Here is a 144,179-nt window from a genome sequence, read left to right as displayed (position 1 = left end):
AATTAAGCATTACGCTTGTTTACAACAGGGTCCATGTTTGATCATCAAAAATGTGGTTACTCAGTGTAGTAGTAAACTTTTGATATTATTGTCGGATGTTGAAGGAAACTTAGCTTTGTGTAGTTGCTTGGTGGGGCCGTGGGGCGGGTGTGTAGCTCGGCCTCGTTGCATCTGGGAGTGACGTCGTCGAATCGGCGAAGGTGACGGGTCCGTGGCGACCTTGAAGTGTGCCGGTTTGAAGTTGCGGCGGGGGGAGAGTTGATTTCTCGGATCGCGGTGGTGTTGTCATTTGTGTCCCGCGAGTCGCGACGTCGATGGGCCTGGAAGAATGAACTGAACGGCGGCGTTCAGTGAGACGGCATGAACGAGATCGATGAGGAAGCGGTTGATGGCGGCGTGTAGACGCTGGAATACAGGAACGTCGTGGCTGGCTCCTGGCTGGCGTTAGTGGCGTCTGTCCGAGGTTTCTCCGACGTGGAACGGTGCTGATAGTGTGGTCCGTCCGTGGTGGCAAGGTAACTTAAGTTGTGGGTAAGTAATGATAACTTTTAAATCGGACGGCGATTCGGCGGGGCCGCGGAGGAGCAAACACGGAACTGCGAGATACGTGACGTGAGTCATACGAAGAACGAAGCACGAGAAGAACGAAGCACGAAATGGCAGGTAGACGTGCAGGTATAAATACGTCGAGAAGGGGAGGGGTTTGGGTGGAATGCTATCAGTAACCATGGTAGATAGTCGATGGGGGGTACTGGATTGGTTACCATGGTTATGTTAGTAAACGATTTATCATAGAAGGCGCGGTCTTCCTCCTGAACATGCGTTGTACCAACTTCAAGTATAGTTTTACTGAGGATAAGGTTAGGGTTAGGTTTACATACTGGAATAACATACTGTGTGATAACAAGGGAATATATTGGTTAAAATATGGTTGAATATTTAACTAGTTAAATGTAGTTGTCACAGGCCCTTTGGACTGGCCTGCATGGCCTGTGTTGTCTGTCTCCCTTTAGTGTACCGGTACTCCCCTATCTATGCGTCACAGATCTATGTGTAGGCGTCGGCCCAAGGTTCCCATCTTCCCCAATCATAGGTGCATTGGGAGCACCTGATCACTGCTCCCTGAAGCTCTATAAATGAGTTGGTGAGGATCCCCTCCAGATGACAGCACCCTTTTGTTTGTTTGACTTTATGCCTTGATTTACACACCATACAACACCCCACTTTTGTCATTTGTCATGGCCCCACGGGCCAGGTTGAGACAAATATGGACATTAATTGATCATAGGGGAAGCTGTGGGGAAAAAGCATGTGAGCAAATTATAGTTCCAGGAAGTGAGGTACCAGGAACAGCTATAAAAGTACAAGAAGTGAGGTGGCTGGGGGTTCCATTTTAAGTGTTTGGGGGTGATTTGATTGTCAAAGAGACGACTCTCTTAAGGCCAATAGTACTAAACCAGGATCAGAGATGTAGTGGGTCCGGAAAACTCTGCCATCTGAAGATATACTGTCCGTTTGGACAAGGAATATTTCTGAGGGTAAGGCTCTGAATCCATTCAGAGCTTTTGGACAAAGGGGAACCTGCTGTGGCCTCCTGACGTTGGGTAAGGAATATCCTTTTTTCCCCCCTGTTTCGGCTTTTTATTTGATGACTTTATGGATTACTTACTTGATTTTTGGAAAATAGAAAACAATTATTGGTTTGATTACTTTTGGATTACTTTTTGATACTCTTTGGAGACATTGAAAGGAACTTTACATTGTGGGACTAAACTGGAGATTGGACATTTACATTTGTAAACTTTGAAACCTATTGAATTACTGTTTTGTAGGTTGTAGTAGGTTGTTTCTTTCATAATCACAGTGGTCGGGCTTTGATACAGAGTGTATAGTGTCACAGTGTGCATTCTTGTTGGCTGTTGTAGTCAATATGTAGAACTAGAATTAGAAGTAGGTAGGCCTATGTGTTGTGTGGCGCTGGAAGTCATGTTGCCATGTCTGGCTATTACAAGCGACTTTTCATATAAGTAACTTTCAGATTAATATGTTGTTAAAAGGATTGGTGTTGTTGAAACGTTTTCATAAATATTCAAGGCAATTTCTGTGACTTATTTTCGTGGACCTGGCTGCTTGTTTCTTTAAATCTGGCGACTTTTGCTAAGTGGGAGAAGTGTTGTCCACACTGATCACATCCATAGGGTTTCTCTCCAGTGTGAATTCTCTGGTGTGATTTAAGGCTTGCTAAGTGGGAGAAGTGTTGTCCACACTGATCACATCCATAGAGTTTCTCTCCAGTGTGAATTATCTGGTGTCTTTTAAGGTCAGACATGTAATGGTAGCGTTGTCCACACTGGTCACAGCCGTGCTTTTTTGGTTTAGCCAAGCTTCTATGTCTGTTTACTGTTGGTAAGACAGGGAGGCCAGACTGGTGATGCAACACTGGATAGGAACAAATATAAATGTGGTGCAATTTGTTAATAAAGAAATGAAAGAAAATGTAGCAACTGATACAATAAATATAGTATAGTATAGTATACATGGTAAAATAATACTACAAGCACTTCTATTCACAAATTCACTGTGAGACAATAAAAAGGCAAATCTAAATGACAAATTACAATGAAAAAAATAAAATGGAAGCTTGAGAATGCAATGACTTTTAACTATTCAAAATATGACAGGCGAAAAGGGGCAAGTAATGTGACGCCCACTATTGTGTGGTCACAAAATGGATATTTAACTTGGTTATGATGTATTCATTTAATGGCTACAATTCATGGGGTAATTTGATGAGTAAAAACGTAATGGTGAACTACTGTAATGTAAAGTGCTGAGTGCTAAGTGGCTATATCATTAGCTTTAAGACTCTCCCGAGCAGTATGGTTCAGGTTGGGTTCAGCTGAGTCCAGCATTATATGTGTGTGATGACACAAAAGTGTGATGATACAAAAGTGTTATGTGCAGTTATTGTTGTTGAGTCCACTGTACTTTCACCATTCTCCAAGAGCCTATAAATTAATCAATCAGGGTTTTATTAAGAATGTTGACACATGGTTAAACTTTATAGTGTAATATGTGCACGATTGAGAAAGAGTTCATCAATTGCAAATCATTGCATTGATTGGTCATTGTTTGGACATTCTAAATTAATGGACATAATAGCATGCTGATGCAATAAGAAAACATGGGCTATACATGTGTTCATTAAAAATAAACGTGGATTGTTTACACAGCACTGAAAGAACAAACAACCACCGAATCTGTCCTAATTTCACAGAGATCGGCTACTTTATGATCAACTATAGCTGTATACATGGTCATCTCACTCAGACCTGTTACAGTAACATACCATGGTCTTTGGGTTCCTCCTGTTCAGCAGAGTTGAGGTTGATAGAGTTCATCTTCACCTGAAGTCTGGAGTCCACAGTCAGATCTGATCAGATCATGATTGATATCCTGGAGCAGTTGTGGAGAACTGTCTGACAGAGCAACTATACTAGAGAGCCTGAGGTGGAGCCACTGCCAACCGCTTGGATTGATAGGCCAAAGAGAGCAACAGAGCCATGTCTCAACCAATCACCACCGAGCAAACTGCTGCATGCATGATCCACCCCCTCCTCCCCCAGCCATGCTCTATGATGCAACCTTCTAGAAAGAAACTGGTAACTGTGCTTAAAGGACAACTTTAGTTTTCATTGACAAAGTGCCAAAGATAAAGAAGGGAATACTAGTCTAGAATAGAAAGAACAAGTATTGCTGCTCCACTAGACCACTTTACTTGTTCATTTAATGTTTGGACTTGTATTTGGGTTTAGCACTCAACCATTGCTGATGCACATTGCGCAACCTCTTTTTCTCATTTAGTATAAAGAATTACTGATGCAGTTACAGGACTTTCATTTATTTTAGTTCTTTAATATAACTCAGCAGACATACAACTTTATGGTTCTGATTGTTATAAACTGGCTGACCACTTCAGCTATTCAGACGTATAAGTGCACGTTTGGTCTAATAACACTTTTTATAGTGTACAGTAGACCAGTGCTTCCCAAACTGTTTTATGCCAAGGACCCCCAAATGGACACTAATTATAGCCTGCGGACCCCCATCTGAAAGGATATGCCAGGGACCCCCATATAAGAGAAGATATTTACGGCTCTAGCAGTGATTCTCAACCCGTTTAATTTCAAGGACCCGCCAGTTTGACATGCATTAGTCTACGGACCCCCCATTTAATGGCATAATGCTAAAATGGGTTTAAGTGGTTGGACTGCATGTGGAGCTGAACTGCGGCTGAGCGTTAACTCCGGACAGATGTCGCTCCACGGAGGCAGGGTGAGAAATACTGACACTAAATGGATGTTATTGTGGAGGACACTTACGGGTGCCTTTAAGCATGGTGTAGCAAGTACATTTCTTGAATAGATCAATGTCTAACCAGTTTTCATCACCCAGATAATCATAAGATCCAAAATAATGTATTGCATGCATAATTGCATATCAAAGTTCATTGTAATTACATTTTCAAATGATCTGAGCATTTACACGGGAGAAAATACTGCTGAGTCTACCAAGAAACAAAATAAAAATATAATCTACAGTATAGGTATCCTTTTGAAAGAAGAATGTAGGGCAAATGACGTGTGGTAGGTACTGGTTCTTAAAACGAGGCAGGCAAGCCAACAAAGGCAGACTTAAACCCTGTGAGGTAGGCCCTACGCCGGTTGAGCAATCTGTAGGAGCCACTGGCATTGGGTTTCAGATCCTGAATGTTTTGACCTGTACTTTTACAGATAGCATCATGAGGATTCATTGACTGAAACTGTAGAGACAACATCAGCATAGGACAGTCGGTGTCCTAGAAAATAGAGCCGAACTACAATCCTGACCTTTCGATTTTCAAGGAGAACAACAACTATAGGAAGTATGTGACTCCCTTTAAGCGGGAACCCCTTTTGGTGTTTTAAGCATTATGTTATGTGTTGTTGCCTGTCTGTGTTTATTTCTCTCCACGAATATGCCCAAATATGGCCAATGAGATTGTGTGAAATCATTAGCTATCGTACAATATGACGTAATCATGCAATGACATCACAACCATATCATTGTTGTTTATAAATAATTGTCAGATACACTAAACATCAGTTAGTGACTTGCAACAAGGAAACCTGAACTGCCTTCATCCTAACAAGTTCATCCGTAGATTAGTTGTCAACGCTCATTGGCGGTGGAGCTGCTGTGTGAAATGTTTCACTGGACAATACATCTGGAAGGAGAACATAGGGATAACCAGGCTGCTGTGGTGGTCGGACACGAGATCTACTGCTTTGGAGGAGCAGACGGAAACCAGATGGATCACATTGAAGTACACGTCTTCAACACAGCGTCTTTATGCTGGAGGAAGTTGACCCCAGGGACCTCTGGAACAGGAGAACCTCACATTGAGGTTCCCTTCATGCGCTGGGACCAAACAGCTGTTCTGATTGAAGATACTGTCTACCTTGTCTACCTCTGGGGAGGGAGGACTAACCTAGTTTATAATTACGGCAATGTCCTTAGGCTTCATGCATTTGATGTCGACGCCCACAGATGGTTCAAACCACAGGTTTCTGGGACCGTTCCAGATGGGAGGTGGGGCCACTCAGCCTGTGTCTTGGGGAAGGTCATGTTTATCCATGGAGGATGGATCCAGACTGGACCCACTAATGACATCTACAAGTTGGACACCACCACAATGGTCTGCTCTTTAATTAACACCAGAGGAACTCCACCTCCTGATACATACAGTCACTCTGCCACCATCATTGGGACAACGATGTTTGTATTTGGGGGCCGGCATGGTCACCAATACAAGTACAACACCATCAGAGTGTTTGACACAGAGACCAACCAGTGGATGAGCACACCTTCTACACAGCATCTTACAAAAGGACTCTGTGGTCATTCCGCCTTTACCTACAATGGAGAGCTGTGCATATTTGGTAGCTTGATACATAACCAGTACTTCAATTATCTGTGGACATTCAACGCAAAAACCTTCTCCTGGAAGAAGGTTGAGCCCAAGGGGAAATGTCCACATAACTTGAATGATATGTACTGTTGCATGGTGGGAGATCGTGTCATCATCTTTGGAGCAGACAACAGACCAGGTGACCTGTATGTCTTAGACTTCAGTCCTAGCCTCAAGACATTATGTAAGCTGGCAGTTATTCAGTACGGTCTGGAGCAGTCTGAACTCACACACAACATCAGGTGGGAACTGACAGCCATGACTGGCAACAGCATTAAGCTGAGAAAATAAACAAAAGGGCATTAAGCAACTAGTCGACTAGTTTACTAGTAAATCCACTAGTCGACCTTGTTGGTACTACCGTACTAGTTGATTTATTATTTTATTTTGTATTTTGTAGGCCTCAAGATCAGGTATAATAGTATAGTTATAGTCATCAATGTACACCGTTTAAAAAAAATATTTATTTCCAAAAAAAATAAGTAAGTAGTAAACTAGTGAAAATGACTAGCCCTAGCGCGCGCACACACACACACACACAAAACTGCCTCCCCTTGTCAGGCTTCTATCCCAGGTAAGGATCCAAAATGCAGAACACAGGACACCAGGAATAACTTAAAGTATTTTACTTAGAAAATAAGGTACACCATTTCAAGGCAGGAATAAACTTAGTCACAAGGCAGAGCAAACTTATAATACAACAAACACATGAGAGCATCAAGGGCTATATATAGACTAGGTTAATTAGGGAGCAGGTGAGGTGAGACACACAGGTGGGTCCAGGACGTCATCAGGGCAGTGGATGAGTGGGTGTGGCACAGACTGTGGCCAGGGCTGTGACAGGACCCCCCCTCCTAGGGACGGCTCCTGACGTCCCCTTAGCTGCCCCAGGAGCCCGACGGTTGAAGTCGGCGATCAGAGAGGGGTCGAGGATGTTCCGGGCCGAGACCCAGCAGCCTTCCTCTGGACCATATCCCTCCCAGTCCACGAGGTATTGACGACCCCTGCCCCAGCGGCGCATCTTCAATAGGCGCCGGACAGTGTAGGTGGGATGGCCGTCCAGAAGGCGAGGGGGAGGGGGGGGCTTAGCAGGAGGCACCAGCGGGGAGGAAGACACCGGCTTGAGCTGAGAGACATGGAAGGTGGGGTGCACCCGAAGGGTCTTGGGGAGCTTGAGCCGAACAGCCACTGGGTTGATGATGCCTATGATTTTGAACGGACCAATGTAGCGCGGGGACAGTTTCCGGGATTCGACCCGCAAGGGCAGGTCTCGGGTAGAAAGCCAAACTTCCTGTCCTAGTTGATAGTCAGGGGCAGGCCTTCTGTGCTGGTCAGCCTGTTTCCGGTTCCTCGTAGCCGTACGTAAGAGAGCGGTCCGGGCCTTCTTCCAGGTGCGTCGGCACCGACGGACAAAGTCTTGAACAGAAGGGACCTCTACTTCTCTCTCCTGCTCCGGAAACAGTGGAGGTTGGTAGCCCAGCGCACACTCAAACGGGGACAGGCCCGTAGAGGAGCTGGGAAGAGAGTTGTGGGAGTACTCCACCCATGCGAGCTGGCTACACCAAGCGGAGGGGTTATCCGACACCAGACAGTGACCTCCAGGTCCTGATTCACACGCTCTGTCTGGCCATTAGACTGGGGATGGAAGCCCGATGAGAGGCTGGCGGAAGCCCCCAACAGAGAACAAAACGCCCTCCAAAATCTCGAGGAGAACTGGGGGCCCCTGTCACTAACCACATCCAGAGGCAGGCCATGTAACCGGAAGACATGGTCGATCATGAGCTGGGCCGTCTCCTTGGCAGAGGGGAGTTTAGGCGCCGGGACAAAGTGGACCATCTTCGAGAACCGGTCCACAATGGTTAGGACGACAGTCTTCCCTTCAGAGGGGGGGAGTCCTGTGACAAAGTCAATCGAGATATGGGACCAGGGGCGGTGTGGTACCGGCAGGGGTCGGAGTAGCCCAGAAGGTCTCAGGTTGGGGGTCTTGTTACGAGCACAGACCGGGCACGCCCGGACAAAAGAGCGAGTGTCAGCCTCCACGGACGGCCACCAGAAGCGTTGCCGAAGGAGAGCCAAGGTTGCGTCGAACGCCGGGGTGGCAGGCAAGGTTGGAAGAGTGGGCCCACTGGAGGACCTCGGAGCGAGCGGTGCCGGGCACGAACAGGCAGGAAGGTGGGCCACCGCCCGGGTCAGGATCCTGCTGAAGAGCCTGTCTAACAATGGTCTCTATACCCCATGTCACGGGTGCTATGACAAGGGCACCAGGGATAATGGGGCCTGGGTCTGGGTCCTTCTCCGAGGGGTCAAACTGGCGGGAGAGCGCGTCTGGCTTCAGATTCTTGGACCCCGGACGGTAGGAAAGGACGAAGCGGAAACGGTCAAAAAACAGAGCCCACCGGGCCTGTCTGGAATTGAGTCTCTTGGCCGACTGGATATAGGCCAAATTCTTGTGGTCAGTCCAGATCACAAAAGGATGCTCCGCCCCCTCTAACCAGTGTCGCCATTCCTCTAACGCCACCTTGACTGCCAACAGCTCCCGGTTGCCAATGTCATAGTTGCGCTCCGCCGAGTCGAGCTTCTTAGAGAAAAAGGCACAAGGATGGAGCTTCTTATCCTTGGGGGAAGCCTGGGAGAGCACTGCGCCAATGCCAACATCAGACGCATCAACCTCTACCACAAAAGGTAACGAAGGGTCCGGGTGGGTCAGAATCGGGGCGGAAGAGAGGCGCCGCTTAAGCTCCCTGAAGGCCCGGTCCGCTTCGGGGGTCCAGCGGAAACGGTTGACCGAACAGGAAGTGAGAGCGTGGAGTGGCGACGTCACCTTGCTGTAGTCCCGGATAAAACATCTGTAGAAGTTTGCAAAGCCCAGGAACCTCTGCAGTTGTTTAGGGGTGGAGGGGCGGGGCCAGTCAGCCACCGCGTTGACTTTGGCCGGATCCATGGTAACACCATTAGTGGTGATGATGTAGCCTAGGAAGGCAATGGTGGACACATGGAAGTCGCACTTCTCGCCTTGACGTAGAGCTGGTTCTCCAGGAGGCGGCCCAGGACCAGCTGGACATGTTGGACATGTTCTTCGAGCGTTCTGGAGAAAATCAAGATGTCGTCAAGATAAACGAAGACAAAACGATTCAACATGTCCCTCAGAACATCATTCACAAGCGCCTGGAAGACGGCAGGGGCATTATTGAGGCCGAACGGCATGACCAAATACTCATAATGGCCATTAGGAGTGTTGAAAGCCGTCTTCCATTTATCCCCCTCTCTTATGCGTATGAGATTGTAAGCGTTCCTGAGGTCAAGCTTAGAGTATATTGTAGCCCCCCGCAAACAATCAAAAGAGGATGACATAAGAGGTAAGGGGTAACGGTTTCTCACCGTAATACTGTTGAGACCTCTGTAGTCAATGCAGGGCCTCAAGCCGCCATCTTTCTTCCCGACGAAGAAGAAGCCAGCGCCTGCTGGAGAAGTGGACGGTCTGATGAACCCTGCAGAAAGGGCCTCGTCAATGTAGCTCTCCATGGCAGCCACCTCTGGACCGGAGAGTGAATAGAGCCTCCCACGGGGTGGAGACGTCCCCGGCAGCAAGTCAATGCCACAGTCATAGGGCCTATGAGGAGGCAAGGTGGACGTCACACGTTGCTTGGAGAAGTCCAGACTGAGGTCAGAGTACTCTGGCGGAACATTGGCGGGTGCCGGGGGTTCAGGGCCCTCAGGGGCGGAGTCAGAGGCGGGGCCAGGGGACCTAGGAGCCCCAGAGGCAGAGCGTAGACACTGGGAGTGACAGGAACGGCCCCACTCTAATATGGTCCCGGATGGCCAGTCTATGTGGGGGTTGTGGTGCACAAGCCAAGGATGTCCCAGAATGAGAGACAATTCAGGAGAATCAATCAGGTGAAGCTGAATGTGCTCACAGTGGTTGCCAGACAAGCGTAGGCCTAGTGGTTCAGTGAGGTAATTGACCACGCCCCTCCCAAGTGGGCGCCCATCCAATGCAGTAATTCTCTGGGGGTGATTTAATTTAAAATAAGGGATCTTCAGACGGCGGGCAAAGGAAATGTCCAAAAAACATCCTGCTGCCCCAGAGTCAATAAGCGCTGTGACATGCTGCCTTTGGCTCTCCCAGGACAAAACGGCAGGGATTTTAAAGCAAGAAGACGATGGGGAGGAAGAAACAATATGGCTCACCTCAATTCCCCAATTGCTGCTGAGCCTCCTCTTTTCCCTCTCTCTCTGGGCATGAAATCCGGAAATGGCCAGGCTTGCCACAATACATGCACAGTCTCTCGGCTATCCTTCTCTCTCTCTCTTTGATTGACAGCTTGGTGCGCCCTAGTTGCATAGATTCCTCAGGGGGAGGAGACTCGGCTGTCTCAGGGAACGTCGGAACCATTCGGGAATAGTCGGAAGCATTCGGCCCACCTCGGGGACGTTCGGCTGGGGCTGGCGCTTTGGTCTGCTGTCTGGCTCTTCTATGCTCGCGGATGCGATTGTCCACCTGGGTGGCGAGTGTAATGAGCGAATCTAGCCCCTCACTCATCTCACGGGAAACAAGCTCATCTTTAACTTCATCCGAGAGGCCGTGCAGAAAAGTAGGAATTAATGCCGCCTCGGTCCACTCACTCTCTACAGCCAAGACGCGAAAGTCGATGGAATAATTAGCTACACTGCTGCGTCCTTGTCGGAGATACAGCAGACGCGTAGCCACGTCTCTGCCTCTCACAGGGCAATCAAAAACTCTCCTTATTTCCTGAATAAACTGATCAAAGTCATGACACAATGGTGATTGTCTCTCTAGCAGCGCATTCGCCCAGGCGAGCGCTCGGCCCGATAATAAAGTCATTATGTAAGCCACCCTGGAACCATCAGTGGTAAAGGCGGAAGGCTGGAGAGCAAACACCAGGGAACATTGGGATAAGAACCCGCGGCAGGAGCCGGAATCTCCACTGTACCTCTCAGGGTGCTGAACGTTTGGTTCCCTGGGAGTGATAACGGGGGGCTGGGGACCCCCGGCGGCAGCCTGGCCATCGGCTGCCTGGACCCCCCCTGGAGCGACGGGGGGGGGAGGCGCAACGGTGAGCGTCTGAACGGCGGTGACCAGCTGAGCGAGTCGGTCATTCATCTGAACAAGAATAGCTTCGTGCTGGCCCAAAAGTTGTCCTTGTGAAGTGACAGCAGCTCGAAGCTGGGCGAGTTCCGCTGGATCCATCTTTTTGGTTGGATTATACTGTCAGGCTTCTATCCCAGGTAAGGATCCAAAATGCAGAACACAGGACACCAGGAATAACTTAAAGTATTTTACTTAGAAAATAAGGTACACCATTTCAAGGCAGGAATAAACTTAGTCACAAGGCAGAGCAAACTTATAATACAACAAACACATGAGAGCATCAAGGGCTATATATAGACTAGGTTAATTAGGGAGCAGGTGAGGTGAGACACACAGGTGGGTCCAGGACGTCATCAGGGCAGTGGATGAGTGGGTGTGGCACAGACTGTGGCCAGGGCTGTGACACCCCTGACCAGCCGGGGCGCCTGATGGAGGGGAAATGAACTGGTTGGAATAACGTGTTCCTTCCACGCGCTACGTCCAACCAGGGAAACTATCCCCTGTCAGGTGTAAAGGAGCAACTTGGACACTCAGGCATGAAGGAAGCATGAGTTCAAGCCCGTTGCTCTCCCCAGGTTGGCGGAGGGTGTGTAGAGCCCAGGATCACATTAGATAATTGACACAGGGGTGAAAAATGGGTTACAAAATCGTGGGATAAAAATTATAGATTAAAAAAAGATTTAGACTGAAATAATTAACCACACTAAGTGAAGGTTGGGGGCCGCATGTGGCCCCGGGGCCGCATGTGGCCCCCGAACCACACTAAGTGAAGGTTGGGGGCTGCATGTGGCCCCCGGGCCACACTAAGTGAAGGTTGGGGGCCGCATGGGGCCCCCGAACCACACTAAGTGAAGGTTGGGGGCCGCATGTGGCCCCCGGGCCACACTAAGTGAAGGTTGGGGGCCGCATGGGGCCCCCGAACCACACTAAGTGAAGGTTGGGGGCCGCATGTGGCCCCCGGGCCACACTAAGTGAAGGTTGGGGGCCACACTAAGTGAAGGTAGGGGGCCGCATGGGGCCCCCGGGCCATAATAAGTGAAAGTTGGGGACCACACTAAGTGAAGGTTGGGGGCCGCATGGGGCCCCCGGGCCACACTAAGTGAAGGTTGGGGGCCGCATGGGGCCCCCGGGCCACAGTGAAGGTTGGGGGCCACACTAAGTGAAGGTTGGGGGCCACATTGTGCCACACAAAGCCAACGTTCTATAAATTCAAAGCCCTAAGGGAACCACCGTAGAGGCCATGATGACCTCCACCCCTGAAATCTGAGGATATTATGGATTTCTGAAGGAAATTCCCCAACAATAACATCCATTTAGCGTCAGTATTTCTCACCCTGCCTCCGTGGAGCGACATCTGTCCGGAGTTAACGCTCAGCCGCAGTTCAGCTCCACATGCAGTCCAACCACTTAAACCCATTTTAGCATTATGTTATGCTATTGAAAAATGGCAGATCTAGAAGCTCATAGCGTGGCACCGAGTGGCGCGCTACGAGCTTGTAGAGAGTGGAAGAGAGAGAGAGAGAGACAGTGGGAGAGAGCGAGAACAGAGAGAGAGAGAGAGTGGGAGAGAGAGAGAACAGAGAGAGAGAGAGAGAGAGAGAGAGAGAGAGCAGAGAGAGTGGGAGAGAGAGCAGAGAGAGTGGGAGAGAGAGAGAGAGAGAGAGAGAACTGTATATGTTTCTTTTCCCTTTTTGCTTCCTATATGATGAATTCCTGTTCTGTTCTTTAACTACATAGAAGTGTCTATTTGTACGTCTCTAAATGTTTTGATGAATTGAACATGGTGGACCCTCTTGTAAACAAGTGTAATGCTTGTCCACTCACTGTTTTATCGTATCCTCCCCTATTGAGGAGTGCTTGCTCTCTGTTTGGTCCTATAGACAGCTAGCCCCTCCCCTGGCCCCTCCTATATACAGCTAGCCCCTCCTATAGACAGCTAGCCCCTCCCCTAGCCCCTCCTATAGACAGCTAGCCCCGCCCCTAGCCCCTCCTATAGACAGCTAGCCCCTCCCCTAGCCCCTCCTATAGACAGCTAGCCCCGCCCCTAGCCCCTCCTATAGACAGCTAGCCCCTCCCCTAGCCCCTCCATTGACAATGAAAGGATACTTCACGTCATGTGGACGAGAAAATACACTTTTCACATCAATTCAGGTGTCATCTTACATTTCATATATCTTGTATAACGATATGAATATAAGAGCGCCCCTCACTTCACACAGGTGTGATGTTTTTTTTAGGACAGTCTCTACACACTACTAGTTACGTTGTGCCTTAAACGGTGGTGGTGCAACACACTTTAGTAAGCCACTAGTTACAAACTAACTAGTAGTTAGTGAGCCTCTAGTAAGGACTTTACTCCCTAACTTAGGACAGTAGTGCAAACCACTACAGCTGTTGAAAAATAGCAGATCTACAAGCTCATAGTGCGGCACTCGGTGCCGCGCTATGAGCTTGTAGATCTGCTATTCATAGTTCATAGCAGCTGTTCATAGCAGCTGCTATGACCTATTCAAGTTCATAGCAGCTTGTAGATCTGCTATGAACTTGTAGGTCTCCTATTTTTGAAAAATCGTGAAAATGTGGCGCAAATCTTGAATATATTCTTTCAGAGCGAACGTTTTTAACTTGTATCTTTGCTTCTGGGGGGTTCCTGGAACTACATATCTTCAGATGGGGGTCGGTGGCCAATTACATATCATTTTTGACATGAAATATTGAGCACCACTGATATAGAAACATAGCTATTTCAGAAACTTGTCAGGATTTAGAAGACATCTTTTAAATGTTGACGTCAGGCCTAAATGGGTTAATACTTTTGTTTTCATTCATGTATGGCTGTATTATGCTGTATGTAGGGGAATGTAAATTGCATTATGTAGTATGTGAAAAGATAATTATAACAATTATACATAATGTGTATAATATAAATACAGATAACTTAGCTTACTTTCGTTTCAATATCCTATTTTTCTGTTTCACCTCAAGGTAATGCTCTCCATTCACGAGGTAAACTGATATAGAACTAAAATTGAAATGGCCATAAATAAGCGGGTGCTGCAGAGAGACAAGCAAGGTTGAAAGAGCCCATTAAGAGCTGGATAAATGCTCTATTGGTCCATTAAAGGTCCACAGAGTTTTCCCATCGGCCACAGACAGTCTGTGTTTATTCACTGTGCAATTCTGCTCCACCTGAGACTGTCTGGATGTTCCCCATGATTCAATAACAACTTTCTAGTATGCCATCCTCACATTTATCACTTACTGCCACATGCAGTCACATTCTGTAACTCTCTCAATTTCACCAAAAGGAAGTTTGCGCCTGCTGGGTGTGAGTGTGGGTCAGTAAACATTGTAATTATCCTGGTGGCTGCATTGGAGGATAACAGAAGATGCCTTGTGCCAAAAAACATGACTTGCTGTAGTGACATATTCACTTTTTTCCAAAGGCTGTGCAAACACTGCTCAGTTCGCACACACACACACACACACACACACACACACACACACACACACACACACACACACACACACACACACACACACACACACACACACACACACACACACACACACACACACACACACACACACACACCATGGGCAAGTGCAATAGTGGGCAGCAGTGGCCGAACGGTTTGCGGAGCGGTCTTGATATCGGAAGGTCGCTAGTTCGTATCCCCGGACCGGCGCGTTAAAATTACCACCGCTGAAGTGCCCTTGAGCAAGGCATTAAACCTCTACCATGAAATGTTCTATGAGCAGGGCCTATGGCTGCAAACAAGTTCTTGAGCTTAGTCCAGTTACCCTGGGTAAACATAGTACCTTTCCTTTCCTTTTATATATTTATCCCCCGTGGTTCCCTCCTATTAATTGATGAACTTTGCACATGAACTTTGAACTCTGTTCTTTATTTAATCGATATGATTTGTTGTGTGGTCCCCACTATTTTATCTACGTACTTTTCATTTGTGTATTTTACTACTATGGTGCATCATAGTGCATGTATTAATGGATTGAGATGACTTGACTGGACTGGACTATGACGGACTAACAGTTTATGCTATGAAGTTGCCCCATCAGTGTTTCTGCTGTGTGTTATGGTTGATACTGCTGTGTGTTATGGTTGATATACTGCTGTGTGTTATGGTTGATACTGCTGTGTGTTATGGTTGATACTGCTGTGTGTTATGGTTGATACTGCTGTGTGTTATGGTTGATACTGCTGTGTGTTATGGTTGAACTAAACAAAATTTCATTGTATGTTTCATACAGTGACAAATACAGATCTTATCTCATCTTATCTTATTATGCATTGTGTACGCCATGGATATAATTGTAACCACATAAAATCAGGATGATAACACACGCGCACGCACACATGCACAATGGCAAACTGATTCAGTAGATTTTAAATTGTCAAGGGATTACTGTTTTATGTCTCCAATGTGTGCCCTCCCTAAATGATATACTGTATGGGGGACGGAAATACAGACATTAGGCCAGCTCCAACTATTTATCAGTAATAGGAAGGAGTGTGAAGGAAACACTGAACAGTGAAAAAACGATTACCTGCTTGTAATCCCCACACACAATCAGGTCGATTTTGAAGGTGCAGTTTACCAGGTCGTGATACATAAATTGGCCTCGCTCTGCGCACATTCGTATTATGAAAGGCATATCGGCCCGTGTTGAACGCACTCGGCCCGTGTTGAACGCACACACATTTGGCATACCGCGTCCCTGAATATTTTAGCATTGTGGGAGTGTCCATATGTTAATTATTCTCGCTTTGCGCAATTTGCTATTAAGCCCCTTGACCTAAAGACACTCAGCGCATAACGATTAGACGTGGGTCTGACCACCTCATAAACGCAAAAAGCACTGTTTGATTTGACACTTGAGCGGCTCTGGAAGGCTGGTAGAGTGTTGCCATGTCTGTTTATTATAAGCGGCTTATTTTTCTGTAAAGTTGCTTTGTGTGGTTGCTTTTCTTGTTTCTAAAGTGGTTATTTGGGCTTTTCTCCTAATGTTGTTTAAACCAGTGATCGTCACACAGCACATTCCCATGTCAAGGATCCCCAGATGAATGCATTTGCCCAACTAAGGACAGCTAATCCAAAAATTAAATAAAAAGATTACTTTTGAAAATAGCAGATCTATACCAGCTCACAATGCATCACATTCATTCATTAAAACTATGAACTCTGACTGCAGGGGGATATATAATGATCATTATAACAATGTGCAAGAACATATTTAAAAAGAAGGAAGAACTTTATATTTGTGGACAATCAAAATATGTTTTTTTATTTTAATGTGGTGTCATTCAAATTAATCTGGATATGGCAGACTCACTATTTAGAAAATAAAAACATGGCACTTCATTTAAAATAGGTTACAGACCCCTGTTATATGCGCTTATTTTTATAGACCTATTTACTTGTTTCTATGAGACATGGCGGTTTTGCGTCTTTTAAAAAAAAATGTTGAGATTAGAAACGGCCATAATTCTTTCATTTCTCAACCTTAAAAATAAATAAAAACATCTCCATAATCCGTGGGAAATGTGCTTTCATATGCTGTATCACACCCGATTCAAGTCTTCTTCAATAAAATGCTACGAGCGAACTCAGCGAAGACCATACCATCGGGGCCACAGCATTACGCAGCACGCATTCAACTCATTCCTTCGTCGTGACTTGAATGAAATAAAATATAATAAACGTTATTTTACTGGTGTTTTTCAATAGAAACAAATAAAGAGCGTGTGTAGGCTACTGTGTGCAAGTGCAACAGTGCATATACATGCATGCACTAGGCTATATTTCTTCCGTGTCGGGATGGTGATTGAGCTCTTCAAGTTCACAGCCCGTTTGGTCTTTCATAAAAAAAACGTTGATATTAGCCTATAAACACTCATGGTTCTCTCATTTCTCAACCGTTTTATTAAATGTAAAAATCTCCATATTCCTTATGAATCTTGCTTTCATTCGCTGTATGGTACATGGTTCTATCGTTATCGAATTAATTAATTACGCATGGATTGGCAATTTGCCAATATGCTGCTATCTACTCGCAATTCCATTCCGATCTGAAAGGTGGGTCTGTTCTTTTGAGGCATAAAGGTGACAGCATGCAGTGCAATAGGAATAATTAACCCAAATGTGACAAAGGCATGTCATGTCTTCTATGGTGCCAGCCTGAAGAAATGTCATACCACGACCCCCAAAGTGCGCATTCCGTATGTGACATCAGCTGACTGGTAAAGAGAATAGTACGGACATGTTGATTGGGTACGTCTCAAACACGCCTTAAACACACCCATGACTAATTCAAGGCCGTTTTGCGCACTCCGCGGGGTGTCAAAAGCGCTTCTTAACATGCCCAAAATTGCAATATGACATACTACACGCCCCCAGATAATAATACTGTAATTAGATTAGTAATATAGAAGTAAGTAACATAGAAGTCCTAAATCGACCCCAATAGCTCAACTCAATGTGAACCTGGGCAAAGAGAGTTTAGCTGGCCACAGTGGTCAATAGGGATGTTGTCCACTGAGTTGCAATCAGGCCAAATCTGTTTGTAAATACCTGGCAGCCGTTGATACGGGGTTCTTTCATTCAGAATATTGAAACCAGCATTGATTCTAGAGACTCCAGAGAGCTCATTACCCGGCATGAACACATTGTATATTCAACTGGCATAATGACTTTCCCTTCTGGAGCGTTCCAGCTGTCCCAATTCTCTCACACATTCTGATCAGGAAATAATTAGTATACACTGAACTCACAAATCTAGCTGAAGGTCTGTTTTTCGTTTGCTATTCCATTAGGTGACTGACATTTGCTAGCTCCTGCATAATGCATATATAATGCCTTGGCATTAATTAATGCATGGCTAGAAATGCCAATTGAATAAATCTGCCATTCAGCAATGCTTCTGTTGAGACAAACTTTTGTCTATTGCACCAAAATGGAAATTAATATAAATTAAAATGTACTCTCTTTTCTTTCAATTGGGCTTCTTCATACCTCTCTGCAAAACCATTGTTTTTAGTAGCTACATCAAACTTTCTTTAAAAATCTTTCCATTTGTTGTTTGCTAACAAATATATCTCGCATTCTCTACCTTTCTCTCATCTTCTCTCTCCTTTATCGCTCTCTCTCTCTTTTATTAATACCGCTTTGAGATTTCTGAACCTTACTTTCCTCTTTAAAGAGAGGACTTTGTGTTGAATATCAAGAAAAACGCTGAGAAAAAGGATGAACGTGCGCTGAGGTCAAAAAGAGGGTAAAAAAGTTTTTGAGCAATTATGCATCGGCTAGAATGATTTTATCGAGTGCTTCAAAGTGAGAACAATTAGTGGAGCATTGGAGCGGATGATTCACTTCACTCTGCTAATTACTTTCATGCAAACGACATAAAACCATTACTGCGTTTCCGGAGGGCACAAGACAAGCACACCAACATAAATAAGAAGTGGATTATGGATTAGAGTTCTACCATCCTCAGAAATTAAAATCATTTTGAAGAAATGGAACTATGTCATATAAGAAGCCAAAAGCCTGGTTATTATGCTTCTGTGACAAAAATAATGTATTTAACCCATTTTGGGCGGGAACCCCTGTTGGTGTTTTAAGCATTATGTCATGCTGTAGCTATTGAAAAATAGCAGATCTACAAGCTCATAGCGCGCCACCGAGTGGCGCGATACGAGCTTGTAGATCTTCTATTTTTGCAAAGTCGTTAAAATGTGGCGCAAATCATTGAATATATATTTCAGAGTGAACATTCTTAACGGAAATATTGGCTTCCCTGGAACTACATATTTTGAGATGGGGGTCCGTGGCCCAATAGAGTTAATTCTGGGGGTCCTTGACATGAAAAAGGTTGAGGACCACTGACATAGAAACATGGGTTTGGTTTTTCAGATTTATTTATTTATTTTGAAGCCTTTTTTTTAATCGACCTCAGTCCAAAATCGGTTAAACAAAAGATCTGTTGAAAATACAAAATATGTTTTGTCAATGGTAACATACGTTGCTCAACATTTTGTTGTATTGTACGTATACAGTACAGTATATACAAACAGCCATAGTACCGCTAACCTCCTTGACGTCTCCAAGACCAAACTCTGTACGTGGGGCGACAGAGCCTTGTTTTGCTGCCCCGACCCTGTGGAATGCCCTCCCTAAAACAATGGTTCCCAAACTTTTTCATGTCAAGGACCCCCAAATTGACACTAATCAGCCCCGCGGACCTGCATTTGAAGAGATATGCCAGAGACACCCCCCATAAGAGAAGATGTTTACAGCTCTAGCAGTGATTCTCAACCCGTTTAATTTCAAGGACTCCCAGTTTGACATGCATTAGTCTATACGACGTACCCCCATTCAAATCTCTGGGACATTTTTATTGTAAAATCAATGTTAATTTTAACTCAGAGAGTGTACAAATGGAACCAAATGGACCCTAACGGGTCAATTTGGTTCCATTTGGGGCGGTGGTGGCTCAGGGGTATAGAGTGCCTGGATGGTAACCGTAAGGTTGCCAGTTCGAACCCGGGCTCCCCCAGAGTTACTGTCGAAGTGTCCTTGAGCAAGACACTGAACCCCTAATTGCTCCCGATGTGCTAGTTGGTGCCTTGCATGGTTTCCGCTGCCATCGGTGTATGAATGTGTGTGTGAATGGGTGAATGTAATGCACAATCTCTGTAAAGCGCCTTGGATAAAGGCGCTATATAAATGCACCATTTACCATTTTACCATTTACCATTTGTACACTCTCTGAGTTACAGACATGTAACGGTCCATTTTCTTCCAAACTATCATTTAGCTGGGGACCCCCTGGAACTGCCTCAGGTACCCCTGGGGGTCCCCGGACCCCACTTTGGGAACCACTGCCCTAAAACACTCAGAGATGCCACGCCGTCCAAACCTTCAAAACTCACCTCTTCAACTCATTTCACAGTTTTTTTTTTAAATGTTTTTATCCCTTAGCCTTTAGTGTTTATTTCTTTTTCCTAATAAAGTAGTTTTTATTTTGTTGCTACCTCTGCCCCCCATGTAAAGCGTCTTTGGGTACTCTGAAAAGCGCTGTATAAGTTTGAGATATTATTATTAGTACTGTATGTATAAAATAACTGTCCCCATACTGTACAGAACAATCAAATAATCAGCATTTTATAAACAGTTTTGTGACTCTTGTAACATCTCTGCCCAGTTCATTCTGCCTGTCCTTCCCACTCTGTACAACGATGTGTGATCAATGGCATTGATTCTCTACTGGTCTGCTGTGACGCATGAAGCTGGTTCAATACATCTCTTCCTGTCTGTCACTCGTATCACTTTTCCTACACGGCATTGACCAGTCCAAAGATTATCAGATAAGGTGACTTTTTTAGTAGACAGACAGGCCATTCCTTGCTAGTGTGAGGGTGTAAATGTCTTTAGAGTTTAGAGCCGTTACCCAAAGCACCATTCAGTGGAGGTACTGTACTAAATGCTCTAAAACGGCTTAGGCCAGTTTCAGATGAGTTTTTCAGATTCACAGTTTCAGAGTTTTTTTTCCTCAATATGCAAATCTGGCTAAAATGATGTTTGTCTTTTGCCGTGTTGTATCGAGAGTGATGTAATGAAAGCAATGATATGAAATCAACTGTGAAGTGAAATGAAAAGGAAAAACTGCATTAATTCACAACTAAAGAAAACCCCAAACAGTACCAAAATGAACGATCCCCCCCCCCCCCATATTTTACATTTTATGACAAAGACATAACAGAAAAAGACAGACACGTAGCAGAACAAAGGGCATATAAATAAATTATATTATATATCATACATACATACAACATACATGCATGCATGCATACATACATACATACATACAATTTACAATTTACAATTTACAATTTAGGCATTTAGCAGACGCTCTTAATCCAGAGCGACTTACATTTAAGCAAGAACAAAAGCATGGGAATACATAAAAGCATTTATCAATATCATGAAACATGCGTAAGCTAAGAAAGTAACAGTGGAATATCTATATAATGAAACTATACATACACTATACATATAAACTATACATATTTACTACTATGCTATACATATGTACTATGGCGTGCTATAACTATATACAATACAATTATAGTGCTGTCTACATAACATGCTATAAGTCTGTGTCAAATGCTATCTAAGCCAACAGAAATGCTATCTAAGGGGTTAGGGTAAGTGCTATGGGCCATGATGGAGTCTGAAAAGGTGGGTTTTCAGGCTACGGCGGAAGATTGGGAGTGATGCTGCAGTTCTGACTGCAATGGGAAGTGCATTCCACAGTTTTGGAGCCAGAAGGGAGAAGAGTTTGGGACGTGTGGAGCGTTGGCCCGGCGTTTTTAGTGAGGGTACTTCCAGTTTCCCTGCGTTGGCTACATATGCATACATACATACATACATACATACATACATACATACATACATACATACATACATACATACATACATACATACATACATACATACGTACCACATATATGTGGTGCTTGACAGTCTAGATGAGTAATATTAACACATACCCAGAGAAAATGAAATAAAAACCTGAATAAAACAGTATCAGTATTAATACAACAGCCAAAGGTAAAATACAAAAAATACATTAAAAGTAAAGTGAACAAACAACCCTATATGGTCAACGTGGTAGCTAATTGAAGGCCAAAAATTAACGATTCTTGACAAATCCTGGGCTGCTATTCAACCCAGTCAGTCTCCAAGCAACGCTACACTGTACACTGTACACTGGGGGATTAATATTCACAACCGGTACAGACTTTTACTGATTTACTGAAGTGGACCAGAAGGAGTCCACCTGCAGGTCATATGGCTTAATGGAGGTAACAAGCCTGTAAAACAGGTGATTTAGAGCTAGAGAGCTTTGAGATGGCTCCAGGCCCTAATCCACCAGCACCCATGCAGAGCTGGCATGTCCAGGGGTCCAGTTGTCATTAATGGATGCTAGGATTTCTTTATTTATTTTATTTATTATTATAACGAATTATCTAAGGTGTTCTTTACTTTGATTACAGCCATGATGCTGATGCAGTAAGAGTAAGACAATTTGTATTTCACGATGCTGGTAGAAAGTGCTGTGTATATGGGAAGATTGAAGGGACGGTAGTGCTGTCGCCTCACAGCTAGAAGGTACTGTGTTCGATTTACGCTGGGGACACTGTGGGCGATGTGCCCATACCCGAAGCGGGGTTGGCGAAAGGGCCTTTTTGTGTAGAGTTTGCATGTTCTCCCCGTGTCCCCTAGGGTATAGGTACCCTCACAAAAAACATGCAGTAATCCTGGTCTCTAAACTACCTCCCCCTGGCCAGCCGGGCGCCTGATGGAGGGGAAAGGAACTGGTCGGAATAACGTGTTCCTTCCTGCATGCGCTACGTCCGGCCGGGGAAACTCTCCCCTGTCAGGTGAAAAGAAGCAGCTTGGATAGGAAGGATAGGAAGCATGAGGTCAGTCCGCTACCTTCCCCAGGTTAGCAGAGGAATTGTAGCGCCCAGGATTACATTAGGTAATTGACACTGAAAAAATGGGTTGCAAAATCGTGGGATAAAAATGTAGGATAAATAAAAACAGTCCTTGAACTAAATTATGTTTAAGAGACCTTTTTGCTTGCAATTGGTACAAAAAATATGAACTTTGAATTTTCCATTTGGCAAATGGATTGTCCAGTTCTGCAGGATTGATTTTGGTATCTGTTTGATATATGGGACCATACCAAACAGGCCTTGAGGCAGGACTTAAACCGCTGTTTATCGCTGATTGGTATGGGTCACTCAAGGGTAGGGCATAGGGTGATTTTAATTTAATTTACCGAGCAGTTTAGCCTTTTAGTTGCATTAATAATGAATGAATGTGCAATCTGCAACTACAACATGATGTGAGAATGTACCTGGAGGGTACATTTAAGGAGTGGAGTGTGTTCATGGAGTCTGCGGGTAGGGGTCATATGGGGAGGTCTCTCTAGGGTGAAGGCATAGAAGGGTCAGGGGAAATTAATGCCTGAAGGGTGGTTTGCTCTAGTCAGCTTAATGAAGAAAATCACAGGACCACGGAGCTAGTAAGACGAGGCCCATACTCTCCTTTAATGAGCTTGTGGGAATGAAAAGAGAAGGTATACCGGAAGATATAATAGTGTTTGAGAGAACTGGACTACCGTAATTCTGAATTAATAATAAAGAAAGAGGACTATATGAAAGACGTACAGAACTTCTGGGCCACAGGCCAACGGTTTGGCACATTGAATTCCATTCCACTACAGTGATGTTGGAGTGTCAGTAATGTTGAACTGGAGTAATTCTTGTGTTTTTCTTGTGCAATCAAAAACGAGACTTCCTTGCACTTTGAATCTTTTGACATTTTTTCACCCTTTTTACCAAAAAAATCCAGCAGGCCTAGATAATCTGTTCTCAACACTGACAAGAGGCAATACCTGTTCTGATCTGACCACATCAAACCTTGTACACTCAAGACACGCTCCAAATACAGTATGGCCAGTACAGAATTCATTCCATATGTTGATCTGACCCCCCCATGCCAAAGCGCCAGCGCTCGCCCAGCAGTCTGATGTCACCTAGGCGGATGCATGCTCACCCTCAGGCCTCAGGCGTCTTACTGGTATTGCTAATAATCATACTATAATTCTAACAATGAATGAATGAATGTCAGAAACAAAGCATTATCTCCTCATTGCTCCCACTTTTCACACAGGCATTGACCATAATAATATGGAGGTCTTAACAGAGCCCTTTTTTCGATTTGACACATTAATGATTAATAATGAATTTATCAGTGAATTAACCTCACACACCTCTGCCCCTTAGCGACACCTGCATCACAGGCCACCGTTCTCACCGTTACCCCACTGGCATGCTTCCTCTAGCTACCGCCACAACACAACAAATAGTGCCCTATACAATTTGGCACCGCTGACTGTGTGTGTGTGTGTGTGTGTGTGTGTGTGTGTGTGTTGCATCCTTTGGCCGTCTTCTCCTACCAAACTACACCATTTGCACACATCTCATCATGCACTACAGCAACAGCTTGCCTGTCCACACATCAACCACTACTTTGCATTCATATTCATGTCATATTTACAGTACTACGGCCTTCACAGTGACCGGGATATTGTGTGTGTGTGTGTGTGTGTGTGTGTGTGTGTGTGTGTGTGTGTGTGTGTGTGTGTGTGTGTGTGTGTGTGTGTGTGTGTGTGTGTGTGTGTGTGTGTGTGTGTGTGTGTGTGTGTGTGTGTGTGTGTGTGTGTGTGTGTGTAGAATAAGAAACAATATTGCTGACTGTCAAACATCATTGTCCAATGTTGTTTTAGAGCAGTGGTTCTCAAACATTTTCATGTCATGGACCACTAATATTCTGTATATATATATATATATATATATATATATATATACACCGGTGTATATATACAGTATATGCACACACCGTATATCTAGGTGTGCCCCGAGATTTTTAGGCTATGAAAAGTGTGCCCTGGGACAAAAAAGGTTGAGAAACACTGCTCCAACACACCTACCCTTTTTCACACCGCCCCCAGGCAGGCATCTGAAACAATTCCCCACACTGAACATAATTTGCTGTTCATATATTCAGAACGGGTAAGGACTAGTAATAATAATAGCTCAAATTGATATAGCGCTTTTCTAAATACCCAAAGCGCTTTACATAGGAACACTAGGAACAGACTTTATTAAGAAAAAACAAAGCAAAACATAACAGATACAACAACAGTACAGGGTTAAAAAGATAAAAGGATAAAGGAGGGAAGGGGGGGGGGGGGGGGCATCCTAACCGGACCTCAGCTGGGGAAAGCTATCCTGAAGAGGTGGGTTTTGAGTGAGGTTTTGAGAGAGAGGAGAGAGGGAGCAACTGACTGAGATGGTTAGGGAGTTCATTCCAGAGTTAAGATTTAATATTTTATTGGTTTATTTGCTGTGTATGTTTAGTTTGGAGGACCCAGTAGGCCCTGAAGCCTTTTTTAAACTTTTAGAATCATGATTTCCCAGCTATAATATTCCCTCTTCCCTTCTGTATTTTAACTTCTGATCGGCCTCTGGTTATTATTTTCATTCTGAACCTGCACCAAATTTGTTCAGGTACATGGTCCAGCATATACTGTACTGTACAGTATATGGTTAATGCTACAGTATTAGTGTTTCAGTGTTTGTAGGATCCCTCTTTCCTATTTGTGAGGGTGGTGTAGTCATTTCATAATATAGCCCTGCTACATAATGACTCTGTGCAATCATGTATGAAAACGTGTTACTAATGCTCCCTCAGGCACAAACAGACCTTCACCGACACCTAGCCTGATATTGAATGACTGCTCTCTGAGGTATCTATTATTAAATCAATATTTATAACTGCATGGTACACTAGGCAGGAATGGAATGTGCAGAATCCAACTTTTGTTTTGAGGATGTTTCTATATATTGTAGGATAATTGTTCTGTCCAAGAGCAGCTTTATTGTCATGCTTTTTTTAATTATTTTAACCCCGTTTGCCTGAAGTGTGCACAAATAAAGAGCCAGGTTAGCATTGACAAAAGCAAGTTGTTTTTTCTGGCGCAAAAGCAATCGCAAAAGCAATCATGGAGCATCTCTTGCCTTGTAGTCTTGAATTGAACCCTTTGAAAGGCAAATTGAGGCAACATTTACGTAAGGTACGGCGAATTATCATTTCAATTTATCATTGCATGGGTTTTTCAAAAGGAAAATGGCAGTACCTACAAATTACCATAATGCAGCTGACATTATCTGAAAAACCCTAGCATGGAATTGCTTATCTTTTTCAAGACTACACTACATCCATTTCCATATTACTGTTATGATACAACAACTAAAGTAAGACATTTATCTTCAGGACAATTCAGTAATTAAATATTCAGTATTTTGATTATGCCTGGGTGAAGGGCAGGCAACCATAAATATTAGACTGAATCAGCATGGAATCTCACGAAGGATTTAAATTTCCAATTTGATGGGTTGTCATTGTCAAACAGGAAATAATAAAGCTAGGTCATAGCAAAACTCTCAATTACATTTTGTGAAATATGACGTGCTGTGGCATTTGGATGACTGACAATGTGTCTAATGAAATGTAACTGAAATTAAAACTAAATGTCATGAATCATACACGAAACAATATTGAAAGGAGTGAGAATAAAATTACTGCATGCCTTATTTACTGCTAACACGTCGCTTGCGTGCATAGGCGATACATATCTAGATTAATAAATTATGTATTAATAAATAGATCAGAACTGGGCCCTCTGCCACCCCCCCCCCGCCCCTATAAAGTTGTGTGTCACAATGCACTCCAAGGCTACTCTTTGTTAATGTTCCAATAGTAACAGAATCCATTGAAAAATCTCTTATCAATTATTTTGGTTTTCAACCATACCTTTTACATATCTAATATTTGAGGGGGTGCGCCCAACGCGTTTGCACAGCTTTTTGAAAACCTTATACCCATACCTACTGTAACACCACGCCAAAATTCAAAAAGTTCAAAAGGAATTTGTAATTGTGTTACTTCAAAACATTAAAATACAACAGTGTCTTGTGCGAGTGATATTTCATGCTTGCACCAGTGATCAATATTTAAGAACACATTTGTTTCAATAGCATGCAAAGACGGAGTGCTACAGTATGATCTGCTATGATTTTCCTCACCTATACAACTACGTTGCACAATGCAGGAAAACGACACAAGGTTACAGTGTCCTCACCATATCCCGCCTCATAACAAATAAAGTGTCCAATTACAATCAGTGCAATGCCAATCAAATAAGTGCCCGTTGCAATCAGTGCAATGCCAATTTCAATCAGTGCAATGCAAAGGAAAAGTGACAGTGTTACCCTGTCTGTGCAATCAGTAGGCCTACAATAACCATACCCTAAAAGTGCCAGTCGTTAGAGGTCAGAATCCTTGATACTGTACATACTGTATCTTCCAAGTTATGTTACAGTTGATGGGACAGCCTACTAAACATTAGCATCCATTCTGACCTGAGATCAGATTCATACGAGGTTTCCACTGGACACACACTGGTCTGATTATCCCATTCTGACCTGAGATCAGATTCTAAAAATGTCAGTCGTTCTTCGATTTTTCAAAAATAGCAGACCTACAAGCTTGTAGATCTGCTATTTTTCAATAGCTAAAGCATGACATGATGCTAACACCAAAATGGGTTCCCGTTCAGAATGAGTTAATGAAAACCAGCCCATCTCAATTCTCAATTTAAGGCAGTTCATGCTTGGATAAAGAGGAGGTTGTTATCCTCAAAAAGTAGATGATGTTTTGCATAACTATCAGGGAAAAAAGGCAATTTCCCTGATATTTGCATTTCTGATATTTTCTCCCTGATATAAACTTGCGCAGAAATCGGATGATGAATAAATAAAAGTATGTATAGTTAGTAAAGTTCTAATCTTTGCAAAAATAATTTCTTCTTCAATGCAAACTATAGTGCCTTGTGGATTAATTCCTCCAGTAACAACATCACTTCATGTAGTCACAAATGAGATGAGGTCAGGAATAGAACTGTCATAAATCATAATGCAAACCGTCTCTTAATCCGACACTGCATCACTGTCACCACTTAATTTAACTGACATTGGGGTCTTAAGCCTCGGATATGTTACACCAAGCTCTGATCTCTTGGTACTAAAAAAGATCATCTGAAATGTTCCCATCCCAGATATTCAGCAAAGAGTTTCTGAAAACAAGAGCAAAGCTGCAGCTCTGTGCACTTTGTTTTTTAATTGGCAGAGCACTCGCCTGCATGTGAACCGTACGGTGCTCAACCCTGTGCCCTGCCAACGCATCGTGTGAGTAGCACGGCTTGGGAATAAGACCTTACAATTAGTACATGGGAGCCACCGGCCTTAGTGTTGCTGTTATGTGGCGCTCCACCTCAGCAACCAATCTCGTAGGGGTCTATAGCTCATTGTCTCCACCAGGCCGAAGGCATGGGGGGAGAGTATGTTTTGCACTCCGTCCGTCCGTGTGTGTGTCCGTCCGTGTGTCCGTGAGCAGCTAATCTCGGCCACCGTTAACCCGGTCGATGCCAGATTTTGCACACACACTCCCTGGATGCTAACGATGAACCTCTGCCCCAAAATTTCCAGAACGGCCTGTTATAGCGCCACCAGGAGGCCGCTTTGTGCAAAACAAGTTTTTGCACAGTACACCTACAGATTTTGTCCAAACATCGCGCAAATTGGTACACAGTCTCTCTAGTTCACATCTGGCTTTTAGAGCGCCACCAGGAGGCCGACTTTTGTAAAACACATTTTTGGATATTACTTTTGGATATTACACAGTATCTCCATAGTCATGTGCTCAAGACGGATGTGTCTGATATTTCATATTCCATCCTAATTGGCTAACATTGCCTTTAAAATTTTGCAGGATTGGCCTGTTTTGAACAAAAAGCCTCAAATCATGAACGCAGCGTGCAATTTGACGTGAAATCTTTCACGCACTTTCCTACTAGGCTGAGGAATATAGCCCACCCATTTCACATTGGCCTGTTATAGCGCCACCAACAGGTGGATTGTGCATGCATGCGATCAACACGGATCTGCACCATTTCCCATATTCCATCCTGATTGGCAAAGATTGGAACAAACAAACAAAAAACATGTTTATATTACTCCTAAACATTCCTATCCTCCTGGTGGAGACCTGTGCCCAGAAGGGCACTTTTTCTAGTTGTAAATGAGATAGACAACCTCATTGGCTCATTGGTAATAATCCACTCTGACCCATTACTTTACAAACACCAACACACATGTACAGCTTGATTTATTTGGCTGCCAGATTATATGCTGCACCAGAATTTTCTCCAAAAACTCTAGACATGAAAATCAGCTTCAGGTACCGTTACTCACAGAGCACGTCGGAAGAACAGATACAGATAAAGAAGGGCTTTCCCTTGCTCGGGGAAAGGAACGGGTGAAGGAACACTATAAGATAAAGCACATAAAAGCACAGAAGAGAGAGAACACGGCAAAATCCTGAGTGTAATTTAACATTGTAAATGGACTGTAAAAATTGTCAATTTTGGTCAACTCCGGATTCTGCAGCCTGTGTATAATGCGATAGTAGTATAGTAAGTGCATGTGTGAATTTTGTGAAAGTGCCTATAATGTCAGGGACCTGGGAGAGACCATTTTCAGATGATTGAGTCTTCACATCTTTACTGTATAGGTCAGGAAGTGGTTTTACCCTTTGAGCAAAAAGTCAGTTTCAAGTCAGTTTGGAAAGCATTCAGTCCATCGCTGTCAAGTAACCGAGGAAATCATTCAGAACCCAAACAGCGTGTTTTAGGTTTTTAATCTCATATTCTAGAGTTCTGATTTATAGCATGGGTGCCGTGAAAGAGGAAATTAAAATAAATGGAGGTGATGAAAGAGAGTTATGAAGGGTGTGACAGACGTGACAAACACATTTCTCCCTGCAGTGCCTGTATGTCCATAGTTATACTGAAGCCTCCACATGACAGCAGTGACGCTGCCAACATCCATGTTATGATGTTCCCTACTGCCATGCCTGCCTGCCTGCCAGGGTAGAATCGAGTCATTGATGAGAATGTAAGCTTGCATAAGACCCGTGATTTTTTTTAATGTCCCTTGGCCGACAATATGCCACAGAGAAAAACTCACTTTTTTCCAGTGGATTTATTTCATGGGTTATGTATATACGGTAAAGTGAGAGGCGTGCGTTTAGTTGATACCTGATGTGTTTTTGATGTATGGACGGTTAAGTGAGAGGCATGATTTTAGTAGAAGATACTGTACAGCAAGAAGATACTGTACAGCAAAATGCTGTATCCCTTTTCTCTCTTTATCAGGCAGATAAAGAACGAAAACTGATTATCTGGGGGAAGATAGATAATGCAATGAGGAGAGTAAAAGCCAGTGTGATAGATAGACCTTTTGTTGATACCAAGGGAAATGCAGTATGCTGTGGAGAAGGAAATACAGGTGGTAGTCAACATGTGTAGTATGTACTGTACACACTACAGCAATATATAACTGACTGATTTAGTTTTAAAACTCTCAGGGCTAAACTATAATACTCTGGATTTTGATGCATAGGGTCCAGCTCCTTTGATCCATCCGTCATTGGTCGTCTTCCTGGAGAGAACATTTAAATCATGTTATTAAATCTGAAACTGAATATTGTTCTATTGTGAGTACTGGAGTGTGTGTGGCAATACTGCCGGTGCCATGTCATTGTTCCGACAACCCAATAATTCCGATGTCCCGATGGTCCCGCTGGCCCCATTACTAACCCTCTCTCTAACTCTAACTGCACACGGAAGCCACATAGTCGGAATTCTGGGCAGTCCCCGTGCTGCCAGAGGGAAGCCATTAGGTAACATTTGCTTTATAGGGGCGGCGGTGGCTCAGGGGTAGAGTGGCTGGATGGTAACCGCAAGGTCGCCAGTTCTCGCCCGGGCTCCCCCAGAGTTAGTGTCGAAGTGTCACTGAACCCCTGATTGCTCCCGATGTGCTGGTCGGTGCCTTGCATGGTTTCCGCCGCCATCGGTGTATGAATGTGTGTGTGAATTCGGTGAATGTAATGCACAATCTCTGTAAAGTGCCTTGGATAAAAGGCGCTATATAAATGCACCATTTACCACTTATTTACCATTTGAATCTACAGTATATAATTCTCCCATCTCTTTCTATAGCCAGGATGCAACTGTACCTCCTCCATACAGTACAGGGGCCAACACTGATATTTTCATGAATTGGTACAACATACTGTAAGGTGACCGTGATGAATGTTTTTTATATTTTTGTATTCCTACAAGTCTCTAGTAGTTCGTTTTTGTGAGGGTACCTACCCTAGGGGACACGGGGAGAACATGTGAGGGTACCTACCCTAGGGGACATGGGGAGAACATGTGAGGGTACCTACCCTAGGGGACACGGGGAGAACATGTGAGGGTACCTACCCTAGGGGACACGGGGAGAACATGTGAGGGTACCTACCCTAGGGGACATGGGGAGAACATGTGAGGGTACCTACCCTAGGGGACACGGGGAGAACATGTGAGGGTACCTACCCTAGGGGACATGGGGAGAACATGTGAGGGTACCTACCCTAGGGGACACAGGGAGAACATGTGAGGGTACCTACCCTAGGGGACACGGGGAGAACATGTGAGGGTACCTACCCTAGGGGACACGGGGAGAACATGTGAGGGTACCTACCCTAGGGGACACGGGGAGAAGATGTGAGGGTACCTACCCTAGGGGACACGGGGAGAACATGTGAGGGTACCTACCCTAGGGGACACGGGGAGAACATGTGAGGGTACCTACCCTAGGGGACACGGGGAGAACATGTGAGGGTACCTACCCTAGGGGACACGGGGAGAACATGTGAGGGTACCTACCCTAGGGGACACGGGGAGAACATGTGAGGGTACCTACCCTAGGGGACACGGGGAGAACATGTGAGGGTACCTATCCTAGGGGACACGGGGAGAACATGTGAGGGTACCTACCCTAGGGGACACGGGGAGAACATGTGAGGGTACCTACCCTAGGGGACACAGGGAGAACATGTGAGGGTACCTACCCTAGGGGACACGGGGAGAACATGCAAACTCCACACGCCCTTCGCCTTAATTAGTAGATGCTCTTCTGTTTCTCCTTTTGGGGGGTGACCGTATGCAAGCATGCAAGCGTAGCCCTTATGCCCGTGTCGCCACAGTGCAGCGCCAATGAATGAAATGCATCTCAGACGTGGCAGACGGTGAGAGGGTTTCATTTGATTTGCGGACGGCAGACCAAGGATATATATATGTACTGTATGTATACACGTACATGGAACTGCAGTCTTGGTGTGTGCGACCCACTACCCTTTATTTTGATATGTTTTGAACGGGTGGCGCACCGTCCTATAGTCAGAGCGCGGTGGGTCATATGAGGATTGTATACATTCTGTGCATGTGACTGTGCAAGGCCGATGAAGGCCACCCAACTCTATAAAGTGAAATGGTGAGGGAGAGCTTTGCAGCCAGTGATAAACCTCAGAGCATTGTGGTACACGGTATCCAGCAGCGATAAACCTCAGTGGTACACAGACAGTATGCAGCCTCTGTGCAAAGCATCTGGCAGAGACCTCCGTCTACAGCACATCAACATAGACGAGCAAAGAGACGAACGAAGATAGCCTCAACCGGTTGTTCACTGGCAATAAAGAGTGTTTAATCCATTCTGGGCGGGAAACCCCTCTTGGTGTTTCAAGCATTCTGTTCTACTTTAGCTATTGAAAAATAGCAGATCTACAAGCTCATAGCGTGCCACAGAGTGGCGCGCTATGAGCTTGTAGGTCTGCTATTTTTGAAAAGTTGTGAAAATGTGGCACAAATCTTTGAATATATATTTCAGAGCGAACATTTTTAACTAAATATTTGCTTCTGGGGGATCGGTCCCTGAAACTACATATTCTGAGATGGGGGTCCGTGGCCCAATAGAGATAATTCTGGGGGTCCTTGACATGAAAAAGGTTGAGCACCACTGACATAGAAACATGGGTTTTTCAGAAAAATGTTAGAAGAATTTAGAAGCCTTTTTTTTAATCGACCTCAGTCCAGAATGGATTAAACGACTCTTCTCTGGCTGTCGTCCTGCAGTGCCCCATAGCTTCAAAAGAAAATGTGAAACAAGTGAGGGTTGGCTGCAGGTCCTTGCCTCGAAGTGGCTGCCAGCTATAGTTGTGCCAACTGGCTGGCCAGCTTATAATCATGTCCTCCGGCATATTGGCTCTAACAAATACAGGAATTATTCTGATAAACTAAACTGTAAATCTATACAGTATAGGTTCCGTTCAAACACCGGTTATATAAACAGTGCGTAACTCAACATTTAGCCAAGTTCCAGCCATAGCAATAAGAGAGGGAGGGTCTTCATGGTCTGAATATGATTCATTATATTATAATGAAGCACTGAGATTATTTTTTTTTTCCAAACTTGACTACGGTAGCGGTGCAGGTCTCAAAAACATAAGGGAAAGTTTGACAGAAAAAGACTCGCTCGCCGTATACAAACTAGAAGTAAAACTCCTTAGACTGAGAATTAAGGAAATATATTTTATTTTATTTTATCATGCTCTGATAAAGTGCTCTGTGCTCAAAGTGCAATTAAAAAGCAAACGTTTCCGTCCTCAGACCTTCGTCAGTGCTGTATGCTAAAACATTTCATTGTAATAAAGAAAATTACTTTAACGCAATTTGTTTTTTCCCCCATTTTGTCATGCAATGTAATGCAATTAAATCAGTTCTTTCAAATAAAAAAATATCTTTTGCCATGTCAAAGTTTTTCAATATTTAGATAAAGTTGTCAGTTGTCAGTTGCAGAGGTTATTGTGCTGGTAATGCATCGATCAAACGTGTTCAGGTTCTGGTAGTGAAATAGGCTCTCTCTCTCTCTCTCTCTCTCTCTCCCCCTACCTGAGGTGGCAGACCTCTCTCTCTCTCTCTCTCCTTCTCTCTCCCTCCCCCTGAGGTAGACTCTCTCTCTCTCTCTCTCTCTCTCTCTCTCTCTCTCTCTCTCCCTACCTGAGGTGGCAGACCTCTCTCTCTCTATCTCTCTCTCTCTCTCTGTCTCTCTCTCTCTCTCCCTCCCCCTACCTGAGGTGGCAGACCTCTCTCTCTCTCTCTCTCTCTCTCTCTCTCTCTCTCTCTCTCTCTCTCTCTCCCCTTCTCTCTCCCTCCCCCTACCTGAGGTGGCAGACCTCTCTCTCTCTCTCTCTCTCTCTCTCTCTCTCTCTCTCTCTCTCTCTCTCTCTCTCTCTCTCTCTCTCTCTCTCCCCTTCTCTCGTTATAGGTCCTGTGTGAATTAAAGTCTAAACCTTTCTCTAGGTCAGCGCCATGCGTCTGTCCCACAAGCAGCATTGTTCTTTAACCCATTTTGGTGTTAGCATTATGCTATGCTTTAGCTAAAAAAGAGCAGATCTACAAGCTCATAGCGCGCCACCGAGTGGCACGCTACGAGCTTGTAGGTCTGCTATTTTTTTTAAATCGAAGAACGGCTGACATAGAAACATAGCTTTTTCAGAAAACTGTCAAGTCAGAATGGGTTAAAGCATCTTCATTCCTGACACCTCCGCTGAGGAGCCCATCATCCCACCGCATTATTTCACTTCAACAAAAGGTAGATGCACAGAACACAGCAATGAGGGCACAAGTCGTACAACCCATCTCGCCTCTGTTCATGTAAAACATTTATATTCCACAGAGACAACATACACCTTACCTGCAGTGCTGAACTCAGCAGGAACCTAGAATTGAAGTGGAAATCTCATTCTAGATGTATATTAACAGATGTGGTCGCTGTATCTATGGCAGTGGACCGATCTGTTCTGACGAAGTAAGCACTTACTTGCCCTAATTAAATGCAAGGGGCTATAGCGTTATACACAGGTGTACTGTAGATTTTTACTTCTGCATTAAACTGAACTGGTTAAAACGTATATATACACTTTGTTGTATCAAATAGCGATGATCTTGTAGATCTACTATTTCACCCCAAATGTTCACATATTTCACACAGAGCCCAATTAACCCAGTAGTCACTTTGAGTGGCACCACACAGAGCCCAATTAACCAGTAGTCACTTTGAGTGGCACCACACAGAGCCCAATTAACCCAGTAGTCACTTTGAGTGGCACCACACAGAGCCCAATTAACCCAGTAGTCACTTTGAGTGGCACCACACAGAGCCCAATTAACCCAGTAGTCACTTTGAGTGGCACCACACAGAGCCCAATTAACCCAGTAGTCACTTTGAGTGGCACCACACAGAGCCCAATTAACCCAGTAGTCACTTTGAGTGGCACCACTATTACTAACCCTACCCCAAACCTAAACATAACCGCAAGCACGTCGCAACGCATGTCGGACCAAAGCAAAGCCACTCAACCCAGGAGGTATGGATTGAAAGTCTATTGCCTAACGAGGCATGCTACAAGCTGGCTGCTAGAATGCTTGTCTAGTCTACTTCATTATAACACGCCCAAGTCATGTAAAAGAAAAGGTTTTTCCAGAAAACTCTTATAGGTCAGTATCTAGAAGGCGTTTTTAGAAGCGTCCTCAGAACTGTCAGAACACCCTGTGTATTGATTGCGCAGACTAATCAAGTCTTATTAATGTTTTTAATTCACAAAAGGAACAAAACGACCTCCGTAGCATTATCACCCACGAGGGCCCAATCAGAGTGTACTTTAATCTGTATGCTACGGCATTTTTTCAACCAACTGCAGTACTAAATCTTAAAAAGACTATAGTAAGACGGTGTTGCCTGCCGAAAATAGACAATCTACAAGGATGGCGAAGTATAAATAAAAAACAAACAAAAAATGTTTGTTAGGGACAGTCACTGAGACAGAGTATTTCATTTCACTGTAGCAAGTGCTCTCTCTCTCGCACGCACGCACGTGCGCAGGCGCGCACACGCATGCGAGCGCACACACACACACACCCACACACACACACACACACACACACACACACACACACACACACAGAGAGAGCATAATTGCTCCCATGACTAATCTATAGTCAGCTCTGTGTATTGTCAGTCTAACAGAATGCCACGCTCATCTCTCTGTTCATCTCTCCTCCTGGCTCTAACTCTAACTCAATTATTTATGTTGTGGGGTGTGTTGGGTTCAGGAATTTAAAGGACCTCTTCAACATCTTGATATAATTGGTAAAATACCACCATTTTGTCCTACTGTGTCTGTATAGAGTTCAGAAACCTGTCCACCAGTGACATCATCGTTAGGCGGATTTTTGAGGGGCACTAGCCCCTCCTACATCCAGCTTTTGGTTACCGTCCACAAACTTCGTCTTAAACAAACATTAAATTCCCATTGACAATGAATGGAGAATTTTCCGTCATAATGTCAGAGCAAATAGGGATAGTGTCTATTTTACGTCTTGATGATAAGAATGCCCCTCACTTCACACGGGGGTGATTTTTATTTTACATTTCGATTTTTATAACGGTGAGAACAATGGCTTCCATTTTTTGTGTGAATGGGTGAATGTAATGCACAATCTATGTAAAGCGCCTTGGATAAAGGCGCTATATAAATGCACCATTTACCATTTCCTGAGACACAGACCGAGTAGAAAAACATGCTATTTTATCATGAACATTAGTGAGGACCACCCATGAAGATAGCTTGAAAAGTGATGAAGTGGTCTTTTAAGCAAAGCGGCTTGGCTCAGTCTAGCGACTCTAGCAGAAGAAGTAAACTTCTACTATCTGTAACTGAGAGCACATTACCCCCCAAATGTGTTCTCTTAAATATGTTCTCTATTACTGTGTATCTCCATGAGACAGACGTAAATGTGCATTTTTATATTTCAGTATAATAAATCAAGATGCAGATTGATGTATGATCACGAAGCTAGCTGGTGATATGGGTCTTACATTTAAATTGCCCTTGTTTTATTTCACATCATTTGTCATTTGACACCCTCTGAGTCTTCTGAAAACGCCTGCTCACACAGTGAGCAGTAGATCAGTGTTGTTACGGTCGATTTAGTACATCATTCTACAACTATCTGTCTTTGATAGGTGGAGAGATAATAAGAGTGATATCTATGATCTGAATAGTCAAAGTCAAAGTCATACGATTTGTCACACACGTTACCGCAGTGAAATTTGTTCTCCGCATTTGCTCAAATTGACTTATTGCAAATTTGCTCACAGCTCTTGGAGCGGTGAGCCGCAGCCAAGGAGCGGTGAGCTGCAGCCATGCCGCGCTCGGGAATCATTAATCGCGGCACGGCTGCAGCTCATGCTTGTACATTCTTTTCATTGTAGCACTAGCCCCTTAGATAGCACTTTATGTAGACTTATAGTATTTTAAATATAGCACTTTATGTAGGCTTAGATAGTATTTTAAATATAGCACTTTATGTAGGCTTAGATAGTATTTTAAATATAGCACTTTATGTAGGCTTAGATAGTATTTTAAACAGTTACATGTTACGTAGACAACACTAGAATTTTTTATGTAGTCATAGCACTTTATAGTACACACGTAATATAGTATGTATAGTTTATATAGATACTCCACTATTACGTTCTTAGCTTACGCATGTTTCATGATAACTACTTTTTATATATGTGATGTATGCCATGCTTTTTGTTACGGCTTAATGTAAATCGCTCTGGATTAGCGTCTGCTAAATACCTAAATTGTAATTGTAATTGTACTAACTTCTAGCTGCTGAAATAATTGTGACATTAAGCTGTTCCTCATTTTGCTGAGGACCCCCTGGATCTCAATGACCCCCTGGGGCACCCTGGACCCCCACTTTGCAAACAACTGCTTTTACATCAATGAGGCAAAACCAGAACTAATTTAACTAATGCTTTCAACCTAAGGGTCCCGATGTTGTTATTATCAAAACATTGAAACAATTGCAATTTCACCATTTATCCTGTATCCCATATAGGTTCTCTCTCACTGGATAACATTACTATCCTGGCCTGAAAATTAATTTTCAGTTTACCAAAGAGCAGGAGAGAGGGTGAGACGTACCCCCGTTTCTGAACCTGAACTCTATTTCACACTTATTTGAACAAAAACATATCACTTCCATCCCCTTTAACTGTGTGCCTCAGAGTTTATCACTTCCATCCCCTTTAACTGTGTGCCTCAGAGTTAATCACTTCCATCCCCTTTAACTGTGTGCCTCAGAGTTAATCACTTCCATCCCCTTTAACTGTGTGCCTCAGAGTTAATCACTTCCATCCCCTTTAACTGTGTGCCTCAGAGTTAATCACTTCCATCCCCTTTAACTGTGTGCCTCAGAGTTAATCACTTCCATCCCCTTTAACTGTGTGCCTCAGAGTTAATCACTTCCATCCCCTTTAACTGTGTGCCTCAGAGTTAATCACTTCCATCCCCTTTAACTGTGTGCCTCAGAGTTAATCACTTCCATCCCCTTTAACTGTGTGCCTCAGAGTTAATCACTTCCATCCCCTTTAACTGTGTGCCTCAGAGTTAAACGAACACTTTTGGCAGAGCAGAAGCTTTTGGGGAGTTCCATAATTATCCTCTCTGACTCAACCACGGTGAACATCAGCATGACGTCTGCTCTGGACTAGATGTGATAAGTGTTGCAATGGTTTACAGGATATTGCCATTCTACCCACGAGTACAATTCTCTTGAATATTTAATTCACTGTGAACACGTTTAGCATTATAATTAAGAAACTATCTCACAGTGACTATATTGCACGTCACTGACAGCCCACTGAGTAACCAGTGCCACCCTGTGACCAGGACACATATGGCATCAATGTGTCTATGGGTAGTTGACCCCCAGACACATGGCATCAATGTGTCTATGGGTAGTTGACCCCCAGACACATGGCATCAATGTGTCTATGGGTAGTTGACCCCCAGACACATGGCATCAATATGTCTATGGGTAGTTGACCCCCAGACACATGGCATCAATGTGTCTATGGGTAGTTGACCCCCAGACACATGGCATCAATGTGTCTATGGGTAGTTGACCCCCAGACACATTGCATCAATGTGTCTATGGGTAGTTGACCCTCAGACACATGGCATCAATGTGTCTATGGGTAGTTGACCCCCAGACACATTGCATCAATGTGTCTATGGGTAGTTGACCCCCAGACACATTGCATCAATGTGTCTATGGGTAGTTGACCCCCAGACACATTGCATCAATGTGTCTATGGGTAGTTGACCCCCAGACACATTGCATCAATGTGTCTATGGGTAGTTGACCCCCAGACACATGGCATCAATGTGTCTATGGGTAGTTGACCCCCAGACACATTGCATCAATGTGTCTATGGGTAGTTGACCCCCAGACACATTGCATCAATGTGTCTATGGGTAGTTGACCCCCAGACACATTGCATCAATGTGTCTATGGGTAGTTGACCCCCAGACACATGGCATCAATGTGTCTATGGGTAGTTGACCCCCAGACACATGGCATCAATGTGTCTATGGGTAGGAAGTTGACCCCCAAAATGACTTTTCTTCTATTGATTACTCGCCCCATGGAGACTTGAAGCATGGATATTGTTTGATTGAAAGTATGTACCAGTGATGCGCGGGTCGACCTGTATCCCGCAGGCGGACGAGTCAAGATTTTTATAATTATCTTATTTCGATCCATCCGTCCTTGATCCATGCTCTGATCTTTTGTTCTAGTCACTGCATAACTATAAGCCCACTTATGTTATTTACAGACCTTCTCTCATTAGCGTTTTGCATCATTAACCTTTTAGCCTCTGAAGTGGTAAGAAAAGCAGGTAGGGGTAATATGTGTGGGTTGGGTTTAAGATCATGCCATAACTCCAGGCGACAGGGAGAGATAATCTTGTACTGTTTTCATAATAACACTTCAGTTAAAGAGTCTTATTCAAATGTGATATGATTACACTAATATAATCAAGTCAATTAGTTCCAGTGATCCTGGACTGAACCCAACACAGAGTAAATAAGGTGGTTGAATGGAGTGATAACAACGCTCTCATCATTAACACAAAAAAGACAGAAGAGATTGTTTTTGGTACAGTACATGAGTACACCACCAGAGATGCACAGATCCTCCATTAATATTCATGGTGAACCGATCAACCAGGTATGTTCATACAAATACCTACAGTAGGAGTAATAATAGACCATCTGTTGTCATGGAAAGTGTGTAAGCAAAGAATGTACAATAAACAAAGCAAAGAATCTACTTCCTTTGCCCTCTAACTTCCTTCGGTGCTAGTAGACGGATTTTGTTCTTCACTTCTGTTATTATGATTGATTAACTGTGAGTGGACGACCCAATTAAGCATTACACTTGTTTACAAGAGGGTCCACCATGTTCAATTCATCAAAACATTTAGAGACGTACAAATAGACACTACAAATAGACACGTTAACACCATGAATGAATAAGGAAACAAAACACATAAAAAGTAAAAAGTAACACATATAACAGCAAAAGAAAGGAACACAAAAACAAACAACAAACAATCCCACCCACCCCTCCCCCCGGGACCAAAGATGTCACAAAATGTCAGGAAAATAAAAGAAATAATAATAATAATGACTAAATCATGTCCTTAACCAAATCTGCAATACCAGAGCAAATATTAATGTTTTCCTCTTTCGCTCCGTGCAATCTTGCTGTTGACATTTCCAGATGGATGATATTTAAAAGGTCAAAGCCCATTAAATAGACACTTCTATATAGACAAAGGACAGAACAGGAATTCATCATAAAGGAGGTAAAAAAGGGAAAAGAAACATATACAGTGGGGGGAAAAGGGGAGGTGGGGAGGGATTCAGATTTTACGGGGCCAGTTTCGAATTGCAGCCATCCATAGGTGCCCTTTGAGAGCGAGTCAAGGGATTCACATGTCTTAATGACTGTTGGTAGGGCGTTCCACATTTTGGTGGCATAGGAGCGAAAATAATTTAGTCCCTTGTTTGTGCCGAATCTGGACTGTACATGGTTCGTTGCACTCGAGTCCCCACTGGTGTTGTGGGTGTGGACTTCGTTAACATTAAGGAAGTATATCTAGACAGGTACATGGGTATCTTGGTGGTGGTGTATCGAATCTTGAGTGTTCTTCAGTACTGTAGTACCACCTGGTATGGATGTTTGTCTGCAGCCCTAAAGTCACAACTGCTGCAACAACTGAACATTTGTTCAAAGATTGTTGGACAACCACTTCAGAAACTTTATACATCCACGTATGATAACAGCATCCTAAGGTTAGCAAGGAATATCACCTCAAACACTATTGTATGGAGAATATAGGTTGCTACCTTCAGGAAGGAGATATGGTGTCCCATCATACAATAAGGTCAGACTAAAGCATTCTGTGTAATAGAATAAGACTTTGTTCCCACAGATAGATATTTGCGATCTGCAGTTGTTGACTAAAATGTAAGTCAGATTGGCTATTTAAAACATGCTGTTTCCCCCCCTGAGGCATTTTGCATTTTGGAATTGATGCATCATTTCTTATGCATGCTTCAGAATTATTTCTGTGGTATTGAAAAACATCGTGTTTATCCGAGTGGGGTTCTCCCTGCAGTGCTTGCACATCTTAATGACAGGTTATGCAATTTGAATGAAGGGAACTTGCAAAGGCGTGAATTAGCTGCTAATAATTGTCACTTTTTATTTGACTTGACATGCATCCATTCTTTTTCTCTTTCTTTCCCATTTCCACTGAGATATAATGCTGTTTTTATGCTGGATAACAGAGTATAATTGCTGTTTCTCTTTTTTCCCATTACAAATCTTCCAACTGTACTTGTACATGGGGGGCACGGTGGCACAGTCGGTACTCAATAGTGCTGTCGCCTCACAGCTAGAAGGTCCTGGGTTCGATTCCCGCTGGGGACGCTGTGGGCGTGCTCCCCCCTCTGCGTCATCAGTGCCCATACATGAGGCGGGGTTGGCGAAAGGGCCCCCCTGTGTGGAGTTTGCATGATCTCCCCGTGTCCCCTAGGTTAGGTAGGTACCCTCACAAAAACATGCAGTAATCCTGGTCTCTAAACTACCTCTCCCTGGCCAGCCGGGGCGCCTGATGGAGGGGAAAGGAACTGGTCGGAATAACGTATTCCTTCCACGCGCTACGTCCAACCAGGGAAATTACCCCCTGTCAGGTGAAAAGAAGCAGCTTGGACTCGTCATGCATAGGTCAGTCCGCCCCCCCCCCCCCCCCCCAGGCTGGCAGAGTGCAGCGCCCAGGATTACATTACATAATTGGCACTGGGTGAAAAACTGGGTTGCAAAATCGTGGGATTTAACCACGCAAAACTAAAATAGCCTATTCTACAGTGTCTATTTTCTGCGATGAGATTTGGTGTGGAGGGAAAGAAAGGGCAGACCAAGTACATAGAGTGCTGGGGGACAGCGGTCAATTAAGTGGTTAATGCTTTAAATGCTATACTGACAAACGGTGCATGTGGGTAGACAGGCGATCGATTTACTGTACTGTATGTTTCCCATTTTACATTTTCTGAATGAAAGGTACACGGCGCTTATGTAAGTATGACATTTTAGCTTCAGTATTGGAATTTTGATGCTAGGGAGATGAAGGAAAAAAAATATTACGTGCAGGGTCAACATGAGCTGTCTAAACGGCAAAGAAATAAAATATAATTTGTTTTTAGATTGTGCAGAACTGGACTATATTGCACATGCACACACACACACCACAACTACAGTACAGGAGTGTATTTCACATCTCCCTAATTCATTACCATAATTGTGCTGTAACATAGAATACGTTTAGGTATTTCTGGTTTATTAAATTTCATGAAACTGAAACATTTGCAAACGAAGACTTATTTTTCACCAAAGACTATTCCCATTTAAGTCAGACTTTTAGTCAGACTTACAAAAAACAAAAACAAATATTCTCAGAAACATAATATCTCAAGCTGGGTTTCTGTTTCTGTGGTATACTGTATACATTTGGCAACAATGGAGCATATATTTGGATGCCTGGAAACCAGACAAATCTGATTTGCTGTAGTCAGCTGGTCAGACCGTCATGCCAGTTGGCAGCAATATTATTTGAATATCACTCATTGACCTGGAAATCTGGAATCATGAAGAAAATTAATCTACATTTCAGTTTGGGGGTTCTGGGTTGTCACTCATCACTGTACGTAGCATGGAAAGTGAAGTTAGTCCTTGACCATGTTAAAGAGAATACGTCTCTCAGAGATAATTCAGACTCCCTCCAACCTGTCGGGTTGGTTTTGTCCATGCTGGAAGCACCATGTTATCTGATAGACAGGCAGTATAGTCCCACTTGTTCTCTTTCAGACAAAAAGAGTCAGTTTCAATAGAACCTGGCTTCATCAGCCTCCCGCAGGCCAGGATAGTATCTACTATCTATCCTAAATGTGTTGCCCCTCACTTGTAGAAACAGACAGTGATCCTTCCCACACACACACAAACACAATGATCAGCGGCCACATTCCTCCACATCAGTGAAGAGCTCACCCACACAAACATGCTAGCAAAAGTACTTGATTCTCTCTCTCTCTCACTCACACTCAACTGGGATCAAATAAAAATCACCATGCAGGTTTAAGCGCATGCACGCGCAGTCGCGCACGCACACAACACACACACACACACACACACACACACACACACACACACACACACACACACACACACACACACATACACACAAACACACACACACACACACACACACACACACACACACGCAACTCATTCAAGGCAGAAATCCTCACAGAGCAATAGGAAATGCATGAATTGTATGAATACAATATGTGGATTGCATCCTACACATTGGCAGATGCTGAATAGATTTAATTATGAAATATTTCTGTTGGATAATTGTACAGCACATCTCTTATACAGTACACATGCCATTTTGTCACAAATCCTTGACTTGGCAATGGCTTTGTTTGTATTGTTTATTTTGTTGTGAATCAATTTTGTGAAGTTTGGAGGCCAAAGTATGATATAAGTAGAATGAAGTAGCCTCTGAATGCTTTCATCTGACACTGTGAAAGAGGACATATTATGACAAATGTTGATACAGTAGTAGCACGTACAGGAAGAAAAGGATATGCTCTACAATTGAGCCCCACAGGGATGTATATACTGTATATTGGACAATGGGTATCCTTCCTCCAAGTTGTACTACTTGTCAAAGTGTAAATTGCAGACTTGAAAAGAAAAGAATCCAAGGCACTCCGTCTTTGGTGAAAAATGTAATAGTTTATTTGATGATGAGCAAGGCAAATAAATAACCTATGACCTACGCGTTTCGCCCAAAAGGTCTTTGTCAGGGTCAAAATCCAATATATATTGGATTTTGTGAAAGAGAATGGTACGTGGCATGCATACAGACAAAATAGCTCGGTGCCATATAGTTTTTTGAATTTTTCCAATTAACACTGTCCCATTTGAAAGAATTAAAAGCCACACAGCATTATATACATTGTGACTTATTATATTGGAGAGTGCAGCCATCTGTGGACTTTTGCTAATTCATCCAGCCTTGTCAAACTCAATTACCCTGGGGCTACCACCAACTTTGGTTTGGAGTGAGATTTGATCGTATGAGCATATAGCGCTATAATTAAATTATATATATTAGAGAAATAGGAGTTGTGGCGTGAGTGTGTGCAGACTGTAATTTGTGTGAGTCTCACTCTCAATGTGTGAGAGTTCATTGGCAGCTGTGCGCGCACGCGGCACACCACATCAACAACTAGAAAGGGGCGCATATATCTCGACTAGACTGGGTTGCAGCCGTCAGGACTCGAGGACGCTGCGGGGGACATAGCAGCGCTTATATGACATATGGTGCAACTTTTCACATATCTGTGGGGCACCTTATGGGCAGATGTGACTATCAGAGGCGCTCTCTATAAGGCCTCTCAACATACGATTTCAATTTGAAATTTAGTGGATGTTACGTTTCTTTTCTAAAAGCCAAAAAGAATCCCAAGACTGAAAATTACTTTTTGCAAATCTGCACTGATCTCATTAAATAACCCCTATGAAATCCTCAGGACTGAAATCTGTCCCCAGGACTGAGAATTAATGAATAGTTTATTTCGATCTTTCAGAGGGAGACATTACACAAAACAGTTTACTTTTTTTTTTAGGTGATCGAAAAGGCATAGGCAGAAGCTTAAAGCTTATTTGTGCCTATCCTTATCCCAATTTATTCCAAAATACTATTGAGGATATGCATCACAAATCACAATCAACATATAAACAAAACAAACAAATTACATTTATAAAGAACTTAGAACTTAAGCCCTGCATGAATATCAAACCTCTCTTTGAAACTCATTCCTGAGAAGATTTGTACCAAATCTTCTGCAATATAACCTGACATTTTTAACATTTGTAGTGCGTTGTTTAGAAGCCTTGCATACATTGTGAGTTTGGACAATGTGTTCATATATATTTTTATAGGCCCCTCTCTCAAACATTTGACAACAATTATAGGTAAATCCAAACGGAATATGATGAATCTGAATGATACATGTTTATCACATAACTTCAGAGATAATGTGTGGTGATTTGTTGGGCTTTTGGACAAAATCTGGAGTAGCAAAAAGTGTGTTTTGAAGACAATGCAAAATTGTGGAGAAGATAAGATAAGATAAGATCAGATCTTTATTGTCACTGTATGAGACATACAACGAAATTTCGTTTAGTGCAACCATAACACACAGCAGTATCAACCATAACACACAGCAGTATCAACCATAACACACAGCAGTATCAACCATAACACACAGCAGTATCAACCATAACACACAGCAGCATCAACCATAACACACAGTAGTATCAACAGAGAGAGAAAAAAAAGTACAAAGAAAGAAACACACACTGATGGGGCAATTTCATGGCATAAAACTGTCTGTTATAGTCCAGTCCAGTCAAGTCATCTCAATTCATTAATAAGAGCACTATAATGCACCATTAAGAATAGTAAAATACACCAATAAAATGGTAGGTAGGCCAAAACATAAGGCAGCGTGGTGTGGTGTGGCGCCACCATGAGGCTGATTTGAAAAGTTTCAGGTGAAGTATGCATCTTGGCGTCCTAGACTCTGAGTACAGGAGGAGACATCACTGACAGTGTCTTGAAGCAACCAATCCAAATTTGTTTTAGAGGTCAATATTCAACACGGTCCATCAACTTGCTTCTATTTCTGCTCCATGCAGTGCGGACTGGGATCAACTGGTTGTGCAGTTTTCTGGAGCAGTCTAGAGCTGAAATAACTTTGGTATTCTTGTGGGGAAACAAAAACAAAGGTTTGCCAACTGGATATATATAACCAGTACACCACTCCCTAAAATTCCAGAGCAATAGCCTCCCTAGACTGGAATAACTCCGGATCACACTAGTCAGTTGAATCGGAACAGAAGGTTACTGCCACCTCCAGGCTTGAACCCTGCGTCAAAAGAAAAATAAATTGGCAAACATTTTCGAAAATAGTGAAAATAGACAATCTACAAGCTTGCATTGCAACACTATTTGTATACACAGGTTTAATGTTTGTCTTTAGTTCCATGTTTGTTTTGTAAACGCTGTTGACAATGAAGGGAAGATTTACGTCATAATGTGCCATTTACGTCATATTGTCTCTTTATTGTTAATGGCGTTTTAATGTTTGTGTTTGCACCGTTTGTTTTACATTACCTGATCAACAAGAGTTAGACTTTAATATATTAGCGCCCCTCACGTCACACGGGTGTGATTTTTATATTGACACCTGGGATTTTGCAGTACATGTCTATGTCCAACTCCAGTTGCAGACATATTGTACAGTCATAAATATGGAATGTATCTCTACATGTTGAAATGCACAAACTAACTCTCCTGACTATTTGTGATTGCTATGCAATAGTCACAGTTATACTGGTGGGAGGTTTCGTCAATTTGCCCAGTCTGAATGAATATTACATTTTCCTGTGCACACCATTCCAGTTTATCATAACAAACAAATGACAATTAATTTATGTCATGTTTGTGAAAGGATCAGTGAAGAAAGCATACATAAAACATAATCCAAGCAAAACACAATATTTATTCCAGCTCAATGTCAGACTTTCCCCGAAGAGTCTTATCAGGTAATATGAAATGCCATCCATCTTTCACTTTCTCTCTCTCTCTGAATAATCCACTACTAATATTTTAAGATTAATTGTTAACGTGGGCTGGCAGCTTCCTTCTAGAGACCCAAGGGATATTTTTCCCCACTACATTTTGTACTTCATATAGCCGCCTAGAACAAACATACTGTAAGGTGTGCATGCAGTGCATACATGCATTTACAAGACAGAGCATTGCTGCTCAGTGGCAGATCCCCCAGAGGACAACTGACAGAGATTTGGCTTTGATATATGTGCTTGTCACCATCTTAATCCATTCTGGGCGGGAACCCCTTTTGGTGTTAGCATTATGTTATGCTTTAGCTATTGAAAAATAGCAGACCTACAAGCTCATAGCGAGCTTGTAGATCTGCTATTTTTTTTATCTTGAAAATGTGGCACAAATCATTGAATATATATTTCGAACATTTTTAACTAAAATATTTGCTTCTGGGAGAACTACATATTTTCAGATGGGGGTCGGTGGCCAATTACATATACTTTTGGGGGTCCTTGACATGAAATATTGAGCACCACTGATACAGAAACATAGGGTTTTTCAGGAAAATGTCAGGATTTTTTAGGCCTAAATGGGTTAATGAGCAGATCCTTCTTGTGATGTTCAATACAAGTGCTCCAGAAAGGCAGACATACTCCTCCTGGGTTATTTTCTCTCTCTGCCTCTCTGCCTCTGTCCTCCATCCCTATTCACACTGAATCTTCCTCAGCCCACCGGGGCGTTTCGCTCTCACCTGATTCTGTCTCTTTGTAAAAGGATATGCACTCAGCCCTATACCTCATATACTGCTATAAATCATCAAAGATAAGACCTTGGCTGAAGTCAAAGTGCACCCAGACGCCAGCTATTCTGAAAAGTAGAAAATAATGTAAATAGTCAAATAAAAATAAATAAAACATGTCACTGTTTATCCATTTATGAATGGACATGGCCTCGATCTGCCTCAATCATTGAGCCACGAGGTAAAAAGAGATGAGATTGGCCAAGCCATTATAGGCATATATATATATATATATATATATATATATATATATATATATATATTATTATTTTCTTCCCCTTCATAGGAACTATGACTCATAGGAATAGACTACGCGACAACAACCTATACTCTAAGGCAGTGACGTAGAGTCTGTGGGGGCCAGGGCCCCCATGAGGAATTGGACCTGAATATATATATATATTCGCCTTGGATTGTCCCGCGGGCCCCATTATAAAAACATTTCGTTTCTGCTCTAAGGTGACAACCAGAGAGACGGGTGACAGCCGGAATGTATAGACGGCGTCACAGCACCCGGGTGCAGTATGGGTTGACACCCCAGCCTGTGTCCTCCGTGAGGAGGAAGCCCAACAAACCCTCGGTGAGGCCTTTAGGAGGGCCATTCAAGCAGCAAGCGGAGCCCGACCTTCTCGCTCGGGTGGAGTCTGCATGGAACCATTGCCCGCAGCCCACCGCTCCTGAATGGGAGAGGAGGGGAGGGGCCCGGACAGGAGTCAACCCACAGAGCCTAGTCCTTCCATGCGCCAGAAGCGTACCTCCCAGCCCTGGCAGAGTTGTTCTGGAGTAGCCTAGTTCCAACGGATTGTGTGGCCCTGGTTTTGATAGTGTGATACTGTGATTTGAGTCTGGCTTATTGCCAGGCTCCTGGTTTTGGGCCTAGTGAGACTGATTGAGGGTAGCTACTGGGACGTAAGTCGGGACTTGATCACCCCGGCTGGGTCGCCTGAGTGAGGGGTGTGATGTTCGAGAGACCCGGACAAAAAATAATAATAATAATAATATATATATATATATATATATATATATTTTTTTTTATCACATTTTATGAAAATAGCTAAGCTTAGCAGATGTAAAGCGATGCATTTCCGCCAGTTGTCATAAGACTGAAAGCAGACTTATATCGGCAATGAGTTTTCATTCAGGCTCACGTACTTACTTACTGTCCTTTATGCCGGCTGGCATGTGATTGATTGATTGAAATATTTATTAACAGTTTGCAGAATTTACAGTACATTTCAAGCACAAACTCAATACAAAGACTGTTAACTGTGAGTGGACGACCCAATTAAGCATTACACTTGTTTACAACAGGGTCCACATTGTTCAATTCATCAAAACATTTAGAGACATACAAATAGACATTTCTATGTAGCTAAAGAACAGAACAGGAATTCATCATATAGGAAGCAAAAAGGGAAAAGATACATATACAGTGAGGGGAAAGGGGGGGGGGTGGGGTGGGGGGGATTCAGATTTTACAGAGGCCAGTTTCGAATTGCAGCCATCCGTAGGTGCCCTTTGAGAGCGGTTTTGAAGGAGTCAAGGGATTCACATGTCTTAATGACTGTTGGTAGGGCGTTCCACATTTTGGTGGCATAGGAGCGAAAAGAATTTAGTCCCTTGTTTGTGCCGAATCTGGGTTGTACATGGTTTGTTGCACTCCCTCTGGTGTTGTGGGTGTGGACTTCGTTTACATTAAGGAAGTATTTAGACAGGTACATGGGTATCTTGGTGGTGTAACGAATCTTGTGGACCAGACCCATTGCAAGATGCTGTACTCTGTCGTTGACCCTAAGCCATCCCAGCCTGTCAAAGTGGGCAGGGGTGAGGTGGGTTCGGGGGGTGAGGCCAAGTAGGAGCCTGACCAGTTTGTTTTGGGAGGTCTGGAGCCTTGTTTTAAGGGCCTTTGAGGTGCTGTGGTACCAAGAGGTGGATGCATAGTCAAAGAAACCTTGTACGAGGGCTCCTGTTAAGGTCTTCAAGGTGTTTTTGCTGACCAGTGAGGAGATCCTGTAAAGGAATCTTGTTCTTTGATTGACTTTTTTGATTACGTTGGTGGCCATTTTATCACCGGAAAGATTGGCCTCCAGGATGGAACCTAGGTAGGTAATTTGATCTTTTCGTGTGATAACATTGTCACCCACTCTAACCAAGAAGCCATCTGCCTTGCTGAGATTACTATTTGATCCGAAGAGAATGGATTCAGTTTTTCCCAGGTGTAAGGATAGTTTGTTATCAGCGAGCCAGGTGCAGATTCTACCGAGTTCAGAGCTGAGGGTCTTTTCAACCTGCAGTTTGTTCCTGTCCGAGACCAGCAGTGCTGAGTCATCTGCGAACAGGAACAAGTTGCAGTCACAAGCTGAAGTCATGTCATTGACATATATTAGGAACAGTAAAGGCCCTAGTATGCTTCCTTGTGGGACGCCACAGCTCACTGGGAGGGGAGGGGACAGTGTTCCGTTCACCTCCACCATCTGTTCTCTCCCCTCCAGGTAGGATTGCATCCAGCTCACTGATGTGCTATCAAAACCAATAGCTTTAAGCTTGTTAACCAGTATGGAGTGGTTCACGGTGTCAAAAGCCTTTTGGAGGTCCAGCATGACCATGCCGCAGTATTTTCCAGCGTCCACCTCGTGTTTGATGTGGTCGCTCAAATAGAGGAGGCATGTGTCAGTGGAGTGGGATGTTCTGAAACCAGATTGGAACTCGTACAGCAATTTATTAGTGGCAAGATACTTTTCAACCTGTTCATAGACTATTTTTTCCATCACTTTCGAGATGGAGCTTAGAATAGAAATAGGGCGGTAGTTGCCAGGTTCTAATTTACTCCCTTTTTTGTACAGGGGGGTTACTTTGGCCAGTTTAAAATCTTGGGGGACCTGTCCCTGTTTGATGGAGAGGTTTACTATGTGGGTGATGACAGGAGCTATGTAAATGGCTGAGTCTCTGAGAAATTTGGAGGGAATATTGTCATGGCCAGTGGCCTTGTGGGGTTGGAGGGCACTCAGTTTTTTAAGTACCTCCTCAGTTGTTACCATTGCCATTTTAAAATCATCTTTACAAACACCTAGGTTTTTGTAGAAGGCTTTGATGTGTTCTACACCAAAACGCCCAGAGTGGGAGGGCAGTTTGTTAACCAGCATTGTTGCAATGTTTGTAAAGAAGATGTTCAAGTGGTTGGCTACATCAAGCTTGTCAGTGATGAGGGTGTTATTCGATTTGATGTTTATGTTAGTAAACCTGGTTTTTAGTTTCTGACCACAGCCTAGTTGGTTGTTTAGTAGCTTCCAAAGCTCCCGAGGATTGTTTTTAATTTCCTCGGCTTTATCATTGATAAAGTTACTTTTTGCTGATTTGGTCATGGCAATAACACCGTTTCTTAGCTTGTTACATTGGGTTTTTAGGATGTACAGTTTGGTTTGGAGATCACTGTCGAAACGCTTGGCTAGCTTGGACTTGCATTTAAGAAGTTCAGAGCATTTGTTGTCTCTGGTTTTCATTGCAGCCAGTATGTCCGAATTCATCCATGGCTCCGAGCGGGTTTTGACCCTGACGGTTCGCAAAGGAGCCATGATGTTTAGTACTGATGTAAATTTGGTTTTAAAGCCAAGCCATGCTTCTTCGACTAGTGAGCTCCTGAGCACATCGGACCAATCCAGACTCTCCAGTTTAAGGTTAAAGGCCTCGCTAGAGTAGGTTTTGAGGTCCCTAGATATGACTGTTTTGTGACAGTCAAACTTTAGTTTTTGTATTTTGCGGGTACAGAAAATCATAAAATGATCACTGAGCCCACATACAATAACCCCTTTCTTGGAGATTCTGGATTTGTCCGAGGTCAGAATGAGATCAATGACAGTTTGAGTAGAATCACACACTCTTGTGGGTTGGGTAATTAGCAGCAGTAGCAGCAGTAGGGCAGCAACAAAGAATCTCCACTTCAGTCTGTCCTGGGCCAGCGTCTTTATAGATCCCCAGGTGTGACGCAGGGTCTTCAACTCTCCCTCCACTGTCCTACCGACGCCAGGTGTTCTTGGGTCGGCCTCTTTTGCGTTTGTTTGCCCTCTGGTGTCCTGCAGTGAAGTGCAGTTTTGGTGATGTTTTCTTCAGGCTCACGTGATCAATGATGAAAGTGCATCTCGCAGGTGTGTGACTGATTGTTGTCGAGGCACTGGTTACTTAGCCAAATAGCCAGTGTGTATGCCGGTATGGTGTATATCTTATAGGCCTACTATACATCATCATCACCCACGGTCTTTGTTCATTACTTTGCCTTTCAACCATGGCTGCCAGCTGTCTCACAAACAATGTAACCGACTAATTCCAACGGTAAAATGTATCCAACTTTAAACGTTTCAACGTCAGAGGACTTAAACCATTCAAGAACGCACACACTGAAACTCGATTTCAGTCACCACCGGCACATCAAAGTATGCATCATATCAATATTGGGCGTGATGATCACCTTGGGAAACATTGCAGTTCTTATGGTCATCGCGTCCGCCGTGTCCGGATGGAAACGAAACACACGATACTTACTGCTGTCTCTCACCGGTGCAGACTCCGCGTTTGGACTGGTCGTAATGCCCATGAACCTGTGGGTGAGTTTGTTCAAGGATTACAGTCAAGGCCCAGATATACTTTGTCACGTCGTGGCCTTTTGCAACGCCACGGTCTATTCGACGTGCATATACACACTGGCGTCGACGAGCTTCGAGAGGTACATCGCAGTGTTTTATCCCCTGAAATACTCGACGCTGATGACCCGAAGGAGGACACTGCTGTTGATCGCGTTTGCCTGGTGCTTCCCCCCGTTACTGCTGCTGCCAATCTCCTTTCCAGACGGCATGATCATCGAGGTGCACTTCTCCGGAGCGTCGTTGGTCTGCAATCCAATTTATTCCACAAATGTCCCATACTCCCTGACTCTGGTGTGTTTTATATTCTTCCCGTGCTCAGTCATCATGACATATGCCAACATTGGACTGTGGTGCGCTGCCAAGAAGCAGAGACTGAAGTTGCGCAAATACAGTCGTAGCAGCAGGCCTGACATCGCGGTCAGGGTGGTCGTTCCTGTGATGACGGTTTATTACACCTGTTGGACACCCTGCATAGCAGCTATGATCTACAATGGTAAATATTAACAGTTTGCAGAATTACAGTACATTTCAAGCACAAACTCAATACAAAGACTGTTAACTGTGAGTGGACGACCCAATTAAGCATTACACTTGTTTACAAAAGGGTCCACCATGTTCAATTCATCAAAAACATTTAGAGACGTACAAATAGACACTTCTATATATAGTCAAAGAACAGAACAGGAATTCATCATAAAGGAGGTAAAAAGGGAAAAGAAATTACATATAGGCCTACAGTGAGGGGAAAAGGGGGGGGGGGGGGGGGCGGTGGAGGTAAACTCTAAATAAAGAAAAATGTATAAGTATAAAGTCTCAGCTAATCCTTTTTAAATTGAAATAAATGTACAAAGAGCTTTGCAGTTCAGTGGGCCAACCAGTGAAAGGTAAAGCTTAATGTCACTTTGACATATTTTGTTATGGCATTTTACATTGAAGATGACTATCATGTGCCATCACTACAAAAAAGCTGTTTCTGCGCGCGCACACACACACACACACACACACACACACACACACACACACACACACACACACACACACACACACACACACACACACACACTATAATTTCTGGCAACTGACACGGCCAATGGTCCTATACATTGTCCATTAATCCTGACGTCTGCCTGCCAGCCATTACAGGTAGCAGAGTACCAGAGTGGGTGGAGTTCGTGGTGGTTTGGCTGCCGGCCTCCAATGGTTTTCTCAACTGCATCTTCTACTTCTGGACTAACCACAACTTCCGCACCAAGCTGCACTTCACCGTGCAGAAGTGGTGTCTGTTCCTCTGCCCCGGGCTGGCCAGTAGCATCGGTTGCTCCGCCGACCCACATGCACAGTTTGTAACGAGCGTCTTTCCCGGTCCGCGCTCCACCAGCGTGTCGTCTACTTGTACCCTTTTGACCCTGGCTGACCACAGCACCGTCTGAGGAACGCCACAAGCCTGCTATAGAGCAGGGGTTTTCAACTGATTGTGAACAAGGGACCACCACCCTGACATGGAATGAACCTGGGGACCACTGTCGTGTTGAGTTTGGATAAGCTTAGTGCTTTTGTAACACTTGCTATGGATCCCATCTGTATACATCCCACTGTTTCTCAAACAATGGTCCATTGACTACTAACAATTTCTTAAGAATGACTCAATCCGGTGCACTTCCCCCTCTTGAGATTCTAACTCCCTTTTTCAGTTGAAATTCTTGACCTCCAACTTGTGGAAAGAACATTTAAAAAATCAACAAATCCTACATGAATGGTCGGGGACCACGTGCAATACATCCACGGACCACCAGTGGTCCACGGACCACCTGTTGAAAACCCCTGCTTAGAGCAACTGATGACAGGACGGGTATGGAAAGTGCTATCAGGCTATATGTTCACAAAACAATAACCTCCACGATTCATTCTTCCTTATTATTTTGAATTGTTTTTGTTCACTTTTCTTTTAAAATAACACTTCTCAAAACCAGTACAATGGTGTTCTACTGAGTAGAATACATAGAGAAATGTGTAAGTTATTTTTTTCTGATATTATGCATTCTAAGCCTCTTTAAACACATTTTAGTTGAGTTGAGTTTAGTTTATTTTTTCTTTTTCTTTTAGTTATTCCATCTAAATTACGGTAGCTTATGCAGCACAACGTCTCCCTTTCCTTTTATAGAACTACTTATATGGTGTCAAATTTAGCAGATTGATCTTTTGTTGTATACATATTCCACATCAAACAATTAGTCAAATTGTGTGAACTTGTATGATTTGACTTGTAATACAATTTAAAATTGTGAGTTACATTAACATGACTGGTGTTACGAGCACTTAAAAGACTGCGGTCATATATACCAACTGCTTGATTTAAACTGTTCAATTCGACAACCTTGGCATATTAACAGCTGGGTGAGGATAACCTTTGAGTCAAAGCATTTCAATGTATGCAAGGAAAAAATGTCATTAAGCCACTACAGAGCAGAAAGGTCACCTCATTTGTGTCTGTCTGAGAAAGATAATTTTTGCCTACTGTGTATGTTTGTAACATCATGGTTACCTTTTTAGCCAGAGGTCCTTTATTTTGAGATGTTGGGGACTGTGATCTTCCTCAATCTGTGTTGTATATGTCAGGGCAGCTGTCTGGCACTGCCCCAGAAAGTGAGCAGACTTGTGTTTACTGGCATGTGATGGAGTAAACACAGGTTTTCCATAGCTCTGCCCTTTATTTGAACAGAAAAGGTTTTATTGAACTTGTTTTAACCTTCAAGCTTCCGTTTGGTTTAAGACCATACTGCAAGTTGGACTGTAATTGTAAAATAGTGCCAAAAACATGAAGACGCAACATTTTTACTCGAATGTGAACTATTGAGTGGCTTTTCTAAATGATTGACTTGTACATAAATTATACTTTATTCTATTGACTTTATTGTATTTAAAAATAATGTTTGATAATGTATTTGTTTCTGAAACACATGTTAAATAAAGAATTGTGCCTAAAATCTCAAATGTACTGTGTAGATAAAAACTACATTGTACAGTATAAGATTTTTGTATAAATGTATTTGTTATTGAAAACATGGAAAGGCATAGCTTAGTGTTAATACTCAGACACATTACTTGTTATATGTCCGCTAACGTGCATGTCTGCAAGTGAGAAACCTTGCTATACTGTACAGAGAAATATCACGTTCTCTGCCCTTTTTAATGTGATAAACCTCAGGCACAGGCTGGGCTGCCTCGTGTGTCAAAATGTCTGTTAAGAGCAACACAGCATGCTAATAAGCCCCAGGACTTAATGAAGCTGTTCCCTGACAGCACATCACCGCATGAGCTGCTGCCTGCCTGCTCTAGTATGTTTAGTTTTTTTTCTCTTTTTGTTAAAATAGCAGATGCGCAACCTCAATGTGTTGTGTTGAGCTTATAGACGAGCTTGTAGACCATAAAGGAGAATTCCGGACTAGACGTTTTCTGATATACTGTACAGCAGGGGTACTCAACTGGCGGACCGCAGTCCGCGACCGGACCGCGGACCTCTTTGCGGACCACCCAAAAAAATTAAATAAAATAAAATAAAAATATATATATTCTTTTAAGTTAATATATCAGATGGTATACATTTCTCATGTGAAATTGCTGCAAAGGCCCCCAAAATGTACCCCAAGGGCCCCCAAAGTTCTGGCGCGCGCTACACACGCACAGTGTTGCCTGCCAGGGCGTATAACTCCCGGCCTGATTTGGAGTTCCACTCCGGGCCTGCACTCTGCACCCCATTATTGGTTGGGTGGAAGGGGATCTGATTTGTATAAGTTGGCTTGACCATACTAAACGGGCATAGAGCCCCGCTCTCCGATGGACGCCGCGCATGGGACCGGACCTTGGTCTTATTCAAAAACATATTTGTGGACCTTCATTTCTAGTTGAGGACCCCTGCTGTACAGTATCCTACAACGAGCTCGTGGTACAGGACAGTCAAATGTCATAACTCCACCCAGAGTCCACCGCAGTGCGTAGTGGGGTTTTGCAGTATAATCGCTTATTTTGACAAAAAAAAAGAATAAAGATGTAAAATGGTAAATGGTGCATTTATATAGCGCCTTTATCCAAGGCGCTTTACATAGATTGTGCATTACATTCACACATTCACACACACACATGGCGGCGGAAATCATGCAAGGCACCGACCAGCACATCAGGAGCAATCAGGGGTTCAGTGTCTTGCTCAAGGACACTTCGACACTAACTCTGGGGGAGCCCACAGGGTTCGAACTGGCAACCTTGCGGTTACCATCCAGGCAGCCACTCTACCCCTGAGTCACCGCCGCCCCATTCATTGCAGTGTTTGTACAGTTTCACCAGAGATTTCTTCCAAAGTCCCTATTCTGGGACGCTATAGTCACCTTCCAACGCATTGTAGATTTATTTCCAGCAAAAGAGAGAAAGATAAGGGGGCCAAGTATATAATATACCCCTGGGGGACCCTGGTCAACAAAGTGTAAAGGATACAGTAAGGATACATAAGTGATTAATCATGAATTCATAGCTCTAAGTTGTTGACAGGAGTCCCCCAGGTCTCTATAGTAGTTTTGTGTTTAAGAACATTAGAAGTCTTGGATTGATGGACCCCCCCCCCCCCCCTTTTCTTTATTATTATTATATATTTTTCTCTCTCATGTATGTTTACATTTCTTTACTTTATTATTATTGTTAGTATTATTTATGATTATTATTATTATTTTTCAAATGTGTTACCTTCTTTTTTTTTTTATTTATATTTTTTGTCCCACGATTTTGTAACCCATTTTTCACCCCTGTGTCAATCATCCTGTGATGTGATCCTGGGCTCTACACACCCTCTGCCAACCTAGGGAGAGCAACGGACTTAACTCATGCTTCCTTCATGCTTGAGTGTCCAAGTTGCTCCTTTACACCTGACAGGGGGGAGTTTCCCTGGTTGGACGCGTGGAAGGAACACGTTATTCCAACCAGTTCCTTTCCCCTCCATCAGGCGTCCCGGCTGGCCAGGGGGAGGCAGTTTAGAGACCAGGATTGCGTTACTTTCAATGTTGCTGCTGTCTCCTTGGGGAGACAATTCTGTACTGTGAACTGAATGATGCTATATGATGCTTATGTATAAAATGTATTGTCTACCCCGGCAATGACAATAAAAACATTAAGTTGTAGAAAAAAAAGGAACATTAGAAGACAGCTAGATTTCTTAAAATAAAAGTGCTAACTAATTTATATTGAATTAACTGTTCACCACACCTCTCCTTTTGCTTTATTTAATGTAGATGGCAGAGAGCCGGGGAATGACAGCCAGGCAACACCCTAACACAGGACTCTCCAGTCAGAATTGGTAAGAAGCCCCATTGGTGCAATTATCTTGGCTTGAGCTATTTCTGCACAACGCAACACGTCATTGTGATGCGTTGTGAGCTTATACCGTACGTAGATCACCTGTTTTTATCTGTTTATTTTTTATTTTTACATGCCTAATGTATTCATGGATTACATCAATTTGTTTCGTTTTATTGTCAGTGCAGTGGGCATGTGGCTAGATATGGAAGGTGATCTTATCATCTTTGTGTTCCACGTGTCATCCCATTAATGTTGTTCCAGATGGTGGAGGTCTTACAGAGACCGACCTTGAGGGCACTAGACTTGACATTAGCAGCCACATCTTCCTGAGGAGGATTGCACTTATAATATAACCCATTTTGACCTGAGATCAGATTTTAAAAAATATCTTACATCCTGACAGTTTTCTGAAAAAGCTATGTTTCTATATGACAGTGGTTCTTCGATTTTCCAAAAATTATATTATTATATTATTATTAAAATCTTGTAGCTTGTAGATCTTGTAGATCTGCTTTTTTTAAATAGCTAAAGCATAACGTAATGCTGCTAACACCAAAAGTTCCCGCCTAACATGGGATAAGTGACAACTGAGTCATGCGGACTGATGGCTGTCATACAGTACAGTAGCTGGACTTCGTGCTTACAGTGTCAGTATGAAGGCTAAATATCTTTTATGGTAGCAGTTTTCTTCAATTTATTGCCATAAAGATTGCTTAACTTAACACTTTAATGGATACAAACATTGAGCTAATTTGTTCTATTCTCTTGCATCTCCCAGCATGTACATCAGATAGACTGGAAAAACTAAAGATTAACCTAGGAGAGATATCTAATTACTTTTTTAATTTAGTTAGTTAGTTATCTGTATAATCCATTTTTGTCCAATGCTTCCTCATAGTCTATATGCTAACAGTGACAGAATATGTAGAGATAAGAAGACAGTTCAACCAGTCCTGGAATAGTAAGAGCTTGAACCAAATTTAAATTGCAACTAGTTATTTTGCATCAGCACATATAGCCTATGTTGTTTAGTTTATCAGCATGTTTGATGTTGCATATTTCTTTCTCGCAATGTATGAAGCCATGATAAGCCATGTGCATAATACTATTCAGTTTTTTCATCAACAGCTAAATGAAAACACTGCTGTAATACAATTTCCTTGAATATAGTGCCATCTTGTGTTCATGTTAGTAAACTGATCAGGTGTGCATTCTAGCATATTTTAAGTCCAAAACCGATTTACTCCAAAACCGTGTTTTGCATACTTGTGATATTGAATAATGCAAATACTAAAAGTAATATTAAATCAGAATTACTTTTCATAATTTATGTAGCATCATTGTTATACATTTGAATGATATTGAAATTGGCAACAAAAACATAAATACAGCTTGAAATTTGGACTGAACTTTTATACAAGATATTTCCCTGCCATCCTTGGATTTCCAATTAACTGATCTTTAGCTGTGATTTTTCCACTGTCTTGTTTTGTAACAATATGTTCAAATTGTATGTGACAGAACTGATGAAGTATTGTCTGAACATACAACCTACCAATTTGACATCTAACTTTGAGCCTGACTGGTTATAAAACTACAGTCTACAGAGGGTAACGTAATGAATTTTAAATTATGTTGGTATTATCCTGCAATAGTTGTTTTCTTTCAATAAATTCAAAATCTCAAGACCATTCAACCATGCGTGTCGAATCGAATGCCAAAGGAACACAAATCCTACTGCCAGCCAAGCTGGCAGATTGACGAAGACCTTTTGGTCGAAACGCGTAGGTCCCGTTATTTATTTGCCTTGCTCATCAACAAATTGAGCAAGGCAATTGAGCAATTTTTCACCAACGGAGTGCCTCGGATTCTTTTCTTTTCAAGTCTGCAATTTTCACCTTGACAAGCAGTACAGCTTGGAGGAAGGATACCGTTTGTCCACAAATCCTAGTGCGTCATCGCTCTGTGCAAACAGAAAGATGACTCATGCTGCCTGTGTAATGACCGTTTTTATGTGGGGACTGCAGATGAGAATTCGCAATTTTGCTAAATCCGATGTCATTGCATTTATGTAATGTCCATTAATATGCATTGTCCTGTCTAAATAAACAAATCAAGTAAAGTAACAAGGTATCAGACTTGTGAAATTTCATGTAGTATCAATTATTTTAATTGCAATGCATAGTATGAGACAAAATTGTTTGTTTAAAATGTAGTCAAGAAAATAACTGCTTGCTTGCTTATATATTACTTTTACTATCATCGTTCTGGCAAACATGCACAATTAATCACTTGATTGAGAACTGTAGAAAAATGGAGGGGGCTAGAACATACCTTTCCTACACAACATTATGTCATTGTCAAAAGAACATACATAAGACTGCTTACAGGGTGATGCTTACGTATACGATGATGATACCAAAACAGCATAAAACTAATAATCTTACCCACTCTTTTATACCTGTAAACTTGTGATGTGCATTGTAGGAACTGATAATTCTTATTGGATGTTAAGTTATTATTTTGTAGAGTGAAGACGAAAAAACATTTGCACTCAACTAAAACCCTTCAAAATATACATTACATTTTATAACTCAGTAGCTTAGTAACGACGGTGCATTTTCAATACCGCTGCTGAATCTACTACCAACATACTTGTATTTCCTTAGATATTTAACTTTTGCACTTTTGCTCACATTGAATTGGTGTATGGCATAGGGGTTCATGCGTTTGGTCCGACGGAGCATTGGTCTGAACGACAACCTACCTCAAACCCTCACCCTAACCCTAACCTCCCACGGGGCAGCACACCTAGACCTAACCCCAACCCTCTCCCTAACCCTAACCTCCCCCGTGTCAGCACACCTAAACCTACGCTCAAACCCTCACCCTAACCCTAACCTCCCCCGGGGCAGCACACCTAAACCTAACCCTCTCCCTAACCCTAACCTCCCACGGGGCAGCACACCTAGACCTAACCCCAACCCTCACCCTAACCCTAACCTCCCACGGGGCAGCACACCTAAACCTACCCTCAAACCCTCACCCTAACCCTAACCTCCCCCGGGGCAGCACACCTAAACCTAACCCCATCCCTCTCCCGTCCCCCAACGCACCTCGGACCAATGCTCCTTCGAACCAGTGCTCCGTCGGACCATAGTATGCCTCCCATGGCATAGTACACTTAACTACCATCAAAAATTCAAACTTGGAAATTTGCATGAAAACGTTGAATAAACCTAGACATAACAAGCACAGTTGAAGACACCATTGAACAAACCATGACAAAAGGCATAGTGAGAAAGCAATCTGTGTAGGCAGATCGATATAGAAAGGTCTCTGCTCAACTGTTAGCTGAGCTCTGCGTAGTAGAAGAAGGGGTTAAGAGTGTTTCCTCTATCGTCTCTCTTCCCCTCCTCGGTGCAAAGGATGCAGACACTCCTTAGTCGTGTGCGTTCAGTGAGGAGGTTTTGGTCAAACATATCAAGGCCTCCAGATGGAACGAATGAGATGAGAATAGAATCCCTGGACTCAAGGAGACTTGCTGTGGTCTAACGCATAGTAGCGATACATGAGACCTACGGCAACGGCAGCAATAGCAGGTATCAACCATGTAGTCCAGGCGCTACTGTAAGAGAAGAGAGCCTCTTTGAGCCAGGAACACCAAACCAACATGACCGATATTAAGGCCACGGCATTCATAAAGATGTGCATTTGGGATTATTATTATTATGGTGCCTTACCTGGACTCTCCTGAAATTGTGATATCCTGTGGGCGAAAAGATTAAACGAAAATAGTTTTAAGTATGATTTTCAACTGGTGAGGCGATCTGACAAAACAAACGGCTTTGATTAATGTAATTTCACACAGTGGACGGGACACAATTTCAAATCACTGTCAAGAAATGTTACAAAGCTTTATACAATTATAATAAATTCACTGTCTTGCATAGTAAATGTGATGGCTAAGTAGAGCATGAACATAAAATGAAGCTTACCTTTGGCTTGTCCTTCTTTCTGTCATCCTATGGGGGCATAATAATTACCATCTTTGTTATCTCAGAGCAAATCACATGCAGATGCAAAACAAACAAAAAACAAGTACGATTAGTAGTATGGTTTAGCAGTCTCGGAAAATTGATAGAAAACACGGCAGAAGGCCTAATAAGATCCTGTAGGAAAGAATTCTCATATTTTGTCCAAACCTCAAGCATCCCAATAACACAAACCTGAATAGAAAACCATCCACCAGGACAATGCAGGTAGATTGTGACTGTGGCTCTGGAGTTTGTCTTGTCTACATTATCAGCTACCGATACATTAGCCCTTAACCCATTTAGGCCTGCTATTTTTCAAAAATAGCAGACCTACAAGCTATGAGCTTGTAGATCTGCTATTTTTCAATAGCTAAAGTATAACATAATGCTTAGTTAAAACACCAAAACGGTGTTCCCGTCCAGAATGGGTTTTAACCACCCTTCAACAGGAGCTTGTCAGTGTGAAACCTTGTTGACTGGTTAAACTGGTGTAACAACTGGACAAAACAGAGGGTCAAAACTTAAACTACATACTCAAGTACAAATTTTAATCTTACTAGTACCGGTAGCTTAATCCTGAGAAAAACTGACCGGACATCCATTTCTCTTTAACAATAAATTAAAACTATGTCTAACATCACAGCATGCTTCTCATTTTAAAGCGTTGCTTGGCACAGACCACCAAAATATTATGCGATTCAAAGTCCAAGATTGATTTATGGTGGCCGGAGTGCATGCAGAATGGAGAAAGAACTGAACAGACGAGCCCAGGCCCAAAACTAATGCACATGCCCCTCACTCGGTACTTGGTACATCCATGATTTACTTTGGGTCGATAAGATGCAGTTCAAATTAGTTGCTGTGCAGCCAAATATATTAGAGGCTATATGAGCTTCTATGTGGACAAGCCTAACTTCAACCATGTCAATGATGCTTTCAGTGTGTCAGGGCCTTCAGTCTTGCTCTTAGACATTTCAACAAAGACTGGACAGGCCAGGGGTGCAAACTGATTACCACGTGAGCATGGTTCCGTCCTCGGGTTGAGTACAGAGTAACCTAACCCTAACCTTAACCTCAGTAAAACTATACCTAAACCTAACCTCAGTAAACTATACCTAAACCTAACCTCAGTAAACCTAACTTCAGTAAACCTAACTTCAGTAAAACTAACGCAGTGGCTGGTGGCGTTTCCAAGAACCCGAATCCGATTCCCTCCTCGCGATTACCACTGACGACCTCTCAGCTATGGCCGCCCCATGAACCATGGATGAGATATGTTACCTGTTCTGTTTTTTTCCTGCTTACTGTGGGCTGTGAGTGTGATGACACCTGAAATGAGCTAACTGGATCAAATCTTTAGCAGTTCGTTTTTCAGGGCTACAGGTGGAGTGATATTCTAAAGTACCATATGAAGCTCCCCAAGGTAATATTGCTCCAGCATCTCTCTAGCGTCGGTGGAGTGACCGACATCTTCAAAGCTTTCTGTGGCGTCTGCGCCGGCCTGCTCCAACAACACCTCTTCACCTCCAGGATGCTGAAAGACAAGTGCAGAAAAGGATCATATTTACTAACTTAAAAATTACTCGCTGTCAAAAGGATAGTGTAACGGATGGCACGCACATCCAAGTGACAAACAGTACTTGAAATTAATAAGGAATACTTCCCGATGAAGATCCTTGTGATTGAAACATCTCTCTCTCTACTAGTGTGGACCTTATTTTTCTCTCATTCGCTCTTTAAATTAAGTTGTACAATGGCCATGGGATGTAAGAATATTGATTTTATTCCAAATCCTTCAGCTATATTCTCTTATAAGATAATTTAAGCATGATCGACTTAGCTTTAATGGTCCAATTTGTTTTCTAACAAAATTACTTGTATTTATCCATACACTGAAGGACTGGTTGATAGATGATATATGGTATTTGGAACTCATAAATCAAACATACCACAACCACCAAATTCTACAAATACAGTAATAATAAAGTATTTTTGGACACTATACCAATTAAAAACAGAATTAGCCTAAACAGTAAGTATGATGGTATAACAAAGTAATGACAACAGCACAGGTATAACCTCACATAACCCTTAATAGCAGCTAAAGATAGCAGCAGCTAAAGATAGCTTGGGGACGGGAGTCGCTTATTGCCTTAAATCTGATCTGCAAGGCTTAAGCCACAATAATGAGCTATAGTAGAATGTAGAGATTGAAAGTCGCACTAACTATACTTTACTGAAACATTACCTCTTCAAGGAAAGTCGTGATGTCATACACTTTATCGTGGATTATGAGCCATGTGTCCTTGCTCGTATTGTGTGTTCTTATTTCTTCCAGAGTGTAATACTTTACACCATTTTCTGTCGTCTCGCCGTTTTCTTTAATAACGTCATCATTATCAGTACAGTAGGCAGTGGCACAGACGTCCTCTGTGTTGATGCTGCTGCTGTCGTGTATCTCCTCCTCACCCATCGTTGTAGACAGTTACACTATATAGTACCGAACTGGCTAACGTTAGCTTGTTGGTCGCTATAGTGTATATACTTAGCTAACTAAACCCCGATATCCAAACAGACGTTTTTAACTTGTGCAATTGGTAAAACTAACTCATTATTAGCGCGTAGTAAGAACACACACACACACCAGGAAGGAACAAGTAAAGTTAGCACAAATTCTAGTGGCGCAGTAATTCTGTCGCTACCATAGGTCGCTACCTGGTTGTTGCGAAAGCCAAAAGACATCCCTGACATTTCCCCATCCTATGAAAACACACCATGCCTTCCGCGTGGCCAATGAGACGGGGCGTCGTGGAATGCTGACCAATCGCAATCGCCCATTTGATGATCACGAGACTCAGATGACCCGCAGGCAGTCAGCGTTGCGCCTAATTTGCGCATCCACGGATTTGCAAAAAAAACAGTTACCATTGATGCCGGTACACGTGCACCTGATCCCACCCAATGGCACATTTCCATGTCTTGACTATAAATTAATCATCAATAGAATAACCGTTGACTTCAATGTTTGGTTGTTTACATATTTAACTTTTATATCTGATACTATGGTTCTTCTGCAGGAAAACCCCTGTGGCAGCACAGTTATGTATAACTATTTAGAGTTAAATATAACTATCATATAAGTTATCTCCATGTTATAGAGTAGGCTATGCCTATAATTAGGTTTATATGAGCTAGCTATGAGCTAGCTCATATTACAGTTATGTTATTCTATACAGTTATAAAACCATATATGTTGGCTAATTACGTTACATAACTATTCTAACCTTTATAGAGTTATACAGTATATCTCTGATATAATTATAGCCTGCTGCCAGTGCTAGTGTTTCTATAGGTTATGAACCATGACCAACTTATAACAATTTACAACTTGAGGTGGTGTTTTTCAACTCCAGTGCTGTCCATGTACAGTTGTAAGTACACATGTCTGTGGCTATAGTGGCTACGTTTGATTTCTACATTTCTTATCTTTTCAGATAAGGAGCAGCAGCAGTGTGTATGTAGACGTAGTGATAGGGTCAGTGACGCATGAATCTAACATGATGGCAACTTAAAGCACTTCCCTTGCAAATAGGAAAAGGGGTGTCATCATTGCTGTAACCTCTGCTAAATAGTTTTTAACCATAGTTTTACCCTTAATAGCTGTCTTTCCTTTGCCTACATGTGGGCCTACTATTAATGCCTTTATTTTTACTTTACTTTTACATTTTATTACATCCAGTAAATATAAATTGTTGTTAGCAAGGTCAAGATCATGTCACACCAATATTTGGCTACCTGCTTGTTATTGTATTTACAGCAGAATAATACAAACGTTTCGGCTATCCACCATGAATAGGAGGTGATGGTGTGTGCAGGTGCAGGTCATCGGTAGATATAAAGGACTGGAAAGAAGTCAGAGGATTTGTAACCTATGTAATGAAGCCAGAATTCGAGATGAGTATCATGTTTTGTTGGAATGTAAGAATACTGGCATTATGAATTTCAGGCAAAAAATACCTGCCAATTATTTATTTTACCCGCCCTTCTATGTTCAAATTAATTGCATTACTAAAATCTGAAAAACAAAAAGTAATCTATAAACTGGGTGGCGGGTGCTTTTCTGAAAAATGTTCTTCCACTGTACAAATAGGGAAAACTTTCCGATATGTCTATGTATATCGTGTAATCTGTAATGTATTGTATACTTTCGATTGCATACTTTTATGAATCTGTGCTCCAAACCATGTGATCATGGTCGTGATAAATGATGATGATGATGACATTTCATGAAACATAGAACAATAACATTTTTTTACAACACAAAGGACAATGTCAGGACAACAATGCCACATTACAAAACAAATGTACAAATCACTAAATGTAAAAAAAGAAAAAAAAATCCAAAATAGAACAAATGTTATCCAATTTTAATAAAGCAGAGTTTCTGAGGCTCAGGCCAGGTATGTAATGTATTTATCTACCATCAACTAACTGAACTAGTTGTTGGTGACAATGGTGAGGAAGGCTGGTAAAGGGGTCACAGGGAGTGCAAATATTGCAGAATTATGGAAGAGACGACACTACAAAGACCGTTTTAATTGTGTTAAAAGTGATGATTTCCGTGGCAAAGTGAGTGACAAATGTAATGTTGCAAGTAATTTAATGCACATGCTTTTAAGAACAAGTCACAAAGTGCTTAACAGAAAAAATATATAAAAACAAAAAGCATGGATCATAGAGGCACACAATACAATAAAATAAATGTGTCAGTAATGCACAAGAGCACAACAACAACAGAAGATAACAATACAAAGTCACAAATTGTCCCCTGTATTGTTGATGATTGAATTGAGTGGACAATCTGGAGGCAATGGGAGGTGGAACATGGATGCTAGTATACTGAATCTGATAAACCCTTTCATCATCTCTGTGCTGCCGGATCAGGAGAAGGAAACAACTGCTTGACTCTGCAATGTCTGCATGCACTGCTGTGAATCTGTAAAGTACTGAAGCATTACAGATGCCTTAACCAATTTGTAAACGTTTCATTGTTGAATGTTGGCCTGTTAATTAGGATGGAAGACAGATTTCTTTCCATCTTTCTGTATCCATTTAGGGATAATACTAGCCCCTTTCGGGACCCTACGTAAAACTTTTCTGATATTTTGTTGAGTTTTACGTTGGGTCCCTGCTCGCTACTGTACTTTCGTATGGAAATTCCTATATACGGAAATGGAGATTCTCTCTAAAATAGGACCCGCGGCATGTGACGCCATTATTTTCCTTGAGTTATTCTGAATTCGGTAACTTTAAGTAGCTATACATCCAGCTGCGAATATCTCCTGTGGCGCGGAAGCCGTTAAGTATTTTTAATCTTTGTTTGACCGATTTGGTCGCTTTATTTCTTCTTGTTTGTTTACCGTTTATTGTACCGCCTCCCGGTGTGCGGTTGGCTTGTGAGGCTACGTCCCTGCCTCTGATCTGCTGTGTCATAGCTATAGCGCCACTAGCTAGCCAGATAGCCGGTACAATGAGGTGTCAATAAACAAGGAAGGAAAAGAAGAATCCAAGCTTCGAAATCGGGCAAACATATATTAAAAATACTTAACGGCTTCCGCGCCACAGGAGATATTCGCAGCGGCATGTATGGGTACTTATACTTTACATATTCAGAAAGCCTCATACTGAAGAATATCGTCAAAGAGCGCGGGGAGGCGGTAAACATGTAAACATGAGCCAGTAAATGTTTTCATCAGGTGGCATGGACGACGTGGTATAGGACCCAATGCTATCTGGGTCGAACAAATGTCAGAAACTTCAGTAGCATTTGGGTTCTGCTTGGAGGGCTAGGATAATACTATGTTTGTACATGTAGGCTATGTGTTCCATACCCATGCCGGCTTACTGTTACTGCAGTGCTGCTGATAGATCTATCAAATCTACTTGGATATATACTTTGTCTCCTTGGGACGAAGGTTTGGAAATTGATTCATTTCTAACATCATGATTCATGCCCCACCTTAGAGTAAGAGTATATATACTCTAAGTGCCCCACTCACTCAGATTCTCTAGTGTCCTTGTTACTCAAAGAGGGTTCAATAAAGCTGTTTGCTCTTGCGTATGACGTCACGTGACGTATGGCATTGTGGGACGGCAATGGCAGCCTTCTTGTCTGTAAACAAATACGCGTTTTGTACGACAACTAAACCGTCTGTAGTTTCTAATCCGTAGTGAATGACTACCAAAAATCACCGAAACAATCATTTTACTGTAAATAACTAAGTAGACACTTGGATTAAAAGTATATGAGACCAAAGCCAGGACAGCAGACCGCCGCCACGGCCCACGCCTCAGCCGCCCTGTAGGTTAACGCACTGCCGCTAGCTATAGCGTAATGCTAACATTAACCAATGTGTTATTATCTATTTATGATTAATGTTGTATCCGATCCAAATATCCGTCAATATGAATCGAACCTTTGTTGTCAGTCACCCGTATCTCATAACTATTTCTGTAGCTATAGTGTTGGGCAATGGCTTCGCTAATAGGCTTAGCAGCTAAAGCTAGCTTAACTACATTTCCCAGTAGGTTGTGGGTAGTTGCTATTTGCTACTATACATTATATGAATGTATGTAGCGTCACTTAGTTTAAGATAAACACAAAAAGCTGGATATTAACCTGCCAAAAGATAGATGTGTCACTATACATCATTTACAGTACATCAACATAAAACAGCACAACGGAGAGCAGTTTGTTCAGTTCATCAAAGATAGCCGAATGCTACCTTTTATTTACAGCCCATTCATTGAAACCGAAAAGTCCCGGTTGTATTAAACTCACCGTGTGGAAAGCTGGGGTTATGCTCTTTTTTTTTTTTAAATCTGTCAAGCCTGTTTCATAAAAATCAACAATAGACATGTCATGACCTACATTCTGTCAATACATTCCGTGCATTTTGATTATTTTTTATATAAGTGTTCGAGTTAGGAAGCGCTTGTTGGAAAGCACTGAATGGTCCATGCGTACCGCCCGTTTCTAAATTGTACAGTACATAATGCAGGAGTCAGCAGGACGTTGTTGCTGCTTTGAAAACGAGTGCTTCCAAACTCGAACACTTGAAAACAATAATAATAAATAATCACTTGCACGGTTATTGACAGAAAGTAGCTCATACCATGTCTATGATGGATTTTTGTGAAACAAAATAGGATAACCCAAGCTTTCCGTACAGCTGCAATATTGGTGAGTTTAACATTGTTTAATACAATCAGATAGGACTTTTTGCATGGTTTCAATGAATGGGTTATCAAGGGTTGGTATTGCAACTTAAATGCCAGATTATATGCATTATAGCATCTTGCTAGCAGTTACATCAAAGATAATTCTGCATCTCCATCCATTTGTAGTAGGTGACTGCACGATTATGAAATTATGACCGATATCCGATCTCCGATTATTTTCAGGGTCATATCTGCTCCCGATACCGATTTCGATATTATATGGATTATGCTGCCTTCAAACATTAGAAATACACAAAACAAAAGTGACAGAGCCATTGACGGTCACACTATTATTGTGTCATCAATATCTGTGAAAATAATATGTATTATTTTGAGACCGATCCGACACCGATATGGCAGATTCCGATATGCTACCGATTATATCGTGCATTACTAATTTGTAGCTTTTACATCTGCAGTTCTCAGACTTTCTTATTTGCAACAACCCCCGGTTAGGTAGCCTATAGGAAAGCCGTCAACGTTCAATTTAGTTTCCGAATCCTAACTGGACTGATTTTAGTCAATCACTATTCAATCACTCGTCATCATAATATTTCCATATCTACATTACTTATGTAGCTATTCGTGTGGAGTCTGTAATAATAGTATTGTTATGCGTTTACTTTCCACACGGACAGATTTCAGTGTGAGTCACCAGTGCAGCTGAGCTGACAGAGCCAGAATGTAAAGTGGCCTACAAGTACATTCTATGTGAAGCTTGAATAAAAGTGTAAGCAGCTGCAATTGCTTTAATCCAAGTGTATGAGAGGCAAGAATGAAACACAAAAATGCTACGAATGGCACTAGGTGACCGTGTCACATGGACAAACCACATCAGAAATCTGGTCCTCTACCACAGGTCACAGAGAGAGAGAAGGATGCTAGATAGGAGTGTGGAGGGCAGAGATTCAGATGTCCCAAGTTGTGTTGGCTAGACCAGTGGTTCCCAAACGTTTTAGCTCAAGTAGCAAATAGTGAAAATAGCTCACAACGCGTCACTTCGTGGCATGTTGTGAGTTTCTAGATCGGCTATTTTCACTACTTCTTAAACATGTTTTCCAATTAATGGAATTAATTGATTTTTCATTTATTAATGCATAAAATTACTCCCGTGACAAATCATAACATTTGTTTTTAATTCATGTAAACTAGTGATAGACCGATAATCGGCCACGGCCAATTATCGGCTTCGATATTCATGATTTTAATTAATATCGGTATCGGTGCTAAAAACAAATAATCGGAAAGAAACGACCGATTATTATATTTCTCATGAATGCGCAAACATGGTGAAACAACCACTTTCATTGAAAATCTGGTTTTGATAAACTAGAACGGTGCCCGTAGGGCCTCTACAGCCCATTGGGCACTGACCTGCTTGGTACGATGCAAGTTGTAAATGAATGCCCCACCCAGATATGTCTGTCTCCCTTTTATGCCCATACATGGAGTTCTTTGTAAGGCATGCCCAAATAGGGAGTATATGCAGCCAGCTTGTGGAGTTCTGTCTTGTGTCAGGTCCAAATATGGAGTGCTGTGAGGTCAGAACAGGCCAGCTCCATATATGGACACTGGGCGTATGGATGACGTCACAACTAGGTAGGCGTGACATCAGCCCTGACACAAATGGTCCTGACCCAGAGTTTGGGAACCAGTGGGCTATAGCTGCTAGACCACACTCTGAGTCTCGCAACGCATCATTTAATGTAGCTAGCTACTTATACTTGAGAGCTTTTAGTGCATCTCAGTTCCGAGTTCGACAAGCATAAGCAGTTTGCAGTACTCACACTGGCAAAATTACTTCCTAAAGCATTAACTTGAGTTAACATGTCATGGATTAACTGCATAAGCAGTTTGCAGTACTCACACTGGCAAAATTACTTCCTAAAGCATTAACTTGAGTTAACATGTCATGGATTAACTGTCCCCCTTATGTCTCGTCTTTACCAGATCATGGACGATGATGATGTCTCAATGCACAGGCTGGAAGGCAGTGATGCGACTGCTCAGGTCGGGGGGTTGACTGTAAAGAAGAAGAGCAGCGCTGCTGAGGAACCACATGTTTTTCGGGCACCCACTCCTCGCACGTCTTTACTAGGCTTGGATCTTCTGGCGGCCCAGAAGAGAAAGGAACGCGAGAGCAAGGAACAGTTAGAGGCAGACATCAACGACAGAGCCAGTAAGAAATCAAAGGTATCATCCTTCAAGGACTGGGAGGAACCGAAGAGTGATTCTGACTCTGATGATGAAGAAGATGGTGGTGGTGGTGGTGGTGATGAGGAGGACAAAAGTACTAAGAAGGAGAGGTATGTTGTTTACGGTCATATTTATTTCATGTACATTAGAGTATATTGTCAATTATGTAACACACTCTTATGGTATGGTATTATAAACGTCTTTGGTCAGAATTTATTGAAAGGTCTTCACATATTATACGTCTTATTTTCCCCTGACAGGAAGTACCGTGTGACTGGTTCTGAAACGCCGTCCAACCCCGGAGGAGTCAGTGAAGAGTTCCGTCGCAGACACCAACAGAGAGAGAAAGACAGACGTGAACATGGAGTCTATGCCTCCTCCAAAGAGGACAAAAACACCGAACGGGAGAAAGAGAGAGAGAGGAGCAGAGATAAGGGCAAGGAGAGAAGGAGTGAAAGAGGTGATTTTATGTCATAACATTTCTATGGTGGTGGTCTGCAAGGGGCTATCTGCCTAAAAGATGATCTCTGTGTGTATCTGACTGTATTGAGTTAATCTCGCAAGCTGCCAGATCATTCGGTGAAACTAGGGGTGTCCAACCGTTTTTTTCCTTAACGGCTAACAGTTAATTAGCCGTCATGGCCTAACAGTAACCGGTTAATATAATGTCTCCATTTGGCCACCTACGCCAAACCTTGCCTGCAGGTGACCCGATAGATGAGTGGGCAGGGTGTGTAGTGTCTGTGTACCACATGGGCTTAAATGCCGACAGGCAGTCCCGGTTAGATTTCAAACTGGCCGGGCCGCATGTCACATGCCTACTCTCGATGTGTAATAATTTAATAAAACAACAATAATGTACGGTCACAGCACGTACTGTAGATATGACTCTTCTAATGTTTAGATGTTTAACACAGCTCACCTGATTTTAGGAGGTTCCCATTATTCTTTGGAAGATAAGGCATGACCTTTGTTTTGTTTTTTAGACTATCGGATCATCTTATTCTAGATTTGTTTAAACACGTTAAATGTTTGGCGTGTTTTGGTGCAGCAACTTTTACAGAACTGTCCATCTTCTATGTCTGGCAGATGAGCGAGAGCGCAGCCATAGCCACGGAAGCAGCAGCCGGTCGGACCGCAGCGAACGCTCACCAAGAGATGGATCACCACGAGATGGATCACCACGAGATGGATCCACGTCTGAACGCCTCAGCCGAGGGAGTAAGAGAGATGAACCATCTTCACCACAACAGCGCCCAAGAGGTAAGACAAAATTCACTTAAATAATATGCTTAATGAAGTCAACAGCCCCTCTGTCACACAATATGTCATGTCTGGCCTGGAGAGACCACTGAAAAAAGAGTTCCCTTCTTACAGATTCCTTCACCCCGTCACGTTCCAACTGGGAGGAGGACGACAGCGGTTATTCCAGTTCACGGCACAGTGGGTCACAGTGGGAGTCTCCGTCACCGGCGCCTTCAAACAAAGAGGCTGATCAAAGAGGCTCAGAGCGCAGAAGTCCTGGTTCTGGTTCTGTCCGGGACAGCGAGAGGAGGGACCGGTAAGTGACTGAGTTTTAGAGTCGTCTCGGTTACAATTCATTTGAAGGAGGGGGAGTGAACAAAATTAACTACATAATTTCATGAAAAGATACATTACAAATTATTGATTCAACTGCTTTATACATTTTTCTGAGATATATAGTGAAATTTATTATATTATCATTTAATCTAATAATCTAATTGAACTATTTTGTCAGACTGCTGACAAACTTGTTAGATGGGGGGCTCCTCTCGGTAAACTGTAGTTTGGGCCGTGCCCATGGATTTTTTCAGAATAGAGACGTAGAGTGCCCCCGGGAGATTTCACAAAAATCATATTCATATCTCGAGACTGCAAGACAAAACGAGTTTAGATCCCGGACATAACAATAATCTTCTGAGATGATGCATCATTATCTGTCATATTTAACAGGCTTTTGAAAATATTCCAGACATGTTCTAACAGTACACCATGCATCTAGACTTTAACTACATCATTTGATTGTTGTTGGTTTCTTCATGACCTAGGCTTTGCCTAAAAAAATGGCAACTAAACAATACGGGGAAGCAGCTTTTTGCTTCTACGGGCCGACGGCATGGAACAAACTCTCACTGTACCTTCGACAGGCAGCCTCTGTAGACATTTTTAAAGCACAGCTCAAGACCCACTTCTACAACATTGCTTTTAATTGATCTTTTATTTTTTGTTATTCATGTCCTCACTGTATTGCATTACTGCTTGTTTTTTAATGTCGTTGCCTTGCTTTTCTTTTCTTTTTTCTCCATTGCTCTGTAAAGCACTTTGAGCTGCATTTCATGTCATGAAAGGTGCTTTACAAATAAAGTTTTATTACTTGCGCAAGCAGAGCGCGCAAGCAGAGCGCGCAAGCAGAGCGCGCAAGTAATAATTTCGCCCGGTCTCTTCCGCCGTGACAGCTGTCCCGCCATTCGATGTTTATGCAGAAAAACATCAAATCTGTGCCTGTTTTGCTGGGACCAAATGACCACAAATGACCATATCTCTTACGTCATCATTTAGAGCTAGTCATACGTATACTATATACATAATCAGTAAAAATAAAATAGCAAATTGTGCCTGATCTGCTGGGACCAGAGTATGTGGTGTGTATATGTATGACTAGCTCTTAATGATGACGTAAGAAATATGGTCATTTGTGGTCGTTTGGTCCCAGCAAACCAGGCACAGATTTGCTGTTTTCTTGCATAAACATCAAATGGCGGGACAGCTGTCACGGTTTTAGGCGCAAAGTAACCACAGTATACCGCTAATCAACTTACAACTACACACTCTATATAGTATATGTATTATGTATAGTATATAGTATATGCCTATATACTATATATATACTATATATACTATATATACTATATATAGTATATGCCTGTTTTGCTGGGACCAAACGACCACAAATGACCATATCTCTTACGTCATCATTTAGAGCTAGTCATACATATACACACCACGTACTCTGGTCCCAGCAGATCAGGCACAAGTTGCTATTTTATTTTTTACTGATTATGTATATAGTATAAGTATGACTAGCTCTCAATGATGACGTAAGACACACGTATACATATACGTATACATATACATATACTATATAGAGTATGTAGTTGTAAATTGATTAGCGGTATACTGTGGTTACTTTTCACCAAAACCCGGGCCAGCCGTCCCGCCATTTGATGTTTATGCAAGAAAACAGCAAATCTGTGCCTGGTTTGCTGGGACCAAACGACCACAAATGACCATATTTCTTACGTCATCATTAAGAGCTAGTCATACATATACACACCACGTACTCTGGTCCCAGCAGATCAGGCACAATTTGCTATTTTATTTTTTACTGATTATGTACATAGTATACGTATATAGATAGAAACTTGAACCATACTTAATAATACTAGGTGTTTATATGCATAAAGTAGGTAGGTAGCAAATAGTTACACCTAATGATTATACATTTCAAACGTTCCTTCACAGAGATACTGTGATTTAACAGTTTACAGCGGTCGAAAGTACTTGCGCGCTCTGCTTGCGCACTAGTTGGCCATTTATGGCCTACTAGTGTGCAACAAGCAAGTATGCACTCGACAGAGTGCAGTTCTAGTTATTATTATTATTACATAATGAATGTTTGTGTGGTCTGTACTTTAGGTCAGTCAGAGGCCGTTACCCCGATGACACACCTCTGCCCACCCCCTCCTATAAGTATAACGAGTGGGCCAACGACAGGAAGCATTTAGGATCTACGCCTCGTCTATCGCAAGGGAAAGGTACTATTTCAGAAGGAATAATAAATATCCACACTGCTCCCAATTAAATTTGCTTATTTACAATGTTTCTGGTAATATGGACCTTTATTAGGCATCCTGTATAATTACTTCCTTATTTCTTTATCCTGCATCTTCTGAACCCAGCTTTGGTGGATGTGTTGTACACCAGTTCATTGTTTTTCAAAGATACAATTTCAAACCATATTATGTACCCAAAGTACAGTATGTTTAATCAGAATCTTTCTCATTCTCTGTTATGGCTCAGGCAGGAAGGAGGGTGGCGAGGAGGGAATTATGTTTGATAATGAGGAAGAGAAGGAGCAATGGGAGGAAGATCAGAAGGTAATTGTCCTGCTTGAGTGCTTGACACAGTGTGTGTGTGTGTGTGTGTGTGTGTGTGTGTGTGTGTGTATGTGTGTGCGTGTGTGTGTCACTGTGTGTGTGTGTGTGTGGGGGGGGGGGTGAGAGTTACAGTAGAACACAACCCTAGGTCCTAATCCTAACGTTCGATATCCAATCTGACACTCTGTGAATTGTTCCTACACTAGCACTCCGGTTGTATCCTCAAAATAATGTCATTCAATTGGCATTTTAAAATACAGGTATATGCGGTTGTGAGCACCTACCGTACTGTACCCTGCCGTCATTTACACTCCTGGCTCCAACAATCCCCCTTCGTGCATGACCGCGTTCCTGCGTGTCTCTGTCGATCTCTGAATCACTTTCTCGGATTAAACTCGTCAGTCATAATTATGTTTTCCTGACAGTCAAACATTTGAATAACTCAGCTAGATCCTTAACCCATTTTGACCTGAGATCAGATTAAAAAAATGTCTTCTACATCCTGACAGTTTTCTGAAAAAGCTATGTTTCTATGTCAGTCTTTCTTCGATTTTTCAAAAATAGCAGACCTACAAGCTTTTTCAATAGCTAAAGCATAACATAATGCTAACACCAAAAGGGGTTCCCAACTTCCCGCTCAAAATGGGTTAATATAGTCATGTATGAATTCAAACATTATGATGTGGTGTCATTTTTGCCTCTGTTTATCTAGCTGAATGATCCTTTGTTTTGAATGGGGGAACTTTGTCTTGTCTTTTTTGTAATCTTTCTGTGATCGTTTACAGCAAGCTGACAGAGACTGGTACATGATGGATGAAGGCTCCGATGAGTTCCACAACGCTCTGGCTTCCACCTCTGAAGAATATGTGAAGAAGAGAGAGCAGATCCTTCAGAAGCAGACACAGAAACGTATATCTGCGCACAGACGACAAATCAATGAGGTACAGCTAGGATGGGTATCGTTAGGATTTTTTCGAGTCCGGTACCGATTCCGGTTCTGCTTATCGATTCTGGTTCTTAACGGTTCCCTATTTCGGTTACAAAATGATATAAAAGAGGTCAAATGTTTAACAAAAAAGCTCAATGTCAATTTAAGACATGTAATGAATAAATAGTGTAACATACTCTTCCTCCTCATTCAGTTGAGCCATTTGTGGATAATATAGTAAAAAGATAAATGGTATAAACTTAAGGTCAATTGTTTTTCACAAAGCTTTTATTTTTAAGACTTCGATTTAAGACAGATGAATAGAGTATAGACCAACATCCTTTCCTTTAACAGTTGAGCCATTTGTGGATACTACAGTTACCTCTTACTACTACTGACAATGACAACAAATATGCCTGAGAGACTACACAACATAAACATCAATGCAACACATCACTGCAACACAAAGTCACAAATCTAGAAAAAAATAAAAAGATAGTCTCATGTGGTGCACAGTCTGCATGGCATGTCAGAGCAGAGTGTATACTGTATACTAAAGACATGTATAATGAATAGTATAACATCTTCTCCTTTATTGAGCCATTTGTGGATAATATAGTGATTCTTTTAAATGTATCTATATAATATCGATTCTGTATTTACCCAGGGCAATAGTGTTGTAGGCTACTTCTCTTATTACCAATAACAAATAAAAGCATGTCTGAGATCTGAGAGCAACATACACACGATTGACTGTGTAAATTAGCATCGCTAATGAAGGGGAGGGGGCAGTGCATCAATGGGGGATCATTGAAAACAAAGGCGGCTTGCATGCTGTGGTTTGCTACTAACAGAAATGTGCATGGGCTGCCCAAAGTAGGCTATCTTTTGTTGTTTTTTCGCCACCTCTCGAAGTTAGACTGGGTATCTGGACCCTACACCGTGATCACACACACACGGGTGCGCACTCGAAGTGAGTGCACCAACGCTTTCTCTCCTTGTCTCATGTTGATTCAATGCTGCGCAGCCAGCGTGCTGCGCACGTATGCAGTGAAGACTCAGACAAGGCGCAAGATTCCTGTCCCCTCTTAAAAGTTTCCTCCCATAAACTTCACTTGAAAATTACGTTTAAGAAACTTTAATAATGATGTTGCCTCAGTGCCAGGCATAGCGAGAGATGGCTCCGCCTCTGCAAGCCACAAGCCCACAACTCGTCGCTAATGCAACGCAATGTAGGCTTGTAGATCAGCTCTGTTCCCTGCGCATCTATTAAGGGAAGAAAATAAATAAATATCGTGTGACGAAATTGAATTATTGTAATGGGTACCCGGTACCCAGGCACGTTCGGTTCGGTACATACTTGGTCCCGAGATTCGGGACCCACCCCTAGGTACAGCACGTCATCCCTGGCTGCTTGTTTTGATCATTTATTTGTCCTGTTACAGATTCATTGATTCATTTGTACGTTTGTGGTATTATACACACGTACATTTATTCTAAGTGTTTGAGGGAGAAGTGTTTGTCTGAGCAGAGTTGATTGATTAATTTTTGTCTCCCAAGAGAGAAATTTGTCTTGGACCCCAAGGACCCTTCCTGCAGCATACGCATACAAATACAATACAAGACAGTACACAATACAAGACAACAATGAACACAGTGACCCGTACAACATTAAAAAACCACACCCAACATACCTAGTGCAGAAGATGAATTAAGAACATCACCTCATAACCTTCGACCCCTACCCTGTTTGCCCTCTGCAAGGACTCTGTTAAGGAGTGTGATTGACAGAGAGACAACGGAATTATTATACTATTGTATTTGCACGCATGGACCTCGTACCTCCTACCTGATGGCATTAGCCGATACTCAGGGTATAGAACATGGGAGGGGTCAGACACAATTTTCTTAACCTGTCCAATGGTGGCCTGCTCACACACAACGCTCACACACAACGCGTGTCTGTGTTTGTTTTAGGATAATGAGCGTTGGGAAACAAATCGTATGCTTACCAGCGGGGTGGTGCAGAGGCTGGAGGTGGATGATGACTTTGAGGAAGACAACGCTGCCAAGGTTCACCTCTTGGTCCACAACCTGGTGCCTCCTTTCCTGGATGGAAGAATAGTTTTCACCAAGCAGGTAAGTTTACTAAGTTAATCCATTTAGACCTGAGATCAGATTCTAAAAATGTCTTCTACATCCTGACAGTTTTCTGAAAAAGCTATGTTTCTAGTCAGTCGTTCTTTGATTTTTCAATAGCTAAAGCATGACATAATGCTAACACCAAAAGGGGTTCCCACCCCAAAATGGGTTAACTAAGTTAACTGGAAGCTAACGTGTAGCTTGTAGATTAGACTGTTACTTTTGGCAAGTTACACTATTAGTGCAAATTAGACTTGCAGCCGTAAGCACCGGTTATATTGGTTCATTTCAAATTCATGTCAATCCAACTGTGTGTGTGTGTGTGCGTGTGTCGTGTGTGCGTGTGTGTGCTTGCAGTGGTTGCTCCCACACTGTGGAACGCCCTACCCTTTTCAATTAAACATGCAGAGTCTGTTGAAGGTTTCAAGGTCTTGACTTGTCTTAACTCACTTATTTAGGTTACATTTTATCTTGTAAACTTTTATTTTGACCATCATTTTTGTCAATTTATGTTTCTGCTCTTATTCTTTGTTGTGTTTGCTCCTTTGTGCCTTGTTTTAATTGTTTATATATAAATGTTTATATTGTTGTTTTTACTGTACAGCACTTTGTAACTTTGTTTTGAAAAGTGCTCTATAAATAAAATGTACTTACCGGTAATTACTTACTTACTTACTTACATGTTTCAGCCGGAACCTGTCATTCCGGTGAAAGATCCCACATCTGACATGGCCATCATCTCTCGGAAGGGCAGCCAGCTGGTTCGCAAACATCGTGAGCAGAAAGAACGCAAGAAGGTAGGACAGTGTAGTCTAACAACGATAATATTTAAAATACAGTTTGCCGCACCGAAGATACAATTAAACTTGGTGTGAAAGGACACGGTCAAAATGTAATTGGCTTCTATCTAATGTCTCACTATCCATAATTGATGTTAGATATGGTTCAGTAATTACAGTTTACAATACTGCCAAGTGCCAACAAACACTCACACATTACAATTATCACAGCAGATTTACATTACATTCATTTTAAATAGTAGACCTGTCTATTGCGCGTAATGCCCTTGAGTGTTCATTTGACACACATAATCATAGAAGTAAAAAACAACAGAAGGAACTGCCGGTACTCGTACCAAAAGTCCTAAGGCGTTGGAGAATATAAATTCTTTGTTTTCTTCATTTGGTGAAGTATTTGTATGGAAATAACTGCTATGTTTTCAGGCACAGCACAAACACTGGGAACTGGCAGGTACAAAGTTGGGGGACATTATGGGCGTCAAGAAGAAAGAGGACGATCCTGGATCCAAAGTGGGCGAGGATGGCAAAGTAGACTACAGGTAAAGACACATTTAGTATGATGACAACATCCTATTCTATGTTTTGTTGTGTTTTAACTAGCTATGTTACCTTTTTTTTCTTTTATTAAATCTTGACATTTTTGGAAAGAAAAATAAAGACGCCAGGTTTAATTTGGGTAAAAACTGTAGTGCTGGTTTTCCCATATTTTACAATGTATTTATTTGTTGTCAAACAGAACAGAGCAGAAGTTTGCAGACCACATGAAAGGCCAGAGTGAGGCCACCAGCCACTTTGCTAAAACCAAAACCCTCTTGCAGCAAAGACAATACTTGCCTATATTTGCTGTCAGACAACAACTTCTGAACATCATAAGGTACTTATGAAATACTTGCTTAACAATACTAACTGCCAGGGACTTCCCATTCAGTCACACACACGGGCGACATGCCACTACACATACACACACACACACACACACACACACACACACACACACACACACACACACACACACACACACACACACACACACACAAACGCGTGGATCGCTTTTGTCAATTTCACTGCCAGGGACTTCCTGTGTGTACATGTATGTCTGTTTCCCCACGGCCTGCGGTCGCTTCTCAACCCTTAAGGCGTCTTACTGGTAGTATATATACATGTGTACAAACATATATCGTGTTACATGTGGTCTTTTTTCCTTTTCTCCCCCCAGGGACAATAGCATAGTGATTGTGGTGGGGGAGACGGGCAGTGGGAAGACCACCCAGCTGACCCAGTACCTCCACGAGGACGGGTATACCTCCTACGGCATGGTGGGCTGTACCCAGCCCCGCAGGGTGGCAGCCATGAGCGTGGCAAAGAGAGTCAGTGAGGAGCTGGGCAGTAACCTGGGAGAGGAGGTAAGACATGGGCAATCATATCAGAGGCAGCAGCCATTATGGTGAAAGCTTATCCATTTATCTACCAGCTCAGTGGCCTTGTGGTTAGAGTGTCCGCCCTGAGACTGGGAGGTCGGGGTTCAATCCCTGGCCGGGTCATACCAAAGACTATAAAAATGGGACCCGGTGCCTCCCTGCTTGACACTCAGCATCAAGGGTTGGATTGGGGGGTAAGTCCCTGCGACATACTAGCGTCATGTCCAGGGGGTGTACATCAAGCTGCCTCACGCTACAGAAACAGGAGATAGGCTCCTGTCCCTATGGGCCTCACGGCTCGGCAAGGCTACTTTATCCATTTATCTACTCGTCTATACGCTTTGCATCTTCTTATTGCTGTTATGGCAGTGGTTCCCAAAGTGGGGTCCGGGGACCCCCAGGGGTCCTTGAGGGAGTTCCAGGGGGACTTATTATAATAATAATAATAATAAGTGGACCCTTATGGGTCTGTAACTCTGAGAGTGTACAAATGGAACCAAATGGATGCGTTAGGGTCCATTTGGTTCCATTTGTTAAATTAACATTGATTTTACAATATAAATTGGGGTCCCAGAGATAGAAATGCCATTAAATGGAGGTCTAGTCTAGACTAATATGCATGTCAAACTGGTGGTCCTTGAAATGAAATGGGTTGAGAATCACTGCTAGAGCCGTAAAAATCTTCTCTTATGGGGGGGTCCCTGGAATATCTTTTCAAATGGGGGTCTGCGGGGCTAATTAGTGTCAATTTCGGGGTCCTTGACATGAAAAAGTTTGGGAACCCCTGCATTATGGAATCATATGCTGCTCAACACTGCCATCTAGTGGTTAAACAAAGGTTGGTCCAGTCAGTTGATGGTTCTGACCATGTGCTGCAGGTGGGCTATGCGATCCGTTTCGAGGACTGCACGTCAGAGAAGACCGTCATCAAGTACATGACGGATGGCATCCTGCTCAGAGAGTCTCTGAGAGAGTCTGACCTGGACCACTACAGTGCTGTCATCATGGACGAGGCTCACGAGCGCTCCTTGAACACGGACGTGCTGTTCGGCCTCCTACGTGAGGTCAGAGGTCACAATAGCCAACAACACCCAATGAGTTAACCATATTCACACGCCAGACATTTAGCTTTTACTTAATACTGGGGGGTGGGGTTTCCCATCACTGAGTATTAAACCCATTCTGATCTGAGATCAGATTCTAAAAATGTCTTCTACATCCTGACAGTTTTCTGAAAAAGCTGTGTTTTTATGTCAGTGGTTCTTCGATTTTTCAAAAAAAAGCAGACCTACAAGCTCATAGCGCGCCACTCGGTGGCGCGCTATGAGCTTGTAGATCTGCTATTTTTCAATAGCTAAAGCATAGCATAATGCTAACACCAAAAGGGGTTCCCGCACAAAATGGGTTAATACTCTGGCGGGGTGGGGTTTCCCATCACGGAGTATTAAACCCATTCTGGGCGGGAACCCGTTTTGGTGTTTTAACTAAGCATTATGTTATACTTTAGCTATTGAAAAATAGCAGATCTACAAGCTCATAGTGCACCACCGAGTGGCGCGCTACGAGCTTGTAGGTCTGCTATTTTTGAAAAATCTTAAAAATGTGGCGCAAATCTTTGAATATATATTCTTTCAAAGTGAATGTTTTTAACTCGGGTCTAAATGGGTTAAACCCATTCTGGGCGGGAACCCGTTTTGGTGTTTTAACTAAGCATTATGTTATACTTTAGCTATTGAAAAATAGCAGATCTACAAGCTCATAGTGGCGCGCTACGAGGTCTATTTTTGAAAAATCATTAAAATGTGGCACAAATCTTTGAATATATATTCTTTCAGAAGACTTTTATTTATTTCGACGTCAGGCCTAAATGGGTTAAGTCACACCGTGCATGGGGGTATTAATTACACACCTGTATTAATTGAGAGCAAAATGTCAGCCGTGTGAATAATGATGTAACTTATGCCACATTTCTGTCTTTGTGGTGGTGGTGGCGTCTTGTTATTACTGTAGTTCATCATACTGCTGACTTGTGACTTTGTTTTGTTTACATTTTTACACTTTTCTGTTAACCCTTGACCTCCAGGTTGTGTCCAGACGTTCTGACCTGAAGCTCATAGTCACCTCCGCTACGATGGACTCGGATAAGTTTGCATCGTTCTTTGGCAACGTCCCCATATTCCACATTCCAGGAAGAACGTTCCCAGTGGACATCTTGTTCAGCAAGGTACCTTTTTAGTTAAATTATTGTTTTGAATAGGCATAGCATGGTTAATCCCAGGATCCAGGGATCTGGGATTCCTGTGTACAGCTCACGTCATTTCCCGCCCGGGAAATGGCTTCGGGACCCGTCGTCCCGGAGTTTTCTTTTCTTGTTAGAAATGACACTAAATTGCACACGGAGTGCGTTTTTTCCCCCTGATCTGTGAGTGGTCAAATATCCAATCTGAACCCTCCCATCATTTTCAAACATGTTTGATGATATTTTTATGGAATTATGGATCACACTCGAGGGCTGCAACGGGAACGGGAGCCAGCGGGACCCAACGTAAATGTTGGCGGCTCCCGCGAATCAGCGGGCCCCCGCGAATCCTGAATCAGATCCTCCTGCAATTAACCAGATACAGAGCTTATATACACTGTCTGAGGAGAACGTACGGTATCATTTCCCTCTAGTCTAGGAGGATCAAAGTCAAAAACACAAAAGACAAAGACACTAGGAGGATCATATTATATTATCAGTTGATTATTTCCTGAACAATATTCAAAGTCTTTTAAAAACTGATGTGTTGATTGTCACTTAAAATACTTAAATGAACACTTTTGCAGTGTTGAAGCACGCACACACAACTCACAAGTGTGTTTTTGTGTCGTTGCTTATTTTGATGGTTTCCTAATCGATGTGATGTGATGTGATGTGATGTGATGTGATGTGATGTGATGTGATGTGATGTGCAGACACCTCAGGAAGACTATGTGGAGGCGTCCGTGAAGCAGGCTCTTCAGATCCACCTCAGTGGGATGTGTGGAGACATCCTCATCTTCATGCCCGGTCAGGAGGACATTGAGGTGAGGCGCCGCCCTGGTGGCCACCATGCTGCTTCTACCATATCGTTGCTGTCAGGCAGAAACATTATACTTCGTCATACTACAGTGTCACACAAACATAGACAAATATCAGATCTACAAGCTCACAACATGGTGCATAGTGCATAGCAATGCGTTGTGAGGTTGTACAATAACACATTGTCATACGTAGTTCATAGGACTTAAATAGTTAAAGGATAAGGCCTGTATATAGGTTTATTGTTTTATTGTTGTCAACGTAAATTACGTAACCTATGATTACGTATAACGTATACCAAGACCAGAAAATACATTTTACTTTTATTTTACATATTCTTTTTTAAGTATGGTTCATCCTACCTCAACAAATGTAGCTCAAAAGCCACAGAACAACACGTTCCTGGAACAACTTCGTGAAACCATGGCCAAAGCTTTCTAAAACTCTCCAATGTGCGATTAGCGTGTTTACATTCCTGTTCATCACAATTCTGAATTGCACTGACCAGTTTTGGGTCTATAAAAATGAGAAAATATGAGAAAAATATAAATAATTATGCTGATTGCAAATTGAAAAGCCTCAGGGCAGAAGAACCACTACAACTTTTATTATGCTCTGGCATGAAGGTTTTGCCAAAAATGACAGATCTAAAAGCTAAAATGTTGCCTCACTAGCTTGTAGATTTATGGTGTTGGCAAGCAAACACCACGATACTTCAGAGAATAAATTTAACTTTATGTGAACCGGAAACTTGTTCAACACAGTTCCTCTGACCTGTGCCCTTGTCCAACACAGTTCCTTTGACCTGTGCCCTTGTCCAACACTGTTCCTTTGACCTGTGCCCTTGTCCAACACAGTTCCTTTGACCTGTGCCCTTGTTCAACACAGTTCCTTTGACCTGTGCCCTTGTTCAACACTGTTCCTTTGACCTGTGCCCTTGTTCAACACTGTTCCTTTGACCTGTGCCCTTGTTCAACACTGTTCCTTTGACCTGTGCCCTTGTTCAACACTGTTCCTTTGACCTGTGCCCTTGTTCAACACTGTTCCTTTGACCTGTGCCCTTGTTCAACACTGTTCCTTTGACCTGTGCCCTTGTCCAACACTGTTCCTTTGACCTGTGCCCTTGCAGGTGACCTCGGATCAGATCATTGAGCGGTTAGAGGACCTGGAAAGTGCTCCTGCTCTGGCCGTGCTTCCCATCTACTCCCAGCTGCCCTCTGACCTACAGGCAAAAATCTTCCAAAAGGTCTCTCACCTTATCCTGATTTGTTTGTCTTAGAAGGCATATTCCATTCCTGTGTTCTGTGTTTACATTTATATTATCCAGGCAATGAAGTTCATTGAAATGGTCTTAGTTTCTGATGTCTTCTTCTTCTACTACACATGGTTGGTTAGGCACCAGATGGAGTGAGGAAATGCATCGTAGCTACCAACATCGCTGAGACGTCGTTGACTGTGGATGGAATCATGTTTGTCGTGGACGCCGGATACTGTAAACTCAAGGTGAGCCACTTTGAACCGCTCTCTTATTTCTAAGTTGTTCTTTAACCCATTTAGGCCTGAACTAAAACATCTTCTAAATCCTCCAGTTTTCTGAAATAAATATTTTCACAATAAAACAAAAATAGCAGACCTACAAGCTCGTAGTGCGCCACTCGGTGGCGCGCTATGAGCTTGTAGATCTGCTATTTTTCAATAGCTAAATTATAACATAATGTTTAAAACACCAAAAGGGGTTAATAATTTGACCAGGCTAACACACTGCCTCTTTATTGTTCACTCACTGTTGTTGGGTGTCTGTTTGTTCCAGGTGTTCAACCCTCGCATTGGAATGGACGCCCTGCAGGTGTACCCCATCAGCCAGGCCAACGCCAACCAGCGCTCTGGCAGAGCTGGGCGCACAGGCCCAGGGCAGTGTTACAGGTAACAATCTATGTAAATAGTATAGTGTGTTGTTTGGTTGTAATTGTTCCCACTTCCCAGTGTGTGCACTCACTGCACTAGCAGCGCTGACAGTTGCGATTGCATCATTGTATAGCCAATGCTGCCTTCCAGTTATACCTTAAAGTAAAAAAATGTTTAATCAAGCAAGCTGCTTTTGTGTATTTTCTACTTGGCTGTGTACGCTGTTCATGCTTTGAAGTCCGATAATACACACTGACAAAAAAAAAAGAAAAGAAAAAAGTTTTTTTTCTTTTTCTTTTAATTATTAATTATTAAAATGATGACGTCATGAACGGGGCCTCCCGATCCTTAAGGCCGCCCCTGGTTTCGGGTCTCTCAACATCATACCCCTCACTCGGGTGACCCAGCCGGGGGTGATCAAGTCCCGACTTACGTCCCAGTAGCTACCCTCGATCAGACCCACTAGGGAAAGACAGGGCCACACAATCCGTTGGAACCACTCCGGAACTACTATGCCGGGACTGAGAGGTACTATTCTGGCATGTGGAGGGACTAGGCTCTGTGGGTAGCCTCCTGTCCGGGCCCCTCCTACGTCTCACTAGGTCCACTCCTGCTTTCACCAGGATTACCGCGAGGACCTGTGCGTTGCACCAGACTCCCAGAACCAGACACTTCATTCAGGAGTGGTGGATTCTTGAGCCGCAACGGATCTGCAGGCTCCACCGCTGGGCAACGGTAGAACTGCAGGCTCCACTTGCGGCTCGAAAGGCCCTCCTAAAGTCTAAACATGCTATCTAAACAACATACTTATCCATTTGTAGACAAGCAAAACCGTATCTAAATATACACATGTGTTCAAATATGTGAACAAGCAACCAACATATATCTGCATAGTGCATAGTCTGCATACTACAACTGCATACTACAAGGGTGACAGGGTGTTTGTTTTAGGGACAGACTTCCTGCTTGTTTTAGGGACAGGCTTCCTGCTTGGGTAGCGATGGGTTGAGTTTATTTTGGATCACCATTAGCTGTTACACCTGCATGGCAAGAGCTATTCTTCCTGGGATACTCACAGAATAATACACATACAAAAAGCAAAAACTAATTTACAGATATCACAAAATAAGATCAAATACTTCAAATGCATCATAAATACATGGTGGTTAGTCCATTCACCTAAGTTAATATTACATATTGGTATTGTGAAATGAACCGAATTACAGTTGTTCCTCCAAATTTATAAGACGGTGCTATAGTCTTTTCTTAACAGTTTGACTCCATAAAACGCGTAACCCGCATTTTAATCAAATATTGTACACTGCCGAGATTGTTTTATTACCTTTAGAGCATACGCTGAATTATTTGGGCTTTTGATCCGTGAAAATCCGGCGAAAAAAGGTTCCTCCGTTTGTTACGATCGCACCACCCGCCATCTTGGTGCGCCGCAAGACCGCCCCACAAGACCCGCCTCCATGAGGAGTTGTACCCCATTCATTTGCATTGGCCTCAATTTCCCAGAAACCCTAGCAGCCCACAGCATGTGTTGATTTCCGGTTTTGTCATCATAACATGAAGGTCTCGTCTCCAGCTCCTCGGCAAAGACGGAGTTTCTTTTTAATTATTACAATACAGCGGATTAAACACATAAAACAAAAAGCGGGAATGTCGTAATAAGCACCATCGAACTCTAGATTAAACAATTAGCGGCCGTCAAACTGTTAAAATGCCTATGCATCATACCCTGAATGTGTGCCATTGCCTTGAAGGTCATCACCAGTGTTTTAAATAGCGAAGGGAATGCAAAAGGTGTGGAATAGAATATGTTGTGCTTCTTCTGACAAAGGAAGTCATCCCTAGTTTGTCCTATTCCATTTCTTTTGCCGCGTCCTGTTGAGGCCGGGGTGGAACCACCCACTGAATCGCATGCGTCTTATTCCTCCTTTATTTAACCCATTCTGGGCGGGAACCCCTTTTGGTGTTTTAAACATTATGTTATAATTTAGCTATTGAAAAATAGCAGATCTATAAGCTCATAGCGCACCACCGAGTGCTATTTTTGAAAAATCGTTAAAATGTGGCTTAAATCATTGAATATATATTTCAGAGCGAACATCTTTAATGAAAATATTGGCTTCTGGGGGGTCCCTGAACTACATATTTTGAGATGGGGTCCGTGGCCCAATAGAGATCATTCTGGGGGTCCTTGACATGAAAAAGGTTGAGCACAACTGACACACAGAAACATGGGTTTTTCAGAAAACTATTAGGATTTAGAAGCCTTTTTTTAAAATCAAAATCAGTCCAAAACGGGTTAATGGCTATTTCAGCCCACATAGAGAATGAAACCACCTGAAACACGCTAATCTCTGTTAAGCCTCGCATTTCGCCGAAGTCTTTTATGCATCCTCTCGAATGCCAGAAAAACCAAATAAGGACATTTTGAGCAGAATGTTTTCATCCTCTTGCTCTGATGGAGATCAGCTTCCTTCTCAAACGGTGTGTCCTGGCAGGGCTCTGATCTGCGACGTGTCCAATTCTTTCAAGACTGTCGGAGGAAGAGAGAGAGAGGGGACAGATTTTCTAATCCCCGGAGGATTTCATGCTGTTTAACCCATTCTGTGCGGGAACCCCTTTTGGTGTTAGCATTATGTTATGCTTTAGCTATTGAAAAATAGCAGATCTACAAGCTCATAGCGCGCCAAGCTTGTAGGTCTGCTATTTTTTAAAATTTGTCAAAATGTGCCTCAAATTTGGAATATATTTTTTCAGAACGAACGCTTTTAACTCAAATCTTTGCTTTTGGAGGGTCCCTGGAACAACATATTTTCGGAGGCCAATTACAGATCATTTTTATTAAATTAAACATTAATTTAAATATTGAGTGATATAGGCCTAGAAACATAGGTATTTCAGAAAACTGTCAGGATTTAGAATACTTTTTTTCCCAGGCCTAAATGGGTTAACTTTGTTTACAGTGTGGAAAATGTACCACAAAAGGCCCTGTCACTGGTATTCACCAGACCTTTTCTCCCCCTGTCTTCCACATTTGGCTAGCGGAGATGCAGTGTGTGACACTCGCACACAAATACGCGCTACCTTTTGCATCGTTAACCCATTCTGACCTGAGATCAGATTCTAAAAATGTCTGTTTGAAAATGACAGTTTTCTGAAAAATGTTTCTATGTCAGTGATAGCAGACCTACAAGCTCATCTGCTATTTTTCACTAGCTAAAGCATATCATAATGCTAACACCAAAAGGGGTTCCCACCCAAAATGGGCTAATGAGCTGGGATGCTTATGAAAGCTAGCATGCCATGAAATCCGCCCCACACACTACCCCCACACACACAACTAACTGTGGATCTGTGAAGAATTGGTTTGTGAGCCTGACAATGAGTATAGCTGAGGGCTTTGACTGGCGGTTGATGGGTATATGCGGTACATAGAGGGGAGAGAGTAAGCCATATTCCACTGTATAATGTGCATAATTTACCCACTCAAAGGCCTCCCTAGCTGTGACCACACACACACACACACACACACACACACAATACACAGCATAGCTAGCTTCAACCTTATACAACCACACACTTAAATATTTAGTGCACACTTGAGAGGGCTAACCCAGGTTAAAACTTTAATGATTAAAACGGTAACTTTGGCATTTCACTTTTAGGTAGCATATCAACAATGGCTGCTCACAGACAGTACTAGGACAAGCTAGCGTCCTGTCCTGTCTGTGCCTCTCCATTCATTGCAATAGCGGTGTCACTTTGTAATAATGGTAATAAATCACATTTGTGCCACCTACTAGAACGGATTCCAACAGGGTGGCATGAAGTAAACTCATCCCTCTCTGGCCCCTTTTCCACCGGTTGGTTCCCAATGGGTCTTTTTGGTTTTTAGTCCATGAGCCAGAGCTCTAAAATTGAAACGTTAATTATGAATTGAGTGTAGCAAAACCATACCTATATTAGATTGTTATCACCATTAAACTTCCCCAATTGAGTACTTACACGAAGACAATGATTTATTGTATTACAAATTTTACATTTTTAAATATGCAAATGAGTCATTATGTAGGAAAATATGCAAAATAATCGAAAATATGAAAAAGCTACTACTGTGGAAGGGTTATCATGTATTCATTTACTTGTATTGGTCCTATAAACAATTTAATATAGGGTCTAGTTTTTACCACCAATTTTGGAGCTCTGGCTCATGGACTAAGAACCAAAATGAACTGAACCCGTTCCCAACCGGTGGAGAAGTGGTCTATGTGCATTTTGTTAGTTTATGGTAAATGAACAAAATTCCAGCGGGTCATTTAGATTCAGAGTAACTCCCTCCCTGTTTATGTTCTTCTCTTTGGGTCCCTGACAGACTGTACACTCAGAGTGCCTATAAGAACGAGATGTTGAGATGTTTATGTTGTTCTCTTTGGGTCCCTGACAGACTGTACACTCAGAGTGCCTATAAGAACGAGATGTTGAGATGTTTATGTTGTTCTCTTTGGGTCCCTGACAGACTGTACACTCAGAGTGCCTATAAGAACGAGATGTTGACCACCACCACCATGTTTATGTTCTTCTTCTCCCTGACAGACTGTACACTCAGAGTGCCTATAAGAACGAGATGTTGAGATGTTTATGTTCTTCTCTTTGGGTCCCTGACAGACTGTACACTCAGAGTGCCTATAAGAACGAGATGTTGAGATGTTTATGATGTTCTCCTCCCTGCAGACTGTACACTCAGAGTGCCTATAAGAACGAGATGTTGACCACCACCATCCTGTTAATGTTCTTCTCTTTGGGTCCCTGACAGACTGTACACCCAGAGCGCTTATAAGAAGGAGATGTTGAGATGTTTATGTTCTTCTCTTTGGGTCCCTACAGACTGTACACTCAGAGTGCCTATAAGAACGAGATGTTGAGATGTTTATGATGTTCTCCTCCCTGCAGACTGTACACCCAGAGCGCCTATAAGAAGGAGATGTTGAGATGTTTATGTTCTTCTCTTTGGGTCCCTACAGACTGTACACCCAGAGCGCTTATAAGAAGGAGATGTTGAGATGTTTATGATGTTCTCCTCCCTACAGACTGTACACCCAGAGCGCCTATAAGAACGAGATGTTGACCACCACCATCCCGGAGATCCAGCGGACCAACCTGTCCAACGTGGTGCTGCTGCTGAAGTCTCTGGGCGTCCAGGACCTCCTGCAGTTCCACTTCATGGACCCGCCGCCCGAAGACAACATGCTCAACTCCATGTACCAGCTGTGGATCCTGGGAGCGCTCGACAACACAGGTCAGGTGATGCTCCTTTTTGTTGTTGTTTAACCCATTTAGGCCTGATGTCGAAATAAGAAAAGGGAAGATACGCGGGAAAGGTCGTCGGGATCGGGACTCGAACCCTGCACACGCTGTCACCTTGTGCCTGGACCGCTAGGCTGGCCCAGGTGGTGGTCCTTATCTTACAGAATATATATATGATACATACATACAGTGTGTACACACACACACACACACACACACACACACACACACACACACACACACACAGGGAAACCTATAGGAATAAACTTGGTTTCTTTTAGGATTAAGATGTGACACACTCATGTTTTTGATTAGTTTTTTTTTTATGATGATGCTTACAGATGCTGACGCCACACATACTGCAGGTGGTAGCCTGTGTGTGTGTGTGTGTGTGTGGGGGGGGGGCTCTGGGGGGTGGGGGGGGCCCCTCTATGAGGGGGGTCCTGCACTGATGCTACAGAGGCAGCACAAGCAGGGATGGAGCCGGGGGCTTAGTCGCTGGAGTAATTGCCTAGTACCTGATCCTGTGTGATTTGACTGGTGGGGTCTCATCTCCTGTCTCATCTTAGCCCGATTCGCTGGGATTTAGGGATTGGGGGGGGGGGGAGGGGGGCGGACTTTTTGACGGTACCCTGTATGGTGTGTTAACAGCAGATTATGTCTGATTAAAGCTTACCTGGCCCTGCTCTGCCTCTCTGCCTCTCACCCCCCCCCCCCCACACACACACACACAACGCGCACACTTCATAAGCCTCTTACACTCTTTTCATCTAATCATTAACATCAGAACAGAAGTTTTTCAGCCATGTTCGTTCGCCCTCCTCGGTTTAGATAATCAAAGTATCCTCCAACTGTCAGCGGTTTCTGTCACAGTGACAGACAAACGTTTATTCCATCTCCTCCTATCCCTCCATGCCAGCAGAGCTCCCTGTGGTCAGGAAGCTACTCGCCCAAAGGATGCTCTTCCTTATATTATATTTATTTTGGATTTGTTCGTTCTCTCTCTGTGTGTGTGTGTGTGTGTGTGTGTGTGTGTGTTAAGGCTGTCCCCAAACATTCAAGGTTCGAATGTTCGCTCGTTAGGGTTGGCACTCGAATCTTAATTAATGGCCTTGAACCATTCGTTTTTTTAATATAAATTTTATTAAAAAATCTATTTTGTTTTTATTATTTATTTATTTTTAACTTGAAAATATATCTCGGCGAGAATGCGACATGAACAGGTAAAAAAAGTAAGTTTCTAGTGCATTCCTGTCAGAAGTTATGATTTTTTAAAGAAATCTCCCCTTATTGTTCTGCTGTGCACATTCATTTGGTGATTGGAGACTGACGCGTCTCTCTCTCTCTCTCACACACACACACACACACACACACACACACACACACACACACACACACACACACACACAAACACACACGCCAGCATGATCGCTTTTCTTACTAGCAGCCATAATATATTAGCATATGCGCTCTAGCATGATAGCAAAAAGGAGTGAACTCTGATCATTGTTAAGCAAAACGGTCACGGAAGATCTGCTTTGTGGAAGTGTGGAAGAAGACAGTTTTGTTGCATTAGAGCAGGGTAAATATGAAGTTTTGCGCCACAGTCTTGTGTTTATATTCCTCTTACATACCGGTAGGCTGTATGTTATTGTCGCAACAACACACGTTGTGTGTCTGAGTGAGGGGGCCTTCCAGAGCAAGGGGGCTTCTGACGGCGTCGCTTACTCGCTTCTCCTCTGTCAGAGGAGGAAGCGACGCGCAGCCGTCGGGGAACCCCCCCAAACCGACTGCTCCCCCGACCTTCCGAAAACTGCTACTCAGACGCTCTGATCGAGACGGTTATTTTTTTAATTAATTAGAAACAAATGGTCCGAATGTTCACTCGAAAATTCCTGCCGAAGTTCGAGTCCTAAAATAAGGGCTAGGGTACAGCCTTAGTGTGTGTGTGTGTGTGTGTGTGTGTGTGTGTGTGTGTGTGTGTGTGTTTGTGTGTGTGTGTGTGTGTGTGTGTGTGTGTGTACAGTATGTGTGTAACCTGGGGGGGCGACTGTGGCTCAGGAGGTAGAGCAGGTCGTCCAATGATCCATGGGTCGGAGGTTCGAATCCCGGCTCCTCCTGTCTACATGTCGAAGTGTCCTTGGGCAAGACTCTGAACCCCAAATTGCTCCCGATGTGCCGGTTGGTACCTTGCATGGCTTCTGCCGCAATCGGTGTATGAATGTGTGTGTGAATGGTTGAATCATTGAATGTAATGCACAATCTCTGTAAAGCGCCTTGGATAAAGGCGCTGTATAAATGCACTATTTACCATTTACCTTGTGTTCCCGTTTAGGTGCTCTGACGCCGACGGGTCGCCTGATGGTGGAGTTCCCCCTGGACCCGGCTCTGTCCAAGATGCTGATCGTGTCGTGTGACATGGGCTGCAGCGCCGACATCCTCATCATCGTCTCCATGCTGTCGGTGCCGGCCATCTTCTACAGGCCCAAGGTACCGGTCTTCTGTCTTAAACACTACTTTGTCGACCGTGCTCCCCCAAGGTCCCATACTTGGTCCCCTCCTTCTATACCAAATATTGTAGCCGGAAATAGCTTATCTTTAACTATAAGCTCACAACGCATTGCATTGTGGTGCAATGTAGATTGGCTGTTTTCGTCATCTTATTTTAATGAGGTTTGTGAGACAAGAAACACTTTCCTGGGGTTTTTATGTGGGTAATATGTGTTTTTAGATATTTTAGTATTTCAAAGTAACGTCATGGACACTGGTCTCACTGCTAGATTACTACAATTACCATAATGCTTTGCTGCACTCACCCCACCTTCTGTAGTCCAGAAGGAAGTGAGACCAGTGTCCATGACACTTTGAAATATTAAAATATCTAAAAACACATATTACCCACATAAAAAGTGTTTCAGCAAAGTGTTTCTTGTCTCACAAACCTCATTAAAATAAGATCTGGTTGCAAAAGGGGCGTAGTGGCCCTTTAAGATGAGCTGCTCTTTCTATGCATGTTTTTTTATGTGCTTAGTGTTTCAAATTCTGACTTCACTTTTTTGTTACTAGAAAAACACATATATTACATTAATTACCAGGCCATTGGTATGAAAATAACCAAGTCCATCTGCTCCTATCTACAGGGTCGTGAGGAGGAGAGCGACCAGGTTAGGGAGAAGTTTGCAGTCCCTGAGAGCGACCACCTCACCTACCTCAATGTCTACATGCAGTGGAAGAACAACAACTACTCCAGCGTCTGGTGCAACGAGCACTTCATCCACACCAAGGCCATGCGCAAGGTCTCGTATAACATACCTTAAAGGACCTATAACATAACATTCAACTTTTTCAATTTCTTTTGTGTTTTTGGGGCTCCCATATGTGTTTTCTTTCCCCACAAATAACCAATTTTGAACAATCAGGCTTTCATGTCATATTGGGTGCTTTAATGGAAATTGCTCTCAGGAACAGCTCAACTGATTTTGTCCTCATCGTGATGTCATCAATGTCACCCTACTTTGTATAATTCCTCCTCTTCTTCAGTCTTCAGTTCCAAATTTGCATTTCCACTTTGTTTACAATGTCCGCCATTGTTGATTTTCCAAGCTGGCATGGAATGGAAACAAGCCTGTGACTCAAATATTAAATAATCTGCATATCAGCACCCCCCCTCCCCCTCAGGAGTCAGGACATTGTGGTACTGCAGCTAAAACTGCTTTCAAAGTCCAGAGAGAAATGACAAGGAATATCAGAGTGGTGATTGAGGCTCAAACCATTGGACACAACTTTGAGGGACACAGACAATGATATTAAATTATTAAAAGCAGTTTTAAAATGCATGTTATGTGTGCTTTCATTTGGATTGGGCAGCAGTGGCCGAACGGTTTGCGGAGCAGTCTTGATATCGGAAGGTCGCTAGTTCTTATCCCCGGACCGACACGTTAAAATTACCACCGCTGAAGTGCCCTTGCCCCTTGAGCAAGCCATTGAACCCCTACCATGAAATGTTCTATGAGCAGGGCCTGGCTGTAAACACGTTCTTGAGCTTAGTCCAGTTACCCTGGGTAAACATAGTACCTTTCCTTTCCTTAGTCCAGTTACCCTGGGTAAACATGGGAACTTTGCTTTGGCTGGCACTCACCTTATTGGTGAAGCCTCTTGTCCAGATGGGACTAATAATGCATGCATTCTTACACACATACCTGCTTGTATACGGTGTGTTGGTGCAGGTGTATATATCTCATATATATCTTGTATATGGTGTGTTGGTGCAGGTGTATATATCTCATATATATCTTGTATACGGTGTGTTGGTGCAGGTGCGTGAGGTCCGCTCCCAGCTGAAGGACATCATGGTGCAACAGAGGATGAACCTGATCTCCTGTGGCTCCGACTGGGACATCATCAGGAAGTGCATCTGTGCCGCGTACTTCCACCAGGCTGCCAAGCTCAAGGTACTAGAAAGCATCGGTTGATGTCTGTGATGTCTGTGATGTGGCTAACATCACTGTGATGTGGCTAACATCACGTCCGCATCATTCTTTTCTAGACTGGATCAGGAAACTGCATAAGGAGTTGTCCCAGTCTAGATGCTGCAGAACTATCATCCAAATCAGGGTTTAAAAAATGATTAGTTACTAACGGACGGACGGACGGACAGGGGAGAAAACAGTCTCCTTCCGGCCTTCAGCCCGGAGGAGACAACCTTCTGTGTGGGGCAGCCACTCTCTTTTTTGTTTTTCTGTTTTTATTAGGTATTTTATTTACGTCATTTAAATGGAAAGCACTTTGGGTCAACATCTGTTGTTTTTAAATGTGCTTACTGCTATATAAATAAAGCTGACTTAACTTGACATAGCGAATAACAGAGAGCTTAAAGGACAACTTTGTTTTCAACCAAGGTTCATATTTTAGGTTGTTATGAGAAGGAGGGAGACCCGTACACTGAGCTTTTTATTTAGTGCAACATTTCGGTCTTTCAACCTTCCTCAGGCAACTGCCTTAGGAAAGGTGCAGAGAAACGTTCGCTTAGTACTGGGGAAACCCATGCTCACATTGACATAGTTTATTTACGTGTGTGTGTGTGTGTGTGTGTGTGTGTGTGTGTGTGTGTGTGTGTGTGTGTGTGCGTGTTTCCAGGGCATTGGCGAGTATGTGAACGTCAGAACAGGCATGCCGTGCCACCTCCACCCCACCAGCTCCCTGTTTGGCATGGGCTACACCCCCGACTACATCACCTACCATGAGCTGGTCATGACCACCAAGGTAACGTCTGGAAACCTTCCGCTATGTGCATGTTGTGATAAATAATATGTTCTCACCAGTAAGTACTTGTTCTTATGAGACCATGGCAGTGTATTCGGTGTGTAACTGCATTTTTCATTAGTGTTTGTTCTTGTAGGAGTATACATGCAGTATGTTGTATTTATGTTTATAATCACCACATGCAGTGTTATATTTATGTTTCATCAGTACATCCAGTATATATTTCATCAATAAATGCAGTGTGTTGTGTACAGTATGTACAGTGTGTCTCACCAGTGTTTCCTTACTGTAGGAGTACATGCAGTGTGTGACAGCGGTGGACGGAGAGTGGCTGGCGGAGCTGGGGCCGATGTTCTACAGCATTAAACACGCGGGGAAGAGCAGAAATGTACGTAGGACATCATCATTACTACTGTTTTCTGTTTTCACAATGTGACTTTCAGTATGCTGCCAGCTTAAGCCCAACACACACCGTCTGTGAAGCGACGCGGCACAGTATTGCTGCGCGTCATAGCCGCCGCACAGCAACACCCACAGGACGCGGCACGCTACCGCGCGGCTAGCCAGCCATGCCCCACGGATTCCCGGATGGAGGCCGTGCGGGCAAACGCCTGGAAAATAGAACAGCGGCGCATCGGTGCGTCAGGCGAGGCGTGAACGCGCGCGTCGGACGCCGCCGGTGTGGGATAGGTTCATTGAAAATAACGGAGGCGGTTCTGTTTTGACTCGCGGCGTTCACAGACGGTGTGTGTTGGGCTTTAGCTAATTCATACTGCATAGTATGACCGTGTCGGTTACCAAATAGAACAGATGTACAAGCAAAAAATCACACCCGTGTGAAGTGAGGGGCACTTATATATTAACCCATTCTGACCTGAGATCAGATTCATACGAGGTTTCCACTGGACACACACTGGTCTGATTAACCCATTCTGACCTGAGATCAGATTCAAAAAATGTCAGTAGTTCTTAGATTTTTTCAAAAATAGCAGACCTACAAGCTCGTATCGTGCCACTCGGTGGCGCGATATGAGCTTGTAGATCTGCTATTTTTCAATAGCTAAAGCATAACATGATGTCAACACCAAAATGGGTGCCCGGTCAGAATGGGTTAAAGTCTAACTCATGTTGATTAAGGGATGTAATGGTGATATAAAACAAACAGTGTCAAAACAGACATTAAATTCTCTTTATTGTTAATGGCATTTAATGTTTGTGTTCGGGACAAGATGACGTAAATGTTCCCTTCATTGTCAATGGCGTTTTTTTAACCCATTTTGGGCGTGAACCCCTTTTGGTGTTAGCATTATGTTATGCTTAAGCTATTGAAAAATAGCAGATCTACAAGCTTGTAGGTCTGCTATTTTCTTTTAATCGAAGAACGACTGACATAGAAACATAGCTTTTTCAGAAAACTGTCAGGATGTAGAAGACATTTTTAGAATCCGATCTCAGGTCAAAATGGGTTAAAACGAATGTTGAACTAAAAACAAACATTAAACCTGTATAGCGCCCCTCAAAAACACAATGCAACAGGCTCTATGCGTACACGCCATTACTGATGATACTAATGGAGACTGTTCCATTGAGTCTGTACCTAGTTAAGATTTAAGACTGTGCTCACTGAGTCTGTACCTAGTTAAGATTTAAGACTGTGCTCACTGAGTCTGTACCTAGTTAAGATTCTTCTTTGTTTTGGGTCGGTCACGGTGCTCAGGTATTCTGCTCCCTACTCTACTCGACACCTACTTGGTTGACGATTTGAATAAAGTCGGTTGTACAATGTCAAAGTTACTTGAAGCAGACGACACACTGCTGGATTGGACTACTCGCCACCGTCCTTATTTTAGTTCAGAAAACCAACAAAAACTGAAAGTATCGTCGTTGTCTCTCCAGGAGAACCGCCGCCGGGCCAAGGAGGAGATCACCAACATGGAGGAGGAGATGTCCATGGCCGAGGAGCAGCTGAGGTCGCGTCGCGAGGAGCAGGAGAAGAAGAGCAACGCCAACAGCGTCAGGTGAGGAGGAGGAGGAGGCCGCCATGATGTAACACGCCCTCATATCGCAATGGTTCCCCCCGTGCACCTCATTCTTCATCCAGTCAGAGTAGAAACCATTTAACCCATTTTGGGCGTGAACCCCTTTTGGTGTTTATGCTATGCTTTAACTATTGAAAAATAGCAGATCTACAAGCTCGTAGCGCGCCACCGAGTGGCGTGCTACGAGCTTGTAGATCTGCTATTTTTTGAAAAATCGAAGAACGACTGACATAGAAACATAGCTTTTTCAGAAAACTGTCATTTTCAAACAGACATTTTAAAAATCTGATCTCGGGTCAATTTACCTAACTTTCTGCCCGCCCCCGTCAGCACCAACCCCTTGTCCCCCCGCCCATCCCCCTCCCCCCACCCCCCCACCCCTCTCTCTCTCCCTCTCTACTGCACCTCTCTCGCTCCTCTCATGATGAGCTTTTCTCACCTCTGGTCCCTCCAGACGAGACAAAAAGAAATAATATTGACTCCGCGCTGACCCCCATTACTGCAGCAATTTAAATGGTGCCACAGCAGAGCGGAGGAAAAAGGAGGAGAGAAGAACGTTCAATTTCAAATTAGACCAAAACATTAATTTCACACCCCATCCTCGAGCTTCACAGGAGGAAAGAAATAAGGTTATAAAGAAAGAGAAGAGGGCATGGGGGGGGGGGGGGCACACTTTTGTTGTTAATTAATCAGACGGTTTATCTATTGAAGCTTGTGTGACAGATATGTTGAAAAATAATCACATTAGAGCTGTAGGATTAAGAATTAGATTAAGCCATTCTGGGCGGGAACCCCTTTTGGTGTTAGTATTATGTTATGCTTTAGCTATTGAAAAATAGCAGATCTACAAGCTCTTAGCGCGCCACCGAGTGGCGCACTATGAGCTTGTAGGTCTGCTATTTAAAAAAAATCGAAGAACCACTGACATAGAAACATAGCTTTTTTTCAGAAAACTGTCAGGATGTAGAAGACATTTTTTTAATCTGATCTCAGGTCAGAAGGGGTTAAGAGGAAGTTAAAAGTGTTATAATGATGGTGGTCTGCTCTCCGCTGCTGCCTTTGTCTCCCTGCCGGGAAACGAGACCCCCCCCCCCCCCCCCCCCCCTTCCCCACTGTCCGGGGTGCAGGACTGCACCTGCTGCCTCTCTCTCACACCTCCTTCAGCCCAGCGGCAGCAGCACCAAGCAGCACTTTGAAAACACAAAGTGGGGCCTAGTCATTGTTCTGGGACTTAACCCATTTTGGTGTTTTAAACATTATGTTATAATTTAGCTATTGAAAAATCGTTAAAATATGGCGCAAATCATTCATCATCATATTTCAGAGCGAACATTTTTAATGAAAATATTTGCTTCTGGGGGGTCCCTGGAACTACATATTTTGAGATGGGGGTCCATGGCTCAATAGAGATAATTGTGGGGGTGCTTGACATGAAAAAGGTTGAGCACCGCTGACATAGAAACATAGGTTTCATAGAACATTTATCGTGATCTCCAACAATCAGTGCTCCAGTCGTCCCAACCACTAATCTCCTTTTTCAGCCCTCCATATCATGCCAGACTACTGGTGTCCTTGTCTATGCCTGTGGGGACAGGACAAAATGGGTATGGGGGCCTGGGGACAGGACAAAATGGGGATGGGGGACAGGAGGGGACAGAAAGAGGACACAATGACAGAGAGGGGTTATGGCCTGATGGCTGTAATTGTTGCCTGTGTGTAGAGATGGATGGAGGGAGAGATGAGGGGACACTAGGCAGTGTCAGGGTGTCACGCTGCTGTAATTAAAGATGATAGATTGTGCTGTCAGTGGCGTCAGGCTCTGCAACGTACCTCCAGTCTCTACAGAGAGGCCAAACCGTGTGTCCCCCCCCCCCCCTCTAGCCAAATGTCCATTCTCTGTTTACCTCACTATAAACCGCACTAGCAAGTGACAGCACCATGTCTCTGGCATTACTTAATACTTACTCAGTGATGTAAATAGGTTTTCAATGTAATGAGTCCCGGGATGCAGGGATGGTCTTTTAGAGTCCCAGGGACATTTTATGAGTCCCACTTCAACAACGTTAGGAGTCATATTTTTACAAATTGCAGCATTTAACTCCAATTTAAATTTATATGGTTATAATGTGGTTATATTCATGTAGAAAACAGAAGAAGAAATTATTATTATAAGTAAAGCTATAGCAAAATAAACTAGAATAAAAAACAGTACAGTACAGTAGTGCATCCCGTGGATGCAGAGGTCGTTGTTTTATCGCGTCCCTTAACTATAAACTGCGTTTTGGGATGCAAAATGCACCCTATTTTAATCTCTGCTTACTATGCTGTAAACTACGAGTATTAGTACGGTTGCTTCAAAGGCAACCACAGTATAGGTATTGCTCCTATCATTGTATTGCTTTTATTTATATCCGTAAAAGGTTTGCCTCAATACTCCCCAGAGTGATCGTGGCACGTACTCAATAAATTATGTCAAATCGATAAAAAGGCGCCAAAGGGCGATTTCACTTAAACCCTTTGCATTTGTGGGGTCCCCTATGGGTTGAACTGTTTGTTGCAGAAACATAAAATAATTATATTATTTTTTTGACAAATCAAATCAATCTCCTTCAAATGAGTTACATGTGATCTTGGGGGTCATGTGACAATGAAAGTCACATGACTTAAATAAATAAAAACCCAAAACATCCTATCATACAAAGATTTGGCGGACCCCTGTTGTAACTCTGAGGACCCCCTAGGTGTCCCGGACCCCTGGCATATACCATGACATCCACAACATCCATTGAACCCTCCAAATCACACTTGGGGACGCTTCCTCTACTAACCACACGGGGCACCACAAATGTAAAAAAGTATAAACAATTAGTAATAATAATAATAAAACTTTATTTGTATAGCACCTTTCATGACATGAAATGCAGCTCAAAGTGCTTTACAGAACAATGGAGAAAAAAAGAAAAGCAAGGCATAAACATTAAAAAGCAAGCAGTAATGCAATACAGTGAGGACATGAATAACAAAATGTAGAAGTGGGTCTTGAGCTGAGCTTTAAAAATGTCTACAGAGGCTGCCTGACGAAGGTACAGTGGGAGCTTGTTCCATGCCGTCGGCCCGTAGAAGCAAAAAGCTGCTTCCCCGTATTTTTTAGTTGCCATTTTTTAGGCAAAGCGAGCAGGCCAGCAGTGGAAGACCTTAGGGGGCGGTTTGGGACATATTTAGGCAGGCAGTCATGTAGGTAGGAAGGTGCGAGACCATTGAGAGCTTTATACACAAGTAAAAGAATACTCTTCTGTAGTAATACTCTGCTGTTGGGGAGAATTTTTGTTGATATATATTGTCAATGACTTGCATGAGAGGGGGAGAGGTTGTGGAGTTAGCTGCTTTAGCAGACAGTTTGTGGGTCCAATGGAGTTGAGTGGTTTTGTCCGAAGCACTTTTTAATACTTTTCATTGGTTCCAAAAAAAATTATAACGAACACACATCGATTTATGGAACCTGAAAAATGGAGTTACCCAGTAGTAGCAACGATAAGCAATTTCACCCAGCAGAATACTTGGACAACCATAGTTATAATCTATCTAGAGCAGGGGTGCCCACCCTTTTTTGACTTGAGAGCTACTTTCAAAATGACCAGCTCAACAAGATCTACCCACCTGAAAAGAGTTTAACTCATTCTGACCTGAGATCAGATTCATACGAGGTTTCCACTGGACACTGGACACACACTGGTCTGATTAACCCATTCTTTTTTTTTTTTTTTTAAGATATTTTTTTTGCGGCTTACGCCTTTTATTGATTTTTTAAGGGACAGATAGTAGGCTGACAGGAAACGGGAGAGAGATGGGGGGATGACATGCGGTAAAGGCCGTGTCGGGTCCGGGAGTCGAACCCGCGGCACACCGCGACTGGATCACCAGTCCGGTGCCCAGACCGTTACGCTACGGCCTGGGCCGATTAACCCATTCTGACCTGAGATCAGATTCTAAAAAATGTCAGTCGTTCTTCGATTTTTCAAAAATAGCAGACCTACAAGCTTGTATGAGCTTGTAGATCTGCTATTTTTCAATAGCTAAAGCATGACATGATGCTAACACGGAATGGGAAATAGAGCGGGAGAAATGGAATAGGTAGGGTTTTTTTGTATTTAATTTCTAATGCTACCGAAAACTAAATGTTGCATTGTGGATTTGAGCTGACAGGCTCAAGTCACCTTTAATTCAAGTGGCAGATTGCCAAGAATTGTCTTTGTTGTTTATATATTTAATTGAAATATTCTTTAGGGGCATGTCATGGGATCTATACCTGCCGTGCACAGCCTTTGTGATCGCACCCCTGATCTAGACAGACCCCATTCATAGAGAGACCCCATTCATACTCCTATTTTAGAGCCGAATAAAAGTCGGTTCGGCTCTGTAGAGCCTACAATGTGACGTCATTTGAGGTTCGGGGGGGGGGGGGGGGGTACACCGTCCTAAAGTCGGCTCTTCGGTGCTACTGAAAATTTCTGACGAAATCATTTCGGCACTACAGCGCCGAAACAGCGGTAAAATAGGAGTATGAATCGGCCCTAAAGGCCCTAGCGCTGCTCTGGTGGTCCCTCTACGTCGCCTCACCACACGTTCACAGAGCAAAGACCCAGCGCTGCTCTCTCTCTTAACAAAATGTTTATGCAACTTTTCTTCTCTAATTCAGGGCAGTGAAAATCTGCACCCCAGGAAGAAAAGAGGAGGCCCCCCAGACCCCCAGGCACACCCCGGCCCGCTTTGGACTCTAGAACCTTCTGTTATACAGCGGCGGACCACCAACCACCAACCACAGGCACTCACGTCCCCCTGCCAACACGATCATGCCTTCTGTGATTCATCTAGAGACCACTAGAGGGAGAACTTGTATAAGGCACACAGGACTTCCAAGATAATCCTTCCTTCAGCGTTATCACAATGCATCCTCATACAGTAGGCCGACAGCTGTATCTCTGATAGATTGCTGCATGTTTTTGTTTGTTTTTTTGATAGTTTAATAAGAAATAAAAGAACAATGCTGTAATATATTAATATTGCACTTAATCTCTAAAAACTGGTTGTTAGAGGGGCAGGCGTGTACTTTTAATGGTAATTCTGCAGGCTTTGTGGTTGTTCCAGATATTAGTTCTTTTGTGGGTATTGTTTAAAAACTATGGGAATTGTGTTTCATATTGTGTTTGGCTGGTCGACTTCTTCTTTGAGTTTTTGGGTTGACCACTTGACCCATTCTGACCTGAGATCAGATTCATACGAGGTTTCCACTGGACACACACTGGTCTGATTAAATGGCAAAGTTGACTTGTCTTTACTTGGCCTTGCTCAATTTTCCTCTACTCTACACCGAATTGCTTTGCCGAAAATAGCAAATCTTCGAGCTCGCATCGTGTTGGAAGCTTGTAGATGACCTATTTTCTGCTAATGTTCCCCTTTAGAATAGGATGCTAGGGCACTAAACGGCCTCGGTACCATCAACACAGACAAACGGTTTATGAACTGGCATGACTGTCTAAAGACAATAGATTTCTATTGTGGGACTCCTATATATAATGAAATAGAGACACTTAGCTTTTAGTTAATTGAGCTTTCCCAGACAGTTAAAGCCTGCACCAACATCTTATTAATATACCACAGCTTTGCACCGTGCATATGAATCACTTTGCTAGATAAAAGTCATGACAATTGTTTCATTTTCATGGTCCTTTTGTGTCAGAAATGGCAACTCACTCCATCTTAAACCCAGTGTGGTTGGATATGAAGAGGCCTGGCCTGCCTGTGAAGTAAAGCCTGTCTGGGGGGTTAATATGAGAAGAACTGTGTTCTGTACCTGTCATACATGGCTTGGAATAGTTATCGGACAGTCACTTGCAACTAAAGTCTTTTTTTTTAATTAGCTTCTGATGTAAACTGATGAATAAATTGGACTATTTTTTAATCTCTTTTTTTTAATGATTGTTGTAACTATGTTGTGTATCTCCCAGAGTCTGTGGCACATTCACATAGAAATACAAAGTTTGTATTTTACTTGAATTTATGGACAATTCTCCTCAAGTGGAACCAATTGGGTTCCATTACATGGTCATACAGTATATGCGATTGAAAACATTCTGATTTAGATTCCAACATAACTGTTTACTTTTTTTTGTGTGTAAATCCTCATTTTTATGCTTATGCTGGATTCACATGTTCCTGAGGTCATAGCTCCCATTTGAGATGTAGACCCAATCATTCCTGACCATACCCTAATGGTCGGGTATGATCACATGGTTACATGTTCTTGCAAATATACACCCCGTCTGAACCCTCCTGAAACCGCTTCTGAATAGTAGATGGAATGGGGGCTCATGCACATACGGTGGATTTCTTAACGACACCTTAATCCGTGAAGGGTCTATTTTAAGATTATGCCAGGTAACAAGAACAAATAATGTCCCAGGGGGTTCATTTTTAACCCTTTTTTTTTTTTTTACATATACCCTACCTAAATATGCAAATGAAGAGACAACAGAAAACAGCATAACTGTTGACAAACAACCTACATTGACAAATGAACACCTGTTTGCATACAATTAGTAATTCAGAAAAATGGTTATGAAGATTCAAGCACATTTTTACTTTATTACAAAGATAGCTGAAAATGTTGGGATCCCATCTGGGAGGCATACTATGGTCCGACGGAGCATTGGTTCGACATGCGTCCGCACCTCGGACTAGCGCCTGCTCCCGTGCTTGCGGTTTATGGTTAGTTTAGTCATGATTATTAGTGAGGACCAATGATATGAAGATAGGTTGAAAAGTGGTCCTTTAATTCTCAAAGGGTGTATTTTAAGATTCTGTCAGGCAAAAAAAGTCCCATAAATAAACCCCTTATTTATATTATAACCTTTTCTTACACATATCCTGCCCCTAAACCTCAAGATGAAAACAATAGAAACACCTTTGAAGGAATCAAGGAAACAACCTACGGAGAGGAATTAAACAATTCTGTACAATTTGGACCCGCATCTGATCTGCAAACAAATAAGTACTGTGTATTGTATCTAGTGCATTAATAGTGCATTGTGGTTTGCTGGCAGCTTGCTAGTTCTTGCACACATACGGTACACCTACAATTAAATTACCTGCCACAGCCAAATAATATTTAATCAGAAGTGTGAGGTGACACATTCTAATCATAATTATGATAAATGACCCACCAGCAAAGCAGCACCCTTCATTCTTCTGTAAATGCTCCTGTCAGCTGACTAGAACACATTATTTAGTTGGTCTAAAGAGCCCTTTACTGCCTTTCCTATTGGCCATTTGGTGAAAAGTAATTCTACAGCATTTCCAAATAGGCATGGCCAATAAACCGAAATGTGTAGCTTTGGTAGGATTTATAACGAGTGGCCATAATGAAATGTACACAATGTGGTTTGATTGTCAGTCCTGAGCTGAGGCCCATGGAAATAATGAGAAAAACAAAAGTGCACACTACCCCCCCCCCCCCCCAACACACACACACACACACACACACACACACACACACTGAAACAAAATGCTTAAATTGTTGATGCAACACTGTTCCATGAAGGAACCGGCAGGTCATTTGAATCCTCTCACAGCTGTGACTGTGAGTTGTTGATGTACTTTAGTTATAAGAGACAAGTGTGTGGGTGGATCTTGAGCATTGAAGCTGTATGTAAATCTCCAGGTCACGGACTGACTGTGGTTAAAGGGAAAAAAAAGGCTGAATGTATGGTAGTGCTATAGCTGGCTTCATCACACTTATGTCTTATGTTGAAGCCTCGCTTTCTATAGCTAGCAAACATTTGGAAGGAAAGACAAAAGGAAAGCCACTTTGACTGTGATTCGTTCAAGAGGGAACTGTCTTGACTAGTATACTACATGGAGGAAGAATCCATCTATAAAAAACCCTTTCTTGTTGGTTGGTTAGTGTTATTCTCAGGCTCAATGTAAGACACATACTAATAGAGATTGTGAGTAGTGCCCTTGAAGTTCAAGGCTTGAACCCCTCAAGTCACCAAGCTATCGTGATTGAGGATGGCAGGCAGATGGAAGAAGGGATTAAGGGACAGACCTAATGGACTCCAGCAACTATAATGAGACAAATCTTAGCTATGGGCGGACATTTTGAAATAGTCCTTGTGAATGACGGCGTCAGCAGTCACCTTTACCAAAGCTTTCCAGGGTAAGGTCCCTGTAATGATGGACGGAATTAAAATGGCCTCTGAGGCGACAGAGACAGGAGACATAGGATTATAGGTGCAAAGACCTCTCAGATGAGCATATGCCCCCCCAAAAAGAGAAGACAGCGGCAGCGCTTACATTAATGTCTCTCCGTCATTGATAGGATTTTATTTTATATTAGTTGTTGACGACCAGTCATGACCACTGTTGGATTTTGTACTGTCTCTGCCATTAATTCCCCCCTCACCCCCCACCACACACACACACACACACACACACACACACACACACACACACACACACAATGCGAGTGTCTGGTGGTGGACTGGGGACAAGCTCCACTGTCATTACAAATTTAATAAGAGCACAAGTGAGATTGATGAGAGAAACAGTGGCATCAACCGCTCTTTTAATTAACTCCTGTCCCATAATGGTTGCTATAGGACGGAGGCACAGAGCGAAGAACGAGGCATTTTCTTCCTCCATTCCCTCCCTTTTCTGTTTTGTTGCCTCGCTCACCCCAGATAATGAACAGCCTTCTGGGACCCAATTACATCCAAGGCTGCATTAGGAGCGCAGCAGGCCCAGTGGAAACTTCAGTTGAGGTTCTCCTCATCACCCACAAGCCCCTATCTCCCTCCCATCCTGCTGGGGATGGCCTTCAGTTGATTGAATTTTGAATGTAATGTTACCCCCCAAACCCCCCCTACACACATGCACGCACACACACACACACACGCACACACTAAAGGAAAAATAATTCCTCTCTCCCCTATGCACACACACAGCTCTCAACCCAAATTGTGTCTACAAAGGAAAGATGACTAAATGCTTGAAGTTAACTGTCCTTCACTTTCCTCTGATAGAGTACACTTGCCTGCGGTCGGTGTGGCCACTCAAAAGCATCCGGGGGAACCGCTCTGAGGAGAAGTCCCTGCATCCTGCTGGATTCAGTGCATGGCTGTTTGGTGTGGCAGCAAGTGTCCTTGCAACGTGTATTCTGGTCGGCCTTGTGGAGAGAGACTGCTTAAAACCAGTCAACTGTAGCCTTATGGTTTTTAAAATGGAATGAATACTATGATAGCATGCATTTTGGAAACCTATTCAGGTCAGTGAGCCACGGTGTACTTCAGAGCGAAGCCGTGGCGATGTGGATTCATGCTGACATACGTATGTAGCTACATAAGTTACTTATGGTGAGTCAGTCTTAGTAGTTGTAGGTTACTCTTTGGTGAGTCAACCCCACAGGGCCACCCCACCACCCACAACATTAGACAGGAGCATTTTTGTGTTGCTGACATTTTTCACAGAACTGAGCCATATAAAACAGAAATAATTCAAGCTTTATTTGAGGCCCAGGATTGCACTGAGGGAGACCCCATCATGTTCACCAAGGAGCAAACATGGAGACATTCAATCACTGAATCTGACAGTAATACTCCAGGCTTTCTGAACATTATGGGCTCAATATCATATCGTTCCAACACTTCCATGAATGTCCAAATATTTCACAAAAATACTAGACACATCACACATTTAAAACAATAGGGTAACTCATGCACATAATGGTGCATCCATCTTCTCAGACCCACACACAGCGGTTTCATGCTGAATATACTGTATATGCATGCATGAACACTTTGCAGAAACCTGTAGTTTCTGGTTCACAAACAAAGCAATGTCACTCATTGGGCAATATATGGGCATTTACAGGACAGCTGTCAATCAACTCTAGTCAACATATTGCAGTTTTGACAGGGGGTGTGTTGGTGACAGCTATATGGGTCACGTGGTGTTGTGTGCTACTAGTCTACGTCACTCATAGAAAGTCAGCTGTTTGCAAGGCGGCATTTTCATGAATGGAAGGAGAGAGGGGGTGAACCTTAGAGTAGGCCTATGGGTGAACGGGGAAGGTCCAACTTTGTTGACCGCAATCGCTATTTACTGTGCTGTGATTCACTGTGGTAATGTTTTAACTTTAATAAACTACAACAAAAGCAGTACCCTGGCCTGGAGCAGTGGTTCTCATGCAGACAACGACTAAAGCAGCGAGTCTGACAGCTAAAACGTTTCCCCGCTTTAGCCTCTCTGCGTCATACGATATAGACGCCATAGCCTACAGGGTGGGACTAAAAAAAATAGCAGGAAGGAAAACAGTCTGAGAGTGTGAGAGATCTGTGGAAGTGGAAACAGAGATCTTTATAAATTAAATAATCTGGTAAATGTCACCAAATGAAGAGCCTGCAGGGATTCATATCAGCGTACGTGTGATGTTTGTGTGTTTGAAGCTGGGTTCGGTATTTCTAAATTCTACCAAAACCAGCTGACATGAATAACAACAAGATGGACTGTGGCTGGGGCCTGTTTCACAAAACTTGGATTAGAGATTAAGCCAGGATTTAACACATATCCTGGCTTAATATATCCTGGATCAGCGATTAACCGGTTTCATGAAAGCTGGTTAATCTTGCCAGATTAATTTAACCAGTTAACCTGGATATGTTGAGGCTTGATTCGGTTTCATGAAAGTGATGCTACATTAGTTACCATGGAAACTAATTCTTTGGATTTAGCCTGCTCCGGACCAGGCTAACAGCCAGGTTTAACCTAATCCTGATGTCTTTACTGTTCATTAATTAAGCAGTCAAACTGATCACAAACCAATGATGTTTTCTAGATTTATTCAATTATTATGTTGACTTATTTGTATCGGTCTGCATTAAAGGACTAATTTAAGCACTATATAAAATCAAATAACCAAAATATATAGGCTGCACAACATCATGACAGCTTGTGAGCCTGTAGACCAGCAGGTGAATGTTCCCCATGAATAGGTTTGCTGTCGTGCAAGTGCACGGTTAAGAAGAATTATTATATTATATTATTATTTATTTTTTTGTAAGTAAGTGAAAACCACTAAATATTAGCATTACTCATTGTTTTACAACATATTACCATTGTAACGTTTCACCCACTACTAGTCCTACATACTTACACCTAGAAACCCCATTCAAACCTATTTAGTTTGTGTGCCTGAAAAGGAATCTTTGAAATGTTTAATAGTTTTAGAAATATAGTGCTTTCAAATTTGAGACATTTATAGGCAGATAGTGGCACTTCAAAAAATCACTTTCACCTAGAAACTCCATTCACACTTTGTAAAATTCAGCTTACTGTGGAGACACATGCTGGAACTTTTTACTTTGAAATGTTTTGTAGTTTCTGAGTTATTTAACTTAAACGCCCAATGCATTCTCAATGGCAATAGCACAAACTTTGGCATGCTACATGAACCCATGACCTCACCAGTCTGGCCCCTGTCTGGACAACAACCCCCCTTCCCCAAAGGTAGCTCCCTCAGAGGAGGGAGTTATGGCCAAATATCACAATGCGACAATATCATTATGCTTACAATATTAAGAATTCTGTTTTAAGTTAATAGTAGTGGTAAAATGTAAACTATATTTTTGGGGTAGTTAATCATTCAGTCTATCCACTATTGAGAGTATGTTCTCTCTTTAATTACAGCAGCAGTATTTATTTTAGAAGCTTAAGTCCTTGTATCAGTACAACAACAAGTACCTACAACATTTTTTTTACATTGTTATATTACTATATGTTTTCATGGGATACATAGTGTCACTATGACATGAAATGGAAGTGGTTGGAATCTATTCAAGGTAGACTTTCCATCTACATCCCTCTCCACAACTATTAATAGACTACCACAGTGTGTGTGTGGTGCACACAGCTGTGATGATCAACACACAGCTGATAAGTGATCATCCAATCACTTATCACTCTGACCAACGGACCAATGACGGACGGACTAGTTGAACAGGTGACCGGATCCAGTGGGTGGGGCTTTGGATTTAAATAGGAGCGGCCATGTTGTTTCCCAGCATGGGGCGGTAATGCAACTATTTGGATGCCAACCGCCATAAAACCCCATGAAGAAGAAGAAGAAGTTTCCCAGCATGCTGTTTGCTTTGGGATCCAGGCTGTTTCATTGCATGCTGTCTGTGAGCCAAGCTGTTTGTTCCAAGGTAAAAGCGTTTGTTTGAGAAACACTGTTGTTGTTTAGACATTAGAGGATTTATAGGACTGTTTAAACATTAGAGGATTTATAGGACTGTTTATTGTTTAAACATTAGAGGATTTATAGGACTGTTGTTTAAACATTAGAGGATTTATAGGACTGTTTATTGTGACACTAAATGGACAATGTCAGGAATGTTTGTCCTTTTAGGCCTCATTCACACATAAAGAACACGTGTTCTGTTGCAAACACTTGTGTTTGATTTCCCCCCTCCATCAAACACAAATGTTTGATCAAACCATGTGACTTCCATTGGAAAGGCATTGAGGCGGCCATCAAACACAGGCAGAGCACAGAACATGTTTGTGTGAATGAGGCCTTGGGCCTCGAACACACACGCACACAAAAAAAAAAGTTTTGTGTCTTGTCTGTTTAATGGCCGCCCCAATGCATTTCCAATGGGAGGCACATGGTTTGACCAAACATTTGTGTTTGATAGCTGTGTTCTGTCCCCCTCCATCAAACACAAATGTTTGGTCAAACCATGTGACTCTCATTGGAAAAGCATTGAGGTGGCCATCAAACACAGGCAGAGCACAGAACAGAACATGTTTGTGTGAAACATTTGTCTTGTCTGTGTTTAATGTGTTCCCAATGTATTTCCACTGGGAGTCACATGGTTTGACCAAACATTTGTTTGATGGAGGGGAGGGGAGACAGAACACAGCCACCAAACAAATGTTTGCTCACACCATGTGAGTTCCATTGGAAAAGCATTGAGGCGGCCATCAAACACAGACAAGACGGGTGTTTTTTAGGTGTGATGGAGGCCTTAGAGAAGGAAGCTAACAAACCATGGTTCCCAACATTGGTGGAAAGTAAATCATTGCCTTTACTGAAGTATAGAAATTATACTCTATTTGGAAACGTTTAACTAGTTTGTAGTTTTTAATATTATTACTAAACATACTAGCCTACATTGTTCATTTACCACTACAGCCATATTTTGGTCATTTGAAAATGGCTGATCTACAAGCTCACAATGCATTGTGAATGTGATGACACTGAGCTTTTAGTTCTGCTATTTTCATAATTCACTTTAAAAAACAAACTTTGTCATTATCTACTCAGGCTTATGTGAACACTACAGACAGTTTTTTTTTTTTTTTTTTTTTTTTTTTTTAAGTTACTTTATTCAGTAATTGGATTCATTATTGTACTGCCCTGACCCCTTCCAATGCAAACTTCAAAATCTATTTTAACCATGAGAGATTCATAAAACGCTCTACTTATTTCCTGGTGACTGATGGTGTCCTTCAAATACGTGAGTGGGCCTTTTCATTTAGCCTACCGTTCTTATTTATCTTTTAATAATTATTTTGGAAAATGCCCTCCAGAAGGAGGCCGGAACCGACTAAACTTTAAGCATCAAAAATAAATAAGAACGGTAGGCTAAATGAAAAGCCACGCCCCCTCACGTATTTGAAAGACACCATCAGTCACCAGAAAAAAGGTTGGGTGTTTTCGATCAATCTATCATGGTTAAAATGGAGTTTGAAGTTACAATGGGTTTGTATAGGAAAGGGGCAGGACAGCTAAAATTAATATTGAATATCTAAATACTGAATCAAGCAACTTAAAAGCTGTCTGCAGTGTTCACATTAGCCTGAGTAGAGGATAAAGTGAAATATCCTTTTAATATTATATGAATTTTACAATGTATGAAATCTGTATAAAGGGTGTAATGTTGTTTTATGTATCTGTCTTACAGGTTAATCATGTGACCTTGGTGTCATGTGTGACCTTGGATGGAGTCATCAGGAGATGGCTGGTATTGGTAATAGTGTCTACTCGGCTGAGCTGAAACTTATAACGGTGTCAACGAACGCTCCCTGAGATTACGAGGCGTACGGTGCTCGGGACGTATTGTGCCATACAACCTACGCGGCTCTATTAATACCGGCTATCTTCAACCGAGCGACGGAAAGCCCCCCACAGTACGTACCTGGATTACATGTGGCTGTAGTAGAAACTAGGGCTGTGTCACCATTACATGTCAAGTTGACCATTCATTGTCATACATATGATTGCGATTAACACATAAATACAAAGTTTAAATTTCTTTATGGCTTTTAGGCTTCATAAACGAGCTACACGAGGCAGATATGACTAATTATATGCATTAATTACTTTTATACTTTGCCGAAAAATACACTTCACCCCTTTTGCAACCAAATCTTATTTTAATTATGTTTGGGAGAAACACTTTACTGAGGTTTGTACGTGTTTTTAGTATTTCAAAGTGTCCATGATGTCTTGGACACTTCCTACCCAGACTACAATTCCCATAATGCTTTGGTGCACTGCTCCTTGTGCATAGGGGGAGGGCTGTCTTACTGAGACAACATTTAGTCCAGGAAGGAAGTGAGCCCAGTGTCCATGACATCATGGACACTTTTGAAATACTACATATATAAAAACGACGATTACCCACATAAAAAACAGGAAAGCGTTTCTTGTCTCCCAAACATAATTAAAATAAGCTCTGGTTGCAAAATGAATTGAATGGGTTGAATCGTTAAAGCTGCTATAAGCAATAGTCAAATGTATTTTTTTTTTTTTATATTTTTGGTATTCAGACAGCCAGCAATGGGTAAAACAATATTTTGTCTGACACATCTAGGGGCCACAATCTGCATTCAAAGATGTTCCCAGCTTTGCCATTGGTCGTTTTGCCTGTCTACTTCCTGATTGGTCAGTCATTTTGACCGGGTTCTTTTTTTTCCCCTCTGACCAATAACAAAGCTTCTAGGAACATCTTTGACTGCAGATTGTGGCCCCTAGATGTATCGCAGAGACTAAATCATTTTTGGGAGTGTTTTACTCATTGCTGTCTGAATAAAATAAAAATCATTATAATTTACTTTATTGCTTATAGCAGCTTTAATCACAATTTGTGACAATAATAAAGTCAAATATTGGTGACACAGCCCTGTCAGTGACTGTTGTTAATACAGTAAAATATTGGTGACACAGCCCTGTCAGTGACTGTTGTTAATACAGTAAAATATTGGTGACACAGCCCTGTCAGTGACTGTTGTTAAAACAGTAAAATAATGGTGACACAGCTTTCAGTGACTGTTATGACTTCCAAAATGTCATCCTGTAGGCCGACAACTAAATGTTTTTGTTTTTTTCCCCTGTCATTTCAGAACGTGAAGCTGACAAGGTGACGTCGGTATTGAAGGTACAAACTCTGCTGTTGTTGCCACTGCTGGGTGCTGTTAACAGTGAAGGTTAGTAATGAACCTTTTGATTCCTGCTGCTTGTGTAAGTGGGCTACATGCTACCATACCGTAGGTTGTCATTCGCACCGTGTATCGTTTCACGTCATTTGTGTATAATGCCACTCCACATCACATGCCACTATGGGCTATGTGATTTATTTATTAACATAATTTACGGGTAAAGCTGTCACGTCACGTCACATCACGTATGTTCTGTTGTAGTGTTTCTGTACTGTTTTCTGTGTCGAGTTATTTGAGTTTCTATTGTTTCCTTTCTCTTTCTCTTTTAATAAAAAAAAAGTTATTTTTTTCTTTCTCCTTGCCCATCTATTGCCCTAGTTCTTCACTAGTGGACTGTGTGTACAAATGTGATGTGGCGGTATGTGACTCATTTCCCGTATCATTATGGTAGCATGTAGCCTGCTTAACACTGTTTACAGCCTTCTATGCTGTAGATCTGTCCAAACTAACAGGAAGAAAATTATGGCAGATTTTCTTCCTTGATTAGTTTGTTTTGTTTAGTGCTGATATTGAAGGTAAGTGGGCGTAGTTTATTATCTTTCGATGTCGGGCAGAAACCTTGTATCTCCATAGTTCAACCTTCTTTTGTAAATTTAATTTCCTTACTTGGTCATGCTACAGTGTCACACACTAAAGTAGCAAATAGCTGATCTACAAGCTCACGATGCAAAGATCATCCATTATTGAATATAACCTATTATGTTTTATTGTATCAAACACATCAAGAGCTTGTGACTAAATAATAACATTGGAACACTTATTATATAAATATTATCGGATCACAAGTCCAGAAAAGTAACTGTTTTGGACATGCGTGGTTTCTACCCCAACCTTTCATCTTCTCTTCTATTCTTTGCTTTAATAAAGTTATTGTTTTTTTGGTCTCAGAGTTTTTAATCGCATTTTGCTTTATTAAGTAATTTCTTTCTTGCCTATCTATCACTAGTTCTTCACTAGTGTATGTGGTGCGTGTGTCGGGTCGTGTCTCGCATACAGTTTCTAATCATTTGATTGGAGCTGTATCGTTTCGCGTCATTTGCCAGTAAAGCGCCATCACGTCAGTTCACATCAGATATGAACACAGGCCCCGTATGTGATGTGCATTTATGTGGTTTTTTGTGATATTTTCACAGCAATTGCGGATAGCTCGTCGCACGGCATACGCATTTTGTTCATTGCTGTTGTGTTCTAATTCTAATGTCATCCGTAGTGTTGTATGTTGTGTTCTCATGTTGATAGTGTTGCTGTATTGCTGACAAATACTGGGGTGCAAAGAATGCTGCTGCCATTGCATAATTTGCACCTCGTATAATTTATGTCAATCGTCCACAAATGGCATAAATTGTAATATTTGTTTTAATGTAGGCAATTATTTTGAAAACTCTTAAATGTCAATTTTAAAATAAATGTGGGACAACTGGCTAGAAAAACTTGCGCCACGAAAACCTAAGGCCAACTGCTTGGGCGGAGACCAAGAATCTTTTTTTTGTTAATGTTCATAAAGCGCTCTAAGTGCTTAAAGTGAAGTCCAGCAGCAAACCTCTAGGTCATAAGACTATTGTTGGTGCTATATTATCAGATCTAATTTGTGAGTAAAGCTTCTAAGCCCACATCACATATGAACACAGGCCCCGTATGTGATGTGTGTTTATGTCTCGTATCATTTCACATTGGTGAGTAAGGCTTCATCACGTCACCCCCACATCACATGATGAACTTAGGGTTAGGTTAGTGTAGGAATGTGATGTGGATTGATGTGATGTATGTCTTTTATAATGTGTGAGCGAAGCTTAATCGCGTCAGTTCACATCACATTATGTGGTGTGTATTGATGTGATTTATTTATGCTGCCATTTGCAGCTAAAACTTCATTCATGCCGGTCAGTAGGCGAGGCATTGATGATGGGCCTATGACCCAAAAGGTTTCTGCTGAACTTTTCACTTTTAGCACTTATGCAGCACTTTGTGAGCATGAAATAAATTAAAGATTTTCTTAGTCTATGTCTGAGGCGTTTTCCTTAAGTTATTTGTGGAGTGAGTCTTCTTCTCGTTCAATTTTAAAGATAATCATGGCTATCATTTATAGTCCATTATGATACATTGTTGTGATTGCTTAATTTGGACCTGTAAATTACAACAAAACTAACTAAGGCACTGGTGTGGTACTACTGGTTTACCAGAATGGGGTTCAACTCCCTGCAGTGCCCTCAATTTGTTGTATTTGCATGGTTCATTTGCTGCTCATTGTGTTGCCTTTTCATAGATGATAACCCCCAGGTTATTTCCTGTGTTTGTACTCCCTACAGTTGGGTTACAAGTCTATTTAGGGACCAAGCCCGAAGGGACTCTTGGTCCCTTATTTTTCGCTTCTCCTTCCACCAAAAATGGCAGTTCTGGCTGAACCTTTCTGTTGGCCCCTGTGAAGGGGCGTGGTCCACGGTCACACTAGTGTATGTGACACTGACTGTTTCGTGAAGATTCTTGTAAACCATGTTTGTTCTGTTTTATGGACCCTAGAGGACACACAACTGTTTACATTTTTTATTTCCGCCCTACCAATATTTTATCACCATGGCAATGTGTAGCAATATCTTGTGTGTATTTATTTCTGTCGACATCCATCCATCTTCAACCGCTTATCAGTAGTCGGGTCGCGGGGGCAACGGCTCCACCAGAGAGCTCCAGACTTCCCTCTCCAGAGCAACATTAGTGACTTCCTCCTGGGGGGATTCCGAAACATTCTAAGGCCAGTGAGTCAATATGCAAATCCACAAGGTGCAAAAGCTACCTGACCAATTTTCCACAAACCTTAAATCAGTAACGGACAATGTTTTATTTCAAATCAAACGGTTTATTTGACTTTCCTTTGACAAAATGCAACATCATTCATCCATGATAATTAGAAAAGGACGATGATTAGGGGTGCAGGATTATGACAGATATCCGATCTCCAATCATTTGCAGGGACAGATCTGCCGCTTCCGATATTATATAGAGGGCCACAATGGCTGTTGATTTGGTGGTCCTTGATGACACAAGTTTGGGAACCACTGTCATGGACTATACCGACTAACAACTGGAGTTTCATAGTTGAGTATACCAATAACTGTATACAGTTTCAATAAAAGACATGAGCGTGGCATGCTCAACTGTACAAATAATCACTGTAGGCATCGTCGTCATCACTCTCGGCCTCATCTTTTTGGAAGATTATCACATGAACCCTCAGCAGTTTCACATTTGCAGAGAGTTGAGGTTGGCAGATATACTGGCGTTCCTGAGGAGCAGCGACTGTGTGCTCTCTGTGACCTGGGAGTTGTAGAGGATGAGTTTCATTTTGTTTTCTATTGTCCACTATTATACCATGATTTAAGAAACTCTCTTTGAAAAGAATTCAGGATAAGAACCCAGATCTGTGTTTGGTTTTTGAGTGTTTTATGTTAAATTGGTTGTTCAGTAATGAAGTTGTTGTGTTTGGAAAATGTATAGAGAAAGCATGGCAGTTACGTTGGAGAACGATGTATCCATGAGTAACTGTCCATTTGTGTATATGTATTATATATGTACAATTTTGTGAGTGTCTTGTAAGCCCGTGCGGGCTAGGCATCTTATGATGTAGGACACTTTAATAAAAAACTATCTATGCAGAGCTCTGTGCATGGAAGGTTATTGAGTTTGCCAGAACAGCGGCCGCTACACTTGCTGGCAACACATGCACACTAGACGAGTTCAACGACTGCCTCTGGTGCAGTTTGAACCTTTGAACCTTTGAGACTACAGGGACACACCTTCCATGTTTCAGTGAATATGAAGTCCAGGTTTTTGTCAGTGATGTAGTTGTTGATAATGGATTCCTTGAGGTTGAGAGAACAGGAGTTAAACGTCATAATTTGTCTTAAGGTGGACTGGACTGAGAAGCTACTTTAATAGTTTAGTAATCACAGATTTGATCAAATTTACTTTACTGTATGTGTGCATCTGTACGTGTAAATAAACAGCAAACATTATTCAAACACATGCAAAACATGCAAAAACTACAAACGTGCAAACATCACTCAAAAGTACAAAATGGTACTATAAGTGCATACATTACTCAAATGTATAAAAAGGTCAAGACGTGCAATGTAAGTGCAAACATTACTCAAAAGTATAATATGGTACAGCATGCAGTAAGTACCTACCAGTGTATAATATGGTACAACATGCAGTAAGTACCTACCAGTGCTTTTTTTTGCCTCTGCAACGCCATGCCTTTACTTGCATGTGAATTATTTTGTTTTGACGGTACTTCTACATTTCTACATTTTTTTATAAAATATTAATTGAATCAATCAAACCCATTCATTATAACACAGATATGCTAAGCTATTCATGTCAACGTGCTCTGAGTCTCAATAATAAGTAACTGCTGTTTATTGTAGCAGAAGAGGCAATTAATTGAACACAGTTTGGCACAATTTTAACATCCCAGGTCGATTGAAATATGAATCTACTGTGCTGACTGCTACAGCAGGTCCAATAGTTCTAATGCCCATTAGAGCTATGGTCCACCCCCCCCCCTTTCCCCTCACTGTAGGCTATATGTATCTTTTCCCTTTTTGCTTCCTATATGATGAATTCCTGTTCTGTTCTTTAAACTACATAGAAGTGTCTATTTGTATGTCTCTAAATGTTTTGATGAATTGAACAATGTGGACCCTGTTGTAAACAAGTGTAATGCTTAATTGGGTCGTCCACTCACAGTTAACAGTCTTTGTATTGAGTTTGTGCTTGAAAATGTGATGTATTGGGTTTAGCTGACATTCCAATAACTGACAATGCAGCCAGGCCCTTAGAGGGCAGCAACGGACCATCTTGGGGCTGTGGGTTACAGTTCGCTAGTAGTGGGTTACCCGGATGTGCTTGCTTTGTTATGATGATGCGATCCATGATGCTTGTTGTTACATTCTAATTCTAAAGTAAAGTACAGGTTGCCAACAACTGAGTCATTCTTCTAGACACGATATAACAGAAATGTACTGTAATTCTACAAACTGTTAATAAATATTTCAATCAATCAATCAATCAAAACAGAGCTAGACTACACCATGATATATTATTAGGAGTACAATAACTTTGCATTGTGAATAAAAAGGTATAGCCACAGTGGGGTTGCAGTGTAATGCTGAAGGTTTAATCACAGGGCTGTCTGCTTTATGTATTATGATTAAACGTGCATTCTGGTATTGTGAATCAATGATTGAGAAAAACATCAGAGGGGTTTGAACCCGTGAAGTTATATAAACTTGTATTCAAAGTCGGGTTTCTATACCGCTAGACCACTATAAGGACGCTTCTAGGAAGGGGACTTATGTCTCTATTGACTATTTAAGCCGTGACGTAACCCGCTTCCGGGTCTTACTCAAGGAAGCTTCACGTCATACATTTTCTTTGTCGTGGACGCTTTACAGTTACATTAATGATAATTATACTCGAGTTGGAAGCATTAAGACACATTTTAACCCTCAATGGCTAACTTTCTGAAAAATAACGTTATTGTAAAAAATAAAAAATAAAAAGATTCACGCGTTCAGAATCATAATATGTAGCTATAGAAGCGGACGGGACCCGGATGTAACGTAGAAGGACTACAATGACTACAAGAAAATCGCGGCAAAAGACTCGCGGGAGTGGCCTCACGTCACACCCGGAAGGAAGTGACGCCCCCCCTCAAATATGGAAGAGACGCGTGGAGGGGGGTTTTGCTCAGTGTTGTTTTGATTCTGCCACGTCACCATGTCCGCCGCCGTCGTGTCCGCCGCAGCAGGTACGTTAAATGTTATTTAATACTTAACGTTGTTGTTGTTCAATCTGTGATCACTTTATGATGTTAACTTGTTGTGATGTTTATATATTATGTTCGTGCCACTCTGTAAAGCCGTGTTCCAGTAGCCGAATGGTTACTCTCGGCGCTCAGTCGACAACAGGGCCTGGGTTCGAGTCCCCATCGAGGACTGAGAGTTAGCTTCATTCTTACCAAACTAACACAATTGTTTTAGCTTTTCTCGTCGAGGTCCATTATTCATTCAGTATTTGAGCCTAAAAATGGTGGTCCCGTGGCTCAGATACTGAATAAATAAAGGACCTCGACTTGATGCAAACAAACAGTTGTGTTTGTTAAGAAGAAAATAAACACAGTCATCGACTGGGAAGTGAACCCGGGCCCGGATGTTCACGTACCATCGACTAAACCATTCGGCTACTGGATCATGGTTCTATAAAGTAGTAGTAACATATATGAACACAACACAGTAGGAACAGAGCATTCTGGGATGCACGCTAGGTTCGTTAGCTAGCTAGCGTGCTGCCGTCGTGAACGTGCACAATGATAGTCAACGGACCAGCGCGTTCATGTGTTTGGGGCCAGGCTGCAATACCTTCATTCGGCCACTATGTCCATTTCGCCTCAGGGTTTCCTCTGGGTGCCTTCTCTATTCATAATATACTCTATGCTCACAATGGTGGTCAGTGGCTCAAATGGGTCTGAGAGGCTAAATGGCCTCAAATGGTGGTCCGTGGCTGAATAAATAATCGACTAGAGGTGAACAGAGTAGTGTTTAGATGGTTCTGTTATGACTGCATGCTGTAGTGTTTGATGGTTCTGTTATGACTGCATGTTGTAGTGTTTAGATGGTTATGTTATGACATCTCCTCTGCATGTTGTAGAGATGCAACGATACTGATTTTTCAATTCCGATCCGATCCGATATATTAATTTTGAAATTTCCCGATATCCGATATTTGCCGATCCGATATTTGCTGTAGGCTACATAGCAAAACAAATGAATACAAAAAAATCAAAGAGGGGATGTTTATGGTTAAGTGTTTAACCTGTAAAAATAAGAATATGAACTGTTTAACCTGTAAACCTTAAGGGAATGGCAACCTGTTAATTAATACTATGGATTATTATTATGTGCAAAGGTAAATTTTTACCCCTAAAGTGATGCCTGCATGTAACATTTTAATTCATTCTATGGTTTATTATTAATAATAATAATAATAATAGTAATTATTATTATTGCTATATAAACGTGGTACCTTTTTACCCCTAATGCGAGGCCGGGAATCAGCTGAGCTTTCATGTGACAAAAGCCCTGAGCCTTACCGACAAAACTCGGGAAGAAAAAAAATACCTCAGGACGTTTGTTATGGTGCTAGCTGGTGTTGTGTTGCTACTTCAGTTTGCAAACTCTTGTCTGTCTTAAGAATTGCACTACACTTACAATCTGAATCAGTGTTTGAGCTTCTGACAACAATGTCATGGTTTGATAACTGAGCCAATTATATAAAGACGGATTTTACCGCGACGACGACGCGTTTATTCTTCATCATCGTCGTCATCACAGCAGCGTCGTCACAGCAGCATTTTTTTCAATGGCAATAATAAAGTTACAAAGATTGAATCACATAGCGCTAAACAGCACGTGTGTGCAGTAAATATATAGCAGAAGAATGGATTACAAGAGCAATCTCATCAACAATGTCAGAACGCAGCTAGATGATCAGGCTCCACCACACAACTGAACTGAGCATGCAGTGATTTGACTGATCCGTCATCATCCGTGCAATGACGGGTAAACTTTATACTTGTATTAATGTTAAGTCTGTAAGTGATTCCATTCTCTTGCATATTGCACCTTAGTGGGGCTTTTTTCTATAGTCTCCGTTTGCAGTCTGTACATACTGGAGGTTGGATTCGCTCACTGCACTGTCTGTGCAGGACGGACTGTAAACATTAAACACGTGTCCCCCCCTCCTGTATCGGAGCGTGTATCGGTGTATCAAATCCGATCTCCGATACATTAATTAAGCTGGATCGGAGGCCGATACCAATATAATATCGGATCGGTTGCAGTGTTTAGATGGTTCTGTTATGACTTCTCCTCTGCATGCTGTAGTGTTTAGATGGTTCTGTTATGACTTCTCCTCTGCATGTTGTAGTGTTTAGATGGTTATGTTATGACTTCTCCTCTGCATGTTGTAGTGCTTAGATGGTTCTGTTATGACTTCTCCTCTGCATGCTGTAGTGTTTAGATGGTTCTGTTATGACTTCTCCTCTGCATGTTGTAGTGTTTAGATGGTTCTGTTATGACTTCTCCTCTGCATGTTGTAGTGATTAGATGGTTATGTTATGACTTCTCCTCTGCATGTTGTAGTGTTTAGATGGTTCTGTTATGACTTCTCCTCTGCATGTTGTAGTGTTTAGATGGTTCTGTTATGACTTCTCCTCTGCATGTTGTAGTATTTAGATGGTTATGTTATGACTTCTCCTCTGCATGTTGTAGTGTTTAGATGGTTCTGTTATGACTTCCCCTCTGCATGCTGTAGTGTTTAGATGGTTCTGTTATGACTTCTCCTCTGCATGCTGTAGTGTTTAGATGGTTCTGTTATGACTTCTCCTCTGCATGTTGTAGTGTTTAGATGGTTCTGTTATGACTTCCCCTCTGCATGCTATAGTGTTTAGATGGTTCTGTTATGACTTCTCCTCTGCATGCTGTAGTGTTTAGATGGTTCTGTTCTGACTGCATGCTGTAGTGTTTAGATGGTTCTGTTATGACTGCATGCTGTAGTGTTTAGATGGTTCTGTTATGACTGCATGTTGTAGTGTTTAGATGGTTCTGTTATGACTTCTCCTCTGCATGCTGTAGTATGGTTTGGTTTGAGGGCTGGCTGATTGAGGTTGGTCTGATACCACTGTGTGATGGTATTCTCCTGTGGATCGGTGGCGGTCTTGGTCACAACTGGTGGCCAACAGTCGTAACCAACACCGCCACCGACCCACACAGAATACCATCGCACAGTGGTATCAGACCAACCACAATCAGCCAGTCCTCAAACCAAACCCTTCGACCTAGAAGAACTTGAAACTGCAATGGGAAAGTTGAAACCCGGAAAAGCAGCAGGGATTGATGACATGCTGGAAGAAATTATACATTACCTGGGACCTAGCGCAAAGACCTGGCTTGTGGGGATGCTGAACACGTGCATGGCACAGAAAACCATCCCTTCTGTCTGGAGAAAGGCCAAAGTGGTTGCAATCCCTAAACCTGGCAAAGACCCATTATCCCCGAAGAGCTACCGACCCATTTCCTTCCTCTGCATCACCTACAAGCTCTATGAGAGGCACTAACATTTCTGAACAGACTATATTTACATCAATATGTCTGGGTCCCCACCTACTCACTCAGGGTTGACGTGTCACACCTGCAGTGATGGGAGGGGCACCAAAATGTGGTGTTTTGATTGGTTGATGGGGGCACTCCCTTAGTATAAAAGTGTATGTTTTGTGTACACATGACCTGATGAAGATCAAATAGATCGAAACGTTGTCAGTATTTCAATACAGAACGTTTTTTTTATACCTGTGATGTGCGGGCTCCATCCAATACCTACACCAGTTGTGATGCAACAGAGTTTGCTGTGACCGTTGTGAATTATGGGTGGTGTGGTCTTTGCCAAGACGGTGGATTGTGGCTCATGCCTTCCTGCTGTTATTTGTCATGTTGGTGTTCTCTATATCTTTTCGTCCTGGGCATGACGTTAAACTGTTCCGTTCGAGAGGACCGGCGACCCTCGAATGTAAACAGGAGTAGCAGCCTCTCTTGTAGGTGATGCAGAGGAGGGAAATGGGTCGGTAGCTCTTTGGGGATGATGGGTCTTTGCCAGGTTTGGGGATTGCAACCACTTTGGCCTTTCTCCAGACAGAAGGGATGGTTTTCTGTGCCATGCATGTATTCAGCATCCCTACGAGCCAGGTGTTTGCGTTAGGTTCCAGGTGCTGTATAATTTCTGCCAGTATGTCATCAATCCCTGCTGCTTTTCCGGGTTTCAACTTTCCCATTGCAGTTTCGAGTTCTTCTAGGTCGAAGGGTTTGGTTTGAGGGCTGGCTGATTGTGGTTGGTCTGATACCACTGTGCGATGGTATTCTCCTGTGTGTCGGCGGCGGTGTTGGTTACGACTGTTGGCCACCAGTTGTGATGCAACAGAGTTCGCTGTGACCGTTGTGAATTATGGGTGGCTCCCTGAGGTCCTTGATCCCCATGGGGTCCAACAGTGGTCATTGAAGCGTGCACACACACATGCACCTACACACGCACAGGCGCACATGCGTATGCACACCTGGACCTTTAAATGAACAACAACACAAAAACTAAGGCAGAAAGGGAGTCTACCAACGCGCCTCAAGCCTGAAACGGCTGATCCGGTGCTTCACAGGTGCAGGGACATCACAGTTGCATAAGGAGAAGAGACTGGAGCAGCACGGACAATTTGAGCCTTTTATTTAGGTGCTGAGCATACAAAAAGAGAGACTAACGTTTCGACCTTGCGGCCTTCATCAGAGTCATGCACACTAAAACTAAGGCGCTGGTGTCGGACTTCTGGTTTACCGGAACGGGGTTCAACTCCCTGCAGTGCCCTGCTCAATGTGTTGTATTTCATTCATTGGTCCATGGTCTCAGGTCATTGAGCGGCGCGCTATAGTGCGCGATTCTTCATCATTGTTGAGGATTTTTTAAAGGTGAAAATCAAGGAAAAGCAAAAGGCTATAGTCCATGGTCACGGACCGCATACTGGTCAAGGTCATTTATACTGGTGAAGATCATTTACTAGTCTTATAAAGGTCATTTATACTGGTCAAGGTCATTTACTAGTCTCATGAAGGTAATTTATACTGGTCACAGTCATATACTGGTCACGGTCATTTCTACTGGTGAAGGTCATTTATACTGGTCAAGGTCATTTGTACTTGTCAAGGTCATTTATACTGGTCAAGGTCATTTACTAGTCTTATTGAAGGTAATTTATACTGCTCAAGGTCATTGATATTGGTCAAGGTCATTAAGTGGCATGCTATAGTGCGCGATTCTTCATCATTGTTGAGGATTTGAAAAAAGGTTAAATCGCAGAAAAGCGAAAGGCTAAAGTCCATGGTCACGGAGGGCATACTATAGTATGTTGTTTTTCTTTTTTTGGTGGTGTGCGGGCTCCATCCAATAACTACACCAGTTGTGACGCAATAGAGTTTGCTGTGACCGTTGTGAATTATGGGTGGTGTGGTCTTTGCCAAGACGGTGGATTGTGGCCCATGCCTTCCTGCTGTTATTTGTCATGTTGGTGTTCTCTATATCTTTTCGTCCTGGGCATGACGTTAAACTGTTCCATTCGAGAGGACCGGCGACCCTCGAATGTAAACAGCCACGAAAGGAAACTATGTGTGTGTGAGGTGTTCTCTATCATTTCATTCCAGACTTTCCTTCGTTCATTCCCAACTTCACTGTCTATCTCCTGTGTTCTCCATTCATCTTGAGCGATACACAGTCGTCTGATGTGCGGGGGGAGGTGCCGGCTAGGGCATAAAGGCACGGGACAGGTGTTGTCTTGACGCATCCCGTGTTGATGCGACAGGTGTCATTTAGGGCTGTGTCGACCAATTTGGTGTGACGTGATTGGCTCCAGCTTGAGCAGGCATACTCTGCTGTAGAGAAAGACAGGGCCATGGCAGTTGCACGGATTGTTTGTGGGTCTGCGCCCCACTTGGAGTTCACTAGTTTTCACACGATGTTATTGTGGGTGTTGACCGTGGCTTTTGTGTTCTCCAGGTGTTTTTTGAAGAAGAGTCTCCTGTCCAGTGTAACTCCAAGATACATGGGGTGGGTATGGTTGGAGAGTTTGTGACCATCCCAAGTGACGCTCAGTTCTTTTTTCGCGTCTCGGTTCCTCAGGTGGAAGCTGCATAGTTGGGTTTGTGTGTGTCTTTCTTTTTCTGTCTTTCTTTCTTAGGACGGAGATCAAGGTAGACGCCGTTGGAAGGCTCAACACAAGCCGATGCCCCTAGAGATCCATCCCAAAGCTTCCCTCAGGGAGCCCAGCAAGCCAGCTAGCCAGCAAGCCTGCCCAGTCAGCGAACGCAGCCAGTCAGCTCCGCCAGTCAGCCAGTGTAGATAGTCAGGCTGCCAAGCCAGAGCATATCAGCCCTTGCAGTCAGCCACTGCAGCCATGCCAGCCTTGCTCAGTCAGCTCAGCCAGGCCTCTCTCGAGGCCTGGCTCTCTGTCTGCCTGGCCCGGTCTGCCCCGCCCTGCCTTGCAGCAACAGAACCAGCCTTTCTGGCAAGCCAGCCAGCTCAGAATGCGAGCTGAGCAAGCCAGTGCAGCAACAAGCCCAGACTAGGTTACTGCAGCCTTACTGTGCAGCCACAGCCACTCAGCGGAGATCAGCAGGAGCTGGCCAGGCTCCAACCCTTGCAGCGCAGCCTTAGGCCGGATAGTCCCCCTGCCTGCACTTTGTTGCCTTCCTGGCCTGTCTGCCTGCCTAGGCGCCTCGGTCTTCCTGTCTGTCTGCCTTGGCCTGCCTGTCTGAAACTGGTTAAGACTAACTGTGTGCTTGCCAGCTGCGCTGGCTTGCTGAGCTCGTATTCTGAGCTGGCTGGCTTGCTAGCAAGGCTGGTTCTGTTGCTGCAAGGCAGGGCAGGGCAGACCGGGCCAGGCAGACAGAGAGCCAGGCCTCAAGAGAGGCCTGGCTGAGCTGACTGAGCAAGGCTGGTATGGCTGCAATGGCTGACTGCAAGGGCTGATATGCTCTGGCTTGTCAGCCTGACTTTCTACACTGGCTGACTGGTGTTGTCTTGACGCATCCCGTGTTGATGCGACAGGTGTCATTTAGGGCTGTGTCGACCAATTTGGTGTGACGTGATTGGCCCCAGCTTGAGCAGGCATACTCTGCTGTAGAGAAAGACAGGGCCATGGCAGTTGCACGGATTGTTTGTGGGTCTGCGCCCCACTTGGAGTTCACTAGTTTTCACACGATGTTATTGTGGGTGTTGACCGTGGCTTTTGTGTTCTCCAGGTGTTTTTTGAAGAAGAGTCTCCTGTCCAGTGTAACTCCAAGATACATGGGGTGGGTATGGTTGGAGAGTTTGTGACCATCCCAAGTGACGCTCAGTTCTTTTTTCGCGTCTCGGTTCCTCAGGTGGAAGCTGCATAGTTGGGTTTGTGTGTGTCTTTCTTTTTCTGTCTTTCTTTCTTAGGACGGAGATCAAGGTAGACACCGTTGGAAGGCTCAACACAAGCCGATGCCCCTAGAGATCCATCCCAAAGCTTCCCTCAGGGAGCCCAGCAAGCCAGCTAGCCAGCAAGCCTGCCCAGTCAGCGAACGCAGCCAGTCAGCTCCGCCAGTCAGCCAGTGTAGATAGTCAGGCTGCCAAGCCAGAGCATATCAGCCCTTGCAGTCAGCCACTGCAGCCATGCCAGCCTTGCTCAGTCAGCTCAGCCAGGCCTCTCTCGAGGCCTGGCTCTCTGTCTGCCTGGCCCGGTCTGCCCCGCCCTGCCTTGCAGCAACAGAACCAGCCTTTCTGGCAAGCCAGCCAGCTCAGAATGCGAGCTGAGCAAGCCAGTGCAGCAACAAGCCCAGACTAGGTTACTGCAAACTTACTGTGCAGCCACAGCCACTCAGCGGAGATCAGCAGGAGCTGGCCAGGCTCCAACCCTTGCAGCGCAGCCTTAGGCCTGGCAGACAGAGAGCCAGGCCTCAAGAGAGGCCTGGCTGAGCTGACTGAGCAAGGCTGGTATGGCTGCAATGGCTGACTGCAAGGGCTGATATGCTCTGGCTTGTCAGCCTGACTTTCTACACTGGCTGACTGGCGGAGCTGGCTGGCTGCGTTGGCTGACTGGGCGGGCTTGCTGGCTAGCTGGCTACCGGTTATTAATTATTGCCTACAATGTAAATTGTGAAATTACTTTACTGTTGAAATGCAAAATTTACATTTCAACGAATGGACCTTCTACAACAAAACAAAAACTAAGGCACTGGTTGTGGTACTTCTGGTTTACCGGAATGGGGTTCGAATCCCTGCAGTGCTGTGCTCAATTTGTTGTATTTACATGGTTCATTTTTATTTTCTGCTCATTCTGTTGCCTTTTCATAGTTGATAATCCCCAGGTTCTTTACTGTGTTTGCATACTATGAAACTATAAAACCATGGGCTATAGCCCCTACCGTACGGCATACTATAGCACGCCGTTTTTCATCATTTTTGAGGTTTTGAAAAAAGAAAAAAAAAAGAAAAAAACATGGGTTATAGCCCATCGTTTTTTGAAATTTTGAATTTTTTTTTAACCTCGTTTTTCATCATTTTTGAACATGGGCTATAGCCCCTACCGTTCGGCATACTATAGCACGCCGTTTTTCATCATTTTTGAGGATTTGAAAAAAAATAAAAAATTCAAAAAACATGGGTTATAGCCCATCGTTTTTTGAAATTTTGAAAAAAAAAATTTACCTTGTTTTTCATCATTTTTGAACATGGGCTATAGCCCCTACAGTTCGGCATACTATAGCACGCCGTTTTTCATCATTTTTGAGGATTTGAAAAAAATTCAAAATTTAAAAAAACATGGGTTATAGCCCATCGTTTTTTTAAATTTTGGAAAAAAAAATAACCTTCCTACGCAACACTCCGCAATTCCTCCGCAATACTCCGCAATTCCTCCGCAACAAACCGCAATTCCTCCACAATACTCCGCAATTCCTCCGCAACACTCCGCATTTCCTCCGCAATACTCCGCAATTCCTCCGCAATACTCCGCAATTCCTCCGCAACATAGCAGAAGAATGGATTACAAGAGCAATCATTTTTCATCATTTTTGAACATGGGCTATAGCCCCTACCGTTCGGCATACTATAGCACGCCGTTTTTCATCATTTTTGAGGATTTAAAAAAAATTCAAAATTTTAAAAAACATGGGTTATAGCCCATCGTTTTTTGAAATTTTGAAAAAAAAAATTTACCTCGTTTTTCATCATTTTTGAACATGGGCTATAGCCCCTACCGTTCGGCATACTATAGCACGCCGTTTTTCATTATTTTTGAGGATTTGAAAAAAAATCAAAATTTCAAAAAACATGGGTTATAGCCCATCGTTTTTTGAAAATTTGAATTTTTTTTTTAACCTCGTTTTTCATCATTTTTGAACATGGGCTATAGCCCCTACCGTTCGGCATACTATAGCACGCCGTTTTTCATCATTTTTGAGGATTTGAAAAAAATGAAGAAAAAAAAAACATGGGTTATAGCCCATCGTTTTTTGAAATTTTGAAAAAAAAAGTTAACCTCGTTTTTCATCATTTTTGAGCATGGGCTATAGCCCATACCGTACGGCATACTATAGCACGCCGTTTTTAATCATTTTTGAGGTTTTGAAAAAAATGAAGAAAAAAAAAAAACATGGGTTATAGCCCATCGTTTTTTGAAATTTTGAAAAAAAAAGTTAACCTCGTTTTTCAAAATTTCTGAACATGGGCTATAGCCCATACCGTACGGCATACTATAGCACGCCGTTTTTCATCATTTTTGAGGTTTTGAAAAAAATGAAGAAAAAAAAAACATGGGTTATAGCCCATCGTTTTTTGAAATTTTGAAAAAAAAAGTTAACCTCGTTTTTCATCATTTTTGAACATGGGCTATAGCCCATACCGTACGGCATACTATAGCACGCCGTTTTTAATCATTTTTGAGGTTTTGAAAAAAATGAAAAAAAAAAAAAACATGGGTTATAGCCCATCGTTCTTTGAAATTTTGAAAAAAAAAGTTAACCTCGTTTTTCATCATTTTTTAACATGGGCTATAGCCCATACCGTACGGCATACTATAGCACGCCGTTTTTAATCATTTTTGAGGTTTTGAAAAAAATGAAAAAAAAAAAAACATGGGTTATAGCCCATCGTTCTTTGAAATTTTGAAAAAAAAAGTTAACCTCGTTTTTCATCATTTTTTAACATGGGCTATAGCCCATACCGTACGGCATACTATAGCACGCCGTTTTTAATCATTTTTGAGGTTTTGAAAAAAATGAAGAAAAAAAAAACATGGGTTATAGCCCATCGTTTTTTGAAATTTTGAAAAAAAAAGTTAACCTCGTTTTTCATCATTTTTGAACATGGGCTATAGCCCATACCGTACGGCATACTATAGCACGCCGTTTTTAATCATTTTTGAGGTTTTGAAAAAAATGAAAAAAAAAAAAAACATGGGTTATAGCCCATCGTTCTTTGAAATTTTGAAAAAAAAAGTTAACCTCGTTTTTCATCATTTTTTAACATGGGCTATAGCCCATACCGTACGGCATACTATAGCACGCCGTTTTTAATCATTTTTGAGGTTTTGAAAAAAATGAAAAAAAAAAAAACATGGGTTATAGCCCATCGTTCTTTGAAATTTTGAAAAAAAAAGTTAACCTCGTTTTTCATCATTTTTTAACATGGGCTATAGCCCATACCGTACGGCATACTATAGCACGCCGTTTTTAATCATTTTTGAGGTTTTGAAAAAAATGAAGAAAAAAAAAACATGGGTTATAGCCCATCGTTTTTTGAAATTTTGAAAAAAAAAGTTAACCTCGTTTTTCATCATTTTTGAGCATGGGCTATAGCCCATACCGTACGGCATACTATAGCACGCCGTTTTTAATCATTTTTGAGGTTTTGAAAAAAATGAAGAAAAAAAAAAACATGGGTTATAGCCCATCGTTTTTTGAAATTTTGAAAAAAAAAGTTAACCTCGTTTTTCATCATTTTTGAACATGGGCTATAGCCCATACCGTACGGCATACTATAGCACGCCGTTTTTCATCATTTTTGAGGTTTTGAAAAAAGAAAAAAAAAAGAAAAAAACATGGGTTTTAGCCCATCGTTTTTTGAAATTTTGAATTTTTTTTTAACCTCGTTTTTCATCATTTTTGAACATGGGCTATAGCCCCTACCGTTCGGCATACTATAGCACGCCGTTTTTCATCATTTTTGAGGATTTGAAAAAAATTCAAAATTTCAAAATACATGGGTTATAGCCCATTGTTTTTTGAAATTTTGAAAAAAAAAATTAACCTTGTTTTTCATCATTTTTGAACATGGGCTATAGCCCCTACAGTTCGGCATACTATAGCACGCCGTTTTTCATCATTTTTGAGGATTTGAAAAAAATTCAAAATTAAAAAAAACATGGGTTATAGCCCATCGTTTTTTTAAATTTTGAAAAAAAAAATAACCTTCCTACGCAACACTCCGCAATTCCTCCGCAATACTCCGCAATTCCTCCGCAACAAACCGCAATTCCTCCACAATACTCCGCAATTCCTCTGCAACACTCCGCAATTCCTCCGCAATACTCCGCAATTCCTCCGCAATACTCCGCAATTCCTCCGCAACATAGCAGAAGAATGGATTACAAGAGCAATCATTTTTCATCATTTTTGAACATGGGCTATAGCCCCTACCGTTCGGCATACTATAGCACGCCGTTTTTCATAATTTTTGAGGATTTAAAAAAAATTCAAAATTTTAAAAAACATGGGTTATAGCCCATCGTTTTTTGAAATTTTGAAAAAAAAAATGTACCTCGTTTTTCATCATTTTTGAACATGGGCTATAGCCCCTACCGTTCGGCATACTATAGCACGCCGTTTTTCATCATTTTTGAGGATTTAAAAAAAAATCAAAATTTCAAAAAACATGGGTTATAGCCCATCGTTTTTTGAAAATTTGAATTTTTTTTTTAACCTCGTTTTTCATCATTTTTGAACATGGGCTATAGCCCCTACCGTTCGGCATACTATAGCACGCCGTTTTTCATCATTTTTGAGGATTTGAAAAAAAATCAAAATTTCAAAAAACATGGGTTATAGCCCATCGTTTTTTGAAAATTTGAATTTTTTTTTTAACCTCATTTTTCATCATTTTTGAACATGGGCTATAGCCCCTACCGTTCGGCATACTATAGCACGCCGTTTTTCATCATTTTTGAGGATTTGAAAAAAAACAAAATTTCAAAAAACATGGGTTATAGCCCATCGTTTTTTGAAATTTTGAAAAAAAAAGTTAACCTCGTTTTTCATCATTTTTGAGCATGGGCTATAGCCCATACCGTACGGCATACTATAGCACGCCGTTTTTAATCATTTTTGAGGTTTTGAAAAAAATGAAGAAAAAAAAAACATGGGTTATAGCCCATCGTTTTTTGAAATTTTGAAAAAAAAAGTTAACCTCGTTTTTCATCATTTTTGAGCATGGGCTATAGCCCATACCGTACGGCATACTATAGCACGCCGTTTTTAATAATTTTTGAGGTTTTGAAAAAAATGAAGAAAAAAAAAAAACATGGGTTATAGCCCATCGTTTTTTGAAATTTTGAAAAAAAAAGGTTAACCTCGTTTTTCATCATTTTTTAACATGGGCTATAGCCCATACCGTACGGCATACTATAGCACGCCGTTTTTAATCATTTTTGAGGTTTTGAAAAAAATGAAGAAAAAAAAAACATGGGTTATAGCCCATCGTTTTTTGAAATTTTGAAAAAAAAAGTTAACCTCGTTTTTCATCATTTTTGAGCATGGGCTATAGCCCATACCGTACGGCATACTATAGCACGCCGTTTTTAATCATTTTTGAGGATTTGAAAAAAATTCAAAATTTCAAAAAACATGGGTTATAGCCCATAGTTTTTTGAAATTTTGAAAAAAAAAATTAACCTTGTTTTTCATCATTTTTGAACATGGGCTATAGCCCCTACAGTTCGGCATACTATAGCACGCCGTTTTTCATCATTTTTGAGGATTTGAAAAAAATTCAAAATTTAAAAAAACATGGGTTATAGCCCATCGTTTTTTTAAATTTTGAAAAAAAAAATAACCTTCCTACGCAACACTCCGCAATTCCTCCGCAATACTCCGCAATTCCTCCGCAACAAACCGCAATTCCTCCACAATACTCCGCAATTCCTCCGCAACACTCCGCAATTCCTCCGCAATACTCCGCAATTCCTCCGCAATACTCCGCAATTCCTCCGCAACATAGCAGAAGAATGGATTACAAGAGCAATCATTTTTCATCATTTTTGAACATGGGCTATAGCCCCTACCGTTCGGCATACTATAGCACGCCGTTTTTCATCATTTTTGAGGATTTAAAAAAAATTCAAAATTTAAAAAAACATGGGTTATAGCCCATCGTTTTTTGAAATTTTGAAAAAAAAAATTTACCTCGTTTTTCATCATTTTTGAACATGGGCTATAGCCCCTACCGTTCGGCATACTATAGCACGCCGTTTTTCATCATTTTTGAGGATTTGAAAAAAAATCAAAATTTCAAAAAACATGGGTTATAGCCCATCGTTTTTTGAAAATTTGAATTTTTTTTTAACCTCGTTTTTCATCATTTTTGAACATGGGCTATAGCCCCTACCGTTCGGCATACTATAGCACGCCGTTTTTCATCATTTTTGAGGATTTGAAAAAAAATCAAAATTTAAAAAAACATGGGTTATAGCCCATCGTTTTTTGAAATTTTGAAAAAAAAAGTTAACCTCGTTTTTCATCATTTTTGAGCATGGGCTATAGCCCATACCGTACGGCATACTATAGCACGCCGTTTTTAATCATTTTTGAGGTTTTGAAAAAAATGAAGAAAAAAAAAACATGGGTTATAGCCCATCGTTTTTTGAAATTTTGAAAAAAAAAGTTAACCTCGTTTTTCATCATTTTTGAGCATGGGCTATAGCCCATACCGTACGGCATACTATAGCACGCCGTTTTTAATCATTTTTGAGGTTTTGAAAAAAATGAAGAAAAAAAAAAAACATGGGTTATAGCCCATCGTTTTTTGAAATTTTGAAAAAAAAAGTTAACCTCGTTTTTCATCATTTCTGAACATGGGCTATAGCCCATACCGTACGGCATACTATAGCACGCCGTTTTTCATCATTTTTGAGGTTTTGAAAAAAATGAAGAAAAAAAAAACATGGGTTATAGCCCATCGTTTTTTGAAATTTTGAAAAAAAAAGTTAACCTCGTTTTTCATCATTTTTGAACATGGGCTATAGCCCATACCGTACGGCATACTATAGCACGCCGTTTTTAATCATTTTTGAGGTTTTGAAAAAAATGAAGAAAAAAAAAAAACATGGGTTATAGCCCATCGTTTTTTGAAATTTTGAAAAAAAAAGTTAACCTCGTTTTTCATCATTTCTGAACATGGGCTATAGCCCATACCGTACGGCATACTATAGCACGCCGTTTTTCATCATTTTTGAGGTTTTGAAAAAAATGAAGAAAAAAAAAACATGGGTTATATCCCATCTTTTTTGGAAATTTTGAAAAAAAAAGTTAACCTCGTTTTTCATCATTTTTGAACATGGGCTATAGCCCATACCGTACGGCATACTATAGCACGCCGTTTTTCATCATTTTCGAGGTTTTGAAAAAAATGAAAAAAAAAAAAAACATGGGTTATAGCCCATCGTTTTTTGAAATTTTGAAAAAAAAAGTTAACCTCGTTTTTCATCATTTCTGAACATGGGCTATAGCCCATACCGTACGGCATACTATAGCACGCCGTTTTTCATCATTTTTGAGGTTTTGAAAAAAATGAAGAAAAAAAAAACATGGGTTATAGCCCATCGTTTTTTGAAATTTTGAAAAAAAAAGTTAACCTCGTTTTTCATCATTTTTGAACATGGGCTATAGCCCATACCGTACGGCATACTATAGCACGCCGTTTTTCATCATTTTTGAGGTTTTGAAAAAAATGAAAAAAAAAAAAAACATGGGTTATAGCCCATCGTTTTTTGAAATTTTGAAAAAAAAAGTTAACCTCGTTTTTCATCATTTTTTAACATGGGCTATAGCCCATACCGTACGGCATACTATAGCACGCCGTTTTTCATCATTTTTGAGGTTTTGAAAAAAATGAAGAAAAAAAAAACATGGGTTATAGCCCATCGTTTTTTGAAATTTTGAAAAAAAAAATTAACCTCGTTTTTCATCATTTTTGAACATGGGCTATAGCCCATACCGTACGGCATACTATAGCACGCCGTTTTTCATCATTTTTGAGGTTTTGAAAGAAATGAAGAAAAAAAAAAACATGGGTTATATCCCATCGTTTTTTGAAATTTTGAAAAAAAAAGTTAACCTCGTTTTTCATCATTTTTGAGCATGGGCTATAGCCCATACCGTACGGCATACTATAGCACGCCGTTTTTAATCATTTTTGAGGTTTTGAAAAAAATGAAGAAAAAAAAAAAACATGGGTTATAGCCCATCGTTTTTTGAAATTTTGAAAAAAAAAGTTAACCTAGTTTTTCATCATTTTTGAGCATGGGCTATAGCCCATACCGTACGGCATACTATAGCACGCCGTTTTTAATCATTTTTGAGGTTTTGAAAAAAATGAAGAAAAAAAAAAACATGGGTTATAGCCCATCGTTTTTTGAAATTTTGAAAAAAAAAGTTAACCTCGTTTTTCATCATTTTTGAACATGGGCTATAGCCCATACCGTACGGCATACTATAGCACGCCGTTTTTCATCATTTTTGAGGTTTTGAAAAAAAAAAAAAAAAAGAAAAAAACATGGGTTATAGCCCATCGTTTTTTGAAATTTTGAATTTTTTTTTAACCTCGTTTTTCATCATTTTTGAACATGGGCTATAGCCCCTACCGTTCGGCATACTATAGCACGCCGTTTTTCATCATTTTTGAGGATTTGAAAAAAATTCAAAATTTCAAAAAACATGGGTTATAGCCCATTGTTTTTTGAAATTTTGAAAAAAAAAATTAACCTTGTTTTTCATCATTTTTGAACATGGGCTATAGCCCCTACAGTTCGGCATACTATAGCACGCCGTTTTTCATCATTTTTGAGGATTTGAAAAAAATTCTAAATTTAAAAAAACATGGGTTATAGCCCATCGTTTTTTTTAATTTTGAAAAAAAAAATAACCTTCCTACGCAACACTCCGCAATTCCTCCGCAATACTCCGCAATTCCTCCGCAACAAACCGCAATTCCTCCACAATACTCCGCAATTCCTCCGCAACATAGCAGAAGAATGGATTACAAGAGCAATCATTTTTCATCATTTTTGAACATGGGCTATAGCCCCTACCGTTCGGCATACTATAGCACGCCGTTTTTCATCATTTTTGAGGATTTAAAAAAAATTCAAAATTTTAAAAAACATGGGTTATAGCCCATCGTTTTTTGAAATTTTGAAAAAAAAAAATTTACCTCGTTTTTCATCATTTTTGAACATGGGCTATAGCCCCTACCGTTCGGCATACTATAGCACGCCGTTTTTCATCATTTTTGAGGATTTGAAAAAAAAAAAAAAATTCAAAAAACATGGGTTATAGCCCATCGTTTTTTGAAATTTTGAAAAAAAAAGTTAACCTCGTTTTTCATCATTTTTGAGCATGGGCTATAGCCCATACCGTACGGCATACTATAGCACGCCGTTTTTAATCATTTTTGAGGTTTTGAAAAAAATGAAGAAAAAAAAAACATGGGTTATAGCCCATCGTTTTTTGAAATTTTGAAAAAAAAAGTTAACCTCGTTTTTCATCATTTTTGAGCATGGGCTATAGCCCATACCGTACGGCATACTATAGCACGCCGTTTTTAATCATTTTTGAGGTTTTGAAAAAAATGAAGAAAAAAAAAACATGGGTTATACCCCATCGTTTTTTGAAATTTTGAAAAAAAAAGTTAACCTCGTTTTTCATCATTTTTGAGCATGGGCTATAGCCCATACCGTACGGCATACTATAGCACGCCGTTTTTAATCATTTTTGAGGTTTTGAAAAAAATGAAGAAAAAAAAAAACATGGGTTATAGCCCATCGTTTTTTGAAATTTTGAAAAAAAAAGTTAACCTCGTTTTTCATCATTTCTGAACATGGGCTATAGCCCATACCGTACGGCATACTATAGCACGCCGTTTTTCATCATTTTTGAGGTTTTGAAAAAAATGAAGAAAAAAAAAACATGGGTTATAGCCCATCGTTTTTTGAAATTTTGAAAAAAAAAGTTAACCTCGTTTTTCATCATTTTTGAACATGGGCTATAGCCCATACCGTACGGCATACTATAGCACGCCGTTTTTCATCATTTTTGAGGTTTTGAAAAAAATGAAAAAAAAAAAAAACATGGGTTATAGCCCATCGTTTTTTGAAATTTTGAAAAGAAATGTTAACCTCGTTTTTCATCATTTTTTAACATGGGCTATAGCCCATACCGTACGGCATACTATAGCACGCCGTTTTTAATCATTTTTGAGGTTTTGAAAAAAATGAAGAAAAAAAAAACATGGGTTATAGCCCATCGTTTTTTGAAATTTTGAAAAAAAAAGTTAACCTCGTTTTTCATCATTTTTGAGCATGGGCTATAGCCCATACCGTACGGCATACTATAGCACGCCGTTTTTAATCATTTTTGAGGTTTTGAAAAAAATGAAGAAAAAAAAAAACATGGGTTATAGCCCATCGTTTTTTGAAATTTTGAAAAAAAAAGTTAACCTCGTTTTTCATCATTTTTGAACATGGGCTATAGCCCATACCGTACGGCATACTATAGCACGCAGTTTTTCATCATTTTTGAGGTTTTGAAAAAAATGAAGAAAAAAAAAAACATGGGTTATAGCCCATCGTTTTTTGAAATTTTGAAAAAAAAAGTTAACCTCGTTTTTCATCATTTTTGAGCATGGGCTATAGCCCATACCGTACGGCATACTATAGCACGCCGTTTTTAATCATTTTTGAGGTTTTGAAAAAAATGAAGAAAAAAAAAACATGGGCCCATCGTTTTTTGAAATTTTGAAAAAAAAAGTTAACCTCGTTTTTCATCATTTTTGAGCATGGGCTATAGCCCATACCGTACGGCATACTATAGCACGCCGTTTTTAATCATTTTTGAGGTTTTGAAAAAAATTAAGAAAAAAAAAAAACATGGGTTATAGCCCATCGTTTTTTGAAATTTTGAAAAAAAAAGTTAACCTCGTTTTTCATCATTTCTGAACATGGGCTATAGCCCATACCGTACGGCATACTATAGCACGCCGTTTTTCATCATTTTTGAGGTTTTGAAAAAAATGAAGAAAAAAAAAACATGGGTTATAGCCCATCGTTTTTTGAAATTTTGAAAAAAAAAAAAGTTAACCTCGTTTTTCATCATTTTTGAACATGGGCTATAGCCCATACCGTACGGCATACTATAGCACGCCGTTTTTCATCATTTTTGAGGTTTTGAAAAAAATGAAGAAAAAAAAAAACATGGGTTATAGCCCATCGTTTTTTGAAATTTTGAAAAAAAAAGTTAACCTCGTTTTTCATCATTTTTGAACATGGGCTATAGCCCATACCGTACGGCATACTATAGCACGCCGTTTTTCATCATTTTTGAGGTTTTGAAAAAAATGAAGAAAAAAAAAAACATGGGTTATAGCCCATCGTTTTTTGAAATTTTGAAAAAAAAAGTTAACCTAGTTTTTCATCATTTTTGAGCATGGGCTATAGCCCATACCGTACGGCATACTATAGCACGCCGTTTTTAATCATTTTTGAGGTTTTGAAAAAAATGAAGAAAAAAAAAAACATGGGTTATAGCCCATCGTTTTTTGAAATTTTGAAAAAAAAAGTTAACCTCGTTTTTCATCATTTTTGAACATGGGCTATAGCCCATACCGTACGGCATACTATAGCACGCCGTTTTTCATCATTTTTGAGGTTTTGAAAAAAATGAAGAAAAAAAAAAACATGGGTTATAGCCCATCGTTTTTTGAAATTTTGAAAAAAAAAGTTAACCTCGTTTTTCATCATTTTTGAGCATGGGCTATAGCCCATACCGTACGGCATACTATAGCACGCCGTTTTTAATCATTTTTGAGGTTTTGAAAAAAATGAAGAAAAAAAAAAACATGGGTTATAGCCCATCGTTTTTTGAAATTTTGAAAAAAAAAGTTAACCTCGTTTTTCATCATTTTTGAACATGGGCTATAGCCCATACCGTACGGCATACTATAGCACGCCGTTTTTCATCATTTTTGAGGTTTTGAAAAAAATGAAGAAAAAAAAAAACATGGGTTATAGCCCATCGTTTTTTGAAATTTTGAAAAAAAAAGTTAACCTCGTTTTTCATCATTTTTGAGCATGGGCTATAGCCCATACCGTACGGCATACTATAGCACGCCGTTTTTAATCATTTTTGAGGTTTTGAAAAAAATGAAGAAAAAAAAAAACATGGGTTATAGCCCATCGTTTTTTGAAATTTTGAAAAAAAAAGTTAACCTCGTTTTTCATCATTTTTGAACATGGGCTATAGCCCATACCGTACGGCATACTATAGCACGCCGTTTTTCATCATTTTTGAGGTTTTGAAAAAAATGAAGAAAAAAAAAAACATGGGTTATAGCCCATCGTTTTTTGAAATTTTGAAAAAAAAAGTTAACCTCGTTTTTCATCAGTTTTGAGCATGGGCTATAGCCCATACCGTACGGCATACTATAGCATGCCGTTTTTAATCATTTTTGAGGTTTTGAAAAAAATGAAGAAAAAAAAAAAACATGGGTTATAGCCCATCGTTTTTTGAAATTTTGAAAAAAAAAGTTAACCTCGTTTTTCATCATTTCTGAACATGGGCTATAGCCCATACCGTACGGCATACTATAGCACGCCGTTTTTCATCATTTTTGAGGTTTTGAAAAAAATGAAGAAAAAAAAAACATGGGTTATAGCCCATCTTTTTTTGAAATTTTGAAAAAAAAAGTTAACCTCGTTTTTCATCATTTTTGAACATGGGCTATAGCCCATACCGTACGGCATACTATAGCACGCCGTTTTTCATCATTTTTGAGGTTTTGAAAAAAATGAAGAAAAAAAAAAACATGGGTTATAGCCCATCGTTTTTTGAAATTTTGAAAAAAAAAGTTAACCTCGTTTTTCATCATTTTTGAGCATGGGCTATAGCCCATACCGTACGGCATACTATAGCACGCCGTTTTTAATCATTTTTGAGGTTTTGAAAAAAATGAAGAAAAAAAAAAACATGGGTTATAGCCCATCGTTTTTTGAAATTTTGAAAAAAAAAGTTAACCTCGTTTTTCATCATTTTTGAACATGGGCTATAGCCCATACCGTACGGCATACTATAGCACGCCGTTTTTCATCATTTTTGAGGTTTTGAAAAAAATGAAGAAAAAAAAAAACATGGGTTATAGCCCATCGTTTTTTGAAATTTTGAAAAAAAAAGTTAACCTCGTTTTTCATCATTTTTGAGCATGGGCTATAGCCCATACCGTACGGCATACTATAGCACGCCGTTTTTAATCATTTTTGAGGTTTTGAAAAAAATGAAGAAAAAAAAAACATGGGTTATACCCCATCGTTTTTTGAAATTTTGAAAAAAAAAGTTAACCTCGTTTTTCATCATTTTTGAGCATGGGCTATAGCCCATACCGTACGGCATACTATAGCACGCCGTTTTTAATCATTTTTGAGGTTTTGAAAAAAATGAAGAAAAAAAAAAAACATGGGTTATAGCCCATCGTTTTTTGAAATTTTGAAAAAAAAAGTTAACCTCGTTTTTCATCATTTCTGAACATGGGCTATAGCCCATACCGTACGGCATACTATAGCACGCCGTTTTTCATCATTTTTGAGGTTTTGAAAAAAATGAAGAAAAAAAAAACATGGGTTATAGCCCATCGTTTTTTGAAATTTTGAAAAAAAAAGTTAACCTCGTTTTTCATCATTTTTGAACATGGGCTATAGCCCATACCGTACGGCATACTATAGCACGCCGTTTTTCATCATTTTTGAGGTTTTGAAAAAAATGAAAAAAAAAAAAAACATGGGTTATAGCCCATCGTTTTTTGAAATTTTGAAAAGAAATGTTAACCTCGTTTTTCATCATTTTTTAACATGGGCTATAGCCCATACCGTACGGCATACTATAGCACGCCGTTTTTAATCATTTTTGAGGTTTTGAAAAAAATGAAGAAAAAAAAAACATGGGTTATAGCCCATCGTTTTTTGAAATTTTGAAAAAAAAAGTTAACCTCGTTTTTCATCATTTTTGAACATGGGCTATAGCCCATACCGTACGGCATACTATAGCACGCAGTTTTTCATCATTTTTGAGGTTTTGAAAAAAATGAAGAAAAAAAAAAACATGGGTTATAGCCCATCGTTTTTTGAAATTTTGAAAAAAAAAGTTAACCTCGTTTTTCATCATTTTTGAGCATGGGCTATAGCCCATACCGTACGGCATACTATAGCACGCCGTTTTTAATCATTTTTGAGGTTTTGAAAAAAATGAAGAAAAAAAAAACATGGGTTATAGCCCATCGTTTTTTGAAATTTTGAAAAAAAAAGTTAACCTCGTTTTTCATCATTTTTGAGCATGGGCTATAGCCCATACCGTACGGCATACTATAGCACGCCGTTTTTAATCATTTTTGAGGTTTTGAAAAAAATTAAGAAAAAAAAAAAACATGGGTTATAGCCCATCGTTTTTTGAAATTTTGAAAAAAAAAGTTAACCTCGTTTTTCATCATTTCTGAACATGGGCTATAGCCCATACCGTACGGCATACTATAGCACGCCGTTTTTCATCATTTTTGAGGTTTTGAAAAAAATGAAGAAAAAAAAAACATGGGTTATAGCCCATCGTTTTTTGAAATTTTGAAAAAAAAAAAAGTTAACCTCGTTTTTCATCATTTTTGAACATGGGCTATAGCCCATACCGTACGGCATACTATAGCACGCCGTTTTTCATCATTTTTGAGGTTTTGAAAAAAATGAAGAAAAAAAAAAACATGGGTTATAGCCCATCGTTTTTTGAAATTTTGAAAAAAAAAGTTAACCTCGTTTTTCATCATTTTTGAACATGGGCTATAGCCCATACCGTACGGCATACTATAGCACGCCGTTTTTCATCATTTTTGAGGTTTTGAAAAAAATGAAGAAAAAAAAAAACATGGGTTATAGCCCATCGTTTTTTGAAATTTTGAAAAAAAAAGTTAACCTAGTTTTTCATCATTTTTGAGCATGGGCTATAGCCCATACCGTACGGCATACTATAGCACGCCGTTTTTAATCATTTTTGAGGTTTTGAAAAAAATGAAGAAAAAAAAAAACATGGGTTATAGCCCATCGTTTTTTGAAATTTTGAAATAAAAAGTTAACCTCGTTTTTCATCATTTTTGAACATGGGCTATAGCCCATACCGTACGGCATACTATAGCACGCCGTTTTTCATCATTTTTGAGGTTTTGAAAAAAATGAAGAAAAAAAAAAACATGGGTTATAGCCCATCGTTTTTTGAAATTTTGAAAAAAAAAGTTAACCTCGTTTTTCATCATTTTTGAGCATGGGCTATAGCCCATACCGTACGGCATACTATAGCACGCCGTTTTTAATCATTTTTGAGGTTTTGAAAAAAATGAAGAAAAAAAAAAACATGGGTTATAGCCCATCGTTTTTTGAAATTTTGAAAAAAAAAGTTAACCTCGTTTTTCATCATTTTTGAACATGGGCTATAGCCCATACCGTACGGCATACTATAGCACGCCGTTTTTCATCATTTTTGAGGTTTTGAAAAAAATGAAGAAAAAAAAAAACATGGGTTATAGCCCATCGTTTTTTGAAATTTTGAAAAAAAAAGTTAACCTCGTTTTTCATCATTTTTGAGCATGGGCTATAGCCCATACCGTACGGCATACTATAGCACGCCGTTTTTAATCATTTTTGAGGTTTTGAAAAAAATGAAGAAAAAAAAAAACATGGGTTATAGCCCATCGTTTTTTGAAATTTTGAAAAAAAAAGTTAACCTCGTTTTTCATCATTTTTGAACATGGGCTATAGCCCATACCGTACGGCATACTATAGCACGCCGTTTTTCATCATTTTTGAGGTTTTGAAAAAAATGAAGAAAAAAAAAAACATGGGTTATAGCCCATCGTTTTTTGAAATTTTGAAAAAAAAAGTTAACCTCGTTTTTCATCAGTTTTGAGCATGGGCTATAGCCCATACCGTACGGCATACTATAGCATGCCGTTTTTAATCATTTTTGAGGTTTTGAAAAAAATGAAGAAAAAAAAAAAACATGGGTTATAGCCCATCGTTTTTTGAAATTTTGAAAAAAAAAGTTAACCTCGTTTTTCATCATTTCTGAACATGGGCTATAGCCCATACCGTACGGCATACTATAGCACGCCGTTTTTCATCATTTTTGAGGTTTTGAAAAAAATGAAGAAAAAAAAAACATGGGTTATAGCCCATCTTTTTTTGAAATTTTGAAAAAAAAAGTTAACCTCGTTTTTCATCATTTTTGAACATGGGCTATAGCCCATACCGTACGGCATACTATAGCACGCCGTTTTTCATCATTTTTGAGGTTTTGAAAAAAATGAAGAAAAAAAAAAACATGGGTTATAGCCCATCGTTTTTTGAAATTTTGAAAAAAAAAGTTAACCTCGTTTTTCATCATTTTTGAGCATGGGCTATAGCCCATACCGTACGGCATACTATAGCACGCCGTTTTTAATCATTTTTGAGGTTTTGAAAAAAATGAAGAAAAAAAAAAACATGGGTTATAGCCCATCGTTTTTTGAAATTTTGAAAAAAAAAGTTAACCTCGTTTTTCATCATTTTTGAACATGGGCTATAGCCCATACCGTACGGCATACTATAGCACGCCGTTTTTCATCATTTTTGAGGTTTTGAAAAAAATGAAGAAAAAAAAAAACATGGGTTATAGCCCATCGTTTTTTGAAATTTTGAAAAAAAAAGTTAACCTCGTTTTTCATCATTTTTGAGCATGGGCTATAGCCCATACCGTACGGCATACTATAGCACGCCGTTTTTAATCATTTTTGAGGTTTTGAAAAAAATGAAGAAAAAAAAAAACATGGGTTATAGCCCATCGTTTTTTGAAATTTTGAAAAAAAAAGTTAACCTCGTTTTTCATCATTTTTGAACATGGGCTATAGCCCATACCGTACGGCATACTATAGCACGCCGTTTTTCATCATTTTTGAGGTTTTGAAAAAAATGAAGAAAAAAAAAAACATGGGTTATAGCCCATCGTTTTTTGAAATTTTGAAAAAAAAAGTTAACCTCGTTTTTCATCATTTTTGAGCATGGGCTATAGCCCATACCGTACGGCATACTATAGCACGCCGTTTTTAATCATTTTTGAGGTTTTGAAAAAAATGAAGAAAAAAAAAAACATGGGTTATAGCCCATCGTTTTTTGAAATTTTGAAAAAAAAAGTTAACCTCGTTTTTCATCATTTTTGAACATGGGCTATAGCCCATACCGTACGGCATACTATAGCACGCCGTTTTTCATCATTTTTGAGGTTTTGAAAAAAATGAAGAAAAAAAAAAACATGGGTTATAGCCCATCGTTTTTTGAAATTTTGAAAAAAAAAGTTAACCTCGTTTTTCATCATTTTTGAGCATGGGCTATAGCCCATACCGTACGGCATACTATAGCATGC

General features: G+C 41.7%; 3 protein-coding genes across 4 annotated transcripts; 2 read left to right on the top strand and 1 right to left on the bottom strand.

Moving 5' to 3' along the window:
• Positions 1-52,041: 52,041 nt before the first annotated feature.
• Positions 52,042-53,777, top strand: LOC310854539 (putative G-protein coupled receptor 21; the record flags this gene model as incomplete). The annotated part of the gene is made up of 2 exons (XM_083759219.1): positions 52,042-52,840; positions 53,482-53,777. The coding sequence occupies 2 exons, from the start codon at positions 52,042-52,044 to the stop codon at positions 53,775-53,777; spliced, it is 1,095 nt and encodes a 364-aa protein (XP_083615345.1).
• Positions 53,778-60,801: 7,024 nt separating this feature from the next.
• cyb5b (cytochrome b5 type B) lies at positions 60,802-64,424 on the bottom strand. 2 transcript variants are annotated; one of them, XM_083757780.1, is made up of 5 exons: positions 63,976-64,424; positions 63,133-63,261; positions 61,689-61,715; positions 61,434-61,459; positions 60,802-61,318 (listed from the first exon to the last, which is right to left on the bottom strand). In XM_083757780.1, the coding sequence occupies exons 1-5, from the start codon at positions 64,198-64,200 to the stop codon at positions 61,222-61,224; spliced, it is 504 nt and encodes a 167-aa protein (XP_083613906.1). In that variant the 5' UTR covers positions 64,201-64,424; the 3' UTR covers positions 60,802-61,221. The 2 variants fall into 2 exon arrangements, with proteins under 2 accessions (XP_083613906.1, XP_083613907.1); XM_083757781.1 differs by having other exon boundaries at positions 60,802-61,315.
• A 3,454-nt stretch (positions 64,425-67,878) lies between these two features.
• dhx38 (DEAH (Asp-Glu-Ala-His) box polypeptide 38) lies at positions 67,879-104,215 on the top strand. Its single transcript, XM_083759936.1, has 27 exons — positions 67,879-68,088; positions 70,959-71,314; positions 71,465-71,664; positions 72,294-72,467; positions 72,582-72,765; positions 74,922-75,040; positions 75,306-75,382; positions 76,168-76,323; positions 78,288-78,449; positions 79,142-79,249; positions 79,676-79,791; positions 79,989-80,126; positions 80,469-80,655; positions 81,549-81,734; positions 82,754-82,894; positions 83,626-83,736; positions 84,861-84,977; positions 85,127-85,234; positions 85,542-85,654; positions 90,739-90,947; positions 93,291-93,445; positions 94,096-94,251; positions 95,272-95,406; positions 96,092-96,217; positions 96,510-96,605; positions 98,114-98,235; positions 102,953-104,215. The coding sequence occupies exons 2-27, from the start codon at positions 70,962-70,964 to the stop codon at positions 103,032-103,034; spliced, it is 3,831 nt and encodes a 1,276-aa protein (XP_083616062.1). The 5' UTR covers positions 67,879-68,088; positions 70,959-70,961; the 3' UTR covers positions 103,035-104,215.
• Positions 104,216-144,179: the final 39,964 nt, after the last annotated feature.

The sequence above is a fragment of the Protomyctophum parallelum genome (assembly GCF_964188405.1).
Source record: "Protomyctophum parallelum genome assembly, chromosome: 2".
Taxonomy (NCBI): Eukaryota; Metazoa; Chordata; class Actinopteri; order Myctophiformes; family Myctophidae; genus Protomyctophum; species Protomyctophum parallelum.
The sequence above is the reverse complement of the archived record's forward strand: the minus strand, read 5'-3'. Positions and strand labels throughout refer to the sequence as shown.

What these genes read in the sequence shown, in the direction of transcription:
- dhx38 (XM_083759936.1), top strand. Translation starts at nt 70,962, where the DNA reads ATGGACGATGATGATGTCTCAATGCACAGGCTGGAAGGCAGTGATGCG. An exon ending in GGAGAGAAGGAGTGAAAGAG is followed by an intron (nt 71,665 to 72,293) that starts GTGATTTTATGT and finishes TATGTCTGGCAG; the next exon opens with ATGAGCGAGAGCGCAGCCAT. An exon ending in CCGGATACTGTAAACTCAAG is followed by an intron (nt 85,235 to 85,541) that starts GTGAGCCACTTT and finishes TGTTTGTTCCAG; the next exon opens with GTGTTCAACCCTCGCATTGG.
- cyb5b (XM_083757780.1), bottom strand. Translation starts at nt 64,200, where the DNA reads ATGGGTGAGGAGGAGATACACGACAGCAGCAGCATCAACACAGAGGAC. An exon ending in ACCTTGGGGAGCTTCATATG is followed by an intron (nt 61,716 to 63,132) that starts GTACTTTAGAAT and finishes ATGCCCCCATAG; the next exon opens with GATGACAGAAAGAAGGACAA. An exon ending in ACAATTTCAGGAGAGTCCAG is followed by an intron (nt 61,319 to 61,433) that starts GTAAGGCACCAT and finishes CTTCTCTTACAG; the next exon opens with TAGCGCCTGGACTACATGGT.